The sequence below is a fragment of the Ascaphus truei genome, chromosome 3 (assembly GCF_040206685.1).
Source record: "Ascaphus truei isolate aAscTru1 chromosome 3, aAscTru1.hap1, whole genome shotgun sequence".
Taxonomy (NCBI): domain Eukaryota; kingdom Metazoa; phylum Chordata; class Amphibia; order Anura; family Ascaphidae; genus Ascaphus; species Ascaphus truei.
The window spans coordinates 199,181,123-199,325,301 of NC_134485.1; the positions used below are offsets into that span (position 1 = coordinate 199,181,123).

Below are 144,179 nucleotides of genomic sequence, written 5' to 3' on the forward strand. Positions count from 1 at the left end.
CAGGGTGCTACATTATATATCTTAATATATAAAATCAAAGGTTGGTACTAGCTGCGGTGAATCTGATTGGTCCTCAGCCTGTGGCCAATCAGATTGGTGGGTGTGACGTCACCCAACTGCCACTCTCTTCCCCTCGGCTCGCACACACACCCCACACACACACACCCCACACACCCGGCGCTCATCTCTCCCCTCACTCCGCTCATCTCTCCCCTCACTCCGCTCATCTCTCCCCTCCCTCCGCTCACCTCTCCCTCCGCTCCGCTGATCTCCATCCCCGGCGGGGGAACAGGCAGCGGCCAGGCAGGCTGCAGCTGCCTCGCGTCATATCTCCCCTCCCTCCGCTCACCTCTCCCCTCCCTCCGCTCACCTCTCCCCTCCCTCCGCTCCGCTGATCTCCATCCCCGGCGGGGGAACAGGCAGCGGCCAGGCAGGCTGCCTCGCGGCGTCTAAGATGGCGGCGACAGGAAAAAACCCCTTCCTCCCTCGCGGCGCCTACAGCTGCCTCGCGTCATCTCTCCCCTCCTTCCGCTCATCTCTCCCCTCCCTCCGCTCACCTCTCCCTCCGCTCCGCTGATCTCCATCCCCGGCGGGGGAACAGGCAGCGGCCAGGCAGGCTGCAGCTGCCTCGCGTCATCTCTCCCCTCCCTCCGCTCACCTCTCCCCTCCCTCCGCTCACCTCTCCCCTCCCTCCGCTCACCTCTCCCCTCCCTCCGCTCACCTCTCCCCTCCCTCCGCTCACCTCTCCCCACCCTCCGCTCACCTCTCCCCTCCCTCCGCTCACCTCTCCCCTCCCTCCGCTCCGCTGATCTCCATCCCCGGCGGGGGAACAGGCAGCGGCCAGGCAGGCTGCAGCTGCCTCGCGGCGTCTAAGATGGCGGCGGCAGAAAAAAAAACCCTTCCTCCCTCGCGGCGCCTAAGATGGCGGCGGACGGAAGTAGAGGTAGGTGTCGCGTGTGTGTCGCTCTAGGTGACGTGTGTGTGTGTGTGTGACACTGTGTGTGTGTGACACTGTGTGTGTGTGTGTGTGTGTCGCCCCCCCCCTGCCTTTCACACCCCCCTCCCCCTGCCTTTCACACCCCCTCCCCCTGCCTTTCACACCCCCTCCCCCTGCCTTTCACACCCCCTCCCCCTGCCTTTCACACCCCCTCCCCCTGCCTTTCACACCCCCTCCCCCTGCCTTTCACGCCCCCTCCCCCTGCCTTTCACGCCCCCTCCTCCTGCCTTTCACGCCCCCCCTGCCTTTCACGCCCCCCCTGCCTTTCACGCCCCCCCTGCCTTTCACGCCCCCCCTGCCTTTCACGCCCCCCCTGACTTTCACGCCCCCCCCTGCCTTTCACGCCCCCCCCTGCCTTTCACGCCCCCCCCCCTGCCTTTCACGCCCCCCCTGCCTTTCACGCCCCCCCCTGCCTTTCACGCCCCCCCCCTGCCTTTCACGCCCCCCCCTGCCTTTCACGCCCCCCCCTGCCTTTCACGCCCCCCCCCTGCCTTTCACGCCCCCCCCTCCTGCTTTTCACGCCCCCCCTCCTGCCTTTCACGCCCCCCCTCCTGCCTTTCACGCCCCCCCCTCCTGCCTTTCACGCCCCCCCCTCCTGCCTTTCATGCCTCCCCCCCTCCTGCCTTTCACGCCTCCCCCCCTCCTGCCTTTCACGCCTCCTGCCTTTCACGCCCCCCCCCTGCCTTTGACGCCCCCCCCTCCTGCCTTTCACGCCCCTCCCTCCTGCCTTTCACGCCCCTCCCTCCTGCCTTTCACGCCCCCCCTCCTGCCTTTCACGCCTCCCCCTCCTGCCTTTCACGCCTCCTGCCTTTCACGCCCCCCCCTCCTGCCTTTCACGCCCCCCCCCTCCTGCCTTTCACACCCCCCCTCCCTGCCTCCGGGCAACGCCGGGTATATCAGCTAGTATATATATATAATAGTACCATATATGGTAATTAGGGTCTCTATAGCTGCCCCCGAGGCATCTGGATTATATATATATATATTCTAGATGCCTCGGGGGCAGCTATAGAGACCCTAATTACCATCATGTAGTTCTTTTCATATTTTCTCCCAACTTTTCAGTGTTGGGCCTATTTTCAACAGCACAATTATAAAGAAAAAAACACTTAATACTGAAGTACTCATTTACTTTGTCCTATCGCAAGGCTATTTCTATTTAATTCATAGAAAACAAGAATTTCGAAACATCCTTTTACCAGCATCTCTGCACCCCCTGCTGGCCTTACTGTTTTGTCAGCTGAATGTAATGACTGGGTTGGCTCTGTATATGGAACAGCTGTCATCTTACAGGGAGGATGTTAGCATGTGGTTGGTTATATAGATAACTCTTAGTAGACCTTTTACTAGTGTAGCCATGTCTTCTCTTGGCTACTAATCTGCCCTGCCTAACACATAAGCCATGGTACCAGGGCAGGCAGTGTTAGGGTTAATCTGAGTTTTCCACTGCGATAAGCAACTCCCTTGTGTGATGGGGGGGGGGGGGGGGGTCTAGGGCCTGTGTGCTGCCCTATCAGGGGCTCAGACCTTCCCCCTTGGAACAAAAGGAGCTGCAGAGCTAAATTTGGTTGTCCTGGTAGAGTTCTGAGTGCTGGAGAGACCCTCTCCTTCAGGGAAGTGGGGTACTTCCCCTTATTCCGTCAGGGAATAAGGGAGCTAAGGATAGACCTTTGGGGCCTCAAGCTCTCTTGGTTGAGTCCAAGGGACCCTTGGAATAAGTGTACCTGTTGTAACCTGTTGAAGAATAAAGAGCTGTTCCTGTTTTATACTCCTGCCTAAGAGTGCAGTTAATCAGGGGGAGTGCCAGAGGGTTTTCTTGCAGGGACTGCACCCAGTTCTGCTGGAGTCTGCGGGGAATGGAGTCGCTGCACCAAGTAAAGAACTGAGAAGAACCCTAAAGCCTGTCTTGTTTGTCCCCACTACCACCGGCGGACCCTCAGTATCCTGTAAGCCTAGCAGGTGAGCAGCACAACAACACTAGGTAGCAGTGAAATCTCCCAGAGGGTGGGGAAAACCTGTTACATTTGGAGGCGCTGATGAGATCTAATCAGGACAGGCTTTTACCGTAAGAGAATGGAGATACGCTCCTGTTATGTACGAGAAGAAGGGGGGGCAGGTGTTGTGTCCAGGGGACTCTTGCCCAGCAAGGGACCAACTTCCCCACCAGTGGAACTGCAGCCTGTGCTGCTCCCTAGTGTGTGCTAGTTCATGCCATCCTAAGGACTGATGTGTAGGGCACCTGGAGGGGGTGTTTTGGGATCCTGGGGACCCAGAAACCTCAGGAAGGGTACTATAGCATCACGGTCCAAATAGGTGGTGTTCACAGTATGTGTGTGTAGTCCGAGGGGGGCTCTTGAAAGTCAGGAGGCCAGAACCTCCGTTTGAGGAGCTACAACAAACTATTAGTGGTCCCTAGCACAGGGATCCGCAGTGTGCTATATTTGAGCTGTTCATGTTTGTAGCGTCCTAGGGGACTCATGCCCAGCAAGGGACCACCTTCCCAGCCAGAGGAGCTGCAGCACGTGATAATGGCGATTCCCGACAAAATCGGGAGGACCGCGTAGAGGAGTTTGTAAGAAGCAAGCTTTTCCTTTGCAAAATTGTGCAAGGCTTGGCGCGAAGCCACGCCCTGAAACGTGTTCGGTGCAAAAGCTGAAGCCACACCCACCTGCTGTGAGTGGCTTGGCGCGAAAGCGAAGCCGCACCCATCCATATTGTGCCTGTACTCCTGGATCCACCAGGGGGGGAGGCACAATGCTACCGAAGTGAGTGTCACCACTAGGGGCATAGCCGGACGTGACTTCTGCACCCTCAATTGCATGTTGTGAGTCAACAGAGCAGGAGCCAATCGCCACTATACCCGCGCAATACTCTACGATGGCCGAGTGTATTGTGTCCCACTACCGACTACCAGGAGGCTTCCTGGTGGTGGAAGTGAAAGGGGAGAGTTTCCTGCAATGCATCTGCACCCGCTGTGATTTCCCGGGCGGAGAGGTGAGCCTAACATCCAAGTGCCAGCGGTGTGGTACTCCCCACATAAAGCCCAAGGTGTTGCCGCCAACCCTGCCAGCCCAAAGGGAAGACACGGTGTTGCTACAGAAGCGGGCGAACTGGACCGCCGCTTTAGGAGCGGATGCTCCAAGGGACCTGTGCGTTCCTGTTTCAGACCCTAAAAAGGACTTACCCGGTGAAGTGACCATCCGGGAGGAGGCTGAGGCACTTCCGCTGGTGGTGCAGGAGCAGGACCGCTGCCTGCAAGCTGCCGCCAGCGATAGCAAGGTATCCCGGTCCTCTTCCCTAGGCGGTGTGTCCCACACGACGTTGGACGACAGTGAAGGGGGGCACTCCATTGTGATGCTCCGGCCGGAGGGTCACCCAAGTGCTGCTGCCGTTGAGTCCCGTAATGATGATGTCATCGAAGGCGACGGTGCACCTGGAGTAGAGGAACGCCAAGGCCTTGGCAGTTCCTCAAGAGGCAGCGTCGGACATGCCTGCTCACGGCCGGGAGAACCACGTGAATGCCAAGGACCAACAGAGCGGTGAGGATGAATTTTCTTCCCAAGTTCCAGCAGAGGGATCCTTCGGAGAGTTGCCGGCCGGTACTTCTTTCCGCAGCGCAGATACCAATGCCCTTCCGGTGCAACCGGATATTGTCATAGTGGAGGCGACCGCCGGGGTGGAGGAAATTGCTACACCCGCTCTGGTGAGTAAGGTCTTTACAGCAGCACCATGATCTCGTCAAGAGCCGAGGGCGTAAGGCCTCTGTGGACACTAATAAGTACAAAGTACTGGCGGTAACAGGCCGTGGTAGACATACCGAAACTGACACACCAAGAGACCTTGCGGAGATTAAGGTCTCCACAGACATTGCCATACAATCAGGAGGTGACTAAATCTGCCCAGGCTGGGGGAGGGATGGCTGAGTACATGGCTTTCTGCAGAGAAGGGTCGGAAAGGTCAGGGACACTTTCTAGACAGACTTCAGAATCTGATGTGTCTGTGTGTAACGCAAATGTGGGGAAGGTATTGTCGTGGTGGGACCCCATGTTTCAAGGGTATGTCCATCATGTGAACCGGGCACCGTTCTTGCTGTTTAGCGGAGGCATTGTGAATCATTGGCGGGAGAAAGGAGAGCTCTCTACGGAAGAGACGGCAGAGGCCCTCAGAAAAAGATAGGGAAATTAAACCAGGGTTGAGACAACCAACTGGTTTAACCCTAATCTACCAAGAGCAACCCTCTCACAAACCACTATTCTGGGTGTTACCAGGCCAGGCCTGTGGCCATAAATTAACCAAACTCAGCCGGGTTCAGCGAAGAGAAAATCTGTTATCTAATGCGAGTATGGAGGGTATGGAGAAATATCAACCTGGACAGGGTAGAATATATTCCTGAGCGGGTCCCAAGAAGGTGTACTCTGTTACCGTTCCTGACCAAGTTTGTTAAGAAACCTGACCCAAAACATTATTATTGAAGGGGGTATGGATTCTCCATGTCATGGGAGGGATCCAGACATACCTCATTGGTTAAAACTGTTATGTCGTCAAATGTTATTGTAAGGAATCCGTCCCTGGGTTTGGCTGGAACCCATTCCTTACAGAGCTATGCAGGTTCCAGACAAACCCTCTCTGCTCTTGCAATCACCTGCTTCTTGCTGCCTCCTGTGCAGCTCTGGCCTGATTGGCTTCCTGTGCTACTTAGAGCCAGCACGTCCCTCCAAGAAGTGCTGTGCATAATCCAAATCTCCCTTGGCGTCACTGTGCTGGCCACAAGCTCCTTGCTTGTTCCCTCTTGGCCGTCCTGTGTCGAAGCGCTAGTTTCCCAGTGCTAGCTTTTTGTTCCTGTGGCCTGCTGCTTATCCTCCTTGCAGAGGCCTTCGTGCCGTCCTACCCGTCCTCCTTACGGGGTCCCTTTCTATGCTGAAGCGTTCCCACTCCAAGTTCCTGTTTCCTAAAGCTGAAGCGCCTACGCTCCAGCTTCCTCCTTTCTATGCTGAAGCAGCCTCACTCTCAAGTTCCTGTTTCCTACGCTGAAGCGGCTCCGTTCCATGTTCCCGGTTCCTATGCTGGAGCGGCTCTGCCCAAGTTCCTGTTTTCTACGCTGAAGCTGCTACGCTGTAGCGCCACGCACCTGCCTTCCTGTTGCCGACCCTCGCTTGCATCCTCGACCACTGCTCCTGTGCCGCCTACCTTGACCCCAGCCTGGACAACGTTAACGCTGCTTTCTCCAACCCTGACCTGGCTATGTCTGACCACGGAATCCGCACTCCAGACCTGACTCAGTGGCCTAAGGTCGGTGCTTTTACATCCCCACCTCAGCCCTGCGGTCCGGTCCCGGTTTGTGGCGAGTACGATCGTGACACTTATGACATAAACTGTATTCATTGTTCCATGTTATCCAGTTTAGGGATGATGTATAAATTTAGTTCTCAGCAGGATCCGTGAGATTCCACAAGGGGAGTGTGTAGCCATCTATCCTCTTGGCTACTAATCTGCCCTGCCTAACACATAAACCCTGGTACCAGTCCAGGCAGTGTTAGGGTTAATCTGGGTTTTCCCCTGCGATAAACAACTTCATTGAATGACAGGGGGGTTGGCCTAGGGTCTGTGTGCTGCCCTATCAGGGGCTCAGACCTAAGACCTTACCCCTTGGTACAAAAGTAGCTGCAGAGCTAAATTTAGAGTTCTGAGTGCTGGAGAGACCCTCTCCCTCAGGGGAGTGGGGTACTACCCCTTATTCTGTCAGGGAATAAGGGAGCTAAGGATAGACTTTGAGGCCTCAAGCTCCTTGGGTTGAGTCCAGGGACCCTTGGAAGAAGTGTACCTGTTGTATGCTGTTGAAAAATAAAGAGCTGTTCCTGTTTTATACTCCTGCCTGAGTGCAGTTTATCAGGGGGAGTACCGGAAGGTTTTTCTGCAGGGACTGCACCCACTTCTGCTGGGGCCTGCGGGGATTGAGGCCCTGCACCAAGTAAAGAACTGAGAAGAACCCTAAAGCCTGCCCTGTTCATCCCCATTACCACCGACGGACAGTCAGTATCCTGTAAGCCTAGCAGGTGAACAGCACAACAATACCAGGTAACAGTGAAATCTCCCAGAAGGTGGGGGGGAAAACCTATTACACAAGTGGAAAGATTGATGTCATTGTGTGGAAGTACAACCTTTAGCTGACATCCTATTTAGGTGACTGGAGGGTGTGGGTAGCTTGAGGCTGAATAACATACTGTATGTTTAATGCTGGCGTTTTCATCATCTATTCTATTCTAAACTCTTCTGTTCAGGAGAAAAGTATAAAACTGGTACACGATTCAGTAAATTATGAGGGAATCTCCCTTATAAATACAGAGAGTTTGCTGGTATAAAAGCACAATGCAAATGTAGCACTGTTTCCCCCACCCCCAAGGAGATCCACTCTATTGCTATTGTGTGGTGCTGAGGCATACCTGTTAGGCTCAGGAGATCTGAGCTGTCTGCAGTGATGTGGAGACCAGGACAGGCTTTTGATGTCATCTTGGTTCGGGGTCAGCGCCTCCAGCTTCCGTGGGCTCTGGGAATACCAGAGATAATCTCCTCCTGAAGCACTTTCACACACCTCACTGACTCAGTCCAGACAGGTGTATAATAGAACAAGAGGATCTTTATTTGAGCGGTCACTGCATGATGATCTTACACAGCGGTGCAAGGGTTCAGAGTGTTCCAATCCTCTGGATGGTGCTTGACCCTGATAGTATGGGGTCATCTTCCTGAGTCAGATGTTCCCTCAGTCCCAGGACTGAGAGTGGGCCCGCTCATCCAGCCATGGGAGAGACAGACAGCCCAAATACTCTCTCTTCTTCAGACTTAGTTTTTGGCTCTGCTTCTCATCAGGAAGCAGAAGGGGCGGGCTCATGGTCTATACCTATCCCTTATAGCAGTGATTGCCAACCAAGGTTCCGTGGAACCCTCTGGCTCCTTGAAGCTGTCTCAGGAGTTCCTCCTAAGGACCACAGAACCCCCCCACCCCCCCGGGGGTGGTTTTTTTTGGTATGTATTTTGTAGGGTGGATTGAGAAAGAGTGGGATAATTGACGGAAGGTAGGGGCGGGTGAGAGAAGAGGGGGGCGGGAGGGAGTGAGTGAGGAAAAGAGGGAGTAAGAGTGAGACGCAAGGGATAAATACATGCGAGGCGGGAGGGGGAGAGTTAGTGAGATGGATGGGAGAGAAATACATGGATAGATTGTGGGAAATAGAGGTGGCTCGTGAGGTGTGAAATTTTGTGACTGACACTGTCGAACCTAATATGTGTCAGCCAGATACGGGTTCCCTGAGATTTTTCTAAATACTTCAAGGGTTCCTCCAAACAAAAAAAGGTTGGGAATCACTGCCTTATAGGCTTACACAGGCCATGAGTCACCACCGCACTCCTGTCCATCAGAGAAAAGTACAAGGGGGGTCACTAGCCCACAGAATTAACCTGTTACTGCCTGCAGCTAGCAGGAACTTACATAACAGGGAGGGGAAAGACAGGCAAGAATAACATACCCTATTACACAAAGAGATGAATATTTTTCATTCAGCAGGGCGTATGCTTTCTGTCGGTCTAATGCTCACTGACCATTTTGAAGACAGCAGCCTCAAACCGTTCTGTAAGGCAGCTCCAACTATTTGCAATGAAATCATTATAGCTGCTAAATTTTGTAGGGGGAGAGAGGTATGTAGCGCAACAGTTGTGGTTATTATACCTTACAGGCCGAATAAATCGTGATGTAGAGTCTGAATAACATACTGTATGTATAATGCTGGCATTTTCATCATCTATTCATTGTGTTGAGGAAACTCTTCTGTTCAGGAGAAAAGTTTAAAACTGGTACACGATTCAGTAAATTATGAGGGAATCTCCCTTATAAATACATGCGAAGAAACAAGGATTGGCTGGAATTGTTATTACTTCAGGGGAAGTACATCTCCAGGATGAGCAACTGATATTGTTATTAGACTTAGGATCAAAATGTCGAATTTCACTAATAAATTGCAAGCCAATTTGAGAGAGGTGTGTGTGTGTGTGTGTGTGTGTGTGTGTGTGTGTGTGTGTGTGTGTGTGTGTACCTTGTTTCTGCCAGTTTAATTGCACTCAATCACTGATTGCATGATGCTTCATTCGTTTCACCCCTTAGGCACATTTATATATTTCAGTAAATGTAATCCACAGGATAATAAGAAATAATATACATTCTGTGTAGGTACCTGCTGAGAATGCAGTTTACCTTGACAGGATTATCAGGCGTAATAATTTTATGATAAAAAAAATGCAACTAAATGACTCCTTTGTTTTTAGACCGGATCAAAACATAGAATTTCACAAATTGCAGGCCAATTTGGAGTGCAGGATTTGTGTATGTATGTATGTGTATAATATATATATATATATATATATATATATAATATATATAGTTTCAGACCTGTCTAAGACATGCAAATGAGCAAACAGTAATATTTCCATTTGCTCCATATGTATGTGTGTGTGTGTGTATATATATATATATATATATATATACTAGCTGATATACCCGGCGTTGCCCGGAGCAGGGAGGGGGGGTGTGAAAGGCAGGAGGGGGGGGCGTGAAAGGCAGGAGGGGGGGGCGTGAAAGGCAGGAGGCGTGAAAGGCAGGAGGGGGGAGGCGTGAAAGGCAGGAGGGGGGGGCGTGAAAGGCAGGAGGGAGGGCGTGAAAGGCAGGAGGGAGGGGGCGTGAAAGGCAGGACGGGGGGCGTCAAAGGCAGGGGGGGGCGTGAAAGGCAGGAGGGGGGGAGGCGTGAAAGGCAGGAGGGGGGGGCGTGAAAGGCAGGAGGGGGGGCGTGAAAGGCAGGAGGGGGGGCGTGAAAGGCAGGAGGGGGGGGCGTGAAAAGCAGGAGGGGGGCGTCAAAGGCAGGGGGGGGGCGTGAAGGCAGGGGGGGCGTGAAAGGCAGGGGGGGGCGTGAAAGGCAGGGGGGGGCGTGAAAGGCAGGGGGGCGTGAAAGGCAGGGGGGGGGCGTGAAGGCAGGCTAGGGGGGGGGGCGTGAAAGGCAGGGGGGAGTGAAGGAGGGGGGGCGTGAAAGGCAGGGGGAGGGGGCGTGAAGGCAGGGGGAGGGGGCGTGAAAGGCAGGGGGAGGGGGCGTGAAGGCAGGGGGAGGGGGCGTGAAAGGCAGGGGGAGGGGGCGTGAAAGGCAGGGGGAGGGGCGTGTGAAAGGCAGGGGGAGGGGGTGGAAAGGCAGGGGGAGGGGGTGTGAAAGGCAGGGGGAGGGGGTGTGAAAGGCAGGGGGAGGGGGTGTGAAAGGCAGGGGGAGGGGGTGTGAAGGCAGGGGGGGGTGTGAAAGGCAGGGGGGGGGCGACACCACACACACACACGTGTCACACACACAGTGTCACACCACACACACGTCACCTAGAGCGACACACACGCGACACCTACCTCTACTTCCGTCCGCCGCCATCTTAGGCGCCGCGAGGGAGGAAGGTGTTTTTTTTCTGCCGCCGCCATCTTAGACGCCGCGAGGCAGCTGCAGCCTGCCTGGCCGCTGCCTGTTCCCCGCCGGGGATGGAGATCAGCGGAGCGGAGGGAGGGGAGAGGTGAGCGGAGGGGGGGAGAGGTGAGCGGAGGAGGGGAGAGGTGAGCGGAGGGAGGGGAGAGGTGGAGCGGAGGGAGGGGAGAGATGAGCGAGGCAGCTGCAGCCTGCCTGGCGCTGCTGTTCCCCCGCCGGGAATGGAGATCAGCGGAGCGGAGAGAGTGAGCGGAGGGAGGGGAGAGGTGAGCGGAGGGAGGGGAGAGATGAGCGGAAGGAGGGGAGAGATGAGCGAAAGGAGGGGAGAGATGACGCGAGGCAGCTGTAGGCGCCGCGAGGGAGGAAGGGGTTTTTCCTGCCGCGCCATCTTAGACGCCGCGAGGCAGCCTGCCTGCCGCTGCCTGTTCCCGCCCGGGGATGGAGATCAGCGGGAGCGGAGGGAGGGGAGAGGTGAGCGGAGGGAGGGGAGATATGACGCGAGGCAGCTGCAGCCTGCCTGGCCGCTGCCTGTTCCGGGGATGGAGATCAGCGGAGCGGAGGGAGGGGAGAGATGAGCGGAGTGAGGGAGAGATGAGCGGAGTGAGGGGAGAGATGAGCGCCGGGTGTGTGTGTGGGGTGTGTGTGTGTGGGGTGTGTGTGCGAGCCGAGGGGAAGAGAGTGGCAGTTGTGGTGACGTCACACCACCAATCTGATTGGCCACAGGCTGAGGACCAATCAGATTCACCGCAGCTAGTACCAACCTTTGATTTTATATATTAAGATACATACATGTAGAGGTATCAGTACCATAGTATATATTGTTAGCCACAGAACGGTATCGTCTATTATTTTTTGATTATTGAAGCTTGGCTAACACGGTACTGACCTCTACACACACTTAATATCAAATATATTGAAATGTTGCTATTGAGCCCTTCTTTATGATTCTACAAACACACTCTCAGCATTCCAGTAAATGACATATACAAGTACTTAAGTACTCAGTTGTTAACACCTCACCTGTTTTGCCGGATAATCCTAAGACCAATCAGTTAAAGACCCTTGTGATGTACAGTAGGGTTCCAGTGTCAGACCCAACAGGATTCAAACCCACAACTTTTCAGGGCAGCAGCTCTAGCATTGAACTAACTCAGATGCTGCCTTTTGCAAGATGATACACAGTACCGTGTGCCATGATTTCACCCGACAGCTGTGCATAACTCTCTGAAATCTAATGGAAAAGTGCTTGGGTTCCTGTTGTTTAACAAAACTAGGCACAGAATTACTAGAGACCAACATATAATCAGCAGTCTTTCCAAAGCCATCAAGCATTGAAACATACACACCCTCATACTGTCTCTGTACATTCTCCCTACCTACCAATTAGACTGTAAGCTCCTCGGGGCAGGGACTCCTCTTCCTTAATGTTACTTTTATGTCTAAAGCACTTATTCCCATGATCTGTTATTTAATTATCTGTTATTTATTTGATTACCATGTGTATTACTACTGTGAAGCGCTATGTACATTAATGGCGCTATATAAATAAAGACATACAGGTAAACCCCGTTATAGCGCGGTCCTTGGGGTCCACCCCGAGACCACCGCGTTAGTAACGGGGTCGCGCTAATTTAAAAAAAATGGCCGCCGCGCGTCTGATCGGAGGGAGGGAGGAGGGAAGGTGGCCGGAAGCCCTACACGTCCCCTAGCAATGGCGAGTCCAGCCGCAACATGCTCCTTACCTCCCATCACCGGCATCCATTTCCTCCCCCCCCCCCAGGCCCCCACACCTACCCCCCTCCTTGGCATAGCCCACGCGGCCCTCTGAGTCCCAGCCTGCTCCTAACTCACCCCCCCTCTTCGGCATATCCCACGCGGCCCTCCGAGTTCCAGCCTGTTCCTCACTCACCCCCCCTCCTCCCAACACCCCCCCCCCCTCCTGATTTTGGCGCCAAAGTTGAAGTGGCGGAGGAGACACGCGGTGAGTCTGTGTGGCGGAGGTGTATTGGATTCAGACGCGGAGGGCAGCTGCAGGCAGAGTTTGTCGTGGATGTGGTGTGGGCTACCGACTGGAGGATAGGAGATCTTGGGGAAAGTTGGAGTTGGAGTGCGCGACTTCTGTGAAACATTGTGTGCCAGAAAAGGTAACCAAAAAGATACGGAGAGCGGCAAGACTTCCATACAGGTGCAGAGAGTGTGCTGTGTGTGCTGTGAGAGCTGTGTGCTGTGAGAGTGTGCTGTGAGAGCTGAGTGCTGTGAAAGTGTGTGCAGTGTGTGCAGTGAGAGTGAGCAGTGTGTGCAGTGAGCAGTGTGTGCAGTGAGTGTGTGCAGTGAGCAGTGTGTGCGGTGAGCAGTGTGTGCAGTGTGCAGTGTGCAGTGTGTGCAGTGTGTGCAGTGTGTGCAGTGTGTGCAGTGTGCAAAAAAAAAAAAATTTTTTTTAAATTTTTTTTTTTTTAAACGGGAGCCACGTGAAAACCGCATTATAACCGATTTCGCGTTATAACGGGCCGCGCCATAACGGGGTTTACCTGTACAATACAATACACCCCACTAGGGATTTCCTTAATACTGAAGCACTGCATGTTCTAACATACACTTTCACAAACATCTGGTGCCATTTTTGCTCCAGTGCGGCACAAGTTTGTACTTGGTAAAGCATGTGATATTTAAATAAACCAATGTAGTATCTTACTACCTAAATGCAGATTTGCACGTCGCACCTATTTGAAGACAGTCTCACTCATTTTTGCACTAAGTACTTTTCCATTAAAGTGTCATTTTTTTCTAGAACCACCAAATCTGTTAGGTAGGTCTTTGCAAATACAAAACGGGCAAGTGAGAAACTTCACCAGGTTTTGACACCGTTCGGAAGACTTGCACTAATTCATTAGGCCTAGATTAATGCAATTCTTTGGTACAGAGCGTGGGGGCAGTGGGGTAATTGCCCCAACCTTACTCTCCAGTCTCAACAGCCAGCACCACATGGAGGTCAGCAAACAGGGTGTATACTCACTGTACCCTGTGCTGCTTGGGAGCCCATCAGGGATTGCTGGACCATAGGAGCTCAGGAGAGGAGCTGGTTAGGGGGCAATTTGGCATCTCCTCTTCCATGTCTCTATTGCCTCTACACTGTCTGCACTCAGAGCCCCCATTTTTTTCCCGGGGGATACACATGAAGAACTGAAGGGCCACAGGTTGGCCATCCCTGCACTAGGGTATTCGTTTAAATTTTTTTCCTTTCCTCACTGTTTTGAAACTTTTCAACTATGTATTTTATTCCTAAAAAAAAAACCTAACACCAGAATAAAATTGCTGCTATACCCCCTCTCAATTCGTGGCATAATTGGACTTCAACAAACCTTATCTTTGAAGCTCAGGACAAAATAGCGTCTCTGATACAGTCATTTGTAGTCTGCACAGAAAAACAGGCCTGTGGCTGCCTGCTTGGATAAAACAAGACAGAATGAATGGTACCTTAGGCGTTCCCGTGTGCACAAATTTACTGCATGGCTTTGGCCTTTTTAAAGAGGCAACCCCGGGGGCGTGTCCAGGACGCCAACAGGAATGACTGTGTAAGACAGGAGCTCCGTGGACCCTGATAACCAAAGCTTACTAAAAGCGCCTTTCCCCCCAGACCCCCAAAATCCCAGTAATAGCTGCCGGAACAAGCAGAGATGAGTTCAAAACAAAAAACGCAACCCGCACACGGGGTTACGAAGTTTTTTTCCCCCCTCACAGAAAAATGCTGAGGGGACCGGCAAATTACAAGATGGCGCCGGAGCCTCAAACGCACGAGGCACAAGGCCACAGGCCCAAGACCGCGACCGAGGGGAGGACTCGCCTAACCCTGAAGCTACCCTCACCCAAAGCATGATGAAAAACATGTTAGACAGCCTACGCGTGTCCATCCAGAGTGATCTGCGGGCAGCGGTAACGGAACTGCGCCAAGATATCACGGGACTAACCGAACGCACGACCGCACTGGAAGAAAAAATGGGAGAAACGCACCAGGCACAATCGGCCGCAGAGAATGAGATATTCAGGCTGGGGCGGGAGATAAGCAACCTAAAGGACACGCTGGAGGATCACGAAAACCGTGATAGGAGGCAGAATATCAGGCTAAGAGGCATCCCTGAGTCTGTCCTCCCCGGCCAGCTGCAGGCATATCTCACTGACCTGTTCACATCTCTCTGCGCTGATCTGGAAATAAAAGACCTGGAGATGGACCGGGCCCACCGCACCTTGGGACCGCGTTCAGATGACCCAAACAGGACAAGAGACGTCATAGCGCGTCTCCACAGGTACACGATCAAGGAAAAGATCATGCAGGCTAGCAGAGCAAAAGAGCCTATAACATTCCGGGACGACCATCTCCAGGTCTATAATGACTTGTCAAAAATAACAGTGGACAAGCGGCGAGATCTCCAACCACTAACCAGACTAATGCGGGACCAGGGGATTAAATACAAGTGGGGCTTTCCCTTTAAATTGATCTTGAACCGAAATGGGAAATTTCTTACGATCAGGCACCCCACAGAGATGACCCGCCTGGCCAAAGCTGTGGGCCTCGACCCCCCCTCGGCGTGGGACTCGGATACATCCGAGACCCAGAGCAGGGACGTCGACGAACCAACAGTGAGAGCATCGCAGCGCCTGGCGGGCCAACGGCTGCAACAAAGATAAAAAACTCAGGACTTACCTTGGTTCACATGATCCCAGTTACAAGTTCAACCCTAATCTGACCCTATCCTGCAGTGTCGACGACGGAGGCCCCGGAGACCCGAAGCCAGATGGAATGAGTGGACGCAGGACGAGATTACAACGACCCCGGGGAACCAAGCATCCTGGAAGCAAGCCGTGCAACCACCTACGGAAAGATCCATCGGCTCCCGAGCTGGTAGCAGCGCAGAGGCGGATAAAGATGGCCGCCGGGGTGACCGGGATTTCCCCGACTCCCCGGATCAGCTACCGGGACCCAGCCTTCGGGGTGGGGGGTTTCGGTGGGCGTGTGGGGGGGGGGGAGGCTGAAGGGGATTGCGCCTGTCCCCCCCCCCCCCGTGTTGTGTCCCTTTTCCGGCCGCCTCCTGGTCCCCTCTCCTGCCCATGGGGGGGGAGGGTCCTTGGAAACCTAAGAGCGGGGGCTGCGGAGCTGGCACCAAAGGAGGTATAAGACCGAAAGCCGGAGACTGTGAACTGATCCTCCAGGCAATCGTGAGTACGGCGACCCGCGGGCCCCGAAACCAGAGCTCTTAAAGAGATAGGCGCCTGACAGGCCTCCACGGCCAATGGGCTGAGAGCTCACTGAGAACACACTGTCGATATGCCTACCACTACACCAGTGCACAGACATATCGGGCAAAACAAATGTTAACGGAGCTACTCCCCCCCTTGTGTACCCGTGCACCCCCCATGTCCCTGCTCCCTCCCCCGCCTCTCCCCCCCCCCCCTTCTCCCTCATACCCAACAAGAAGCTAAAACTCGATAGGGAGCCTATTTAATGTGTGTAGCTGGTGAACGACGGGGCGGGTTTGGGAGCCGAGACGAGGCCCACCCCTTATGGCAAAACATACAGAATCACATATTAAGACTCGCTGTGCTTGGCAGAACTATCAAACATGTAATAAGCGCACATACTGCTATGCTTGCCTCACAATGTGTAAAGAAGGAGAGGATATAATACAGAGGATGTAGACACCCCCTCCCCACCTATCCTCCCTCCCCCCTCCCCACTTCCCCCCTCCCTCCCCCCCCCTCCCCACGATACACCCCCTCCTCCCCCCCCCACCCCTCCCCTCTCCCCTCCCCCCCCCTCCCCCGTCCCTTCCCCCTCTCCTCCCCCCCACCGTCCACCGTTCCCCCCCTCTCCCCCGCTCTTCCCCTCCTCCCTCCACTGCCCACCCTCCCTCACCACTCTGCCCCCCCCCCTTCCACCCCCCCCTCTCCCTTCCCCCCCCTCCCCCCCCTCCCACCCCCACACCCCCCCCTCCCTCCCGCCCCCCCTTTCCCCCTCGGGCCCACCCCCCCCTCCCCCCCTACCCCACCGCACGCGACTTACCAGGTAGTATAAGCGCCCCGAGAAGTAAAAACGAGGCCTGACAACAAGGACTAAAGAGGGAGGCAAGAAAGCCAGTCCTACTTAACGCCTAAGGTCAACACTGAGCGGGTACCCCTGGCGGGGACCCCGTCTTATGAGCTCGCAGGAACAAAATAGCTCGTCACTGCATGATGGGGAAATGAAAATGTTATACATTAATAGTTGTTACAGTGTTTAAAACACCCAAGGGTATTGAAATGGTTCAGCATGATTGTTTATTTCAGAGCCCAACATTGTGAACCAATGTCACAAGGTTCCTGAACACGGTTTACTCATCTCCCCTACACGTCTTTAGTCCCCCCGTGGACTTCCCCACTTCCCCCCCCCTCCCCTCCCTCCCCTGCCAACCCTGTCCCCGTCCAAAGTTTTATAGGATAAACTGTAGAATTAGAATAAAAAGGGTTAAGAGGGGCAAGGCGCATCACGTCAACAACAAAAGGTCCGGACCTTCCTGTTGCGCACAAGCCACTGTTGCACCGGACCCACCCCAGTAGGGCACGCACTGCCCAAATGCCGGTCACATCGAGACCTGGCAGCAACATGTTGGGACCCGACAGGGCCCAAATTCTATCTCTTCTTCATCTGCTGGCTCTGTCCCAGCAGATCTATCCCCCTCCCCCCCCTCACCCCTCCCCCCTCCTTGGTAGGCCTCACCCACCCTCCAAACGAAGTCTAAAGAGCCCCCACCCCGCCCCTAGGGAAAGCAAAAAGCTAACTACAACAATCCCCCAACAACTACATGCAAGACCCCTCCCAGTGGGAAGGAGGAGGTCCCAAGACCCCACACAGCAAAAAACAAACAACCCACAATGAAGACTACGGCCCCCATTAAGGTTCGATCACTGAACGTTAAGGGGTTACAAAATAATAGAAAGCGCAGACTAGCCCTACAGGACTTAAAAAAATCAGGAGGAGACATCATATTCCTGCAGGAGACCCACTTCACATCACAAGACCCCCCAAATTTATTCAAAAAAGTGTTCCCAACATGCTTTTTTGCATCATTTAGTAGTAAAAAGAGGGGTGTAGCTGTCCTGATCAGACAGGGCACCCCATTTAATCATACCAAAACGACAGAGGACCCAGAGGGTAGATTCCTAGTGGTATATGGCTCTCTAGCGGGCTCGGCTATTGCTCTGATCAATGTATACGCACCAAACGAGAACCAAACGGAATTCTTACAATCAGTTCTCGAGGGCGTTGACCCAGGATATCTGTCGTCGATGATAGTGGGAGGAGACCTAAACATGGTCTTAAATCCCACCGAGGACAGATCAACTACAAAGGGTCCCCCCCGTACAACCCACTCCCAAATCACAGGGAAAAGGTTCAGGGATATCCTAGGCGAGTTCTCCCTTGTGGATACTTGGAGATCCCAACATCAGGGCCAGCGAGACTACACCTTTTACTCAGCACCCCACCAGACCTACTCCCGGATTGACTATTTCTTGGTCACCAAAAACGTGATGGCGGCAACCATTGAATCAGACATTGGCTCAATCACGTGGTCCGACCATGCCCCAATCACCCTGACGCTCTCAATACCCTTTGAAAAAACAATAAATTACTCTTGGAGACTGAACGATTCCTTATTAAACCATCCTGAAATAGAGAAGGAAATAAGAACCTCACTTAAGGACTATTTCCTTCTCAACACAGGAACAGTCTCCTCTCCAGCAATCCTGTGGGAAGCCCATAAGGCAGCTATCAGAGGGAAATTCATTTCCATCGGATCCCACAGGAAAAAAGCCCGCCAAACCCTAATCAAGGAACTAACGGACAATATTAAGACAATAGAACAGGCCCACAAAACCAACCCCTCGAAAAAACTATACAAAACTTTATTAACAGCCAGAACAAAACTTAAGCAAACCCAGCTGGAGGATGTTGAAAAGGCCCTCAAATGGACCAATCAACAATACTATGACAAGGGTAACAAGGCCGACAGGCTTTTGGCAAGCAAATTAAGAGGGGTACAAAAAAGATCACAAATAACGGCGATCAGGAGTGGGTCTGGTGGGATTCAATATAGCGATAACAAAATCGCAACAGAATTCACAAACTATTATACCGCTCTCTATAACTTAAGATCCAAAAATAGGAGACCGGAGCCACTAGCTCCAGAACTCATTAAACAATATCTAGACAAATGTCACCTCCCCACGCTAACAGAGGAGGAAAACACAGTCCTCAATTCCAAAATTACAAAAGAGGAACTGGAAGAAGCGGTCAAAATGCTGAAGGTTACAAAGTCTCCTGGCCCTGACGGGTTCACCAACGTCTATTACAAAAGGTTCTTGCCCATTCTTTCCACGCATCTCCTAAACACCTTTAACCACTTTATGGAAGGGAACCAAATCCCCCAATCAATGTCTCTCGCCAACCTAGCTATAATACATAAAGAAGGCAGAGACCCGATGCAATGTGGAAGCTATCGCCCAATCTCCCTATTTAACTGTGATCTCAAATTATATAGTAAAATATTGGCAAATCGATTGAACCCCATCTTACCGAGACTAATCAACATAGACCAAGTAGGATTTGTCGCAGGCAGACAAGCCTCAGACAACACTCGGAAGATAATCGATATTATCGATCATGTCCACCTCACAGGGACCAAAGCACTATTATTAAGCCTAGACGCAGAGAAGGCGTTCGATAGAATAAACTGGCAATTCTTGGACCAAACTATGCGCAAATTCGGCTTCAAAGACGCATATCTAGAGGGGGTCCGTAGACTATATCAAAACCCGTCAGCCTCAGTAAAATTACCAGGGGGCAATAACCAGAGATTCGAGATAACCAACGGAACTCGACAGGGATGCCCCCTATCTCCTCTCCTTTTTGCACTTTCAATAGAGCCACTGGCCTCGGCTATAAGACTCAATAGAGACATCCAGGGAATAGAAATTGGAGACAGGCAGCATAAAATATCCCTATTCGCAGACGATGTCATTCTAACCCTTACCAATCCTCAAATCTCCCTCCCCAACCTACAAAAAGAACTCCGAGATTTTGGAAAAATCTCTGGATATAAAATAAATACTGATAAGTCAGAAGCCCTGAATCTAAGCCTGCCAGAGCCAGAGGTGCAACTCCTCAAACTAAATTTTAACTACCGTTGGAGCTCCTCCTGTATCAAATATTTGGGAGTCAAGATATCGAGGACCTACCAAACACTGTACCAACATAACTATCCGGCACTGTTCAAAAAAATAAAACAAGACTTAGAAAAATGGGGAGGATACCAAATATCATGGATCGGGAGGATGATCTCAGTTAAAATGAATATTCTCCCCAGATTGTTATATTATTTCCAGACCCTCCCGGTCCACATCCCTGGCTCAGAATTGAAAAACATCCAAAAAATAATCTTCCAATTTATTTGGCAGGGTAAAAAACCCAGAGTCCCGAGAACGGTCCTCCTGGCTCCAAGGAGGAGAGGAGGAATGGGTGTTCCGGACATCACAAAGTACTACCTAGCCGCCCAATTGCGACAGGTGGTAGTCTGGAACGCGAACCCACACCAATACGGCTGGCTAGACATAGAGACACAATATGCCGGGACGCCTTCACTGCCGGCCTGCCTTTGGTCACTGAGTAGAGAGGACATGCAGAATAGCAAATTCAAATTAGGCCCTATGAGACACACATGGGAGACCTGGGCGAAATGCAAACTCAAATTCAAGCTCACCACACCCCAATCTCAACTAATACAAATTCACAAAAATCCAAAATTTCCTCCTGGATGTGAGCCCAGGCAATTCGACCAATTCAAAACCAAAAACATCAGGACGATAGCCGACCTCCTGAGCTTTGGGAAGTTCCTGAGCTACCAAAATCTGCAAGCTAAATATGAAATGGTAGGATTGAATGTCTTTAAATACCTACAAATTCGGCACTTTATCCAAACATTGTCCCCAACGTTGGAATTTCCCCCTCTCACCGGATTCGAGCAGCTATGCAGAGAAGCAGGCCACCAACGAGGTCTAATAACACAAATTTGCTTAGAGCTGGAAAGGGCCACAGACCCTCCTCTACATGATTACATGCAGCATTGGGCTGAAGAATTGGATATAGTTATAGACCGAGAGGACTGGGAAAGTATTTGGGAAAATGCTCCAGGAACTTCCATATGTGCTACAATCAAAGAAAATATATATAAAATTCTGTTCCGCTGGTATCTTACTCCAGTTAGAATAAATCAAATCTACCCACTGGCATCCGACCTATGTTGGAGAGGCTGCGGTCAAAAGGGGGACATGGCCCACATATGGTGGTCATGTCCGGAAATTCAGAAATTCTGGGAAACAACACGAAAACTAATAGAAGAGGTCACAGACCTCACAATACCCATTGACCCACTGACCTACCTGTTGGCCAGGCCCTTAGATTACCTGGACCGGCCAACGAGAAAATTAGTCTCCTTCATCCTAACGGCGGCTAGGTGTGCGGTGGCTGCGGCCTGGAAGAAGGTGTCTCCTCCCTCAAAACAAATAATAATACAAAGAGTACAAACAGTAAAGGACATGGAAAGGCTGTCAGCCTTTCTGAAAAGGTCTACTTCCACATACAATAAAACCTGGGACCCATGGGAAACCCATATGGCTCTATTGGGCCGAACTCACCCATAACAACTCAGAAGCACATAAAATGCCACGACACAACCATGAGCCGACAAGGAGTAGGGGAGCACGACCCATCTCGGTCGTACCCCTTCCCCCCCCGCCCCCCCTCCTCCCCTTTTTCTTTTTCTACACTCACGCCACCCCGAGGGACCAAATAAGGCCAAGGGGGACGTTGAGCCTTTCTTCTTTTCCCCTCAGTTAAAAATGAGAAAAAAGATGTATTAGGCCTATACTCTGCACCTCTGTATCGTCAACATCCTGTAATAATATATCTGCCTAATAAAAAAAATTTGGAAAAAAAAAAAAAGAGGCAACCCCAGCTAGCGATTGTTTTGCAAATTTCTTTTTTCTTGCTGTTTACACAGCTCCGTGGACCCCCTGCTTCCGACAATCCTTACCTCTGTAGGGGAATACCGGTAGTCACTCTGCTCGTGCAGCAGGGTTCATGTAATGGCAGAGTTTCAACGCTCCCGGTTTACGGCAACCCCCTTTAGGAGGTCTGTATCTCTGGAAATTGGGGGGTCCCCGGAGCTAAAATTAATGGAGTTCAGCTCCGGAGACCACCCGCTTCCAACTTATATTAAAAATCAGTAATTAAAAAAGAAAACATGAATTGCTCCTTTTAAATAAAATCAAACAGAAAAAAAAAGGTAAGTAATGTGCTTTAAGGTGCATCAACTGAACTCACTGTCAAAAAAGGTTATTTTTTTGGGGGGGGGGTGTAACAGGGGAGTAATCCCTGTTCAAGTAATGTGCCTTTAATCTAGCAGTGTGGTGGTTAACTGCTGGTAGTCAATTAATAAACACCACCTGCCTGATCTAGATTGCTTACAAAAGCCTGTCTGTTGAGACAGGAAGTGACTCCTTAGCTCTGACTGAGAGCTGACCTTTGGAGATACAGAGGAGTGTTCTTGAGTCTCCCAGGAGAGACTGACCAAGAGAACACACATCTCTGGAGCTGACCGGTCTTGATCTCTGCCCAGCATAGCTGATTGCAAGACACCAAATAAGATTTCTAAACCTGGATGCTGATATTTTCTGTGCACGCACGGGTGCGGTTCCAGGAGAGCAGAGAAGCTTACTCTACAGCAAGAAACAGATAAGACTTTCATAATTAAGAGACTGCTTATATCTGCTTATTTCATGCTATATGTTTTGGGGCTGCGAGACATGCTTGACTTAGGAAGTTGTGAATTAATTGCATGGTATTTTCACTAGAGATACTCGCAAATGAATAGAAGCTTTGTTCCCCCCCTCTTTGTTTGGATGATTTCCTGATGAAAAGGAAAAAGGCACAATAAAGCCTATTATAATTTCACCTTATAAAGTCTCCAATTGTGTACCTCTGTGAACGTCCGTCTACAGGGGGGAAGTCCACTTTTAAGTGAGGACTATGTTAAAACCTATAGGTGAGATAACCTGTTATTGCACCCTATTGGTTCATTTAGGAATAAACAAGGCACATTCAAATGTCAGTAAATATTGTTGATGGGGGAGATGGTGAATGTGGAATCTTATGCCAGATTCTGTTAGGAGGATATGTGGTGATAGCTTTGATGTCAATCTTTGAAAATGCTATTATCTGTTGTTTTTTTATTATTAGTGTTAATGTGTTGAATTATGAATTTATAAGTATGATGAGCAATACCAAAAATAAGTGTGTAAAAGTATGTTTTTCTGTGTTTCTTATTGGGGTTTTTTTCTGTATTGTAATGGTGTAATGTTGTCGTTTAATGCTTGTAAACCCCATACAAAAAAAAACAATAAAAAAATAAAAAATGTCAGTAAAACATCTAAAAACCTTCGGTGTTACATTGGAAACCAATAAAAAAAATGAACCCTTCACTGCTGGAAGAATTGTGTAAAGCACTGCAGAACAGCGTTTCAGAGGATATTGACAAAGACTGTCTTTACTTAAACAATATAAAACATATTTTGTTTCCTACGCACACATCCGCACCGGCACTAGTAAAATATATTATTGTGTTTCATTTTGATACTGTCGTTGTCCAATTCTCGCAGGAGCTCCTCGAAGTCGGTAATGTACCACTTGGCTTTCTCCTTCACCTGCTGCCTTGTCACGTTGCCTCCAAACCCAATGAAGCCGTCCTAACATGCAGAGGGAGAACGAGACTGAGAGAAATCCTTATCCCAGTGGACCTGCTGTCTTTTTAGTATCATAATATTGTAAAACTACAACTCCCACCATCCTTTGGTGTAAGGTAGTCAGTGCAGAGATTTTTCATCAGACCAAGACAGTGTTCACTAATTGGGATTCATTAGACTACCAAACACTATCAAATCAAAATGACCACTATGGAAAAATTATATTTTCACATTATTTCTATGCATAGCCATAACCATGCTTTTTCCCCCATAACGATGATAAGAGTTGTGCTTGGTATTTCATTGCGTTATGGGTTAAGTGAAATTGTGTATGTGTATATGTGTAAAACTATTTCTTTCCTTCATGCTGAAACCAAGGTCTTTGTTTAGCTGGGCTCCTTGTCTTATCTACTAATTCCCCCTTGGAGAGTCAGAGATGTGTACCAGCTGTCGGCCTTGAGAAAGAGGAGTTAGTTTAGCACCTGAGTTTTCTTTTTGCTTAATCTGCTAAAATATATTGCAAAATGTATAACCAAGTAACCGCAAGAAAAGAAAAAACCCAGATAAAGAAAAGTAAGATGTCCAATGAAGTCATATGGGCTGACATTGTGATAATAAATATGCCCGCCCCTTTTTCTGGTATAAGGCTGCATCCATAGGACTGCAGCCGTGCGGAGGCGCGTGGAGGCTGAGGGAAAGCGGGTGATTTCCCTGGCCTTGGTCCGCGCGCCGTCCGGGGGCGTGTCGGGGCGGGGGGGGAGGGGGGGCTGTGACGTCATGAAGCTGGTTCGCCCTCATTGGGCGAACCGCTCACGTGACCAGCCCTGCGCTCCCGTGAGCGCGAAAATCTATAATTTGAAAAAGACCTACGCTTCCGCACACTTGCGGAAGCGTGCGCGAGCCCCTGCTAAAGCCGCTCTCATTGCGGCTGCAGGGGCTCACTGAGAAGCAGGGCCTTTGTCTTAGATCAGACGCATGTCCTGATTTTTATGTGAATGTTCTCTTGCAAGTGGCTGCTGCAATAAAGTTTCTCAACAGATTGCAATAAGTGTGGGCTGAGTTTTTCCACGACACCGCCCTTTAGTCCAGGGGTACGCAAAGTTCCTGCGCTGCGCCCCCTGCCTGGCAGCCGCAGTGTTTGCGCCCTCTCCTACGACCCGGCGTCAAATGACACTGTGGCTCATGTGACGCGGCGGCATCATTTGGCAACGCGTATCGTCATATGCCCCCGTGGTGTCATTTGATGCTGTGTTGCCATGCCAACGCGTCGCTGAAGAGCAAGCAGAAAGCAGGTAAGGGAATTACAGAGGCCGCACGCCTCCCCCCGCATTTAATTTAAATGCCGTGGTGAAGAGCGCGAGGGCCTCTGTAACCGCTGTGCCCCCCCTAGAAATTTTTGTGCGCCCCCAGTTTGCTCACCCCTGTTTTAGTCAACAAGGGTGCCCAAAATGTCAATAAGTTACTCAGCAGTTTACCCTCTAAGTGTAATATTATCTATAGGTAACCAAAAGCCTATTTGCATGCAAAATCAGCTATGATAAATTATGTGGCACAGGCTTATCTTTTAAGTGATGTTAGCCAAGGGCCTTTCCCCCCCCCCCCTGGTGATATTGCCATCTAGTTATAGCTTTATTGGTAGCAGGCTTAAGTAGTGTATTTGCACTGCAGAGATCACACCTGTGACACATGCAGTGCTCAAGTTCCACTACTCACAGCGGGAGGACAGGCTTCCATGTCGGTAGCTCCGTCTCCGATCATCACTATCTTGCGGAGGCCGAACTTCTCCTTCAGCAGACCGATCACTTTTCCTTTGCCGCCAGACTCCGCCGTAAGCTGCGTCTCATCAAACCCAGCATACTCTCCTTTGAAACCAACGTATGTTAGTGAGGCACAGCCCTGCATTTCTTCATAAATCTATTTCATCTTTCCCTTATCGACTCATTTGAAAATAAAAGTCTAAAACGCAATAAATGCACTAAGCAAACATGAGTTCAACATGTTGTCTAGTTGTCCCTCTACTCATTAGTCAAGCAAAATGGAAGAATTAAGGACCATATATACAAAGCAGTTCTATTGCACAAAACACGTTCTGGCATATGGCAGATTCCTAGAAAGCAGAAGGAAATACTTGTACCTTAGTCTGAGTAAGATGTATTGCCCTTTCAAGGGAAGGAATTGGTAATCTGCCAGCAAAGGGAGTTAATTAGCTGCAGCTGTACTAGAAAGAGACTTTAAAATGCTTAGTCTGAAAAGCCTCCAGGAGGATTGCAGAGGAGGAAACTGTCAGTTTGTGTGCGTTAGGGCCTGGTCTCAGGGCAGAGCAAGCTGAGCTCCCTATAGCGACAAGTATGCAACTTACACAATGTCAGTTATTAGGAAAAGTTTGCTTGTTTTGGGGGGGGGGGGTTTGTTCACTTTCTCCAGTAGCAGTTAGATACTGGGCTGTTAGAAAAGGGTTAGACCAGTAGCAAAAAAATGGTCAGTTCAGTAACCACTCCAAAAGAAGAATATCTAGAGACATATTTCACCACCTTGCTGCCACACGGGATTGCAGTGCACTGCTTTCCAATCCTTTGCAGGTCCCACTGGCAGCAAAGCAGGTTATTTTGTTTTGATAGAAATCAGATATAAACACAACTCTAGCGCTCAAAAAAAAGACTCTCACAGCGATACAACTTTTTAGATACAATACTGATCAACTAGATTGTCCAGTGTCTTGCAGCGCAGCCTTCTTGATTGATATACACAGAAAAATATAGTCCTCTTTGGCGCTTGGATCTTGGTGAAGGGTGTAGTTATTCTCCGATAAGTATATCGGGAGAGAAACAGCAATAATACATGTACTTCAATACGTTGTAAAGAACTGTATTCCTTTAAACACCTTTGAGGTTTCTTCACTTTATGGAAATTATACACAAAGGATTCTTCGTCCCCTAGGATGTGTTCATGGAGGTACTTTATACAGGTGAGTAAATGGATTTTACTTTGAGAGTATTTATAGTAAACAATCTCCAGAGGACCTTATATCCATACACCAATTAGGTGCCCCTGATGAAGTGAACAAGTGTTTGTGAAACGCGTGGAAATTATACACAACGGTGTTTAAAGGAATACAGTTCTTTACAACATATTGATGTACATGTATTATCGTTTCTCTCCCCATATACTTATCGGAGAATAACGACACCATTCGCCAGGATCCAAGCGCCAAAGAGGACTATTTTTCGGTGTATTTCGTTTTTATGTTTGCTTAAAAAAATATTTTTGGTTTACTACCCAGTATTAAAAGACTCCTAATGGTACAATTAGGACAACTGTAACCCAAATAAACTATGGAAAAAGAGAGTACCTTGTTACTTAAATAGGTCCTAAGTTGTTTTGTCGCTGGAGGAGTCTAGTGGAATAGAATTGCTTTGTAAATATGACCATTAAGGGAGTTCTTTTTTTGCTTCTGCTTAAAATGCTGCATAACCATGCAACAGTACAAAGACATAAGCACATGTTTATTTCTGCTATCCATATGCAGTGCTATTAGTATTTACTTTATAATTCTTCATTCTTGGGCACTGACCTACCATCAAAGTAGAACTTGAGTTTGTTTGCAAACACATTGGTCAGTGGGATGTCTAGTTTCGTGGCCACGTGCTCCACAATACTACGAAATCCACCAGATATAAGGAAGACTTGGACGTTTCGCTGATGCAGCCTGCGAACCAGTTCCCTAGAAAAGAAGCATTAGCAGTCAGGAATGTAATACTCCTGCCTAAATGTTTAGCCAGGAACATATCATGGGCTTCCCCATGGCAGTAGGCAGCAATGGGTAGGTCCATCCACCAGCTGAGATAGGACATAAATAATTCTACCTGTAATGGATTTCTATAGTCACCCCAGTCCCTCACAGGTAGGTTTTTTATTGTCCTACAGTACCTTAGCTGAGACTTGCCTGGCTGCATTGCAGTGAATTCCAGGGAGAGTTCTGCCACTGGTGATTCCAGGCTACTTCTAGGTGGAATTTGTCACATTTGCCCTACAGAGCGGCACTCCCATGATGTAATGGAGGTGGCTGCAACATCCCAGAAGTATGTAAACGGCGCGAGTCTGCTCACTGCCTTGCTATGCTATTCTGATTGCTGCATTTCCTTCTTCCTGTACTTTGCTGCAGAGGGTTGATTCTCGGATTGCTGTTCAGGACTGGTAGGCTGTCAGCATGGAGACTCCCTTCTCTAAAGGATCACAGGTTAATACTCCCAAGGTCAATTAAATGTGTCTCTCATTGGAAAGATGTGAACTGTACAGATTTGCTGCCAAAGGTGGATTCCACAATTGGTTTGCCAGGAAGGTAACTTTACTGGTTGCCTCTGTCAGCCAGGGATAGGCTGATGGACAATGGGTTGGGGAAATCTTCATCACAGCCGGAGCAGCATTCAGACCTTCACTGGTAATAACGTCGACTTCCAGGGCAATGAAGACCTGGATCACTAATGTGGAAGAGGCGTCAATAGATCCTTGACAGTAAGTGTGCTAGCTGAATTAAAATAGCTACAGATGTTATCTGAAAGACTTCGTAGGATTCAGCGAGGCTGGCAGAAGATCCATGGTTCTTTCAGTAGCGTCCTGAAGGGCATTCTAGTTGAAACCTTGGCTAAGAAAGTCAAAGAATAAACTGTGTATTCTGCCCTTTGAAGGTCAACTTCTTTTTGGGAAAAGCCTGGATACCAGCACACACAATCCATGACTATAGATTATAGATACGATTATAGGAAATATGAGCACCATGGATACATTATCACCAACAGGATAACTGAAAGGGATGCATATTAAGCTGAGCTCCAAATGACAATATATATGAGAACAAAACACTGAGCTATAGCTATGGCTTTGCCACCATTTTATTTGATTTTACATTAAGTTATCTTGCTAGTAAATGGATTCAAATGTTTGTTGTACTTTGTTTAGATAGCAGTAATCAGGATCTCCATAAGAGAACGGTGATAACATTGATGCTGTTATTTGGCTGTATGTTTCTAATTTAATATGATTTTTTTCTTCTTTCTGTAACCTGAAAAGGCTTTTTCATAAAGAATTAAAAAAAAAAAAAACATTCTGGGAGTAAAAAATATTGTTTTGGATTTACACTGCAAGGTGAAAGTTCAACTTTGAGAGATATGAGAGCATACTGACCAGGTAGATCCCACTCAAGACAAGCTTCCTGGAAAGGTGGTCAAAGTAATATTTTTCTAGGTTCAAGAGGTCAAGGTAACTCCTTTGGAGGCTCAAATAAGTTTGCATAAGATGAGGGAATAGTGATAAAAATAATCAAGCGCAAATAACACCACTTTAAACCAAAATAACAATAAACAGTATACTGTCCTTAGAGAATGCAGCTCCCGACACAGGATTCAGACCAAATCCAACCAGCAATCGAAGAAGAAAACAGGTGCGCAAATCTCATCAGGACATGGAAAATAGAAGTAGAGACACCAAATAGTGCAATATTGTCAACTACAACAAATGTAATCAGTGTTGATAGCTCTTTAAAGTTTGCACTCATGTGTACAACGTGATAATAGGGCGTTGTGGTTGTTAGAAGTTACCAACTTTAATTTCCAGATAGGTACTCCGGATCAACATCAGTATTGTTCCATAGGAAAGGTAGGGACATCCATATACAATGGAGAAAAAGCAAAATAGTATAATATTGCTTTTAATATTAAAAACACAAAGTATTCCACTTACATAAGTGTCTTTGTGGCGAGCATTCAGACCACACTGGGTCATATGGACAGACAGTTATCTTCACAGCAACAGCATCTGCTCCGCGGCCGTCACAGCATACACTGGGCTGATTAATGTAGTCCTCCACTCTGGATGTCACCAACAAAGTGCCACTCTGTAGTCAACAACTCACCCAACGCGCGTTTCTACTTAATAGTCTTCCTCAGGGGCTAATCCTACTTAATAGTCTTCCTCAGGGGCTAATCTGTTTTAATAGTCTTCCTCAGGGGCTAATCCCCTAAGGAAGACTATTAAGTAGAAACGCGCGTTGGGTGAGTCGTTGACTACAGAGTGGCACTGTGTTGGTGACATCCAGAGTGGAGGACTACATTAATCAGCCCAGTGTATGCTGTGACGGCCGCGGAGCAGATGCTGTTGCTGTGAAGATAACTGTCTGTCCATATGACCCAGTGTGGTCTGAATGCTCGCCACAAAGACACTTATGTAAGTGGAATACTTTGTGTTTTTAATATTAAAAGCAATATTATACTATTTTGCTTTTTCTCCTTTGCATATGGATTTCCCTTCCTTTCCTTTGGAACAATACTGATGTTGATCCGGAGTACCTATCTGGAAATGAAAGTTGGTAACTTCTAACAACCACAACGCCCTATTATCACGTTGTACAAGTGAGTGCAAACTTTATAGAGCTATCAACACTGATTACATTTGTTGTAATTGACAATATTGCACTATTTGGTGTCTCTACTTCTATTTTCCATGTCCTGATGAGATTTGCGCACCTGTTTTCTTCTTCGGTAAGATGAGGGAAGGCTGGGCATTTCCAATTGGAAGATTTTGTTAGTTCAAAACGGTTTAGGCTTGATCGATTTCCGACACTTGGGTTGTCAGCATCTTGGAGAAAAGGGTGCTTCCTATAATTTGAGAAAGTACCCAGAAAAAAAAAAGTCTCTTAAACTTTCAATTTCGGAAGAACGAAGAAGCACACCAAGCCTCATGGATAAGTCTAAGAGAGTTATTAGACTACGGGACTATACAGCACGTTTCCTTGAAACAACGCAGTTTCTGGGCTTTTACTCAATGTTTTCCGCAAAAGAAAATAGTCAGGATCTTTCCAAACAGTATTGGATCTCATGAGCGTCAATACATTTATAAAGATAAAAAAATTCAAGCTGGAGTGCTTAAATTCAATCATTAAAAGAACCAGAGACTGGATGGTGTCCTTGGACCGCAGACACGTACCTCCACATTCCTATAGAAAACCGTCATCCGAGATTCTTTAAGGTTTGCGGTAGGAAGATTGCACATCCAGTTTACTGCTCTCCCATTTTGTCTGCCAAATTCTCTGAAGATATTGGTAAACTTAATTGCAGAATTAAGGAAAGAAAGCATTCAGGTATTCCATTACTCAATTACTCTCCTTGATAAAGTACTGACTGGTCCGAAACGCATTGGAGAGCATTATACCTCCTTTTTAAAGATGTTTTTAATAAATAGATTTCATTATTCCTGACCCTGACTCCCTTTGGCTCTGCGAGGTTATCTTGTTGTTCTACATTACATTACTCAAAGCTAGTCTCATGCAACAGCATCTTGCAAGGCATCTGAATTCTTAAAGCAACACAATTGACTCATAAATACAGCACAAAGTAATCTTGATCCATCCCAAAGGCTAACATCTTTGGGAGTTTTGTTCAACGAAATCATCTCCTTGCCTATCAAGCAAACAAAGAAGCAAAATCAAGAGGTGGTGGCTGTAAGATCCAGCAAACGAGAGTCAGCTCCGCAATGTATGACGGTAATAGGAGTGTTCACCTCTGTCTTCCAGGTTATCAAGTGGGCAGATGTAAAACAGTTTCAGCTGAACTTTCAGAAGCCATGGAACATGAAGAATCCTCAACAGTGAGTCAGGCTATCAGATCATGTAAAGCAATTTCTATGTTGGTGGGAGCAGGAACAAAACTTAAGAGGTTGCTCATTGTTCAACCAAGATTGGATATATCTGACTAGGGACACAAGCGGTGGGGCGGTCAGTTGGGCACAGATTTAGAAGCTTGGCCTATCAGCTACAGAGGCCTTCCTGCAAAGATGCTAAAATTAGGGGAAGTAGCATAGACCACCAGAACATTTGCCTTGCAGATCATACTGTTGAAAAGAAGCTGAAAGTTTGCTCAGACAACTCAACAGCGATAGCTTACATCATCAAACAGGGAGACACAAAGAGCTGGGAACTTCTGCAAAAAGTAGAGTAGTTCCAATCATCAACTGATCAGTAGGAAATCTGAAAGGCTTAATGTGTTTTCATGTTCCTGGGGATTCCAATCTAGAAGCACACTTCCTCAGTCGAAAGACGCTGAAGTTAGGAGAGTGGTCATTAAAAGATCACATTTTTTAATTCAGATAGTAAGAAGACAGGGGCTTCCGCAAATAGTTCTCATGGCCACCACGGGAAACAGAAAGCTTAATCTTCTGCTCAAGAATATTCCATACAGAGTCCTCTCTCTTTTAAGTGGGAGCTCCAACTGGCTTTATGTGTCATTGATTCCAAAGATCTCATGAAAATAAGACTAGGCGTGTCTTCTGGCCTCGCAGAGTATGGTTTCCGCTGACCAGCATGATTATAGATTAACCATGGATTCTTCCTGTTTCCATAGATCCGAATCAGGGATCACGTTGTCAGCCCAATCCCAAGAGTTGGGCTCCAGGGGCTTGGGGATTGATTAGAGCCTTCTATACATGAGGGGTTTGTCCAAGAAGTCAATAGAAACCTTGCTGGCTGGAAGAATTAATTTAAAGTGTATCATAGAATATGGCTGTGCCTCTTAAGTGGTGTGGTAACTGCATTAGTCCCTCTACTGCATCAATATTGTCATTCTTGCAGACAGGATTTCAACAACGGACTTAACATTGGCTCTGAACTCTCAGTATTATTGGGAAGACAACTAGCCTCAATTGATCTGGTAATGCATTTTTGTCAAGCAATATGCAGGTTGAATTCACAAGTCAAGTACATGGTTCTGCTAGTTCTCAGGGCTCTCACAAAGTTAATTTTTTAGCTGATTCATCAAATTTTAGATTTTGATCTTACCCTAAAGACGACACTTCTCGTTGAAGTTACATCAGCGTATTGAAACAGCGAGCTACAGGATTTAGCCTGCAGAGAGACATTTCTAGTCTTTCATCAAGACAAGGTTGCTCTTAAACCAGTGCAGCAGTTTCTGCACAAAGTTGTCTCTTCCTCCCATTTAAATCAAGAGTTGATCTTGCCATCTTTCTGTCCGAACCCATCTAATGAAAAGGAATAAGAACTACATTCTGTAGACATTGTTAGATGGTTGAAGCATTTATATCCCCAGGACCAAAGAGTTCAGACTTTCACTATGTGTTGCCATCTGGAGGAAGAAGAGGATAAGTCGCAGCAAAATCTACATCAAGGTGTTGGATTGTCACCTGCATTAACAAGGCATATGTCAGCCAGAGCAGGCAAGCTCCAGAAGATCTTAGACATAATGCTATACGATCTGCAGCCACGTGCTGGGCAGTGAAAGCTCAAGCAATACCTACAGACTTAAGCAGAACAGCAGTCTGGTCCTCCATTAGTACATTCATAACATATATTCGTTTGTACATCCAGACGTCAGCTGAGGCATACTTTGGTATTAAAGTACTTCTGACTGTTGTCGAATGTGACAAATAGAAGTGTATGCAAGATATATTAGTGTGGTTCTATGTCTCCCTTCCTGGTGGTATTGTGTGGGCACTACTGGTGCGTAGTGCCGTGGGGATGGTTTCTAACTTACCGGCATTTTCTTCTTCTGGGTAGTCCAACCATAGCAGTGCGCACCAGTTGCCCTGACCTTAGTGCTTAGCGTACTAATCTGATTTTATGTTTGTTAGCTTGAGAACTACAGACTACTTGTGAGGGGGAAGTGTGACTATATACAAAGGAACCATAGACAGGTAGAATTCTTTCTGTCCTGCCTCAGCTGGTGGGCAGAGCTACCTAGAGGTGCCTAGTGCTACGGTTGACCTACACTGGGAAAGAAAATGATAGTAAGTTGGAAAGAAATGTCCCCTCTGTGTTAAAAGACTTGCTAATAGAAAACGTAACCCATTGGCTGGCAGATGGCCTGCAGCACATTGCTTAGTGTAGCTTTTTTTTTGTTGCAATGTATAGCAGGATCCGCTGGCAAGGTGTTAAATAGAAGAATAAGGGAAATGTACCTGCCAAAGTACAAATACAAGCAATGTACTTATGACATATACCTGACATTCAGAACAGGGCCCATGTATCAGGAAGGAATGTTTTTGTGCCACTTATAAGACATACAGTAATTAGCAAATGTTTCACTGTTTTTTTTTGTTTTCCTTTCACTATATCAACATAACAATAACTATAGGATGGACATCTCACCCGATTAGAAGGTAATGAAGAGCTGGAAGGACATATGTCTTTTCTTCAATATGATATGTTACTATGCCACATTGCATGGCTCATTTGTTTATTCTAGATTTCCCGATTGACCTCTCACCACCAGCATCCACAATACAACAGGGTAAGATTGTGAGGTTAAAATATTGTAAGGCAACTGCATTTTAAGATGGTCTTATGGTATGCAAGAATATCCACATTGCTGAGCAGCCTGAGCACTATAATGAGATCTTATACAAAGCAGGGCACTGTGAGCCTCGGCTTATGGCTGTCCCTGTTGAGCAGCCCGATACTGTGACTGAACAGCAATACCTTGAGTGGCTCTTAAAGTCTATTTGCCTCATTCTAGTAGCTTCGATAACCAACTCATCAAGGCTTTCTGAATAGCTACCTAGCAAATGTTTGCGATAGCTGCTCAAAATCCATCGCAAAAAATTGCCAAGTAGCTAGTTAGAAAGCCTTGTTGAGTTGGTTAAATCGTGCAGGGAATGCATTTTCTCATGATTTTTGGCTCCTGGCCAAACACATCGTGTGGGAGCTGGCGATAAGCTAAAACTCGCATTTTTGATAAAAAGTAGCTATTCTAGTAGCCTTGACAAACTCATCGGAGCTCTAGAATTGCGATTTTATCAAAGATTCTTCTCGGATGTGAGGGACTTAGAAAAAAAAAGCAGATTTCAGATGCAGGGACCCCCTGCTTCCCGAGATACAGGCCCCACTGCTTCCCGAGATACAGGCCCCACTGCTTCCCGAGATACAGGCCCCACTGCTTCCCGAGATACAGGCCCCACTGCTTCCCGAGATACAGGCCCCACTGCTTCCCGAGATACAGGCCCCACTGCTTCCCGAGATACAGGCCCCACTGCTTCCCGAGATACAGGCCCCACTGCTTCCCGAGATACAGGCCCCACTGCTTCCCGAGATACAGGCCCCACTGCTTCCCGAGATACAGGCCCCACTGCTTCCCGAGATACAGGCCCCACTGCTTCCCGAGATACAGGCCCCACTGCTTCCTGAGATACAGGCCCCACTGCTTCCCGAGATACAGGCCCCGTTATGGGGTGCCGGTATCCCCATGCAATGTTTAAATGTCCCACGTCACGTGACCGGGACATTTAAATGCATAGGAGATACCGGCACCCCATAACGGGGCCTGTATCTCGGAAAGCAGGGGGTCCCCGGACCTGAAATCAACGCGATTCTGCTCCGGAGACCCCCTGCTCCAGTACACTAGTATTAAATTTTTTATAAAAACACTGGGATCGCCTGTGAGCTGTGCAGGGAGAGGCGGCTCTCCCTGTGCAGCTCAGACTGCGATAAAATCGCAGGCAGGAGAACTTAGAAAAAAATCTCTGATTACTTTTCTGCTACACCGAACGGTTTGGGCAATTTCCTACCGCACAGCTTGAGTTGGGTTCAGATTCTTTCTCAATACCGTGATAACTCATTTCAAACCGTGCGGTGGGAACATGCCAAACCTTGCGAGATAGCAGCAAGCTCATCAAAGCTACTAGAATAGACCCCTATAACTGTGTGTAAGACACACTCCTCGTGTTCCGATTGCTCTTACACAGCGGTGTCACTTACTTTATCCCCTCGGTGAGCCGCGGGGGGTGTTCGGTTATCAGAGCCTGGACCTGCTCCAGTGAAGGCCGGATTAACGCAAGTCTCTCGGTCAGAGCTGCCCTGAATGTCAGAGATCCCCCCATGGCTCTGCGTGTCCTAAGGAGAAACAAGCAGCAACATTGCACATACACCCACGTTGTCCATATGCCTACATGCAGAAATGACACATTACAATGTCACTGTACACTGCAGGAGTTGGGTTATGATCTAACTTCCTTAACCCCATTGGCTGCAATATTTATTATCTTTTATTTATAAGAAGCCAACATATGCTGCAGCTCAGTACAAAGGGAAAGTGAAGAACAATGATCAGATGTACAGAAGGTATTGCATATCTATTAGCATATATTGGTACACTAGGATGAGGGAGCCCTCTTCTAAATATAAAGCATTCTGTGATGTGGGATATGTCAGTGCTTTACAAGTAAACGTTAATAATACATTTGTTATTTATTCTATTTTTACTGGCCCTGCTTCTGCTGTTCTTTGCAACCACGCCACCCTTTCAGTGAAGATCTCCATGTCTTTAGTAATAAAAGCAAAGGCACAGTCAGTGTCTGTCTATAACACTGCTATCTCCATATGGCAGTCAGCCAGGAGCAGACGTCTTCACTGGAGGAATTCTGCCTTGCCCGTGGGAATGAAAATGTTCCCCTGGCACTCACACTGTCCCTCACATGATTTGTCCCTCACATGATTTGTAAAGTCTGTTCTAATGCTGCAGCATTCCTGGCAGTCTCTGCCCACCTCTATTGTACTGTGGTGCCTTGGCAAGTGAGAAGAAAGCAGAGGTGGGAGCTTCAGATTTGGAGGTTCTAAAATGGAAAAGTATTGTCTACAAATAGTAGGACTATTCTCAATCCATGAGAACGTTGGTGCTAAAAATCAGTGGGACTGGTTCCATATACTGTAAGTGAGACTCGCTGAAAAGTAGTGACAGGTCTTAGAGAGAAAAAAATGACCAAAAGCTGGACTTCGGCCCATATTAACTAAGCAGTGCTATGCCATAAGACACCTAGTCTGTAATGGATCTTCCAGTGCAAGGTGTGTAATGGAAGAGAACCGCATAGTAAATATGCATGGTTATTTAGTCAGTACGGTGTCAGGGAGGGTTGTTACATGCACTACCTTTCCTATGCTTTGTTGCCCACTGCCACTGCAGGAGTAACACTCATTTAGCTCTGATAAAGTGAGTGGTATTAAGTCGGCTCTGTTTAAAGCAAATTCATGCTCTTTTCTTCTTAGAACCACTACCCTCCCTAACCTGCACAATTCCTCTCATTCCTTGCCTCCCAAGGCTCCTATATTCCTTCTTTCACCTCCTTTTTCTTTTCTTATTGCAGTTACCCAGCACACATGTAATGCTGCAACAGTAAACAACAGAGATATTATAAATAATAAGAGACCCGGATAGGGGGGGAAATGAAGGCGAGAAAAATTGGGACATAAGCAGTTGTATCTAGTAAAAGAAGGACAACGAGTGGACGATGATCCCATAGTAGCCATGTACTCCCACTATAGATGTGATGTGGTGCACATGCGTAGTGTGCATAAAGGCCCATATTGACGTATATACTTGAATGTGCCGTAAAGTGCCCTATGGAACAGCACCGCTTAGTAATTATGGCCCAAAATGTATTCCCACCCCCTCCAAGGCCTTAAGTACTAAGGATGTAAGAGGCTTTCATAGGATTGGGCTGCACATACATCTCTGCTACGGCATCGCCCACGCCACAGAACTTTGCCAGTTCATCGATGCCCTCCTCTTTGATGACCGTGCTGTCCACATCGAAGCAAACAGCGTCAGCGCTGCGGAAGACTTCCTTCAGCTCTGAGAGGGTGGCCATTTTGCGGGGAGCGTTCCTGCTTGGATAGGAGGAAAGATGGTGTTTGGGGAGGAGAGGTGGCTTTGTGAGTTACTCTGGAAGCCAGGTGGTAATAGGCAAGTCGTGATAAGCCTCATCTAGTCTACCATTTTATCAATGTAATGTACATGTAATGTAAATGTCAATACCGCACGCAAAACCCCTACTGTCGTTTGTCTTCTGAGGACTTATGTGCTCAGGCGCCAACATTACGAATGAGAGCATTTCGAACGGTGGGGTCGTGGACTGGAGGAACATTATTCGGGGGGGAGGCACGCTTCCTCATTCTGTGTCTGCAGGTGGAACCTGGTCGATCTGATCTTTAATCATCAGGCACAGCCTATGAGTGATTCCCTGCAACCCCGTCTCCCATCCTGAACTACGAGACCTGGGGAGCTGCTGGGGAGTCTGATGCTTAAAGCATCCGAGCTCTGCTCAGTGGGCAGGACACAGGGTGAGGAAGAGGACGATGAGTGGAATATGAAAAGTGAGAGAGAGGATGCATGCCTGTCTGTGTGTATGTGTATATGTAAATGCCTATGCATATCTATGTGTGTGTACGTGCCTATGCATGTCTATGTGTGTGTGTATATGTAAATGCCTATGCATATCTGTGTGTGTGTGTCTCTAAGCGTTTGCTTATGCATGTTGGTTATTGTATGCCTATGCGTCTGTGTGTGTGTATACTTATGCATGTCTGTTTGTGTGAATGCCTGTGTGTGTACTGTATGTGAATGCCTATGTATGTACAGTATGTGCGTGAATGCCTGTGTGTGTGTGTGTGTGTGTGTATGCATGCCTTTCCATGTCTGTGTGTATGTGTTAAGGTCTTTGTAAGGTTTATGAGAAGGCTGTCAAGTATACTTTTTGCATGTCTCTTTTTGTCAGTTTTGGAGGAGCGTAAACAAAAAATTGTAAAATCAAAGGGGTGGGCTCAGGTTTTTTGTTTTTTTATCAGCCTCCATGCAAAAGGAAACGGTCTGGGGATGCCTTATCAGACGTATAACTTAAAATCACAATGTTTCTATTATTTTGTTTTTAAAGATGGCCAGGTGGGAAACTCCTCTTTAAACAAATGTGGTTAAACTATCAAGTTTCCCAATTATTAATTCAAGATGATCTGGAATCCCATTAACGACGAGCTCACCTGAAATTTGCTGACATGAATAAGAAGGTGGTAGTCACAGACGATGAAGAAGACAATTGCCTGAGGATAACAGATGGATTATCAGATGGACAACTTCAAAACATAATTTTACAGGAGGCTCTCCCAGTTAATCAAACTCTATAGAGGCCATCTCAATATCCGAAAGCATTTGTAATAAGTGGCGCAGGAAAGCCATAATCATTGACACTTCTTCATTCTAAAAACATACTTCAGTCAAATGTCCTCTGGCACTTGTAAATCTTTAGGGAGATATTGATGTACCATTATTTTTTCTAAATATGTAAAGAAAAGATTTAGCGCCAAAAATGACAGCATTGAAACTCTCAGGTGTGTCAAACAATAATAAATATTGATATACCATCCATCGGTTGGACGCAGCTCCAAATATTCAGGCTTTCCAAAGGTCAGTAGTAGAGTATGCAAAGTAATAATAATCTCTCGGTAAATGCAGAAATAGGTTAGACCTTTTCTGAGGTGAAGAACGTCACCTTGTCTTCAGTATAGGGAATGTCTTCTACAATTGCTTAAAAAAGGAGCCCCTGAGAAAGCTGCAATATCGCAGTGAAACGCGTAGGGCGATTCGGGTAGATGGTAACCTTGAGGCAGCACCAAGCTCCGAGGATTCGAACAACAGACCCAGGAAAGTCAGTGCACTCAGCACGCTGACTGGGGAGCTGTAGAAGGTCAGAACAAAAGCCCAGAGAAAGCAACACCGACACTACAAATATACCGAACGGAGGCACGGGACGACCTTTATCCATCCCCACGGTTTTGACTCGCCTATGTTTGTTACGTGAATGCTATATTTTTATTTTTGAGTAAATTGTTTTACACTATGGACTTTTTTCTCTCTTGGTTTTTAAGCGTTCGTAGGGGACATACCTTATACTGAAGACAAGGTGGCGTTCTTTAAGTCAGAAGAGACCTGACCGATTTCTAATTTTTTTCTAAACATGCCTGGTTTCTTGATTAGTCCTAAAATGGCTAAAATAAGACTAATTTATTTCTACACAGAGAAAGCAGAGTACACAGTGATTCACATAGAATGTACAGGAATTATTTAGCCTTAAACAGAACAGCTTACAGTCATATTCTTGGTGACCAAAGCAATGGCTGACCTGAATAGGAGTTAACTTCGGATCAGATGTGCCAATCCATAATCTCTACCAGAGCTTGAAGAATCTGGCCCGGGTTTCCTTATATGCAAAGCCATTACCATTCTGTGTATTGCATTATTATGAATCTAACCCCTAGGACAGAGTCTACTTGAGAAAGAAGTACCGAGGATGATACTAAGATGAAGAGAGAGGAAGAGAAAACAGCAGTGCATGCCAGGCCCTGTGAAAGCATGTGAATGTTAATCGGAACAGAAATGCTTTGAATTAATCACAGTTCATTGTTAAACAACAAGCTTATGCAGAACCTCCCTCTACATACTTTGCAGGATTTAAACCAATTTCCATTTTACGTCTAAGGGTATAAATACTAATGCAGGCACTCCTACTAAATCAATAAGTTAAGATACAGACGGGCCCCGCTAATACGGCGGGTTCGGTTCTATGGCCCCGCCGGAAAGCGGAATTGCCGGAAAGCGGAACCGGCGATTTTCGGCATCTTGCGCAGATCTGCAATCCCCCCTTCTGCACATGCGTGACCTCCGTTCTGCTCATGCTCAACCTCGCCCCCCCCCCCCCCATTCTGCAGACATGGCGGCCCCATCTCGGTTCCGCCGTATGAGCGGAACGCCGAAAAGCGGGGCCCTACTGTATGTTTATTCCCCTGCACTTTATACGTGAATACATTTGAACAAAAACAACAATTATAACACCAGCACTCCTGATATATTCTCAACGTCAGTAAATAGAGGGAACGGGAAAGAGGGAACGGGAATGGCAGCAGGGGAAATAGAAAATAGACACAAAATGGAAAACTGGTGAGCAACAGACCCAGGATGGGCCAGTAGACCAGTAAGGTCCCTTACATAACAGCACTCAGTAACACTACATAGTCACATAATTAAGGTATAACCAAAAAAGGAAGAGCTGAGCTCAGAGCAGCCAATACAAGTAAAATATGATGTAAATACTATAAAAACAATTTTATTAATGATATAAAGTTAAAATAAAGGGTATTAAAAACTCCCCGGTACAAAAATAGGCTCCAAAAATGGAAGCTCAATACAGTACAAGTGTTACTGTCCCCAAAATAGGTGGAGTTTTAAATACCCTTTATTTTAACTTTATATCATTAATAAAATTGTTTTTATAGTATATTTACATCATATCATTACTTGTATTGGATGCTCTGAGCTCTGCTCTTCCTTTTTTGGTTATACTTTAGTTATGTGACTATGTAGTGTTACTGAGTGCTGTTATGTAAGGGACCTTACTGGTCCACTGGCCCATCCTGGGTCTGCTGCTCACCAGTTGTTCATTTTGTGAATACATTTTAAGCCTATTGTCTTAAACCAGGGCCATGTCTATATGAACCTGTGTCTTCTCTGGTACAGATTGGATTTACTGTATGTAAGATGTTCACTTACACTGGAAGGAGAATAGTATTTTAACATGATGGATTGGCTTTCAACTCATTGCTCTGAAATGAAGGTGACAAAACCCCTTGCTTTCACCTTACCCTGTGTTATCATATTCAGAGACAGCAGTATGGTCCTGTGGGTTATGTTGAAAAGCTAAAATGGTTCTTCTGTTCTGATCTATTAGGCAATCAGCTACTTGCACAGAAACATATACTATCATCTAAGGCTACGACCTTATATTTCTCCAAGTTGTTTGGTTTTGCAGTGCATTCCTGCCAGGTCACACGCACCAACAAATACAATTTGGGAGATCTAGACACTATTTTTAAAATCTATGAGGCTGGTGATGCTAGAAATAAATGAGACTGTCTTCTAGTAAGTGAGGCTCAATCCAATGAAGTCTAACTTGACCAGCTTAATATTTTTTGCAATTGATTGCAGATCTGCCACCCCCCACTCTACAAACCTCCATGCAGGATTTTATAGGTCAGCGGGAATGGACAGACGCTCACAAGATGGTAAACCAGAGCTCTCATGATATACCCTCTCGCAGAATGGCCTCGAGCGCATCACTCTCTCTTTGTTCCTCACATCACCACACTTGTGGCAGACAGTCAGTGTGGCTGTACTTCATGTTACTTTGTGCAGCTGGTGGTCATCAAAATGGTATTATTAAAAAAATGGTGGTACTGTGCTTAAATTCAGGGGAAACTAATATTGTTAAATAAGAGGTCTGAGGTTTATGGGCACCATGTTAAAGATGCTTACAGTATATTATATGTATGTGTGAAGACTAGAAAGGAAGGCACTTCCAAAGCAAAATCATGTGGCAATTTTGTGTGCAAATAGTGGTCTCTGTACTCTCCATTTAACTCACATCAACCACGGTGCACAGCACAATGTACACTAGCGGCGCTGAAGAATAATAGTCAATTTCTGATACAAATAAAATAAAAAATTAACCGCGCACTTGATATAGTATCACTTCCACCCCCTGGCACAGGCCATGTCTGGACCAAATACCTTCTATATTGAGCATGAACAAAGCTCTCCACATTGCTTCTTCTTAAGAACTTATTGTGACCACATGAAGCTGTTTGTGTTGGAACTTGTCATAAGCATTACCCAGCGTTTTGCAATCAGGCATGTTTTTTCCCCTAATAACCTACAGCAATTGTGTATTATCAGTCATAATAGTCTGTCACTTACTCTCTTCCAACAAGCTCCCCGAAAACTGCAGAACACCGAGATCTTTAATTCTCTGCAAGACATGGTTATAGGCAATACGTTATTTACAACATCAAGATTAAACATAGATAAAGCAGAACATTTACTAATTTGTAGACTTGGTGTAGGATGTGATACCTTTTAATTGGCCATCAAGAACGATACTCATATGAAACTGCAGTAGACCTGTACAACATTTGAAACCTCAAAAGTCTAGTCTCCATTGCGATGCGGGCAGAGGTGAAGACAGGAGACTTGTTTTGGGGAAAATAACTTAGGCTTTTATTCAGCCGCCGTTTCAACAACATAAAATGATAGGCTTTTCCTAGCCAAAGTCCTGCAACATAAAGTATAGGCTTTCCCATTGGATAAAGTTCAGGTTTCCCTGTGAATTAAAGTCCATGTACGTCTATAGACATCTATATAGTTACCAGGTGTCCGTATGCATCTGGGTATGCACAAATGGCCTGCACGTCCTGGTGTCTTTAGGAAGCAAGGACAGGCACATGTGGTCTGTAAGAAAACCAGGGAGAAACAAAGAAACATTTCTCTTTCCTGTCTTTTAAACACTTGCTAGAGTCAGCTGGGCTCATTAGTATTCCTGCCTTCCTCCAGGCAGAGATTAACCACTATCTGGCCGACACCTAACAGCTATAGCTGTTGTAAACAGGCTCGCCCATGTTACACTCCCCCCGTTTGTGGGCAGTTAGGGCTACTTGCGGCCGAAGCCCATCCCTCAAGACACAATTGTAAGTTGAAACAGAAAGGGTGGAGGGACATATAGCACACACTTAACCTGGGGTTGGAGTCTTCTTCTTTGATTTCCAGTCCATCAACGCCCCACTCTTCTCTTCAGTCTTTTCTGTGTTTTTCACACTTTCCGACTTCTGATGGGATCTATGGATCTGGTTCTCCTTGGTGCAATGTCTGTTCTTAAGACCATCTTCACGCCTACCAGTAAGTTTGGTTTTCCCCTTTTGTGGGAATTATCTGGTACTCGGGACATAAAGAACAAACAGCTTATGGCCACGATGTGTAGTCGTGGTTGACGAGAACACCGAAGACAAAGTCCTTGTAACCTGTGCACTCGAACAATGTCTCTTCAAGTACTCGCTCTAGCTCGGTACGCTTTGCCCATTCTCGTTCCTCTCTGGCTTTTTGGGCAGTTAGCTCGGCCTGCCTCAGTTGCTCGAGTTTTTCGGAGCACTGCTTTTCAATGATGCGCTTAGCTTCCTCAACCCTATGGAGGACTTCTCGCACCATCCCATCTTTCCATTTCACTAACTCTTTTTTTACTCGTTTAACTAGTTTTCCCATGCGTCGTGCTGTTTTTTTCTCAACGTCAATAGCAAGATGATTTGCGTCTGGGTCAGTCTCCTTGAGCTGCAGTACGGCAACCTAGGTTCTTCTGCTTTGCATTCTGTGGAAAATAGGCGGTAGAAGTTTAACGGCACTGCGGATGCATTTATAGGAATGCACAGCTTGCTTGGTTACGATATAGGTCCTATGTCTGGACTGAACCACAACAGCAGCTTTCTTCCCTTTCCCGTAGCATCTTTGCTGCTAATACTTTCTAACATTTGACTGGAGTGTAATCACACATTGCTTCAAATGTCCATACTTTTTCCTTTGTTGTTGCATTCTCCAAATTGACTGAAGAACGCAGGCTGCTTGACTCCGGCGATAAAGCTGGCAAGCTTTCATCCCTCTGTAGGCAGCTTATGTATATATATCTTTATTTATATAGCGCCATTAATGTACATAGTGCTACCCATATACTTGGTTAAGGAGGTGGCTTTTAAGATGGGTCTTAAAGTTGGATAGAAAGGGTGCTAGTCGGGTATTGAGGGGAAGGGCATTCCAGAGGTGTGGGGCAGTCAGTGAGAAAGGTTTAAGGCGGGAGAGGGCTTTAGATACAAAGTGGGTAGAGAGAAGACATCCTTGAGCAGAACGCAAGAGTCGAGATGGTGTATAGTGGGAAATTAGGGCTGAGATTTAAGGAGGGCAGTAGAGTGTATAGTACAGAGTGTCATACGCGCTGAATTCAGGTGAAGGGTAAAAGTAATGTGTGGTAGTCCCACCTGCTGCTTCAAATCCTCCCATGATTAACGGGGCAAAACGTTAAAATTGAAAACAAGAAGGGGCGCAACGAGGAGACTGGCAAGTATAAAAATTATTTATAATGAGTGGTAACAAAATATTAAAAACTCTCATCAGTTATTAAGAACATCGGCAAGTCCACGAAACACCACAACAGAATGAAGTGCCTGGCGGATAGTCCTCCGACCTCCTATAATGGAGTGTCCCGCAAGACAGCACAGTAGTTGGTTTGAAACACCGTTTCCCAGCAGGACAGCTGATCAGCAGCACGTGAAGGTACTGGTGGTGATGTCACAGTGGGAGTGTAAGACTGCCCGATGACGAAATGTATTACATGAGACGCTAGAGGCTGTCTTACTCTCCAACTGTGACATCACCACCAGTGCCTTTACGTGCTGCCGATTAGCTGTCCTGCTGGGGAACCGCCGTTTCAAACCAACTGCTGTACTGCCTTGCGGGACACTCCATTACAGGAGGTCGGAGGACTATCCGCCAGGCACGTCATTCTGTTGTGGTGTTTCATGGGCTTGCCGATGTTCTTAATAACTGATGTAAGTTTTTAATATTTTGTTACCCCTCATTATAAATGATTTCTATACTTACCAGTCTCCTCGTTGCGCTCCTTCTTGTTTCAGAAGAGTGTGTAGCCTTAAAAGTGAGGAGACAAATTGTGTGTGTGTGATAGGGAATTTGTGCCTCATACTCCTGTTTCAGGTTAGCAATATTGTTTTCAGAGTGGCTCTGCTTCACGTTCATGGCGGTAACAGAAAAGTTTGCCATCTCCAGTCCCGATCAAGTCCTCCAACGCAGTCCATAAGCAACGGTTTGTCTTCTCCAAAGTCCCACACTCACAGGTGACTGAACAATAGTTCGGCACTAGCTTCTATCTCCATTTCCAATCATTCACGTAGGAGATCACAGTCATGTCTCACAGCTTACAGTGCATTTTCAGTGCTGGTCAAGGGATCATCACTGTGACAGAAAGGAGCCCAGGAACCAGTGTAATAAAGGTTAAGCCGAGTCCCTGGCCCCTGCCCATCCTTCCCTGGGGCTCATCTGGCTACCAGATCCCTGAGCTACCCTTTTTTCGCATGCCCGGTAGCCCCTTGCATCCTATATCCTGTATTGCAGATGTGTATAAAGGTTACTGAATGTAAAAATGTGTTTGTGCACAATATAAAGCTAAGCCAAGGTCTCCGGACATGCGGGGCTGAGAAACCATGTGTGCAGCCCGCATGTCCGGAGAACTGGCTAGTGCTGGAGGGGGAGGTGAGTTGCAGGGACAAAGGGGAGAGTGGCCTAAATCGGACCGGGGGGCAATTTGGCCGAAAAGCAGAGCATTTGGCTTGTTTCCCCAACCAGAGCGGCGCCAACCCAGTGGGGAATATCCTGCTGGCTGGGGACGCTGTTGCTAGCACCCACTGGTAAGCCCTGCTTCCATTGGCCCGTTAATATCTCCATCCAAAGCCCTTTATTTCTCCCAGCCCCACCCCAAGCCCTGATTGACCAATGCAGATGAGCCCTCTTGTCCCAAACGGTTCTTGAGCAGCATTTGTGCTGTGATTCGTTGCCAGCCCTTCTACCATGATTTCCTATGGTAGCGGGGAAACTATGTGTAAGGGTTGCTCACTAGACCGCGGGGGAGAGGTGGGGATGTATATAACCGCCGCCCTACAACCACGGAGCCAGGTCCGGATAGCAGAGTCGGGGACGTGTAGCCGGGTCAGGGTAGGAGAATGTAGGTAGGTAGCAGTACTTGCCGTGGTCCAGGCTTGGAGAGAGAAGAGTAGCCATTGTCCATTAGCTGTAGTCGAGGAGCGGAGAGAGCAGGGATCCAATTACAAGCCGAAGTCCAGGAATATAGAAGAGACGGGTCCGGGTACAAACAGGATTTCACAACAGAAACCAGGCAAGGTCTGGATACAGGAAAACTCAGGCTGCAGTGAGCACGGTGCATAAACAACAGCTTATGCTCAGCAACAAGCAGAGGGCTGAGTGGGTATAAGAGGAGACAGGAGCCCATAGAAAAGAGGCAGGGGGATTGGTCTACACGTAGGTAGAGAGCTGATAGGATGAAGTTACCTGTGGATCAGGTGTGGCCCAGCTGAGGGTAATACCGGCATCAGCCACCATGCGCACATGAGGTGCACGACGCGAAGCGGGTTCGCGACGCCAGGGTTGCGTGATCTGGCGCCGTCACGGGTGCGAGTCTGGGTGAGTTACTTTTTGCCGCCGAGGGTCCGTGCGCATCCCCGGGTGGTTTGTGCGATGCGCCTGGGGGACGGGGCTTAGGCGCGACCCTGACACTATGTAAGAAGAACCCGATCAGCATTACAGAGCTCCCAGCACTCCAAAAAACAAGAGAGCTAATAAAGCTTAGAGATAATATTATGTATTCAGAGAAAAAAAGACATGTTACAACCATATGCAATTACAAAACAGGTGGTAAATGAAATGCAGGTATAGAACCTGCAAGGTAGGAGGGGTGGTGAGGGAAGGCGGGGTGATATCACTGATAAGGTGGGGGTGGGGTAGAAGCAGTCCTTGACAGGAAAGGATATCTGTGCAAGAAGATGTGGGGGGCAATGTTTCGGGTTATTATACCCCTTCTACAGGCCCATTCCCATAGCCTCCACAGAGGGGAACTATGGTACTTCCCAACTCCCTCACAAGTCCATCCTCCTAATCTAAAAACAAAAGTGAAGGGTACACACAGCTATGTAAGCAGGTAAATGCAGAGAATTTTACATGAAGTTGAATCTGTCATATAGCCTGTGTGTAGCCTTATGTAATAGGCACTGTGCGTAACCTTATGTAATAGGCACCTGATACCACAGCAAAAAATGGACCTGAAAACAAAAGAACACTATAGTCTGAACTAAACTTCTGAAATATATGTAATCTGTCCCAGAAAATGGTGTTAATAGTCTGTCAAGACTCAAAGATATAGTCCCTGTTACTCCGTATACCACAGTGTTAATAGCTTAACCTCAAAATGAGTAAATCTGTATATGCAAAGAAAAACCTGTGGATTTTGTGTCAAATATATGTGTGAATCGAATGGTCTCCTTCGCGATATTGAGATGTCCAATGAACTCCAAAAGTGTGTCCGCTGTACCTGCCCAGATCACGAAGATATCGTCAATGAAACGCACCCACTTATGCCCATGTTCCTTAAATTATTTATACCCCTGTGGAAGTGACGCAGTCACGTAACGCGTAGGGTCAGAGGTTACAGCTGATCGTGAGAGACGCATGCGCAGCCTTTTAGGCACTGTGAAAACAGCTCAGCAGCTCTCTGTGAAATTCTCCCCAAACATCTGCTCCTGCACTTCAGCTCGGTACACGGAGCACACAGATGGCATCGGATCGCCTACACAGACATTCCCCTGCAGCGGAGGAGCCATTGGGAGTCTGCCACTGTTTGGATGTGCATATTTAACTCCCATCTTGTTGTGAGTAGGATTCTGATTTTTGTAAACCGGACCAGCAGTGCGACGCAACTCATGTATTTGTAGACAGACATTGTCTTTTATATTTTAATAAATTAGCTTAACTGTTTATTTCAGCAGTGTTTTGATTGTTCATTGTTTGTTAGTGTGTTAGTCTTGTCCCATCTTAGTTGTTTGTTGTTATGTTGTTTATGCAGCAGTACACACTATGATTGTTCCCTGTGTTTAATTCCACATGTCCTGAGGAAACTTTTGTGGATCCGGATGCTCCAGATTAGACTTCTGTATTAAGGTTTTCATATTACTTTATATTTGCATTTATTGGAGGCACCGGTTTGTATTTGTTATATATATATCACTAGCTGAGAGACCCGGCGTTGCCCGGGATGTGAACCGTGCTCACACTGACACACACTGCTCATTGTTCACACTGCACACTGCACACACACACTGCACACTGCACACACACTGCTCATTGGTCGCACTGACGCACACTGCGCACACACAGCTCACAGTGACACACACTGCACACTGCACACACACTGGTCACACTGACACACACTGCACACTGCACACACACACTGCTCACTGCTCACACTGCACACACACACATACACAGCTCATTGCTCACACTGCACACTGCACACACTGACACACACTGCATACTGCACACACACTGCTCAATGGTCACACTGCACACTGCACACACACTGCTCAGACTGACACACACTGCATACTGCACACACACTGCTCATTGGTCACACTGCACACACTGACACACTGCTCATTGCTCACACTGCACACAGTGCACACACACTGCTCATTGCTCACACGGCACACACTGCACACACACTACTCACACTGACACACACTGCACACTGCACACACACTGCTCACACTGCACACACAGTGGTCATTGCTCACACTGCACACACTGACACACTGCTCACACTGCACAGTGCACCACACACACACACACAGTTACAGACAATCACAGACAGTTACACACACTCACACACAGTCACACACACTTTCACAGTTTCAAACAGTTTCACACAGTCATAGACACTTACACAGACTTACACACACTCACACACTCTCACACTGTGAAACACTTACACACACTGTCACACACAGTCACAGACACTTACACACAGTTTCACACAGTCACAGACACTTACACACACACTTACACACAGTCACAGACACTCACACACAGTCTCACACAATTACACACACCAGCACCAACACCCGCTCCCCCCCCCCCTCCGGGGACAACGGTGGGGAGAAGGTGAAGCGGGGACCGGAGGGGCATCCCCCCTCCCATCTCACGTCCCGCGGCCTGTCACGCGGTGACAGGGGGGAGCCGGGAGCGGAGGGGCATCCCCCCTCCCATCTCACGTCCCGCGGCCTGTCACGCGGTGACAGGGGGGAGCCGGGAGCGGAGGGGCATCCCCCCTCCCATCTCACGTCCCGCGGCGACAGGGGGGAGCCGGGACCGGAGGGGCATCCCCCCTCCCATCTCACGGCCTGTCACGCGGTGACAGGGGGGAGCCGGAACCGGAGGGGCATCCCCCCTCCCATCTCACGTCCCGCGGCCTGTCACGCGATGACAGGGGGAGCCGGGACCGGTGGGGCATCCCCCCTCCCATCTCACGTCCCGCGGCCTGTCACGCGGTGACAGGGGGGAGCCGGGAGCGGAGGGGCAAGAGCAGCACGTAGCATGTGGAGGGGGGGGGAGCTCACCCGTCCTGCCGCTGCCTCACTCATCCTGCTGCTGCCTCACTGATCCGGCCGCTGCCTCACTGATCCGGCCGCTGCCTCACTCATCCGGCCGCTCCCACGTGGATGTGAGGCGGGAGGCCGCGTGTTGTGGCCGCTCCCCCGCGTGTGTCCCGGGCGCTCGCTCCGCTCCCCCGCTGACTGTAGCGGGCCGGGGTGTGAGCTTGGGGGGGTGGGGGAGGTGTGAGCTTGGGGGGGGGGGGTGAGGTGTCTGTGAGCTTGGGGGGGGGTGGGAATGTCTGTGTGTGTGTGTACACGGGACTCCGGGTAAGTTCGGGCACAGGGAGGGTGGGGGGGGTGTGGAAGTTGAGGTGCGGTCCAGCTGACGGGGGAGAGTGAGGGGCACCGGGAGGGGATTGTGTGTGTGTGTCCCCGTCCATGTGTGTGTCCCTGTGTGTGTGTGTGTGTGTCCCTGTGTGTCCTTTGGCCCGTCACTCCGCCTCAGGCCAATGAGAGGTGTGCGGGGGCGGGCCAAGGGACCAATGAGATTTCCCCTAGGGACACCGGACATCCAGGCAGGCAGGCAGGCAGGCATACAGTGCTTTCACTAATATAGTATAAGATTATTCACTGAGCCACTACTTTATAAAACATTTTTTTTCTTTAGCATTTATCATATGCAGAGCGCTTTCGACTTACAGTATGTCACAGCAGTTAAGTAGAAGAATGTATGCGCAGTGCTACAAGCGCCCACATTTTCTACATGCAGAAGTAAGTCTCAGATTGGCTGCCTTGTTATATTCACTATTGGCATTGAGTCCTGAGGAAACATCACCCCTACTGAATGTATAGCTGAAATTTTAATTCGCTGCACAAATTGTGGGGGGGGTTTGCACTTTTAAATCGAAAATTCATAGGAAATTTAAAAAAAAAAGGCGGTGCTACTTAATTTTTTTCTTCATTTGACAAATTTAAAAAAAATGGAAAAAAATAAACATTTTTTGAGATATTGAAATTAACAGCGAAGAACTTCAGGAAAAAAAGTGAAAATTGAAGAATGTATGAAAATTAGCAAAAAAAATTACACAATATTCAAAAGATTTTTAAAAAATGCAGCTTATGATTGTATGTATCAAAAAAAAGGGAACAACATTTAAATTCATTAGAAGATAACATCTTCTGGATCAATAAATATAGATGTAGGATAAAGTATCTGTTGTCTAAATTTAGCATAGGTTGAATTTGATGGACGTACGTCTTTTTTCAACCTCATCTACTATGTAACTATGTAACATGAAAGCTTCATTAAAAGGCACAGTAGGGAGTAAGAATGCTGGTATCCACGCTGGAAGATAGCAGTACAAAGGCCAAACATTATGACACACATAAGTAAGCCAGAGATGGAAGTCAAGGTCACAAAGAGCACCTGGGGCCTGAAGACATGAGTGCAAAAGTCCAACCTGGTGGACAATCTTAAATCATTTTGCTGGTTTCTTTTTCCGCCAGCATACGGTAAACTTCAACAACGTATAGATAGCAGGAAAGCTAATTAACAAGTTATTTAAAAAAAACCTTAAGTATATATACACTGGGGCTTTCAGAGTAATGATGTATACGCTTAAAAGTGACATTAGCATACTTAAGCAATTTTGCGTTTTTTGTTTTTTCAAGAAATTTTAAATCAAACATTGGGGAAAATATATTTGGACTCCATGGGATGAAGTAAAGAAAGAAGTTTGCTTTGACGTATTGCTTAATTTTCTGCTTGTGTTTGCATCAAATGTAAGGCTGAGTCCCCGCTGGTGCTGAGCGCGCTTTGCACTTGGCGCGCTTACCTTAGTCAATGTGGATCGTCACATCCACGCTCACGCTGTGCGCGCTCATGCGCGGGCACACACGCTTGGTGCTTGGTTAAACAAAAAAAATGTAACTTTCGATCGTGCTCAATTTGCCCGCAATGACCCCCCGCCCCCGCGCGCGCTTCTGAAATAGCAAGGACACCCGGCGCTCGTGCTTGGAGAGCTGGTGACGTCACCGCTCTCAAGCAGAAGCTCGGTCAGCGCCAGCGGGAACGCAGCCTAAGTGTCTTTCCAACATTGCTGCACAGAGAAATTTACGCGACCTCCGACCCTACCGCATTTCTTTTTTACGGAAATACAAGGTAAAAAAAAAGTGCCGCAGAGTTTGCTATATCTCATTACAATCTGTGCGTCATGTAAGCCCTCCTATTGTCACTCCCCAAATCACAAGGTGATGCCACAGCACAGAACCTGAAGCATTGACACAGGATGAAAATGATGCAATGGGCATCAGTTTTGCTCCACCTTTGCCTTGATACATCACCCCACATGTTTGAAGATGAAAAAAACGGAGATAGTTTTTAAGATAAATGAACCTTCCTTGAGCGGTTAATTTTTAAATACAATATAACTCCATTTTACAGGCGCACCAGTGATACACGTTCAATGCAAATACATTTTTTCCCCTACATTGTGCTTTGACTGGAATACTCAAAGTATCAGGTTTATATAAATGTTACTTCACACCCCGCAAAAAAATAAATTCCAGATCAGCAGCACGACTTCTTAATATGTCAACTCAACAAGTTGCATCGTCTTCATGTAGTCAATGACTGTGCTATTTGACACTGCAACATTGTTACATGCATCCTTGCCATGCAATTCATTAATTCAAAGAAAGCCGATAAATAAATCCGTGCACTCATTATTTATGATGCTATCTGTTTAGTAAATCAGCACAGGATGATCTGACCAAATTGATGATGACTGCACTGTGAACGATTGCATCAGCTCTCCAATCCTGGCATAGGACCTACAATACATGGGCTCCCACATTATATAACATGCACAAGACACTGCAGATCATGTGCCAACAAATGAGATGCATGCAGCAGGCAGCATTGCCTTCCTATAGCCATTGCCCTGTCAGTTGCCCTGTGCACAAGTTCATTTTTGCAGCCCTCTGCAACAGATCCAGCCTCTGATCTTGCAATGAATGACTTACACAATATCTGCCGGCTCCTGCTTGTTGTCGCTTCTCTTGCTGTTGCTGCTGCTGCTGCTGCTGCTGCTTCTCTTGCGGTTGCTGTTTCTCCTTCTCCTCCTCCTGCTGCTGCTGCTGCTGTTGTTCTTTCTCTGTCCCAGACAAGACCAATGTGTACAGTCCTTTGCCTCTGATCTGTCAGTATATTTCTACTGTGTCTGCCTCAGCTGCATGATACCATATGATTTGGAGCAGAGTGCTGAGCAAGCAGTAATTCCCCCCCGATGGTGGTGGTGAACATTAAACAAGCCCAGTTCTGTCATCTAATTATACTGCCTTAAAAAAAAATCAGGTCTACCTTAAAATTTGTTTTATGACGTCATAAACTCTGGGAGGTGCTAGGAGGTGGTCATGTGACCCGCGTTGAGGTCTGTGGCAGCCATGTTGGTTATGGATGTGGACACAGAGTCAGCGGGGACAGTGTGACTAATACCCCACCGGGAATAATGCCCACCACATGTGCAGCCTTTGGGTGCACCAACAACTCCAAAAGGAATAGCCATGTGACTTTCCATAGGTATGTGCTGCATGTGAAACCCCGATTGCTGAAATGGGCTGCTGGTGTGGATCTGTAAGGCACCAACGTATGCCACAGCGCAGTACAAAGAAAGATGGGAGGTGGCCGTGATGCAAAAACAGCGTCATGTAGCAGAGTGTAATAAGTTATGACAAGAAGTAAATATGTCAGTGCTAGCTTTTGTGACACTGCTCTGCCTGTCTGATACTGTATTATCTATGTATGTGTAGCTTTATTTATATAGCGCCCACAGCTGTACTCGGCGCTTTACAATAGAGACAATACAGCACAGGGAATTATAGTGCAATATGTGCAACAAATAAGATCAGACAATAGGAAGGGAGTTCTTCTATCTAACCCTTTATATCTATTGTGTCTATAACGTCTGAGCTCATACCTGTGTTTCTGACTTGTGAACTCCTGCAAAGGATGCATCGCCATTGGATGTGTTTAATCATGGAGAAACTGGCGTTGTGTCTCGCATTTTGAGACTTTTTATTGGACTAGTGGGAAATTTAGCAATGTGTGTCGTTGAACATTAGATCTTGAAATCTCTATGTCCCTTTTAGGCATAGTCACACAAACATACTCCTAGTTTTTCTGTAATCGTGGGTGATCCTGGTACACAATAAATACTCTATTAAATCATTGTAAGTCAAAGTTGAAATGCGAGCCCAGTTCGCCCTCATTGGCTGAACCGCTGCCATGACGTGGCCAATGCTCGGCTGCCGTGCCAAAAATCTTGTCTTTTGGCCAAGGCGGTCGCGCATCGCGGACTGTACACATGCCGACTGGGTCCTGCCCTATAGAGGGCTGTGTCTTGTGGGCGGCACGCGCTGCCATGGCCACTGGGGACCTAGCCTAAGGTGGCACACAAGGGCCCCTTAAAACATTATTAGGAATTAAAACAAGAGGTAATAATACTATTGCTGTGGTGGTGCATATATTTAACAGTTTTCTTTACTATGTATACTTCATAATGTTATATAGTAGCCTAGATATGGTTCAAAAAAAGACATGTCCATCAAATTCAACCTATGCTAAATTTAGACGACAGATACTTATCATATATATGCATTTACAGTATATTACCAGAGGAAGGCAAACAAAAAACCCCAGTGACATATCATCCAATTAGATCTCATAAGGGGAAAAGTTAATTCCTTCCTGACTCCAAGAATTGGCAATCAGATTAATCCCTGGATCAACATCCTTCCCATGTTTACTTATTTGGTATATCCCTGTATACCTTTCCTTTCTAAAAAATATGTCCAACCTTACACAATAACGTTTTAATATCTTTTAAAATTATTAAAGAAAAATATAGCAAAATAAAATGAATGTATCTTGAATAATTAGTTGGTTTCTGGCAATCCCTGTAACCTCTTGTTGAACTCCAGGTTACCACGGAACACTGCTTGAAAACCACTATATTAACCAATCAAAATGCCTTGTTATACCTGGAACTTTTCCACTTTATTACTTCCTAAACAGGTGCCACGTTAACTTCTCTTTCCTTTGCTCATACCTGTGGTTAGAAGTCCCACTATCACTCTAAACTAGGGTGGAATGCATTTTAAAAGGTTGACATCATAGGTTTATTTTAGAGGACCAGAAATACATTGGTATTTTTTTTTGTAAATATAAATGAGAAAAGGTAGGAATGCCAAGTCATATTACTGTATTATGTATGTAATATATAAAATGTGTGTACATGTGTACGTACACAGGCACCCCTATTGTTGCTGATCTTAAAAGCTACATATTTAATATTCATTCATTTTGTATCTATAGTCATTGAAGATGTAGCTTGTAATCATTCCCATTGATGATATTCTTATCAATATCTAGATTTGCAGGGCCTCTTAAATCACTACTATTGAGATGTAATTTTCTTTCCAAACATGTCAGGCAAAGAGGTGGTTTCCCGAGTCAGAATAATTAATGTTCTGCGTTCTGATTCTTCAAAGTTTTCTAAATATCATTTCAACATTCATTGCTGTTTGATATGGCAATGCCTTAAGGGCAGGAGCTAATCTTCACAAAATGTGTTCTAACGTTTGTCTTTTACCCTTCCTAGGTTCCCCTCAAACTTGAAACGGAGAACTGAATGGCTGCAACATGTTAACAGAGAGAATTTCTCCCCCAGTCTACACACATTTTTATGCTCCAAACATTTTGAGGAGCCCTGTTTTGACAGAACGGGACAAACCGTGCGCTTGAGAGTAGATGCTGTGCCAACGATATTTATCTATCCCCAACACATGCTGGAAAAGGTAATAAATTGAGGGTCAGACTTCAGACTCGTTTGGATGCCACTATATTATACTATCAAGCATATGGGTAGCTCCGTGGCTGGTACTACACACCTCATACATCAACCGTGGCTCCTTGCAGACGCACTTACCAGAACACCCTCCTGTCTCTGCACGTTCTCTCGCTTAGATTGGAAGCTCTTCAGGGCGTGGATTCCTTTTCCTGTTACTTTAATGTCTCAAGCGCTTATACCAATAATGTGTTATATTATGTCTCGTGTATTACTGCTGTGAAGCGCTTTATAAAGATAGTCATAGTAGTTTTCGGAACCTCACAGGGATCTATTATACACATGATGGAGACGTGTGTTTTGAAAGCTCTATTGCAATGTTTTTTTTTCTAGAAATACTTTATTGGTCCATGGAACAGTATCTCAACCGTTGACGTATTTACACTTATCAAGGATACAATTACTGGAATTATGTTCCAAGTGGCTGGTTCCTATAAGGTGTAATTTCCTAGCCAGTGGTTCAAAAGATAGAATGACATACATATGGTGCGTGCATTTTCTAAACCTCCAGAAGCTGAAGTGGTAGGGGAAAGACAAAATAGTTATATTAACACCCCTTTAAAACACTGGTGTGGAACAGGTTATCAGTTTGTAACACTGGTACTAATAAAAAAAAATACAACTGGTAACCAAGGCGTTTCATTCTAACCCCCCCCCCCCCCTCCTGAGGATTTTCTCAGAATGGACAGATAAACAGATGGTGATCGTTGTTAAATGTGTAATTACCTTCTATGTTTAGCCAAACTGAAACTGTAGTACAAATCGATACATTAGTCTAGAAGTAGTTTGGGAGCTAGTCTAGAAGGGGGGTCTATTCTGTATGTTACAAATCGATACATTGTAAAGACCAAAGAAAAATTCCTTTTTGACTGTAGTGACTAGACAACATTTTTTTTTTTGAGGCATGCTTCCCCCACATCTATGTACACAACTATTACTTTACCAATTCTAAATGCTTGTGTTTTAAATCTCATGCAGGTTATCCCCTGGTTACGTCCCATAGCTGCCCACATGTAGACCCAGGTTTGCAAAATCTGACTGCTTTCTACAACACGATTAAGCATTTCTCTGACAAAAAGGCCTGCAATTTGGTGCAGAGGGTTAAGCATTAATGGAATGACATCAAAAGAAGCATAATCCGGCTTTTCTTCCTGAGGCCCTGTGTATAGAAGCAGATAAGGGGTTCAAGAGCTAATACCATAACAGCGAAAAACCCAGTGAACACACTAGTTCTGAAAATATAAATATTACAAATGGGAGTATTGCAGCTCCAGAATTGCATTGAGTTCAAGTCCAAACAGGTACAATGAGGCAGCAGATCAAGAGCGCATATACTTCCAGGATTATGTGAAAGAGAACATATAGTGCAATTTCATCTGGTTAAGTAATAGTAAAGTGAAGATGGATATGTATCTCACTCACAATTGTGGAGAATGTTATAGGCGTTGCGGTTGTTAGGAGCAGGTGCGCAAACTTTTCTCTGTGGCCCCCCCCCCCTCGACCACGGCAAATGAAGTCAGGGTCATGTGACCCAAATTACGCTGGGTTAAGTGTATTGTAGAGCCCTCTCACGGTCCCATTTAATTTAAATGCCTGGGAGAGAGTGCGGGACCCCTATAACTGCCGCCCCCCAGTTTGCGCACCGCTGGTTTAGAGTAACCAGCTGTGACGGTGAAGACGTAACCAGGCTCACTAATAAAGGTTAAGCCCGTTTGGTTACCTCTTATCCATGTGTTGCGGTTCAGGAGTGTCAGCTCTTAGACCCAACTTTTGTAAAAGAATTACCTGTAATTATGTGACGATAAAAATGTTTGTGTGTTTTTATATTTCCAGGGTTGCCAGCAAGCAGGGATTGCTGTGGTATAAGGTTGTGAGTGGGCTTGTAAAGTCCAGTCTTAAGTCTATTTTAGTGTGTGGCGAATATGGCTAGTAAGAAAGTTTTTTTTATTTAATTCTATTCCCCATACCATCAAAACTTAGGATATTTTTAAAGTGCATATTTTATTAAATTGTGTGTTTTAAAACATATATGCTTGTGCACAGAAACAAGCTGGGGCTTTCAGAAGCAATGCTCTGACAGGACACTGGGGCTAACAATTGGTGCCAGTAGGTCTGGCAGGACATCTGGAGATGAAAACCCCAGAAGATGTCTGAGGTGTCAAGACCATTTGAACATTAGGGAATGATTCAAGTATCCACGTCCTGGGATCAGTGGACTCGTTGCGTTTCCATTTGCCCCACCAGACTTAGTGGAGCTGACAAATGGTTAACTGGGGGGGGGGGGAGAGAATCCCATTGGCTGATTCATATTTCCTGCCCACCTATTTTTTTTCATGCTGGCTCAACACGCCCCCTACCCCAGACATCATCAGCCAGGTGAGCCCTGCTCCGAGTGGCTGCAGAGACATTTCTCACGCTTTGGATTGGGCTATAATATCCCCTACACCCATCAGATAGCTAGTTCTCCAGTCTTTTAAGTTTCCAGCAAGAAAGGGTTGCTTCAGCAAAAGCTGCCTGGAATATTTTCTGTCCTGTTTTTGCAACTGTTATCAGCGTTAGGATTCCATGCACCTAGGAGAGTCTAGATTGTTACCCCAATTCCCATGTAGGTGTGTCTTTTTGCTATAGTTTGTATCATTGTGTGTTTGCTTTGCTTGTGAATACATTTACAATTTATTTCATTAACTTGTTTTGCTCTATGCGTGATCCTGGTAAAAGTTGTAAATCGCCTGGTCTTCTGTGACACCAGCTCACGGAAGTTTTCTTCAGATACTCGCAGAAGGCTTCCCTCAGGAACAGGATGGAAGAGATGGGTAGATTCCCATATTGTATGTCTTTATTTATATAGCGTCAAAAGTGTACTCAGAGCTTCACAAAGAATACAGTACAGGGAATTTTAAAAATACAATAAGTGCAGCAAAAATCAGACACTGGGAGAGATCCCTGCCCCGAGGAGCTTACAGTGTGTGTGTGTGTGTGTGTATATATATATATATATTTATTATAGAATGATCTTTGTGTCCTCTCTTTACATATGGCAATCTACCCATCTCTTCCATCCTGCTCCTGAGGGAAGCCTTCTGCAATTATCTGAAGAAAACTTCTGTGCACTGGTTACTCTAAACCAGGGGTGCGTGCGAGAACTTTTCTGGAGAGCAGTTGCAGAGGCCCCGCGCTCTTCCCCAAGGCAATTAAATTAAATGCCTGGGGATCGTGCGAAACCCCTGCAACTTCACTTACTGTGATTCAGAGGCTCAGTGTGATGTCACCATGGCAACGCAGTGAAATGACCCAGTTGCGTTGCTATGGCAACATCACAAGACCCCAACAAGTGGTATCGTGGGGGCATAGCGCAAATAGTTTGCACACCCCTGTTGTAAACAACGAACGCCTATAACATTCTCCACAATTGAGAGTGAGATACCTACCTATCTTCACTTTACTATTAATTAACCAGACAAAATTATATGTTCTCTCCTTTTTCACATAATCCTGGAAGTATTTGCGCTCTTGATCTTCTGCTGCATTGAGGCCCGGTGTATGTCTTGATTGAGTTTTTCTAACCTAGCACTGATTCTATTTCTACTGCAGGTTTCTCTTCTGCAGAAGACCAAAGTTGTAAAGGTAGAAAAGGAACCTTCAACAAACTGCAGCACAGACACACAGCAGCAAACAGACTCGTGTACAGATCACAATTACTGCCTTCCGAGCCCCGCAGCCATCAAAAGAAAATTCTGCGAGCTCGAAAGAAAACTGGAAATTGCACACAAGAAAATCAAAATATATCAACAGAGAGAACGTAGGGTGAAGAGGAAATGTTCAACTGAAAACATTATAAACAGCTCATTATTAGAGGAGACGGCTGGAGAGAAATCTTCCTGGGAGGTATTTTAGTACCAACCAGCAGTACTATTTAGCAAGGATTAATGCTATACTGCAGCAAGCACTCATACAATGTTTTTGTTTTTTTTAAGAGAATATTTTTATTTTTTTCCTATTGCATGCAAGGTGAGAATTGATTGTCTAACATGCCAGCATATTTTTGTAGCTCAGTACAATGTGACATCAAGTATAAATAATGCAATTACAACATTTATGTACAATACACAAGACATATCAATTATTGATGAACTTTATTTGGCACAGTAAGCAGGGCTGTGTATTAAAAGCAGTGTTGCAGGTTTCCGCCAAACAACCATATTTCAATGTGTTTTCCTCTTTCTGCTGTGGACCATGCAATTGTGCAAATATACCATTTAAAATGTTGAAGCCAGCAAACACTGAGCTATAGTAATACATTATACCGTTCACATCAATGCTTGCAATGTCCTTCCTAACTGAAAGTGAAGCAGTCTATGGCTTTGCGCCAAGGTGGCACCACACACACACTTAAGGGATGAGGAATATAAATGTGGCGATTCCCCACTAATTGTTTTAATTAAAATTGCAATAGCAATATACTATGTGGTGTAATCCACTTTAAAAACCGAAAGATAATACATTTGTGCAATGTAGTTATACAACAGGATATATCTTAGTGCAGGAATGTGGTACATCAGCTGACATTTGTAAATTGAATGTGAGAGCACGTCTTCTCTGCAGACGTGTGTTTGAATCCTCACTTCCCTGTCGGTAATAGAGGTGCATCCTTGATCGAAGTTATATTGGCTTAGACTTAACTTATTTTGCTCTTAAAAAAAAACATCTTCTATAAAACCTTCACTTATTTTATGTACAGGCCCAAACTGCTGGTTAGGCATAAAGCCAGCTGCACTTGTCCTATCCTAAAAGAATCAAAAACATTTGGAAAATGTAACATTTAAGACCCAAGGCCAGACTATATTCCATTCTTACTCATTTTGAGTTTGGTATAAAAAATAACCCCCACAAGAACCACCATACTGTAAATCAGGGGTGCATAAAGGGTGTGTGGGGGTGCGAGACGGCTGTTAAAACCCTGCGCTTCCCCGAAAGCATTTAACACAAATGCTGGTCATCGCATGAGGCTTCTAACTTTTACTTGACTTCCAGCGACGTGTCTCCATGGCAACCCTTGACACATCACATGACATGACTCCACGACATCATTTGACGCCGGAGCCGTGCAGGGAGGGGGTGGAGCGCATGCAAGAAAGTTTGCAAACCCCTGCTCTATCGTTATCTGCATAGTTTTGTATTTCCCTTTTCTACCAATGAAAGAAATCTGAGAACATAGAAAGTGATGAGAATTTATAGTTTGGGATTTTAGTACATGAATTACAGTACTTATAATAGATCATGTCAACAGAACAGTGAAATGCATGGCAATGACATTAAAAACATTTAATGAAAATAATCCTATACTGCTATGTGACTGATCCACAGTGTGCAAAGAACATCACTAGCACAACAGATATCTGCTGCTTGAGGAATGCACTTTTAACAAAATAAAAATCCAAATTGTAGCATCCATGGTCTGAAGAGCCTGAATTTTCTGCCAGCATTGACTTGTTTCAGATTGTGTGAAACTCTATGCAAATGTATTTAAAACATTAAAAAAAGCTCTTTGCAAGGCTTATTATTCTGTCTATGTATAACTGGTAGCTAAATAAACAATTTTCCCGACAAAGTACCAAACCATTAAGTTAATTGTGTAACTATTAATAATTAACTTCATGCGTAGCGCAAGACTTCCTACCCACATTGCAGATCAGGACAACCCATCATGCACAAAAGATGGATACCCAATACAGATCTAGATTGCACTCTACATTGCTGCCCAAGTCACTGCACTGTAGTTTTAAAGCAGCAATGCCACAGAATACTAGTTAAAGATTCACACACAGACAAGGAAGATGAAGAGCAGATTTATTTTGTTATTTAATCGAGTACAAAGACTGCAGTGTCAACTTGTACATTTCAGTGCCATAAAAAAGAAAATAAATAAACAAAATGTAGAACTTTAGATCAAATGGATTTCAATAGGTGCTATTTTACCGTTTTAAGTGAATAGATTTGAATGAAACTGCAAGCCGTTACAAGTTCAGCAAATCAAGGGGAGCTGCAGTTGAACACCTTGGAGAATGCCCTCTTATGACCATAATGAAGTTGGGAGAAAGCCACTAGGTTCATCCTTTCAGAGAAGACATTCCAGCTCGCATGATCTCATCCACCAAGAGGATGTTGCTTGCAATCACAGTGCTAAAAAGGAGAATGACATTTAGAAAAAAATGCATAACCTACAGGCTCTTAACAGCAAAAAAACATTGGTTATTATTGACGTCACTATAAAATCTGAAGTCTGGAAAGCTCTTGCTCACGATTTCACGCCAAGTCACTGCCATAGGTGAAAAATCTAGCCGCCATATTTAGAAAGCCACTGCAGAGGCACCTTGCGGCTCATTCATTTGTAAGTGTAGTACGGTGCCTTAAAGCTCAACACAGCTTCGCAAATGTGGTTTACAGTAACAGGCCCAGATGTAAAGATTTAGAAGCAAAACAGAAAGACCGAAGATGTGGAGCACCCACAAACAAATGTCAACCACTGTTGGACCGATGGACCTACCCTGCAGAAAACTTAACATTATTAATCTACAACGTTGAGGAACAAGAAACATCCCAAAATTACCAGGAATGGAGGAGTTGCTTCTTTACACTGTAGTTATCCCAAATTCCTGCATCTGCAGAAACCATTGGCTCACCTGCAAATACAAAAACATCTTTATTAATTTACATACATAAAATGCTGCTAATCTGAACCACTTTACCAATGGACATTGTGACTACAGCCTACAAGTGTACAAAGCTTGAAAAACATTTAAAAGCACCACAGCCATTGAGAAAAACGCTTGATAAGTACTCAAAAAACACAACTGTGCCTATGCACACACATATTTAGGCTTCTACAAACTGGACTTGTTTACAACTTTTAAAAGCAGCAGTCCAAGCTGCAGGTTTTATCATTCCCCCCACTCCTTTAATATGTCCATCAATACAAGCCACAAAGTTAATTACTTATCAAAGTTGCCGATCGATCGGCGAAGATTCGGCTTGGGGGTTCACTAAATGGCTGTCAGTGCAGCAGAGGACCAAAGATGCAAAGTGACCAGGCAGTCACTTGATACAATTGGTGCACTGATAGAGGGCAAGGCTCAAAAAGGGGTGTGTCAGAGCTATTTTAGAAGAGGAAAGTGATGTGACTGTAAATGGTTGCTATAGAAACAGTGTTTTACATTATTTCAGTTTTTTTTTAAATGCTACAAGTATTTTCTCATAGTACAGAAAGGATTTATTAAAATAAAAAACAAAAAAACAAACATGCAGGATATTACTTGGTCTGCACCATTAAAGCCGAGGCCAACAAGACTTTTCAAAGCTTTCGATAAAAAAAAATATAAATAAAGTTTTTTTTCCTTCATTTTAACAATGAAAACCCATAAGCAATATTTAACTATAAATGGTCACAATGTACTGTACTTCTGAATACATGCAGAAGAACAACATCTTCCAATGCAGAGGAAAAAGGACAGACATCAATTTAGCACAGATTTGAGGCCAAGGGAGCTAAAGAGCACACTTGGGTGTTCTCTGTGCATGTTAAGGCCGAGTTCAGGGTGCCAGAAACAGGAGGTGGAGGGCGCGCGTCAGTCTGCTGGGCGATGTGTGCACATCATCCCCAGCAGACCTTTTCAAGCTTTCAGGAGGTGGGGCTGCAGACGTGAGGTTGGGGATCGGCGTTGCACTGTTGAAATCATTTTCAAGAATGATTTGATTGGCTGCCGAAGTACCAGTGACGCTGCTGCAGCTTGAAAAAACAACTTGAGTTGTTTATTGAAACTGTAGCAAGCGTCAACTCCGTACTTCGGCAACAGGGTAGCTGCTACCCTGACAACCGCTATTAACTTTAAATACATTGTTTCGGACGTCCGCGCGCACGTAAGCACGCCAACTCTCCGAAGCCGGCACCCTGAACGAGGCCTAAGAGATTATATACATGTATGAAGCAATTAATAACATTACGAGTCAGGGAAACCATTATTTTTCTTTTTACCCCTTGAGGGCGCAGCAATGCGTTAAAGGACTCTCCGGCACTAAAGATGTTCAACATTGACCTTTCATCATGTGTAAAATAAGCCTGTGGAAATCACTTAGCACAACATTAGAGATTAGAATGTAATCTATATACAAATGAATCTTACCAGTGTTCAGGTCGACACCAATGAGCTGGCCTGATTGTGCATATTCAGTCTGCAGTTTTACTAATGTCTCTTGGGGGTCATAACCAGAGTTTTGGGCAAGAACCTAAAATCATATAAAAAAAAAAAGTAAATAGGCAAGATTTCTAATATTTGAATAGTTACAGTTATGGGTTGTTAAAGCTGTAAAAATGTTACAACAAAAATTAGTTATCAAATGTGTTTATTCAGATTGCACACAGCGGAGACAGCTTCAAAACAAAAAGCTCTCTCCCAGATAATACGGTACGAGATACATTCATACCCTAAAAACTAAAGCTCCAACCCTTTATAGGGGGGGGGTTTGCGCGTCACTAAATATTACATCATTTTGTAATACATAATATTAAAACTGATGTAAGTTTGTAATACATAACAAATGATGTAAATGTGCGTCAACTAAAATGACAATCTTGTAATACATAATACTGGATAAATGTAAGCTAAAAACCATTATGGGATTAAATGTGATGTGTCTGTTCAGCCACCTGGCATATTAGTATGAGAAAGTTTCACTGTAAGAATCTGAGACTGCTAACAAGGCTTCTCAACTTCTGGCCTGTTTACACTTTCATTTGGAGCTGATTGGATGAGGAAAGATCAATAAAATCAGCTAGGGGCGAAAACTTTCCATTCTCTGCTTCACACGTTCGTTCACACAGATTTCTTTACATAGAAAGATGACATAAAAACTTAAGAGAAGACAAGATGGCGGACTAAAACAGTCAAACAAAATGGCTTCTTAGATCCTAATGCTTATGTCAGACCCCCTGTCTCAACTTTGTCAGGGTTAAACTTGATAGACATGTCTAGTATCTGCCAAGCTACTCATCCTATAGTTCTAGTGATCCAAAGAATGACAAACAACGCCACTGAAACAGTTGTCAATCTCATTAGGTGAAACAAATATATATTCCCTCAATCTAGTAATGGCAATCAACATCTTTCCTATGTTTACTTATTGGTATAACTGTATACCCTTTCTAAGAAGAGATCTAATCATTTCCCCACAATACTATTGCATCTGCCAGGCTTCATGGGTAGTAAATCACAATTTAACTGCCCTTTCCTTTGTTGGGGAAAATTTCCTTTCCGCCAGTCTCAAAAAATGGCCCCATGACCTATGTACTGTCCTTTCGAATGAAGAGTTCCCGGTAAGGTTACTTGAATGGACCCTGAAAAATTTTGTAACTCAAAATATCCTTAGGTGCTCTCTAATGTAAAGAAACCTCATTTGGATAGCCTTTCCTCATAAGGCAGATCTACCATCCTAAATTTGCTGGCTCTTCTCTGCACCTGCCAGTTTAGTCTTTATGGACCCGTGCCCAAAATTATACTCCAAATTCAAGTTGTCGTCTTAGTAAGGATTTATATGGTGGCAAAATTATGCCACCTTCTCCATCTATACCTCATTTTATACATCCTATTAGCCTATCGCAGCAACTGTCTGACATTGAGCAATATTGCTTAAGCTTACTGTCTTCAAGCACGCCTAAATCCTACATTAAGGATTGACCTAATTTTGTCCCATTAAGTTGGTAATTAGCATGAGTATTCTTGCTTCCCACAAACTTTTATCAGTGTTAAAAATGTGCCATGAACCTGCCCAGGCATCCGTGGGTGTGTGTTTTTTGTAGTGCTTCTGTAAAGTAATTACATCACGTTTCGCTTTTACTACATTACATAATTTAGTGTCAGCAAAGATAGGAACTTTCCCTCTGTGCTTGCACTGAACCTTGAGCTACTCCATTTGAGCCCAATCTGAACAGGTTTACATTTATAATAACTTGTCTTTTTTTGAACTAGTTTTAATCCAGGTGTACATATTGTCACCCACGCATTTCCTTTTATTTTGTACATTAACCGAGCAGTGCGCAAACTGGGGGACGGGAACGGTTACAGAGGCCCCGCGCTATTCCCCACAGCATTTAAATGAAATGCCTGGGGAGGCGTGAGGCCTCTGTAACTGACAAACCTGCTGCCAGCCGGGTCTTCGGCGAAGTGTCGCCATGGCAACGCACGTCATTTGACGCCACGGGGTCATGGCGTGATGTCACATGACCTCCGTACGCCAGAAAAGAAGGTAGGGGGGCGCGAGCACTGAGGGGAGTAGGGCGGGCGCAACGTGAATAGTTTGCGCACACCTGCACTAACTTATTGTGTGGCACCATATAAAAAGCCTTTGCAAAATCCAAGTTGACCACATCCACTGCATTCTTTTGGTCTAAATTCCTCCTAACCTCCGAAGACGACAATAAAGGTTAGTTTGGCATTATCTATCCCATCAGATCCATCTAATAATGTTTTAGGTATTCCTTTCATAAACCTTCAGCTAGGCTCTCCAATATTGATGTCAGGCTTACTGGTCTGTAATAACCTGGTTACGATTTAGCTCCATTTTTAATTATAGGAACAAATGGAGCCTGTGAAAATGGAGGCCTTGAATATTAAAAATAACAGTGTGCATGTACATTTGTATGTGCTTTTTATATACGAGCTGGAGTTACAAATTAAATCTATGGAAGTTGTAACGTACCTGCCAGATATTAAAGTACTGCTTTACTTCTGTATCATGGACATTTAGAACACCATATAAAAAAAATGTTAAACAAAACTGGTGCATTGCAGAGTATCAGTATATTCATAAGCCACCGCAAAGCACGTTTTAATTAATGGGTCTTAATAAGGGGCTAGTGACTCATTACGGAAATAATGCAGAAGGATTAGCTAAAAATTAGATTCCATCTAGCCTGCCTCCCAAAACAAATATTGATATTTCTCAAATAATTTATGTAGTCCTTTATCAGTCTGGGTATATTTTTCAACAAAGCTTAACATTCACAAGATGTCAATATCCTATGTATGTAAATCTTATGTATGTTACTTCATTTATATAGTGCCCACAGCTGTTTTTTACTCGAGAATACAGTACAGGCATACCCCCCGCTTTAAGGACACTCACTTTATGTACACTCGCGAGTAAGTACATATCGCCCAATAGGCAAACGGCAGCTCACGCATGCGCCTGTCAGCACGTCCTGAACAGCAATACCGTCTCCCTACCTGTACCGAAGCTGTGCGCAAGCGGGGAGACTATAGAGCCTGTTACAAATGCCTTATTTACATCAGTTATGCACGTATATAACGATTGCAGTACAGTACATGCATCGATAAGTGGGAAAAGGTAGTGCTTCACTTAAAGTACATTTTCGCTTTACATACATGCTCCGGTCCCATTGCGTACGTTAATGCGGGGTATGCCTGTATAGCACAATACATGCAACAAATAAGATCAGACAATCGGAAAGGAAATCCCTGTTCTGGAGAGCTTACAATCTAAAAATGGTTTGATGGGTAATTTAAAAAGAGACAGCAGGCGAGGAAAAAAGTGCAGCAGATGGCATTGATAGGAGTGACTGTGGGTGTGGAACAGTAGCCATGAGTCTAGGCTATTGGAGCACTTCATTTAAGGAGGCGAGTTTTAAGGTTTGTCTTAAAAGGTGGGGGGGGGGGGGGGGAGAAGGTGTTTGGCTTATACAGAGTGAGGGAGTTCCACAGGTAGAGGGCAGTGAGAGGAGAAAGGTTCAAGGCGAGAGAGCGCAGTAGAGGTGAAAGGGGTGGAAAGGAGACCTTCTGGGTAGAACGCAGGAGACTAGTATGGGCACAGCGAGAGATCACAGCCGATACATAGGGAGGAGCAAATAAGAGGAGAGCCTTGAAGGTAAGGAGGAGATCTTTGTGGGCGATTCAAAACTTTATGGGAAACCGGGAAAGGAATTTAAGGAGACTAGCAGACTATTTCGGGAGAAAGCGAAATTATTCTAGCAGATGGGAGAGGATAAATGTAGAGCAAGCAGGCAATATATTCTGTGTATTTGCAAAAGGCAGTAAAATTTTCATTTTCCATCTATGCCACATCAGTGCAAATATACATTGAAAAATATTTAATGTCACGCTCCCCCTCCCTCCCTTCAAAAAACAATTATTTCATACCTTGGGAATGATAAGGAGGGCATCAGCAAAAGCCTGCACACCAAGTTGCGCTCGCCCCTTCACATTAGGTTTGTGCTTGACCAGAGCATCAGCGATTGCCACTTCTAAAGCGCCTGCACCTGCCACCACACAGCCTTTTCACAGAGGAGAGAAAACCACAGTCAGTCAACTTGATTTGTGCCCTGGCTGGTAATCAAGAAAAGGAGAACTACATCTCCAAAATATCCATGAAAGTATATCTAGTCACTCTTACTAAGCAACAGCCTCGAGGGGAAAAAAGAAACACTGATGTATTCTGATAGGATATATTTGTTGCATTAGACGTCCTGTCCATCGGTATATTGTCAAATAGAATACATTCTGCATGAGACCACTCACCATCTTCGATCGCATTTTTGACAGCCCGCAGTCCATCTCTTATCGCATCTTTGATTTGTGTTAGGGTGTGTTTATTTGGCCCCTTGACTAACAACGTTACAGATCGTGGATTGTCGCACTGCTCTATAAAAGTGAACTTCTCTTCACCCTAGAGAAGCAGAATATTTTAGAAAGGGCCAACAGTGAGTTTATCATTCCATATATAGTATAAAACAAAATTACCAATGTATGCTTAATCCATGTACCGTCTCCTTTAATTTATGTACAGGCTAAAGCAAACTGCACAAATACGGTGATAGTGAAATGGATGGCAAGAAGACGAGCAGCACTTACCATGGTGTATTCATAGACAAGACCAGCATGCCCCAAACACTCAGGAGTGAGGTCGTCCACAGAATTCATAGCAATGCCACCACAAGCCAGGGTCAGTCTGCAGAAAAGCAATTGTAACACATTTGGAAAAGTGTCTTCATATCTCATTCACTTGGATATTAACAAGACCGAGTGTTATTCAAATTAAAACATAAAATCTAGCACTCTGGAAATGGCAAAGTAGAAGAACGTCATTTCAACATTTGCCAATAGAAGAGGCATGTAAAATGATCTTTTTAGCCCACATAAAATACAAGTGGAGAACTTTCAAGCTGTTATCAAGAAGCAAATAATCTTAACACAAAACAGACCGTTATAAATTGTGTATCCTTGTAACCAACCTTTCCATATTCCTTCTCTTCGCTCTACGAAGGGCTACGATACCTTCTTTCGAAAGTGCATCCAAGGAAAATGGGTCAATGCCCTAAAACAAATATGATCACCTATAAATATCAGGTCTGCATGATCAGTGATGTACTGTAAAACTAATTGTCTATGTAACGTTATCAGAAAAAAAGAAAAGAAAAGAAAAAAAGTTCTACACGGCACATAGTCCAACCCCAAACTCCACCTAGGATCTCATGTCCTGTTTGAATTATCCATTGTGTCAGTTTGTTTTGACTTAATCACTTCCTTGAACAGTTATGTATTTTGACGACAAAAAACATTTTAAAATCCGTATTCCATGTGGAGGAAATAGGAGAAAGTGTTTACCCACACGCAAATTAGCCATGCCAACTAAAAATATACTGTACCATACTCCTGTTATAACTAACAGTCACGATCAGTAGATCTTGTTGAATGTCAAATATGACCAACCATACAGCTGGGTGCAAACTAAGTGCTTATAAGGGTTAACCTAAATAAAACTGCTGCAATAAACTCTTTTGTACAGGAGAAAACAGACTTATTTTCCAATGCAATGTACTCATTCCACAATAGGTAAAAATGAAAGCTAAAAAATGACCACCCTTTGCAAGAACAATGGAGAGAGCTGTACAAGCCATGTTAACTGATCACATTTGTCACAATGTACTGTACTTCTGAATACGTGTAGGAGAATGAAAAATCTCATCCAACGCAGAGGAAAAAGGACAGACATCAATCTAGCACAGATTCAAAGCCAAGGGAGCTACAGAGCACACTTGGGTGTTCTCTGTGCACATAAATAAAACAAACGGGTTACAGCTAAAAAGGTAGTTTGAATTCCTTAACATACGCACTCTAAAGACAATCTCACCTTTTGATTAAGCACAATGAAGCCTTTGTCAGTATCCCCACATATCTTCTGTTTCAGGGCTACGATTTTCTTTACCCTCTCTTCAATAAACTTCCTCTCCGCTTTTACCAATTTTTCCCGCTCCTCTGCACTTTTGTAGAAGAAACCAGAATTCACCTCTCTGGGGGGGGCAAGAGAAGAGAAACAAAAAATGTGAATAGCCACAAATATATATATATATATATTTTTTTAATATAACAAAATCAAAGTAAGAGATACATAGCAAATGCTCATTTCAGCACGGCATTGTGTTAAATGTAACATCTGATCTGTTTACCAACCCTTCTACAAACGTTTTGCCACACAATTATGGGGCGTGGGGGGGAAGTGACCCCCACATATGCCATTTTAGCAAAATGCAGCACAAGTTTGTCATATAAAAGGCCAAATTCAGCATTCAATTCCAACGGCACTTAATTCACAGTATCTGACCAGAAGAACCAAAAAGAACGACATTTGCTTACATATATTTTTCCCCCTCAATCCCAAGCCACCACTTTTTTTGATAACACTCTAAATGAAAAAGCAACCCACATCATTCGATGCTTGCCGATGGGTTAACAAAGAAAAATGAAATCTGTACTTCCCCCCTCATTCTGGAATAGAAAGTCAATTCAACTTCAAGCCTGCCTGGCATTCAGTTGTGTAGTAAGATCTAATTAATGTCTGATGTTACACTACTACGAGAGCCTGCAAAAACAAAGCTACAAGTGTTATAGGATCCCTGGGTTTTAAAGGAGAACATTAAAAATGTAGGTCAGATATGTCAAAACTAAAAAGAAACCTTTCTACCAGGAGGACTAAATGAGCAATAATTTTTTTAAATCACTTACGTTTTTTCATACTCTAGTGAGACATTACAAGTGAGGATGAAAGCATCTTCAACTCTCTTCTTCATGTCTGGATGACGTGCTCCATGATCTAAGACCAGCCCCCTGATCAACCTGGCAAAATAAAAGATTAAAAAAAAAAAAAAAAAGTTGTAATTCCCAGTCTCTTCCACATACGGCTGAATGTTTTTAGTAGTTGCTGAGATGTCCAGTTGCTGTTATGATGACAATGTGTGATGAGCAATCTTTTAGTGCGCCAGCACTTGAAACTTTTCCAGAAGGGTCAAGAATGTACTCAATTGTGCCACAAAAGCAAAGCTCAAAGAGAGGATGCCATTATAAAAAGCCCAAGTGAGACTTGCTTTAGCATGGTGTCTGACTGCATTAACTACCGCAAGACAATGCAGAATTCATCCATGCAATGTGATTCAACAGCTTTTATAGCACTTCCTTCGTACACCATTTATATTCAAATTCAAAATCTGCTGGTGTCTAGAATATGTATTAAGATATTTTACAAGATCTACAGACATGGACATTGCATTATTAACTATGTCCGTGCATTGTATGTAATATTAGTGAAGACATACTTGATAATGCAGAGAAAGAAGCAATTAACAGGTAACTAAAGAGGGCAAAATACAGAGTTTGAGGTCTAAAAGAGGACTTTTGGGAATCCCATAAACCAAAGACCTTGCTAAGCACTGTGTGGAATACACGCCACTGTCAAACAAGTTAGGGATAGTGAATGAGTAACAAGGGTTTGTACTAGATATGGAAGGCAAACACTAATACATTCGAGTTCATTATTTAAATGTTTACAAACAACTTTGCTCTAACAATGTGAAAATCATTTTACATTGACCCCTTTATGTAAAATAGGGGACACATGTCAAATACTTCCAAAGCCTGAGGGTTAACATTATAACTGAAGACTGCCTGGGATTTGTAAATCTGCAGAAAAAACATACCCCTATTTTACTAAATTACTCAATACAATCAAACCCCTTAGGCAGCATTCCCATTTCTAAGGCTAAGGCCCTGCTCCCTCCGTCAGCGCGCCCGCACTGCAGACAGGCGGGGCGCTGACAGACACAGACCGCGATATGCGGTCTGTAGGGAGCGGGAGGCTTGACAGGGAGGGGGGGGGGGGCGTGGCTTGAGCGGAGGGACCCGCTACTCTCCCCCCCTCCACGGGCTCGGGCTGGAGCTGCTGATGGTAAGCAACACACACACACACACACGCAGGCACTCACACACAGGCACACCCACATACACACACAGGCAGGCACTCACGCTGCTTTCACTCCACACTCCTCCCCGCTCCCCGAAGCCTCTCCTCCTCCCCTCATTGGCTCACAGCCACACCACGTGACGCATCGACGCTAGGGATCACAATTCTCTTGTATCCGCTTGCGGCTGACGCGTCACAGCGTGTAGCAAGCTGTGCAGCCAGGGGGGACCGGCTTGGGAGGATTCCCCTGCTGGTGGGGAACTCTCGTGTGGCCGCCCGCACCTCCGGGCACAGCGGGTCCCAGCCCTTAATGATGCTGTGCTACTCACGTTGTGTCACTTTCAGTTTTGTGTTTCATCTCCATAATTTCGACCATGTACAAATCAATGGGCTCATTTGCTTTTCTAATGGCCAAAATAGCGTCCACAACAGCCTGAGAGAAACAAAATTAAGACCATTAAACCAGAGGCATTAGGCTCAAAATAAATACATATGTTAGGACTACAATTGTGTCGACACGATTTATGTTTGGATTGGGTTAAAAGTAATTCAGCCGGGGTAAAGTGTGGGTCAAGGGGAGTTTGGTAGCGGCACATCTTGGCATTTGAGTCTTTCAGAAAGAAAACAGCTTTCGATAGTTGAACTCATTAATAAACAATCTCAAGTGCCCAGATTACCATTAGCTCCATAAAAGCACAAATAGAAATACTTACCTCTGTTAAAACATCAGCTAGTTCAGCATGAACCTTGGTGCGCAGTGACGTTCTTGCCACATTAATGAGAGTCTCCCGATCCATTTCCTTGGACACTTTCACTTGATCCAAGACTTTAAGGGCTTTTTCCTTGGCTGCTTCAAAGCCTTCTGTCACAATCCTAGGGTGAAGGCCCTAAAAAGAAAAAATGTTGGAAACACACTGAAAACAAAGATATGATTTAAAGTCTAGGACAGCAGTGCCCTGAAGGAGGGGGGGGGGGGGGGGGGGAAGAAAGAGAGAGACAGACACAAGAACTTCCAGGGGGGCCCGGCAGCTACAGAAGCCCCGCGCTCTCCCCCAAGTCACTTAAATTAAGTGCCGGTGGGGACCACGCAAGGCCCCTGCAGTTTCTCCTGCGACGCGTCGACATGGCGGGGTCACATTGCCATGGTAACGTGACATCAGTTGACGCCGGAGGCGAGGGGGCGCAAGTTAAAAACTTTGCGCACCCTTGGTCTATGATATGGTATAAGGCCTAGTTCATACTCTAGTTTTGAAATATAAAATGTCCAATAATACTTTTATCATTCTTGACACATTAAAACGAATTCTGACTGTAAAAAAAATATTAGTACATTTTCACATTCATGTTTTATGCAAGTTTCCTTGACACATGATCATAAACACAGAATACCAACCGCTCAACCTTAATAAACAAGTAACAAAAGTAGTATCTAGTGCTATAGGGAGCATGTGGTACTGGAACACTTATTTACACGGTGATCCAAGAGGGAACAAAAAGGATTACCCATATCTGCTGACGAAGTTAAGTCGAGACATTAGAGCAGGGGGGCGCAAACTTTTTTCCCTGCGCCCCCCTGCCGGCTGTCCCCTCACTCCCGCGCCCCCCTCCCAACCCCAACTTACCTGCGCTCCGGCGTAATGACGTCACGTTGCCATAGCAACGTGACGTCACATGACCGCGCAGCGTCATTTTGACGCCGCGTTGCCATGGCGACACAGGGAGGAAGCCGCCGGAGCCACGGTAAGTTAGGTTTACAGAGGCCCTGCAGCTCCCCCGGCACTTAATTTAAGTGCCTTCGGGAAGCGCGCGGGGCCTCTGTAAACCCCGCGCCCCCCGTCGGCAGTGGGCCCCACAGTTTGCGCACCGCTGCATTAGAGTGTCTGACGTAAACAGCATTAGGGTCTAAGCAGCCATTTTGTCTGACTATTTTTGTCAGCCATCTTGTTATTGTTCTAGTCCTTGTCTGTCATTTATGTTGTAATGTGCTGTGTTTGTGTCATCCATTTTGTCTTCTGACTGTATGAAAGCTGCATGAAAGTTATAGCGGGTTAAAAGATTTTTCGCTCTCGGTGTTTACCAGATCTGGCCAGCCCAGCTGCAGAAGGAGGGAGGGGGCATACAGCCTGGAGGAGTGAGATTAGAATTAGAGAAGATTTCTCACATTTAAGTGCCAGGTAAAGTCTTGAGAAGTGAGATCAGAATTAGAACCGACTTCTCAGCATTCGAGTGTCTGGTGGACTCGGAGATAGAAATCATTTCTCACATTCAACCCCTTAAAGAATGTATGCATCATTTCATTTTTTTGTTATGTATTACAAGATTATGTCATTTTAGTTGACACACACTTACATCATTTGTTATGTATTACAAACTTACATCAGTTTTACTATTGTTATGTATTACAAAATGTCATATTTAGTGACGCGCAAGCCCCCCCATAAAGGGGTGGAGCTTTAGTTTTTAGGGTATAAATTTATCTCATACCGTATTATCTGGGAGAGAGCTTTTTGTTTTGAAGCTGTCTCCGCTGTGTGCACCTGAAATAAACTCATTTGATAACTGAATTTTTGTTGTAACATTTTTACAGCTTTAACACTGCACTCAGCCAAAAAGTTCCCAATACAATAAAGTAGACAGATGTGTCTTCAAATAGTGGTGGGGACAGACGCACCCGAGAGCACACCCCTGCAAACTGGCCACAGCAGTGGCTCCACACCACCAGAGCGAACAAGACCGACACACACAGCCTGCCCAGATGCCACCCCGCCTCCACGACGGGGATTCAGCCAAGACCGACCCTGGACACCCACAGCAATGCGGCTGCATTATATGAAGACTGTCTACCTTATTGTATTAGGAACTTTTTGGCTAAGTGCAGATATGGGTAATCATTTTTGACCTCTCTTGGATCACCGTGTAAACATTATTATACGCCCGAATATACAGCAGATTCATAGAGCAGCGGTGTCCCATACATTCGCCACATGTGCCAAACGGGGGAACCAGGGAAGAGAGCAGGGATATCTGTCTGGCAGCTGCAGGGGAGGCGTTAATGACACAGGCAGGGGTATTTGGGGTATTTGGGGTGTGGGGGAGAAAGGTTCTATATTTGGGGTGTGGTAAATATGGAAAACCCACAAGTGTGTCTAGCTTTGAATTCCTACTGGACACCGCTGTTAGAGTATAGCAGCTGCAAGAAAGCCAATGTTGGGGTTGCGATCCCAGACAGACATCGGGAGGATATACCAATGAAGCAGGTTTAGAATAAGATTAAACATCTACTAAAACAAACTATTTGCCAAACGCATTCAGATATACCTCAGATATGTACAGATCAGCTTGCTTCAGGAGCTCTCCGATAATCAATACATTAGAAGTTGTACCGTCTCCAGTAATGTCATCTTGCGCTGTGGCTACTTTTGCTATCAGAGAGGCTGTGGGATGTTGAATTTGCTACAGAAAAAAAAATAAAAGTTAAATATACTCATCAGCATTGAGCCCGTCACAACGCTTCACATTGCTCTCCGGATTTACCAGAAAAAAATAAAAATCAAACTGCTTCAATGTAAACGTATATGCGTGTACGCTTCTATCTGGTTGTTCATCAACAATGACCTGCTGATTAAAGACTGTACTCAAGCGCACTTTAAAACATGACACCAGACAAAGCTAGGGCACCATTTTGAAAAAGTACAATTGAGAATTTCTTTAGCATGGTGTCTGACTGCAATGACTACTGCAAGTTAATGCAGAATTCATCCATGCCACCCGACGGAGGATTTCTTCCTAATGCCAACATATGGCATCTGATACATTTACGATCCTTGCTAAAAAAGGTACTAAGCTTTGTAGTAAATGACTACCAGGCACCAAGCATGAAATTATAACAATTACTGTGGTAAAAAAGTAGAAATGTTATGGAAATACTGACACTGTTTACAACATACAAAGTCAGTGCCACTTGGTGTCTATACAACAGGCTGAATGTGAATCTGGAAGAAGTCTCGGATATCATGTAAGGGGCAGCTCCCTCCCTGCGTGGGACACTCACCATTTCATGAAGTAACACATTGCCATCTTTGGTAAGCTTGATGTCTCCAGCACCAGAAACCAGCCTGTGGAAAACAAAACCACATCAAAACTAGCACCATTTAGATTGTAAGCTCTTCGGAGCAGGGACTACTAACAAAACTTTACTTTTATCTCTGAAGCACTTTTATTCCCATGACCGGTTATCTGTATTTGTTATTTATACGATTGTCGCGTATATTACTGCTGTGAAGCGCTATATAAAATAAAGACATACATACACTTTGTGAACCAACACACCCACAACAACCCAGGCCCCCCTTACATTGTACGCTCTTCTGCATAGGAATCCCTGCTGCCCAATTATGTCTCAACTCTTATCACCCCATTTTATGCCTGCTACATACAAAATATCGGAAGCCGGTAAAATGCAAATTCAGTCTTAAATTTCATGGAAACATTTCATGACAGACCAGAGTCCCTGTGGTCCATTCACCGCACCTATTTTTCCCTAGCGCTACACAATCATTGACTTACAAAATTCACTTTTCCCATTTTTATTTATTCACGGGTTTCGGGGTCACTGGGCTATCGTTTTACTGGCAGCCTACACCTTCTCCACCCCAAATTTTACACCTAGAAACCCCACCACACACAGGCTTAAGAATTGACTAACCCTTTCCCTACTGCTAGATGAAGTCTAAAAAGGTGCTGTTGGCTATTGTGCATCTGGAAGCGCCCCAGATTTCAGTTTTACGCCTAAATGGCCATAAAAAAGGCACAAGGCAGAGGCTCCCTTCCTATTAGTCCGGAGTAAGTGGTTATTTTATCATTTTTGCACACATAAGTGGACAAGTGAATAGGTCAAGTTATTTTATCTTTCAAGTCCTCAGGGGAAGAAAACTAATCTGTGAGCGTATGGGGTGGGTATACTTACCACAGTGCAAAAGAAAATGTATCATCATAGATAAGCAGTCAAACAGTAGTTATGGTCAAATACATAAATATTTACCATATCAATTGTGTTAAAGTTGGACACTAATATCCAGAAACGCCCAATAAGCAAAATATGAATGTAAAGTCCTGGCGGCTTGGGGTAGATTACACAAAGCAGCAGGGAACATGATCTAATCAGGCCTGCAACCCCTTTATACTCATGTTATTTCACAGGGTGAAGTCACGCACAGCGCAATTAGATTGCAAGCTCTGCAGGACAGGGGGTGACCTGCTCATGTTACATTATGACAGCAGGGTCACCCTGGTAGCCAGCCCCTCCTCCCCCCAATAACCCCAATTTCTGATTTAACGAGGGTTTATTTTTTTTTTAATGGAGTCGCATACATGGATAAAACTATTACGGGGTTTAGTAGACGAATGATTTTTATCTAAATAAATCAGCAGATAAGGGGCCTCCTGCGGTAGCAGCTCGCGCATGGAAGCGCAGCCATGTAGTGACACATTGCGCAGCCAGCACGGGCTCAGCGCGCGGCTTCCCTATGCGCGAGAACACGCGGAGACTCAACCGGCAGAGAACCGCGCTGGCACACTACGGGGGCCGGAGGTAAAGCTTAGCACGGAGAAGACGGTAGGCCCCGCTTTAACACCACCCCATTTGGATTTAAGCAACGTAATGCCTGTGGTAGGCCGCGGGGGGTTAACGGAAAGGGGGCGATCGCCTCGTGCCGGAGCCGTTTCAGAACGGGGAGCGCGTGACTGCCACAGCACATTGGCAGACACCCCAAAAACCAGAGGCAACCTCTCGCACCCAAACCCCAGCCTCACGCCCCTCCCTCCTCCCTCCTTCGCCACGAGGAAGCCTCACATCTTCATTGTGCCTTTAGGCCCGAGGTTGGTCCGCAGTACGTCCTGCAGACCTCGCGCCGCGCTGATGTTCACGGCCAACGCCGCCTGGGCCCGGGCCACCTCGGCCTTCGGATTGAGAGCTTTCACGGCCGACATGGTAAAGGCAGCGTAGTAACGGGACGATGAATCAGCTGCCCCCTCAGTGCCCCACCACGCCGCTCCCGAGAAGAAAGCTGGGACTGGCCTTCCAGAACAATCTAACGTGCTCAGCCGGCACGGAACGCCCACACTGGAGCTTGATTGGCTGAGGCAACATCACTTACCAAGCGATTGGTCAAGGGAACCCACCTACGTCACGTTCTCAGGCGACTTCTCACGCGGGCAAGATAGTACAGGAAACTGCCAAGAGGCGGCGGCAGCAGCGATGTGAAAGCGCGCGAGAGCTATGTAGTGATTTGTCTATTCTGAGCAATAAAATTGTTAATTAAACGCAGTCTCATGTACTCATACTTACGTACTAATACTCATATACTCACTCATGTACTCATACTTACGTACTAATACTCATATACTCACTCATGTACTCATACTTATGTACTAATACTCATGTACTCATACTCATACACTCACTCATGTGCTCATACTCATGTACTCATACTCATACACTCACTCATGTGCTCATACTCATACACTCACTCATGTGCTCATACTCATGTACTCATACACTCACTCATGTGCTCATACTCATGTACTCATACTCATACACTCACTCATGTGCTCATACTCATGTACTCACTCGTACTCATATACTCACTCATGTACTCATACTCATGTACTCACTCGTACTCATACACACTCATACTCATACACTCACTCATGTACTCATACTCATACACTCACTCGTGCTCATACTCATACACTCACTTGTACTCATACACTCACTCATGTACTCATACACTCACTCATGTACTCATACACTCAATCAAGTACTCATACTCGTACTCATGTTTGAAGCACCGTATCATCAAATACAGATTTTTTCCACTTTTTCTTTTAGAAGTAATATTTTATTAGTGTAACAGAAAATACATACACAGTACAACTTAAAACATTACTGGGAGCATGAATTATATCACAAATGTCAGAATATTTGTGTAGCCCTGTTTCCCCTAGAACACAGGAAGACTACTAATGCTGTGTGTAACCTGTTGGCTCGCATGGCCTGAGCCTCTGCCACGGAGAGCCTGGGGCGAAATGTATATGTTACTCCTTACCAGATGCAGCGCCTCCACCTGCGATGGCTCCCAGCAGAGCGGAAGTTGTTCCTCGCAGGACACCAATATAATGATATACACACTGAATATAAAATAACAAATATCTTTAGTAACGGTAATTATCAATCTGTATGCATACACATTACATACTCCTCCCACTAGACACAACTAGCCAAAGCGTCTCGCAGGACACGACCCTCCACCGTGTTCCCCACACCGTGTCCAATGTCCCACACCCACACCCCAAGTGTGTGGTGACCGCGCGGCCACTAGAGTGAGAATGTTATAGTTGGTGCACTTTGGTGTAGGGTTACCTGCCGAGTGCTCCTGCACTCGGACCAGCAGACAAATCTTCACAAAGGATCCGCAGACACGATGCCTTCCGCGACGTCCCTCCGGGGCGATCCCACCCGGGTAGATATGAATGTCTGTGAAGAGGTTTGGTCCCAAACCTCTGATAAAGAACTGCAGCGACCACTGTGTCCCTGACTTTGCAAACTACTGGGGCAGGTTCCTATTCTAGGGCCTGTCCCTACAGCAACCACAAGCTGTATGTGACTCAGGGGCCTATCTGGGGCTTAGAGGGTTTCTGGCCTAGTGTAGAGGCTACTTGCCTTTCTACACACACAGCTCCTACCTCTTCCCCTTCCTGGTCTTGACTGCCCCAACGTGCTCCCCTGTGCAACTGCGCAACCTCCCATCTCCCTCCTGCAGAGCCCCTATCGCCCCATTGGCTCAACGGCATCACGCGGCCTCCCCAGCGCTCATGGGACCTGTAGTACTCTGCTCTAGCCCTCCTCCCATTGGTCTAGACTTCGCGCGCTACCGCAGCCACTTCCTGTGCATGCGCTAACTCAAGTGCCGTCGCCTACCAGACTCACTACGCATGCGCAAATATCAAAATGGCGGCACCCTGAGCTTTCGGGCTGCCGCGGAGCCTCCTATGCATCGGAACGCTCCCTGCACGCTCTGCAACCCTCCCTGACTCTCCCACTGCAGCGGAGGTGAGGGCAAACCTGGGAGACCTGGCTACATTTGTATATAGACCTTTCACAACATTGTACACAACAAACTTTCTATAGTTATTTTAGTTTATAATTTATAATAGGGAAATATAATTAGGTTAACATTTGGAAGAAAAGGCAGAAAAAAATACATTCTTTCTGGTGTTTCCTTATTTTCTCTGTTACTGTAACAATTTAAAAGAGATACCATATATCTACATGAACTTATTTTGTTGCATATTTCAAATGAGAATGTTTCTAAAGCCATAATTCAACCATGACCCACTCATCAATATTGGTGATATAATTCAATTTCCATTTCTGTAACATTTGCCCTGCCCTCAATATCAGACTAGCACGCTCTCTCTTTAAGACCCTTCTTAAAACCCACCTCTTTATCAAAACTTATGGGTAGCTCCGTTGGTGGATACTGTACAAACATATTCATTTACCATGACCCCTTGCAGACGCACTTTTCAGAACACCCTCCTACCGTCTCTGTCAATTCTCTCACTTAGACTGTAAGCTCTTCGGGGCAGGGACATTTTCCTATTGTTTTGACTGAAGCGCTTATTCCCATTGTGTTATAATATTGTCATGTGTATTACTGCTGTAAAGAGCTATGGACGGACGGAAGGACGTGCGCACGCACGCACGCACACAATAAGGCCTGAATGACATTTGCAAAGAGCTGTTGAACTTATAGATTTGTGCACGTTACAGAAAATAAACTATTTATACAATATTTCTTAAAGATATATATATATTTATATTTGTTTCCCCCACAAAAAAAACAGCCTAATTTTCTTAAAAGGGGGCGCCACTTACATTTGAATCAATCCAACAGCTAGCCCAATCTTTCCCTAAAAAATAAGCCTTGATGCCATGCCTTACATCCATAGTACCGCTGGTGTGCCTGGGCCCATTATTACCAAGTAGGTCATATGGGCACATGTGATGTTTAAGGAAGGTAATCCATGTGTACTGTGGTCGTTATTTCCATCAAGCAACTATTTAACAAAAAAAAAAATTTCACCCCATCCTCCTCGAGGATTGGACTTATTTTTATACATTTGGTCAAAATGCATTCTTTTTGTGGGAAAATAGCGGTGTAGGAAGCCAAAAACAATTGAAAAAGTTTTACTCCGACTTTAACTATATTGCAGCATTTTCATCTCAAAGTGTCGAGATAAAGAACTCAAAATGACCTTCACTGCAGCTATTACACTGACTTGGGATTTTTAATCGCCTCCCAGAGCATCTGCTGAACCTTCCTAACTGGGGTCCTCCGCCATTTGGTGCAGTGTTCCCGGTCTTATAGGAAATTAAAATGTCTGCCTATTGTTATAAAATGTGCCATTTATTCACTGACTGGCGTCCCTTTTTAATCACCTGGACCTCTAGTAAATACCTTTTATTGAGGGCTCATTTCAGAGGCGTCCAGTTTGGGTGAGATTTTATAAAGTAATTTGTAGCGTTTGAAAGTTTGAGCTGTGCTTAGAATAGAAATTCCAGCTACGTCCACTAAACAATCTTGCATCCATTTGTACAAGAACGATGTACTCCAAATGATGATCATTTCATCTTTTACCTTACTTCTCGTTCTTTACTTCCCACCCCAATCCTTTTTTCCTGTGTCCTTTTCTTCAGAGAAAAAATTATTTAAAAACACAAAAAATGATCTGTCATGATGCTCCTGAACAATGAATAACTAACACAACCAAATCAAATAAAACGATTTTATTAAGATGTACATATTCACATGATGACCTATCATATTGTTACGATGTACCAACGGTTATCAGCTTTAGACATTTTGTCTTCATATTTTAGGGGGGAGGGGAACAGACATCAAATTTATTTTAGACAGTATTTCCACATTGTAACAGTATATCATATCATCCCACTTTCTTCTGGAGAGAACGTTTTCACAGGTGCAAAAGACTAATAATAATAATAATAATAATAATTAAAAAAAAAAAAGCAGCTTCACTGTCCAAGCGACAGACAACAGAGTTTCCTATTTTGTTGGGAGCTCAGTTTTATTATTGTGACCTAATTTTCCATACTACTACTTTGCATTGCTCCAGCAGATATGGAATTTAACAAAAACAGCAAACAACAAACCCAAACTGTAACTGGACCTGACAGAAACACCTCGGTTTCCTGAAGGTCTGACATGCATGATCCAGACACACAAATTAAACCACATATTACAGGATCGACTAGGGATGGACCTGTAACTTTTCTCCACGGACTATAATACTTTTAAGTAAGCTGGTTATCTTGTCATTTTATCTCTGCATGTAGAAGTGGCCACACCGACTTGTAACTATAACAGATACAGTGTGCTATTATTTTGTATAATACCTGAACTGGACAAAGTGCTTGCAACGTTATGTAACCAAAGTAGCGATGGCAAGCAATCCAAAATGGCAGAGGGCGAAGTGATATCTGCAGGCTTGAGTTGTGACTATATCCTCTCATTCACTAAAGTGCACAGTAACTGCTGCTACTGCCATTTACTGAGTGAGGGGGTGTAACATTTAGTGCGCTGTCTCCCCGTGGAGGCGGCTTGCAATGCATTGCTATGACTGAAGTGGTTACAAATCGTGCTACAGGCAGCATATAGCACCTCAAAGATGTCAAGTGAGCATATTGCATCTTAAAGCTTTTCTGCAACGCAAACATAGGTCATTTTCGAAATAAAAGTTACTATGCCATTATTATTGATAACCAAATGCTTTTGATGTGCAAACTTCTCATGACATTACTTGGGACATATGGGCGACCCTCAGCTGTGTACAGTATATGCCATTAAGGGCGAGATAACGAGGCAATAAGGTAACTCGTCACTGTAAGTAAGATTAGGGTTTAAACTCTTCAGCACTGGAAAAGTCTAGCAAGAAATGGGTTGGAGACATGTCAAGAACACAAGAGGCTGAAGAAAGAAATAGCCTTTATATGAATACATTGAATTGCAAGGAAATAATCCTCCTGGCAATTGAAGCTCATTCTATTTGACCCTGAATAGAATAGCGTTAAAGATGGATGCTGGGCAAAACCTAAAGCTCAATGTTGTTCTCTAACAGCTCATACATACATTTTCCCATATAACGTTTACTCAACTTCCTGCTTGTGCAATTTTGCCAATTTTTTCCTTACACCAGAAAAACACACTGGCCTTATGCGGCATGGCTTCAGAACTTTTTACATTTAATGTGATAAGAAAGCATGAGGAAAATCTTTAGTCCTACTATTGAAGATGGGTTACCTATGCATAACTTCCACCCAGGGTCTAATAAAAATGACGCACATTTCAGGACGGAAAGGGGATTTCTAGCGGTGCCTTGAAACTGGGAAATGTATCATTATAGTTCTCTCTATTTCTGCCTAGCCACTGATAGCCTGATCCTTTCAGTGTCAGGTAGGACTGCAACAAACTGCTATGCAATACACTTCAGGCCCAACCATCACAGGTTATTACTAGATCCTAAGCCAGTGTTTTTCAACCAGGGTTCCTAGGAAGCCTTCGGTTTCCCGGGCATCATGCAATTTTCAGGAATTTGAAAACTGGAACAATTACAGAGGAATTTACAGTGCATCTGATCACAGACACACTATTAGAGAGGTCTGGGTGCTGCAGAATTTCATAATATATAAATTATAGGGTTCCTTAACCATAAAAAGGTCGAACAGCACTGTCCTAGGCAGTTTGTAAAACACAGGATAATCAAAATGTATTAGGAAGTCGCCCAGGACGTACTAATGTTTTACTGAAACACAAGTCTGTCTTGTTAGCTTGATTCTGTTCATTCATTTCATGGACGTCTGAAGTAAGCAGAAGAAAGGTTTGTTATTGTTTTCCGCCGAGGCACAAGAAGGTCACCGTGTGCATTACTGAAGAGGAGAGCTCTTCAGTGGGATCATAATTCTGGACTCCATTTCCTGGATGAGGGGAACTGAAAGACGTAGAGAGATTAAGGAGTCAGCCCCCGTTTGGCTCGCACAAAAATAAAACAATGCAATTAAAAATAAAGAAGTACAAATTGAACAATAATGGCATATTTAAAGCAATGTAAATATATTTAAAGCAACATTTTACTTTGTTGTTGTCTTTATTTCACATAATGGAAATCTTTCATTTTAGCATGGTCCCTGAAAAGGACAGGGCGGGTCAGCGAAGCCTTTCCTGCACCATTAGTCTTTTCCTCTCGTTGGTGAGGACCAATTTAGGAGAAGGGTAAGGAGAGGAGCATAACTCCTGCAAGATCCTGCTAAACACACCCTGACATTACACACAAAAGGATTGCACAAAGCAATTACGGTAACCTGACCGCTCAACCTAATGCAGATAAGCAAAGTACCTGTATTATAAACAGGGTGCAAGTAGGAAAATATCAGTATTATATACACAGGTATAACCCAAAGGGAGTCAAAAAAGTCCTACTAGATGCACTCGCTGTGGAATGAGGAAAATGACCATATGAGTCTGTGACATATCAGTATCTCATCCACTACGCAGCCTGAATCGACCACATCAGGCTGGTGACCGACTCTTACACATACAAAACAAGATCCACACAGGACCATAAAAATGAAAATAATACAATTTTAATCACATCAATGGTTACAAAATAGATGGTGAATTATATACAGTGAACAATTAAACAAGCACAAATCTTCCATGGGATGGAGACCCATAATATTGAAATAGGTACTGCATGCCAAATGGAATGAATGGTCCTCTGTAATTGTGTGTGTGGTGAATGGATAAATACCTATATATCGAGTATATCAGCTGTAAAAATATATAGTGAGATAGGATAACTAAGATGTAGTCCCAATAGGCACAGATAAAGGGTGTCCAGAGTGGAGATATAAACACACACAAAGGAGTGGAATGACCTAAGGAACTCACTAGTGGACACCTGAGCAATAAAGGAATATATCGATAGCAGTACAACTGTTAGATCAAGGCATGTCACATAAATACTCCAGCGGTACATACATATGTGGAACAATATCATAGTAGAAGACTGACCCAATGATCAGGTATGTGAGCATGTGTGGCACAGCGGTTTAGGCTGCGCACTATAGCATATGGAGCATAGTGGAGAGTATGTGACCTGTATACCAGAGCTAAGTATATGCTTGTACATGTATACAAGAGAGGCAGGAGCCCAGGAAAAAAAATAACACAATACGAGCCGTGTTAGGGAATCGAAGATGGCGCCGCTACACCCCCGGACGTCACCATCGTGGGGATTTCGTGACGCCACGACGGCGACGTCCAGGGGTTTATACAGTATAGAGTTTGGGATATTTCATTTGGCATACAGTACCTATTTCAATACTATGGGTCGCCATCCCATGGAGGATTTTTAATTGTTTAATTGTTCACTGTAGTGACCATTTATTTTATAACCATTGATGCGATTAAAATGTTATTATTTTTATGGTCCTATGTGGATCTTGTTTTGTGTGTGTTTGAGTCAGTCACCAGCCTGATATGGTCAATACAGACTGCCTAGTGGATGGGATACTGATATCTCACGGACTCATATGGTCATTTTCCTCATTGCACAGCGAATGCAAGACCCCACAGTTCAGATAAGATTAGGACATGTTTTGAAGTGTGTAAAAGCATTGATGTTTTAACAGCCAGTATCAAAGACGTGATGTTGCTTTAATGCAAGGCCTTTACCTGTATAGTAGACACATTCATCCCAGCCATCTTTATGCCACGCCGAATTCCTGATATCATCTCTGCTCTGTAGATCGGTGTAAGCTGGAAAGGTTATGAAGAAAAAGTAGCCCTCACTTTGCATATAATACTTACTCTAGTCTTCTGCTGCTAAATCCAAAACAGTAGAACATTAATATATTAATAGAAAGACAGCTATAGATTGTTGACTGGCACTACCAATTTAAAGATATTCATCGGGTTATTTTACAATCGAATCTTTTTTAACATTTGTGCCAGTCCATGTTTTTTAACGTTTTCAAGGTTGCCACTACCTAAAAAAGCTCTGGTCAGCATTTCCATTAGATTTGTGGGGGTTTTACATTATATATCGGACCTGAAGATTCAGTTATGGTCAAACATAAGGTAGTCCCAGAAGCACAGAATAAAGCACCAAAATTGCCTACCATATTTTGACCTAGTCTACAATACTGTGTGTCAGAAATGTAGTTTGCTAAGTACTACAAAAATATGGACTCTAGAAATATCTTTATAATAAACAGAGTGCAGATTCTTACCCCACAGATGATGCACCATGTACAACTGGCCGATCTGCGAGAAGAAGCCGGCCACTGCTTCACCGCTGTCCTGACGATACCGTATAGCACGGGCCCTGAGACAGGCGAGACAAGTCTATGTCACATCAAGTCCTTCAACTGAGGATAACTGCATTGCACTGTTCTATGCTTCGAGCGTCGCACAAGATAGCCACAACAAGGCACTGGAGGAGTCAGGCCTACCATACCACAACCCATTAATCATCTTTTCTATTCGGAACATGTTTTAGAAAAAAATATAGTAGTTTTCTTTTAGATTTTGTCTCGTGTTCTTTTTATCATCATGAGAAATACCCGGAAATATGCAATGTGCAGCACTTTTCACACAATGACATGATGATTTAGAAAAGAATGGTCAGGGAGACGAAATTACATTCTGACGTTGCCACATCTTAACATCCCCTCCTCTCTCCTCTGAGCCGATAGAAAGAACTGAGGTTTCTTTTAGACCGGTTAGCGTTGGCAGATGGCTTTAGGATTATTGTTTTGTGCATATATGATATAAAACAAATAAACGTACCGCATCATTTCTTTTCACACAACGACTGCAGTCAATTGGGGGTTTCTTAAATACTGTTTGCAGAAGTTTGTACTTTGGAAAAACTATTGTGGGTTCATTTTTTTTTTTACATAGGTGTTTTTATCAGAACAGATTCAGCAAACTGATCTAAGTTTTCATAAATTATTTATTTCAGGCGTAACTCTCATTGACTTCAAGGGGAATAACGTTAGTACGGGTGCAATAATCCGTACCGGCACTTGATAAATGTGCCCCAGGATGGAGTTTGGGGGGTGCGGGTGTCTGATGGGCTTCCTTAACAAGATTAGTTTTCAGGGAGCTGGGGGAGAGTCTGAAGGAGTGTGGCATGGAATTCTAGAGATCAGAAGCAAGAGGAGATTATGAGCGAGAAGAAGAGGTGTGGGTCATTGGCAGAACGGAGGGGGCATTTATTATTTATTTATAAAATATTTTACCAGGAAGTAATACATTGAGAGTTACCTCTCGTTTTCAAGTATGTCCTGGGCACAGAGTAAAACAAATAATACTTGGTTTCAAGTACAGTTACATAAATGAACAAGGTATACATTATATACAAGACATTGCATGCACAGTTAAAGAAAATATATGTTAGTGGCGTATGAAACAGTTACAGACCAGGTTAAAATGTGAGACAGCCTTAGATTTGAAAGAACTTAAACTGGTGGTGGATGTGAGAGTCTCTGGTAGGTTGTTCCAGTTTTGGGGTGCACGGAAGGAGAAGGAGGAACGTCCGGATACTTTCTTGAGCCTTGGGACCATGAACAGTCTTTTGGAGTCTGATCTCAGGTGATAAGTGCTGCAAGTGGTAGGGGTGAGGAGCTTGTTCAGGTAGCTGGGTAGCTTGCCCATGAAGAATTTAAAGGCAACACAGGAAAGGTGAACTTTGCGCCTAGACTGGAGTGATGACCAATCTAGTTCTTTGAGCATTTCGCAGTGATGTGTGTTGTAGTTGCAATGGAGAACAAAACGACAAATTGAATTGTAGAGGGTGTCAAGTTTGCTAAGGTGGGTTTGAGGTGCCGAGCCATATACTATGTCTCCATAGTCAATAATTGGCATTAGCATCTGCTGTGCGATACGCTTTCTGACCAGGAGACTTAGGGAGGATTTGTTCCTGTAAAGTACCCCTAGTTTGGCATAGGTCTTGGTTGTCAGGGTATCAATGTGCATCCCGAATGATAAGTGGGAGTCAAACCATAAGCCCAGGTATTTAAAACTAGTGACAGGGGTTAGGGTGGAGTTAGCGTTGGTTCTAATCAGGAGCTCAGTCACTGGAAGCTTTACAAATTTAGTCTTGGTCCCAAATACCATTGTTACAGTCTTGTCAGTGTTTAAAAACAGTTTGTTTTGGGAAATCCAGTTTTCGAGTCTCAAAAAGTCAGACTGAAGTATGTGTTGAAGGTCAGAGAGGCTATGGCTGTGTGCATATAGGATTGTGTCATCTGCATACATGTGTATTGAGGCTTCCTTACAAGCTGTGGGAAGATCATTAATGAACACTGAGAAGAGTAGGGGCCCCAGAACAGAGCCTTGCAGGACACCACAGGTGATATCCAGGGGGTTGGAGTTAGAGCCTGAGATGGACACATGTTGGGATCTTCCTGATAGGTAGGACTGAAACCAGTTTAAAGCATGCTTCCCTATTCCAGAGCTCTGGAGTTTGTTAAGCAGGATAGCATGATCAACTGTGTCAAAAGCCTTTGCAAAATCTAGGAATACTGCACCAGTGAGTTGTCCCCGTTCCATTCCACACTGGATTTCATTGCAAACTTTTAGCAGGGTAGTTACGGTGGAGTGTTTGGGACGAAACCCAGATTGGAATTGGCTAGGGAAATTTGTCTTGGTAAAGAAATTGGTTAATTGGGAGAGGACACATTTTTCCATGACTTTGGATAGAATTGGGAGAAGTGAGATTGGCCTGTAGTTTGAGACAGTGTTTTTGTCCCCACTTTTGAAGATTGGGACAACTCTGGCAGTTTTCCAGGTCTTAGGGATATGGCCTGCAGACAGGATAGAGTTGACTATGGACGCAATTGGTTTGGCAATGGCTGGGGCACCAAGTCGTAGGAACCTAGATTGTAGTAAGTCGGGTCCACATTGGCTACTTAGTTTTAGTTTGAGGAGCGCTTGTGTAATCTCCTCTTCAGATACTGGGCCAAATTGAAAATTGTGGGTAGTGTTGGGAGAGGGTGGGACTGTAGGGATACTCCCAGGGTGAGATTCAGGTTTGTGGTTTGGGCTGCGTTTCGCTAATAAGTTAGTGGCACACCCCACAAAGTAATCATTGAATGCATTTGCAATGTCAGTGGGGTTTGCCAGAGTAATATCCCCCTTAGTGATATTACTTGGTTGTTGATGGTTAGGAGGCTGGAATATATTGTTGATAACCTTCCAGAAGTTAGCTGGGTTTGATGTATTCTGGAGGAGATTGTCAGAGTAATATTGTGCTTTTGCATGCCTTGTTTGCCTTGTGCACATGTTCCGCATGCATCTGTAGTGATTGAGATCCTTGGTAGTGCAAATTACTTTGTAGCTTTTCCACAAGGCATCCCTGAGCTGGTAGAGTGCTATAAGGTCCGGTGTAACCCATGGAAGGTGGGCCCCCCATACCCTTATTTTGCGCAGTGGAGCATGGGTATCGCAGAGTTTTAAGAACTCGGATTGGAAATAGTCGAGCGCAGAATCAGGGTCGGGAATTAAATCGATTCTGTGCCATGGGCAGTTGGTAAGGTCATCCAGAAACTGTTGTGGGTTAAAAAAATTAAATGTTCTAGTGAGGAGAACTTTAGGGCTTGAATGGGGCGGTTTAATTTTCCTTACACAGTACACTATTGCATGGTCACTGAAAATGTCAGGAAGGATGCGAGAGGATTGGATTCTGCTGGGATTTGAGGAGAGAATCCAGCCAAGCAAGGAATGGTTGTGCGATTTCAGGTTTATCCGTGTGGGTTGGGAAATGAGTTGCGATAGGTTAAGTGACTTGAGTTGTATCTGGATTTTGTGGTTTTTAGTGTCAAGCCAATTGAAGTTGAAATCCCCAAGAACTAGCAGCTCACTCTTCTCATTCAGAGAGGAAATGGAGGCAAGAAATTGGGTGATATCAGTCAGGGATTGTAGAGGGGCTTTAGGGGGGCGGTAGATGCCAGCAAGCAAGATGGGCTTAGAAAAGGGGAGGCAGATTTTGCCAACTAGAATTTCAAAAGAGGGTGGGCTTGGTGGGCAATTTAACAGTGTAAATTGTAATGTGTCTGCAATATAAAATAACACCCCTCCTCCTCTCTTTGACCTATCTCTCCTAAAAATGGAGTATCCCTGAATGGCAATATTTGCATCAGGGGTTTTAGGGGATAGCCATGTTTCCGTAAGAACGATGGCTTTTGGTTTATGCATAAGGCACCATGCCCTTAGTTCGTCCAGTTTGGGCAGCAGGCTCCGGATGTTTATATGGGCGACAGATAGCCCTTTTTGGAATTTAAAGGTGGAATTCTCAGGGGCATGGGACAGAGCTGAAATGGAAGGACCTGGGACCTTAGGGGAGTATGTGGAGATAAGGGTTCAGATCTAAAGGGGGGGCATCATCGTTGGGAGCCTTGTATGTCAGATCTAGGATTTCAAATCTATTCTATAGGATAGGGGTGCACAAGATTGTTCAAGGGGGGCGCGGCGGTTGCAGAGGCCCCGCGCTCTTCCCTAAGGCATTTAAATTAAATGCTAGGGGATTGCGTGAGGCCTCTGCAACTATCCTTACCTTGTCTTCAGTACCACGGCGCTCACAAGGCAATGCAACGTCATTTGATGCCGGAGAGAAGGTAAGGGAGGGGGGGTGCGAGCAGGGAGGGAAGCAGGCAGGGGGGTGCAGCAAGGAAAGATTGCGCACCCCTGCTATAGGATATGGAAAGCCAGTGTAGGGATTTGCATAGTGGAAAAGTAGATGAAACGCTGTGAGGGAGAGGAGTTTCGAAAGCAGTATCCTGGAAATGCCATCTAGGATGAGGTTGCAGTAGTCCTGGCAACACGTGAGTGAGTGAATACAATTTTTGTTTGTGTCTTTAATGAGAAAATGGAGTACTTGGTGAGAGCTTGAATTTGAGGAATGAAGGAGAGGGTGGAAGAAGGCCCATAGCTAGCGGTTTGGGGTGTTGACAAGATTGTGGCGTTTTTAAGGATGAGGGAGAATTTGAGGGTGGATGTGACAGTGGAAGGGGGACATTAGAAGTTCTGCTTTGGTCATGTTAAGCTTCAGGTAGAAGAGGGATATCCAGCTGAGAGACAGTTGGTGAGAAGAGAATGGAGAGAAAGAGGGGGGTCAGGGAAATAAAAAGTTGATTTGAGTAGCATCAGCATATAGATGATACTAAGGCTGAGATCATACTGTCTGCGAGGGCGCTTGCACGCACCAAGTACAAATTACAGGAACCTTAGAGGCCGCCCCTAGTGCGCGCGACCGTATTTTGAAAAGACAAAAAAAAATTGTCTTCAAGCGACAGCCGCATCACATGAGCGGTTCAGCCAATCACAGCGAACCAGCTATGTGACGTCATAGCCACGCCTCCACATCGCCTGAACCAGTACGTGCAGAGATCGCTTGAGCGGACGCACACCATGCGCGCGCTCAAGCACACAGTATAATTTCAGCCTAAGGCGGTAATTCTACATTGTCCGAAGCGGCCATTTAGGCAATTTTCGTCCAGAAATCCCCATGGACTTCAATAGATATGTCTGGCCAAAAACATCTTGAGCGTCCGTTTTAGACAATATAGATTAAGGCTCTAAAAGCTAAATGAGTGTATCGGTTCACCAAGATGTATAGAGTGAAAAGAGCAGAGGGTGTAGGACCGAGCTGTCTGGGACTCCAACAGGAAGTGCGAGTGGAGAGAAGGAAATGCCAGAGAAGGATACACTGAGAGAGTAGTTAGGTAGCAAGTGATCTAGGAGAGGGCTGTGTCAGAGGCCAATAAAGTGGAGTGTGTGAAGGAGAAGGGGGTGTTCAACAGTGGCACGGGCAGCTGAATTGGTAGCTTTTAACCCCCTTTGTGGGAAACCAGACAAGTAGACAGCTTTATAATCCAAGCTGAGCTGTACAAGCTGTACTGTAGCAGGCATGCTTTTTGTAAAATCTTGTTATCTGAAGTTTAAACATTTCCGGATGTCTTCGAAACTGGAAGAAGTTTGGGGGAATCCATGTGATACACACGGCTGCAATTGGGAATTTTTTTTTTAAATTATAATTGATTTACTCTGTACATTGGAAGTTTTTTGTTAGGATTGCCCCACCTGATCACACTGTATCCAGGTTTGCAAAAATTAGTCAATAGCTCCAAATGATACATTTCATTGTGGTGAGTAGGTAAATCAAATACATGCACATATACTTTGGAAGAAAATGAACAATATAGTGAAATGAATTTAAGCTTAGGTTTCTTTATATCTCAATGGTCATGCATTATGTTGGGTAGCGATATAGTGTAGATTTATCTTAAATCAACAATCTCACCTGCATTTTTTTGGGGTGGGATCCAAGGGAGCTGAACTGCATTATTTGCAGCACTGGCAGCACTGGCATCCCCCCCCCCCCCCCCCCCCCGAGATACTGACTGGCGTAAATACCAGCCTTTTTTGAGAGTTCAATATGGCCACCAAATCTCACAGGTCCTGTAGGCCAATAGGAAGCCACATCATCCATTACGGCTTCCAATTGGACGGCCATATAAGTATAAATACCAGTAAGTATCTAAAGAACCTCGGGAGGGGCAGTCAGAGAGATGAAAATAATGCCGTCAACTCCGGAGAACTCCCGGGTTCCAATAATGTTAAAAAACATAAATAAATAATTAAATGATAAAATAACAATATATTAACAATAATATATATATATTTGCTGCTTGAACATGAAAACAGTAGGGTACTGTACTGAAATTATGAACTGCACCCCGCGGTGCCTGCTGCAGCGCCCGCTTTGGTGTGCGCTGCAGGGACAAGAGCCGCCCCTCAATGGGGCTGGGGCCACTACCAGTGTTTGCGCCGCCGCGTTGCGCGACCAGATTTTTAGAAAGACAGAAAACGGTCTTCAGATCTGGCCAGAGCGCTGGCCATGCCCCCAGCAGTTCAGCTAATGAGGGCGAACTTGCCGGGTGATGTCTACCGCACCCCCAGCTACACCCCCATCACGCCCCCCCTCCTCCCCAGTCTTACCCCCTGCAGCTGTAAACCGACCGGGGAATAGAGCTGCACGCACTGCACGTGCGCCTGCAGGGGGAAAGACAGGGGGGTGTGACTAAGGAGTGACGGGGGGCGCGGCCATGACGTCACCCGGCAGTTTCGCCCTCATTGGCTGAACCGCCGGGGGCGTGGCCTAGCGCTCCGTCGCTAGGTCAAATCTCAATTTTCCTGACTCCTGGAAAAACTGTTGGCTCAGTGCGGCGGCCGCCCCTCGCAGTGGGCCCGGCCCCATCGAGGGGCGGCTCTTGTCGCCGCAGTGCCCGCCATAGCGGGCGCTGCAGTAGCCAGTGGGGACCAAGCTTAAGTGTTCTTAACAAAAACGTTTGGGATAATATTTTTCAAGCAGAATAGAAGTGTCCCTATGTCTTTGCAGGAAAACCTGTATTTAAGGCTGGCACATACTGAAGACATTTTACTTCTCTCTTACCAAGGTCCCAAAGTGTGACGAAAATAATTTGAGGACTTCTGATGCTTTGTGTCAATTTTGTATCATTCTACGTAGAATGGCAGTGTTTTCTTATTATATGTTCGTGACATTTACAAATAAGGATGTTGCTCTTACCAGTGGTTCCCCCATTCAATCATGGTTCCGGGCTAGAAGAGAGAAAAAAATGTTTGATCATATGCTTGTACCAACATCTAACATTGCGTGAGCCACAGATATTAATAATGTTAAGGTAATAGAGAGATTTGATTCACCCACTTGTCTAGGTCCAGGTGTCTATTTCAGCTATTTCAGCAAACGTTTTGAAATGTGGAACATGGCTATTGGTACTGCACTGTAAATAGCAGGTTACCATCACATAACCAACTACTTAAATGTGCAGTCCCATGTAGGACCAAGACACAGCGTCATGTTGTACAGGTTTGTGATGCACAGCGCACACAACAAAATGCGTCCCCAATTAGACTGAGCTGCTGTTGACAAATTTCTCCCTCTGGCTGTATATTTTACATTTAGTTACACTCCATGTAACATACCTTCCTGCTGTCCTCGTATGACACATGCTATGTAGTCAGAATGAGAATCATAGCACAGAGCAGGAGGAGCTGCTCACATACTGTGGGGCATATTCTATAAGCGACAAATTGGCACAGTCTGCGCGGAAAGTCGCATTGAAGTGAATGCTCCTTTCCATGCAGACTGGGCGGATCGGCGCTTTCGCAGCTTGTAACCCCGGTGTGTTATTCTGAAGCCGACTCTCACCCTCAGCTGGTAGGATCTCAGCTCGTAAATACTGGGCCCCTTCCTTGGGACAGGTTCATTCCAGAAACTGAACTCCAGCAGGAGCTGGTTCTTACGAGAGAGTAACATGTTGCCTCGCTCCTTACGAAACTCGGTGAACTCCTTTTGGATGGACCGGGAAACATGAAATAAAAATAAATAAAATATGTTAGCAGGTAAAAGCATCCAGTATCAATGCCACATTCTTCAGCGCCACACGTGCAAATGCTTTAACCCTTTGCGGGCATAGGGGTCGTTAGTGTTCTGACAGTGGAAATGGTTAACACATCATTGGTCTGCCTGCAAGAATTAACTGCAAGCCCCAGTCACTGCAGAATGAGGGGTACGAAAGAGCCGGGGTACTGCTGGTTACACAGTATGGTTCGGCAATGAGCAGTATAAATGTTTAACCCCCTAACAGTTACATTGCACCACCACAGAATATTTGTCTTTACGAAAATAATAATATGGCCAGGCCTCCTCCGCGAACAAAAGGAACGATTATTTATATATAAAAATTTTAAAAGAGAGAGACCCTGATGCAAACACAGTGCTTTGGAGGAAAACCATCTACTTACGCTTGAGAGATTCGCTCTCAAAAAATGTCCCTTGCCTGCTAAATGGTGGAACACACAATGTAATATACAGAGACATCACAGTGACTGTAAGGCTGGGTTTCTTCATTTCGTCTCACCTTGTTTTTTCTAAGCTTACTCATGACCTCAGTTAGTGCTGGGTATCCTCCCTCGTACCGCCACAGGTGCACTGAAACATACCAAAAGAACCGCAGTTCGGCGAGCACATGATTTTCTATTCCCATGTAGCCTCTGTTTAAGTGTTATAAAACGCGTTGGGGGCTGTAGTTTAGAGGCAAATACATTGGAGGGCTTAATTTCAAACGATTGATTAATAAAATGACTTTAATGCATAATTCATGTCACCGGTATTCGTGTCCAACCGTTATTACTTAGCATCTTATTGTGTTAACCTAATAAATGAACGGACTAAATTTAACCAATTGAACCGGACTAATAACTATGGGTCAGGATGGGCCATGCAGGATCTAAAAGACAGAAATGAGGCAAAGAACCGCAGATAAATATAGATCCAGCCAATGTTATTTCCCCCGCTGGCGTGCTCCCCTGGGGGAAACAGAACACTAGCCGCTTCCCCTTCTTGCACCCGGCTGATTCAAATCAAGGACTGCTTCTCCCGCTGGTGCTTTGTGTACGTCCCGCTGCAACGTGCCAGCGAGAGTAAGAACTAGTCTCATATAACGGCCAATTTATAACCAAATCTTAATGTCTCAACATTAACAATCCTCATAAGCGCAATACTGACGACTGCCATGATCTGGCTTTAGGATGCCTGGCTGGGACTTAAACTTTTACTTGTATATTGCATTTGCAAGTGCATCTTATGAGCTGGATCACTGAAAGTACACTTCAGGCCAAGGTTAATAGATATGAACCCAGCGCATTGCGCTTCTCACACATACCAGCCTGATCTTGCTCTCCGTACCACGTGTTCCATGTCCCCACCAGAGTACACGGGTAGTCTTTTTCTTCGTGAATCTTTGGCAGCACCTCTTCACTTAAAGACAAAGAATATTGACACAATGTTGTAAACTTATGAGACCTCAAAAATGTCAGCAACCACTTTTGCCATGTACCAGAAGGCTTATATCCAAGCAGCAATTCACACTACACTTTTTTTCCTATAAGTACCTTTCTATACCCTTGGGGGACTTTCCAGAAAACATGGCAGATAACGTGCTGGTTCCAATGATGTTAACAACACTAAACAAGAACAAACCATAAAGATTGCTGCTTTAACCACCACACTTCTGCCTCATAATGTGAATTTTTTTCATCAAAGACCATGGAACAAAATTCCAAAGCGTTTCTAAGAGACACCTTCCTAGCACACGGGTCTGACGAGTCCATGTATGTGCAAGCTCACTCCAGAACGTTAATCACTTTGATGCCAGCAGCGTTGTGCACTATATTGTGTTGCTGATCCTTCTAGTGGAGAAGAGGGTAAAAACCCTGTCACTGCCAGAGGGGCTTGTAAGCAATGCATTGCAGGCCCCGTGGGCAGGAAATGAGCTTAGCAACTTACGTAACAGTCGGTGCAATTGATTAACATATGTATCTCCTTTCTGGGTTTGTATCTACTCCCCCAAAACATGAGATATTCTACTGTATTTTAAAAGGTTTTTTCATTTTGTCAGTGCAGCCTTTGAAAGGTGCAGTCCATCCATACCAGTATAAAAATGAACCAATGGCATTGACATGTTTAGGGGATAATGAGGCATATTTACTAAGCGGCACTATTTTTCCATAAGACACCTTCTGGCACCGGACCTGAATGGACTGCACGGTGTCTTAGGGAAGACGAGCATGGTTTAGTAAATATGAGCCAATGCCGGAGTGACTGATTTTCTTTTCCCAAAAATAAGACACGGGAAGTATGTTGAAATCAAGTTTTCAAAGTTGGTTTGTAAATATGACCAAATTAAATGTGGGACAGGTTTGGTTTCCTCCAGCACCTCAGTTGTGTGTGTTGGCACCAAGTGTTAAGCAAGAGCTTACAGAACTTGTTGAAAATTAAAAAGCAAACGCTTCCACATAAATGGAACAGTCAAACGTTTGTTTTAAGAACAATTACATTTGTTTATGTAACATAATTATGTTGCTCACAAAATGCTTTGTCTTCCACCAGACTACCCCTTTAATATTGCTTCATAATTGGACTTCCGGGAAGCGTGCCCATAAGATGGCTGATATATATATATATCAGCCATCTTATGGGCACGCTTCCCGGAAGTCCAATTATGAAGCAATATTAAAGGGGTAGTCTGGTGGAAGACAAAGCATTTTGTGAGCAACATAATTATGTTACATAAACAAATGTAATTGTTCTTAAAACAAACGTTTGACTGTTCCATTTATGTGGAAGCGTTTGCTATATATATATATATATATATATATATAGATATATAAAGTGGTCGACAAATCACCAAAAAATCTACTCGCCACCTAGTACCACACGTGTGCTGCTTGGGCCAATAGGTGCTCGCCACGATGTTAAATCCACTCGCCCGGGGCGAGCAAATGTATAGGTTTGTCGAACACTGGATATATATATATAAAAATAAGCAGCGGCCTACCACGTGGCTGCACCGTCTGGCAGACAATGACTTTCTACCTAGTACGGCTCATTTGCTTCATTCACAGACTGTCCCTTCCAAGTCAGCAAGCCGGTGTGCCGATCTTCCTCCACGTCATACAGAACATTCTCTTTAATAAGAGACCGGTGTTGAGTTGTGGCGAGCGGCGGGAGGTTTGCTTCCTAAAGACGGTATAACGTGCTGGACAGCCACGTGGATTACACCTGCCCTGTGTGGGTTCATTCCAGTAAACACCGGGCTATACCGACTGCTTCAAGAGTTTGCAACTTTCTTCGGTCATCGACCAAGATGGACACCGGTAACACTTAAGAAATAGTACACTATATGTGCCCTGTGTCTGCAAGTGGTTTACTATTTAAACATGGCTAATATTGTCTCACACATTGTCAAGGTGGTGTCACCGCAAGTTACACTCCATATTACACAACATTGCAGCGGCTGACGACAGGTCTGTAAATATCTACAAGCTGTAATCACTCATGCAGTCATAGGCAGACAAGTTGGGACGTGTTCACTGTAAGTTTTCCAGTATCATATTGGGGGCCCACACTGTAGACCCCACAAGCTTGGATTCCTTCAAAAGGGAACTCTTTAGTTGGAAGAACAAGCTACAATGATACCTCTTTAGGCTATATAAGTGCCTTGCTATATTTGTTCTTGTTGTTCTCTGAGCCCAGTTGTGTTGTTTAATATTAAACTAATACATTGCTCATGTTTATGCGCATTACCTTAAAAATCCTGATATCCAGCTTTAGGAGATTTAAAAACAATAATCTCATTCGAAGTAATGTAATATGTTGGAGAATATGTTCTGTACTGTATATAACAAATTGTAACTCAAAAACTATTAGTTCTGTCGCATCATTTATTGGCATTATTCATATACTGTACATTCTTAACCCCTTATTCGTTTTGGCGAGACATAGATACTTAATAAACCACAATGCACACCTAGAAAGTATACCATTTCTATTCCTATTTTGTCATGGTCTTCAATAACATTACTATTGTAAAAACACAGCCGAATTTGGTTTTGATTCATTTACCGGTTAATCGTTTTCAGTTGTGTTTAAAAGGGGGGCTTTACAACTTAATACGTTATTCCTAAATGCACACAATGAATCTCTAGAGCAGTGATTTTTAACAGGGGATCCCTGGGCATCTCTAAAGGGTTCCCTGCAATTTTCAGGCCTCCTGAAAGCTGTATCAAATACAGAAGATTTTACAACGAATCTGATCTCAGACTCGCTATTAGAGAGGGTCTCCAGCTAGGAGATGGCAACACATTTGGGGATGCTGTAGTGTGTAAACCAGTGTTTTTCAACCGGGGTTCCTCGGGCATGCCTGAAGGGTTCCCTGCAATTTTCAGGTCATTTAAAAATTGTACCAAATAGAGAAGAATTTACAAAGCATCTGATCTAACGCTTTATTAGAGAGGGTTGGGGTTCCTTACAAAGCATCTGATCTCACTCTTTATTACAGAGGGTTAGGGTTCCTTACAATGCATCTGATCTCACTCTTTATTAGAGAGGGTTGGGGTTCCTTACAAAGCATCTGATCTCACTCTTTATTACAGAGGGTTAGGGTTCCTTACAATGCATCTGATCTCACTCTTTATTAGAGAGGGTTGGGGTTCCTTACAAAGCATCTGATCTCACTCTTTATTACAGAGGGTTAGGGTTCCTTACAATGCATCTGATCTCACTCTTTATTAGAGAGGGTTGGGGTTCCTTACAATGCATCTGATCTCACTCTTTATTAGAGAGGGTTGGGGTTCCTTACAATGCATCTGATCTCAGAGCATAACCTCTGCTACATCTGTACTAGTGTGTATATATACAGTTATATATAATATCACATATAGATATATCTCTGCGTGTACACACTGAGGAAGTACATATTCATGGAAATCAATGTACAAATGACCCATACGTCCCTGACCTTTAATTTAAAGCCCCTGTTGTTGCAACACGGTATCAAACACGCTATACCCTTCAGTGCCGACGAGCACAGGCAGAGGTTAATAGATAGCATGTGCATACCACCAGTTTTGGTTTCATGATCTCCTTTCAGTGCCCTTAGTCCGGCGCCACAAACACAGATGCCATTGTGCTGCTCAGGGGACAGCACCGCGCCGCCACTTACCAGAGCTTGTTGTACGCTTCCAGGTACTCCGGCTTCACATTGTGAACTGAAACGAGAGAAAAATGGTCCAGTCACACCCCAGGCTTGTTGAAGAGACCCCGTGTAAATACAAATATGTTTAAATACTTACATATTTCAACAGCTCGCGCTTGCAAAATTAGGCTGCGTCCACGCTGCCGCTGAGAGCGGTGACATCACCAACTCTCCAAGCGTGAGCACAGGGTGTCCTGCATAATTTTGCAAGCACTAGCAGGAGGGGGGGGGGGGGGAGAAGAGGGAGGGGGGACATGGATCGGGGCTATTTCTGTGTGGGTGGCTGTGTGTGCATTGACCGCTGCTTTAAAGTCAATTGTATTTGTCTCCCCAAGCGCCAAGCTTGGGAGAGCGTACGTACACAAAGGCAATCCTTTTGGGGGGGCATTCATCCACCTCTTTGCTACCTCCCTTCACTCTCTCTCCCCCCCCCCTTTTTTTTTCCCTTCCCCTCCCTTTTTTTCTTCTCCCATTTGCCTTTTTATTCTCCCTGCTCTTTGGCTTGCTGTCCCCAGTGTCATCCAAACTCCTACCTACAGTATTATGTAATTTTTATTTATTTTTTCCTTTTTCAATGTTGTGTTTTCACTTTTTTAAATTATAATTGTCCATTCATAGTATGAGTGATATAGGTGCAGCTACCCTCTCACTTGCAGAGGATCGCAGCGAAGCAGGTTGCCAGCGGAGGAGAGCAGGAACACAGCGCTATTGTAGGGCAGACACTGGGGCATGCTCCTCCCCCGTACCTCCGAAGCCCCCGCGCATGGGCACACACCATCACGTGGCCGCCACCTGCACTATCCTGTTCGGCCGCCGTGCAGATCTTCTTCGGCAAACCCGCCCGCGCACATCTTCTTGGTCGCCCGCGCACAGCGTCTGCTGGTCTGCACACACCAGGTTTCGCCTGCGCTCCCCCTAAATAATCTTGCGCCCCTCAAGGTGGCACGCCCCCAAGTTTGCGCACCGCTGCATTCAATCACAACACACACACACAATCATAGCACAGACACAGCACACACAACACACACAGACAACACACTCAATCACAAACAACACAGACACAACACACACACAGGCATAACACACAATCATAACAGTCACACACTTTCACCTGGGGGGTTGGGGGGGGATTACTAAGAATGCACCTGTCCCCCGTGAAGTGAAACTTCTTTAGCGGCACCTACCACATTAGCAAAATTCCCTGGCAGTGATTGATGCGGAAGTGACGTCACTGCTGGCAGATGAGGCCGTCAGTGTTGCCAGCTGGAGTCACCAGAGAGGAGGAAGGCAGCAACACACACACACACACACACACACACACACACACACACACACACACACACACACACACACACACACACACACACACACACACACACACACACACACACACACACACACACACACACACACTGAGCTCCAAACACGCCCTCCCGCCTCCCCCCCCCTGTGAGCCGTCGAGTACACCCTCCCCCCACTGAGCACACAATGAGCCGCAAAGCACACCGAGCCGCCGAACACGCCCCCCAGTGAGCCGCCGAGCACCCCCTCCCGCCCCCCCGTGAGCCGCCGAGGACACCCTCTCTCCCCCCCCCCCCAGTGAGCTGCCGAGCACAAGAGGGAGCAGGACCCTGAGAATAACACACACACACACACACACACACACACACACACACACATACAAGGAATTCAGTTACTATAAATATAGAAGTGCCATTAGCTAAAACACACATTCTAAGTCGAACTTCTTTGCGTTTTGATTATTAATTAAAAACATCACCATTACAAATACAATTTCTGTGACTAAACAGTGACAAAAGACAAAGAAGTTTCACTTAAAATGTGCGTGATCAGCACACACAATTTTTTCCCCTCCAATTTTCACATGTCTGAAATCGGGGTGCATCTTAGAATCGATGTTTTAAAAAAATTACTAACTTGCCATGTTTCAGGAGAGGTCCCGTGTCAGGGGAGGATGAAGCGGGCGACGGCGGCAGGACAGGTCCCACGTCTGCAGAGGATTGAAGTTAAGCCAATGGGCGGGCAGCGGCAGGAGAAAACCATCATAGCATGAGACCTGAGCAGGAGGAGAGCGACATAGGAGAACGGCTGGAGAGGAGCGCGAAGTAACACTGGAAGTTGACCAATGTCTGACTTCCAGGGTTACAGCGCGCTCCTCCCAAGCCGTTTTCATATGTCGCTCTCCTCCTGCTCAGGTCTCATGCTATGATGGTCTCCTCCTGCCTCCGCCGCCCGCTTCATCCTCCACTGACATGGGACCTCTCCTGAAACATGGTAAGTGAGAAGTAATTTTCCTCGATTGTAAGTGCCAAATCGATGGTGCGTCTTACAATCGAGGAAATACGGTATTGGTACGTGGTTACTGTTTGACATGGTGTCTGACTCAGGCTTGAGTTTAAAAATATATATATTTAAAACATCTTTAATTATGAATAGATTTTAAAAATAAAGGAGTTCTTTTATTCAAATAAGTAATACCAGTACTAATATACTGGGCTAATTTGCACTGCCGCTTTACACAGTAAAAAGGAGTAATCTTGTTGTTACTGTATATCGCTCTCTCTGAACACAAAGTCAACAGCACCAAAATTAGACTAAGTCTGCGGCCATAGTGAGCGCGCGATGGAGCGTAAGGAGGTGTGCGCGCGCGATGGAGTGCAAGGAGGTGTGCGCGCGCGCGATGGAGTGCAAGGAGGCGTGGCCGCCTGTCGCCCGACCGATTTGTGGACATTGATGACGCGTGCGACGGGGAGGCGTGGCCGTGACGTCACCAGGCTGGGCCGCCCTCATTGGTTGAATCGCTCAAGTGACGCGGCCGTAGCTGCGAAAAATAAAAAAATGTTGTCTCCTCAAAATCCTGCCACTTGCGTCGCACAGCCTGGTGCACTTCCATGCATTTGTTTGTGCCGCGCGCGCCGTTGCGTGCACTATGTCCAATGCCTAAGAGGGTTTATACCTTGATGTGGTTGCAGGCTTGAAATGTTTTGGCTAAGGAATTGAACTAAAATGACCAATATTTATGAGAAGAAAAAACAGATAGTAATAAACTAAATCATTTGTCATACTGGATGTAGCATTGGTGTTTCTAAGCCTATTGCTGTGTACTTTCGGTCACTCCCAGTAGCACTCACCTTGACACACACACACACACACACACACACACACACACACACACACTGCAGCACGTTTGGGTTTTGAGCTTGCTAAGACAGTGTAGGTCTAAACCAAAATGAGACTAAGCTCAACAGGACAGAAAATGAGTGCGTTACATATACTGTGAGGCCTATACACGAAAATATGTACGTTATTAAAAAATAAATAGCAAGTGACAAGAAAAAGCAGTATCCATGATAATTACATTGTATTTTGTACAGGTTGCTAGTCTCTCGCTTGGACAACAGGTTTGAATGGGCATCTTTCCGGGGGTCTACTTTACGCACAAAGAGGGATCGTATCCAGCTGTCTTCTCTGGGTTTTTGGCTGGATGAGGAGAGCCCCCTGCAGAATTAAGAATGACATTATTAGTGAAAGAGCAGATCTACAGCTAGAATGAGAACTCGCTGCTGGAGCAGGGCCTCCCTACCTACTGCAAATTAGTGGAGCTCAATGAACGGATTGTTCTGCACTGGGAAATATATAGGAGATTTAGAAATAGGAATTCCGGTTTTAGGTCTTAACCGAAAAATGCAGACTGATTTTTGCACTTCCGGTTTAAAGCGATAACAAGGGCAAATTAAGCATAATTACCTACTGAATTTTAGCTCTTGGGGAGTATGGAAACAAAAAACAGAAAAAAAAAGCGCAGACCAATAAATTCAAATGTGTCTCCAATTTTGTTGTTTATTAACACGGATTTAAAAAAAATTAAATTAAATGAAAACACTGAAAAAAAAATCACCGTTTAAAATAAACACAGAGAACCGGAATCCCTATTTATAAATAAACAGCAACATGCAAAAAAATATATATTATATGACGTTCGCGACCCTACAAAAATGAAGACTAGAGATTATAGTATTATAAACCCCCCAATAATTTCAGTTGCTTATCTCCACTAGATTGTAAGCTCTTCGGAGCAGGGACTCCTTTTCTTAAATGTTACTTATATATGTCTGATGTACTTATTCCCATGACCTGTTATTTGTATTATTTGTTATTTATATAAGTAGTGCGCAAACTGGGGGGCCCAAGGCGAGGGGGGGCGTGACCCAGGAGGAGAGAAGGTAGGGGGGGGGGGGGCGCAGGGAATTTGCGCACCGCTGATATATAGGATTGTCACGTATATTACTGCTGTGAAGCGCTATATAAATAAAAACATACATGCACTGTCCAAGCCATAAAAAAAAAAAAACATACCATACCATAGTACAGGGGTGGCAAGCTCCAGTCCCAAAGGGCCACCAACAGGTCAGGTTTTCAGGGTATCCCTGCTTCGGCACAGGTGGTCACTGATTGAGCAACCTGTGCTGAAGCAGGGATATCTTGAAACCCTGACCTGCTGGTGGGCCTTGGGGCCTGGAGCTGCCCCCCCCCCCCCCTGCCATAGAGGAACCTCATCTATTGTGACAGCCTGTGTGTTGAACAAGAGGACGCCCACTACATACACCTGCAATGCAGGACTGGCACGTGCGCGGGGCTTCTTCATTTTCTTTTAACTCTTTCAGCAGGGATGTCATTTAATGGCTCAACATTTTCACCCCTCCCCCCAGGAGCTCTGTATTAGGGCATATCTTTATGCAATGTACACACATGGCAATAAAACGACGGCACACGGTTATAGCTAAAGCTGCCTTCTTCAGGATCTGCTCAGTGCCCAGCAGTTCCATTTACTTTTCCCATGTGAGATTACTATGTCCATGGAGATTACTGCAGGCCCCTTACTATGCCATTACATGAATCGCTTACACTGCGTGTGTGTGCGCTACATTAGCTGTTGTCTATATATGGATGATGGCACAAGTGGCGCAGAAAGGTTATCTCCGTGGTCGCGGGATCACTGTTACAGTCTGGGGATCCCCTCCCACTGGAGAGAACGGGAGCGTAAATTCAGGTCCCACCGCTGCTTCTGCGAGTGCAGGGCAGCTCCAAGTCATGTGACATTCAGAGATGCACTGTAAGGCCAATGGGCAGACTCGAGAAGTCAAGTGCTTCCCATCTGCCGTCTAATCTTGTGATTGTATCGGGTTACAGCTCTTTTCAGAAAGGTAGCAAGGCAACCTTCAGGTCAAAGTGAACTCATTCCAGTCTTTTCTGGGTAATTGATAACTTTTTAAACCAAATCTGACACCTATAAATATTTAGAATGTATTTTTTGAAGTTAGGAAGGGTTTGATTTTCTCTGGCTGCCTCTTTTTGGTGATTGCGCAGTCAGAGTCCCCCCTCTCCCCACCTTTATTGGCTCTCTGATATCGCACCCTGTAATTAAGGGTAGCAAACACTTGATTGACAATAACTCCCCCATTCAGAGGCATCTAAGAAACTCAGCTGACCTACTTGTGGGATTGCACCTTTAAAGACATGCTGTACACCCCTCACACAAGTCGTTTCATTCTAGAAGAATATAATATATGTGCCGCCTCCTCCGTGCTGCCGCCCTCCGTCTTCTTCGAAATCGCAGCGTCAAATGATGCTGTGGACGTCACATTAGCTAATCCTATCAGATGTAACTCCGCTGTCAGAGACATGATCTGATAACTTCAGAAGGATTATAATCCCTTATGTGGGACTGAGATGTATTGTGTATATACAATACACAGTGCAGGGTGACATCACAGGACGTATTAGCCACCTAGACAGATATACTGGTCAGTTCATATTTACATAGGGCGGAAGGACATTATTACACAAGATCCCGCCAATATAGCAGGTTTTTATGGCAAAGCTGTTTGTTGGTGTACCGACCCCAATCGTCGTTATTTAGGAGCATTTATTTTATTATATTCTTGAGACTGATAAAACTACATTTTTATTTCTCTAATCAGTTTCCACTTAGGGAGCTTGAGTGCAATTCAGTCTGGGACCTTTTCTCTTGCTTTGGGTTTAATTCTTATTGCCCTAGCAGTGCACCGCTCCCCCCGCCTAAAACACTTCTTAAATTATGCAGAACCCTTACCCCAGTATTGATCATTATTAATCAATACTGTATTGCATTTTGTACAGATCTTAGTAGGTGTTCAGCATTATATTAGAATAATGACAGTAAATTAAACACTTTGGGGAAAATGGTACAGTGCATATTGTTATGTACCAGTATCATATATGCAGTGTGACATTCTCCTTCATCCAGATCATGAACTGCTGCTCTAAATAGCTCTAGAAGGATTATATACATAGTAACAGAGTTACACAAGGGCCATGGTACATGAGGAGTGTCCTTCACACCATGTGGCAATTAATATTCTAACGGGACACTGCGCATTTAAGTACATGAACCTGATCACTGCATAGGTACCAAATGCAGGCATTCTCTCCTACGATAACAGCCCCTGGCATGTTTATACATACACACACACACACACACACACACACACACACACACACACACACACACACACACACACACACACACTTCCTTTTTAGTACCACGGCCAGTAGACATCTTGAGAACCAGTGAGTCCCTGGAGCTAAAAATTGCACGGTACCACTCAGGAAGACCCATAGTTCGGATGGCAGATTTAACGTGGAAATGTGTTACTTTAATCTGGTCTGGAAACCAGGGATAACATAATAGGTGATTGAAACGGCAGAGTCCTTTTATTTTGTTTCTCATATCCTAATTGCAGAAGTGGAACTATGTGATGTTAATAACTGTGTTTTAGGGCAGGTTTAGTAGTTATTTTAACTATTAGATTTATATAACCTTTGTTTTTTTTTTCTTTAGAGCCATATATAAGCAATATACTGGACATGCATAGTTTTGTAAGATTTATATAATGCTTTGCTTTTCTAATTTCCTTCCTTTCCCCACCCCCCAGAAAAAAAGGTACTTGGAAAAATCACATATTTATGTACATACGTACATAGTAGGTTTAGAAAATATGTTGAATATAATATATGGCAACACAAACATTTTGGTACTTAACAAGGGCTAAATATATGCATGCCATTTTTATTTTAGAACATCCATGTCAATCATTCACAAAAATAATCTGAAGATTGGCTATAAACTCCAGCTATCACTGGAAGGGCCTCCAGGATATTGACAAAGTTCCTGTCGGAACGAAACGCGCGTCGGGGATTCCATAGTTTGACTTCACACGTAACAGAGAGTGGAGTGTAGGGCTGTCTACATGCTAGCATGCTGCAGTGTCTCCATTACGGCATTCGTTACACAGATATATGCATCGGTTTTATTTAAAATGGCTAGATTTTGAGTTTGCTGTACTCGCATTAATGCTAGCTTTGCACTTCAGCGGTACAAACATATGTACATCTGATCTGCAGGCTGCTGTGCACTTGAGCTCTTTATATAGTAGGTTAGTCCCAGGCTTGGGAGTCTTTTGTTTTGTTCTGTGTTTACCGAGCTGGGATACACTTAACAACTAGGTTGGCAGGTGTTATTTAACCCTTTGTATATATCTGGCTCTACAAGCAGTCCCCGTTTGCTATTATCTGCAGTGTTAAACACACACACACACACACACATCAGCAGAATACTCTCTGATAGTCTAACTTGCTTAAAAGCTAGCATTATTAATTATTAAACCACCACACTTATTCCTTCTCCGCACTCCATTTTTAGAGTTGTATATATTTTAAGTGGGATTAAACGTTATGTTTTATTTTTGTCACTAAGATACACCATTCCAGTATTATTAAAACATTATTTTGTGTGCACATTATACTAGAGATATTTCTTCCCATTTTTGTGAGCCCCCAAGATATTGCTCAGTCCATGAAAGACATTCTGCTTCGATATGTCTTGGAGGGGTTCAAATCGTAATTTTGTGGTAGGGCTTCTCTTTGCCTAATGGTAAAAGCTACTCAAAGCGACTGCTCGGGTCGTTTTCAGCCACAAACCCCCCACTGAATTCAATAGAGATTTCTGCAAATGATAATGGTGAAAGGCGGGGTTGCAGACCTGTCTAAGACATGCAAATGAGCACACAGTAATATTTACAGTTGCTATGGAGGGTTTTTGTCACTTTTTTTACCCACCATAACGTGTGTGTGTACGTGTGTGTGCGTGTGTGTGTACACCGAAATGTAGTAGATCTTGAATTGGTATAAAGATTTCCCTTGCCCACTGGTCGTCTTAGGGATGTTCTATAGAGGGTGCGCTTGCGCGGTAGTTATAGTTGGCTGTGGTTAGTCAGCCTTCCTCTAATAGGACCGCGCGCGCACGGCAGTGAGCATGGAAACGGCCGACAGGGGAGAAGATGGGGAAAATAAAGATTTCGCGCTGCTACCGCCGCTGAAATGTGTGTGTGTGCAATGTTGATAAATACTTTATTCTTACCAACGTATTTATTTATTATAAACGTATTTATAACACAATACACACACAAGACACCTCACTGTGTCACTCACAGCATACACACAAAGTGTGTGCGGCACGCACGTTCGCACAGGCACGCGAGCACGGCTGCACACACTATATTACGGGCCTTATACTGTCCGACTAGACAACGCCTATTTATCTGAGTGACTCCCTGATGTCCAGCTCAGAAATTTATATTTTATTTTGCCTGACCGCTCACTTCATTAGCAAATACCTCTTCGTATCTTCTCACATTGATAGCTTACCCTGTTGAGGACCAGAGGTGTAAAAAGGTCCCCATCAATTTCCTCCCAAATCTCCCTGGATGTATTACACTCGGGGGGCAAGGATAATTTATGCGAATATAGAGCCTCTCATTATCAATTGACAACCCTGCCTTCACGTGGCACCTCTCGTTTCTAACAAAATGGGCTGTCGACCCTTGGGCCTAGCGTCCCCTTGGGTATATCCAGCTAAACAACTTCCATGAATCTTTTTAAAGTGAAGTTTTCCGTGGAAGTCGCCAATACACATCTGTGGGTGAAGAGATGGAAAGTAAAGTAAGTATCTACACTGAGTATAATTTTTTTTCCCATGTACCGCCAACCAGCAGACAGGTCTATGTGTAACTACTGTACAGTGTAACGTAGTAGGCGGTACACAGTATAACTACTTTTGATTTGTCAACGCCCCATTCTTTTTAAAGTTTAATTTCCTTAAAAAAAAAAAAAAAGGGGTCTCTCACCCTTCCTGATTTTAAAGCACAAATCTTGTACAACCGTTCCTAAAATTATGACCAATGAGCTTTTACTTCATTGTTACTAGAGTTGCCTGGTGGCTTCTCAAAAATTACTGGACACAATGGTGAAAGGTGTGACGTGTCCCAGGCTCCTAACAGCTCCTGATTGGCTGCTACTGGTTAATGCAGTCAATCCGGATGGTGGAAGCTGCCCAGTCCCCTAGCAACTGCCCGGCACAGGGAAATCCCACGGCCCCCCAAGCCGGTCAGGTCACTTTGTCCAAAGAGGTCATACCGGACACATACATGTCCAGTATCAATTTAAATTTTTACTGGACAGTGTCCAAATACAGGACAGAGGTTCAATACTGGACACCTTGCAACCTTCATTGTTACACACAACACCCCTTTTATTAAAGGCACTTGGACCACTGACAAGGTGTAATACAGGGAAGTGATACAAGACCCGGATTATTATGCCATATTAAAAAAAACTAAGGAGAAATAAAAAAAGAAGGAGTCCCACGTAATCAAGGCGGCCGGCGCTGGCAAATCCTGCACAGTATGATATAATTAGGGATTCTGGTTTTAGGCCACGTTCTGGGTGCCTGCTTCGCAACATGCGCACGTTCGAAACAAAGTATTTAAAGTAAATACTGGTTGTCAGGGTAGCAGCTGCCCTGTCGCCGAAGTACGGAGTTGACGCTGGCTACAGTTTGCATAAACAACTCAAGCTGTTTTTTCAAGCTGCAGCAGCGTCACTGGTACTTCGGCAGCCAATCAAATCATTCGGGAAAGTGTAGTGAGAAGAGCAACACCAATCCCTAACCTCAGGTCTGTAGACCCGCCTCCTGAACGCTTGAAAAGGTCTGCTGGGGATGATGTGCACACATCGCCCAGCAGACTGACGCGCGCGCACACACGCTCCCTCCACCTCCTGTCTCTGCCACCCCGAACCAGGCCTTAGGTTTTAACCGAAAAGACACCACCGATGGATCATTTCGCACTTCTGGTTAAAGCCGAAAACCAAGTATAATTTCTTATTGAATTATACTTCTTGTAGCAACCCTGCCACAAATCAGATACAACAAAAGTATGGAAACTAGAAGGAAAAAAAAAAAGTGCGCAAATAAATGCACAATTCACACAAAAGTGGTAATAATTCTACGTGAACACCGATCAACACAGATGTTTTCGAATAAAATAAAAACATATGGAAAAAATTAAATAAAAACATATGGAAAAACAAAAAAAACACTGATTTCAGCACGAATTAAAGACTGTGCAATCCCTGGATATAATAGGGTTAGCTGCGGCAATCCATGCAAATAGTGGCCGTCCTTTAATGCCAAAGGTTTGGGGGGGAAGGGGGGTAACCCAGCTGGGTAAGATGTTGGCACAGGTCAGGTTGCTGTGCTGCTGGCTGCATGTTGCTGCACATGAGCTCCATGCAGGGGCAGTGACCTTGAGCAGAGCCTGCAGCAGCTGCCTGTGCCAGCAGCCACCCTCTGCCCGCACACGCATGGCATGAAGGTCAGAGGACACACGTTTAACAGGCGAGAAGGACAACAAACCTGCACATCATGCAACACACTTTGAGAAAGCGACATATGGATTAGCTGGGGGTGACATGGGCTGTGTGTGGCGCTGGTGAATGCTGGACTCGGGATCAGGGGATTGTGTAAGCTGCATGGGCGGGCGGGGGGGGCGCTGGGGGCTGCTTGCTTCTCACCTGATGAGGAGTGGGCTCAGCCCGCAGGTTTGGAGCCTGCTCGCCCTACTTAACCCCACGGACACGGCTCTGTTCGCCATCTTGCACAAGCTGCTTGCGCTGCCAGTGAACGCCTGAGTGCGAGGGGAGGAGCTGGGCGGCAGTACCGGGGTTTCACCACCAGAGGGAGAGCTGTAGTACGAGGAGCGCCGGCTAGAGAAAGAGAGATGCATTACTACCAGCAGCCACCAGAGGGAGTGGTGTGGCTGAGAAAGCGTATTATAGGAGAAAGCTGAAGTAGTTGAACCAGATAAAATAGGCATCTATGTAGAATGGATATATGTCCAATAGGGTTTAAAAGACAAAGATATTTACATTATATTCTTTATAGCACCTTTTTATTCTCTCTGTATACCCTTGTCTTCTAAGCACCAATCTCATCTTCCCTGTGCCCAATCTGTCTTCAAATGCCAATTTATCCCTCAATAGAAACCTTGTACCCTAATCTCAGATTTACATTAACCCCTGCTGTGCTGCCAGAGGAGCAAGGCCAGTAGAATTTCCAGGCCTTGTCACTTAAACACTGGCACTGAAGCGGTTAATAGGGGAGCAACTCGCCGTAGTGCTACAGTATAGGGAAGAGGTTGCTATCACGTGGAAAGAACACTATGATTAGTTACATAGTTAAATAGTAGATGAGGTTGAAAAAAAGACTTGTATTTATGTATGTATATCTTTTTTATATACAGCAAGGCCCCGCTTCTCGGTGCTCTGCTTTTCAGCGATCCGCCGATATGGCGGTGCCGAGAAGGGGGCCGCCATGTTCGCACATGCGCAGAACGGGCCGGCCGGGGTCGCGCATGCGCGGATGGAGGGGTTTCCTTGTGTCGCGCATGCGCAGAATGGCGCATTGCCGGTCTGCGCATGCCAGGCTTACCGCTGGCATGCTGAGGCGCGCTGAGGCTCAGGGAAAGCGGGTGCTTTCCCTGGCCTTGCGTTTGCTTGCCTGGCGCGCCATCAGGGGGCGGGCCGGGGGCAGGCCAATTGCGTCACGGAGCTGGTTCGCCCTCATTGGGCAAACCTCTCACGTGACCGGCCTGTCGCGCCGGCAAGCGGGGGAATTTTAAATTCCCCTAAAGCCTAGGACATAGTGAAATCAGCGTCGCTGAGGCGGGCTGAGCCGCGCTGAACAGATGCACAAAGCCCCTACATCTGTAATCAGCGCGGCTATAGTTTCTCCCTCCGCATGCTTGCTGATGCGTGCGGAGGCTGAGAAAATCTGAAGAGACAGGGATAGGGCTGCAGCCGGCATTTTAACAACTGTGTCGGTGAGATAGCAGAGCGACCAGACAAAGTAGAGGCAGCACAGAGGTGTGTGTGTGTCACTGTGTGTGTCACTGTGTGTGTGTGTCATTGTGTGTGTGTCACTGTGTGTGTGTCACTGTGTGTGTGTCACTGGGTGTGGGTGTGGGTGTCACTGTGTGTGTCACCGTGTGTCACTGTGTGTGTGTCACTGTGTGTGTGTGTGTGTGTCACTGTGTGTGTGTCACTGTGTGTGTCACTGTGTGTGTGTCACTGTGTGTGTGTCACTGTGTGTGTGTCACTGTGTGTGTGTGTCACTGTGTGTGTGTCACTGTGTGTGTGTGTGTGTGTCACTGTGTGTGTGTGTGTGTGTCACTGTGTGTGTGTGTGTGTGTGTCACTGTGTCACTGTGTCACTGTGTCACTGTGTGTGTGTGTCACTGTGTGTGTGTGTCACTGTGTGTGTGTGTGTGTGTCACTGTGTGTGTCACTGTGTGTGTGTCACTGTGCGTGTGTGTGTGTGTGTATCACTGTGTGTGTGTGTGTGTCACTGTGTGTGTGTGTGTGTGTCACTGTGTGTGTGTCACTGTGTGTGTGTGTCACTGTGTGTGTGTCACTGTGTGTGTGTGTGTCACTGTGTGTGTGTGTGTGTGTGTGTGTCATGGTGTGTGTGTGTCACTGTGTGCGTGTGTGTGTGTCACTGTGTCACTGTGTGTGTGTGTGTCACTGTGTGTGTGTGTGTGTGTCACTGTGTGTGTGTGTGTGTCACTGTGTGTGTGATTTATGTGTGTGATGTGTGTGTGAATATATTTATCAAAGTTGCACAATGTTAATAAATAATTTATTCTCACAACATGTCTTTTTTTAAAAATTTAAAAATATTATATAATATACACACACACATATATACACACACAGGTTCCCCAGTGACACACAAACACACAGACCACTTCAAAGTGACACACACAGTTACCCAATGACACACACACACACACACACACACACACACACACTGACAGCTACCAAGTGACACACACACACAGTGATACCCGCCTCCCAAGCGCGCTTGCTGTCTCCTCTGCCAGGACAGCAAAAAGCTCCTGGTAGAGCGAGCGGCAGCGAGCAACAGCACCAAAGTCTTTACTATGTCCCAGGCCTAAGATCTATGCTTCCGCGCGCTTGCGGAAGCATAGGCGAGCCCCTACTAAAGCCGCTCTAATTGCGGCTGTAGGGGCTCAGTGCTGAGCGGGAGCGCGCCTCAAGCAAGTAACATGGCCGAGGCCTAAGAGACAGAAGAAGGTCAGTGCATGAGATGTACAGTATAGTATCAGCTAGCAGAGCTACCCATATGCTTTGTTAAAGAGGTGTGTTTTAAGAAAGGTCCTAAAGAGGGAGAGAGAGGGTGCAAGTCGGATATTGAGGGGAAGGACATTCCAGAGGTGTGGGGCAGTGAGTGAGAGGTTTTAGGCAGGAGAGGACTTTAATGGCAAAAGGGGTAGATAAAAGACATTCTTGAGCAGAATGCAAGAGGCGGGCAGGTGTATAGCGAGAAATTAGGGCTGAGATGCAAGGAGGAGCAGAGGATGCTCTGCTCCTCCTTACATCTCAGCCCTAATTTCTCTAAAAATGAGGAACATTTTGTAAGTGTAGCCAGGTCCCCTTTACCTCCTGGTCCGTGGGGTAGGGGACGACAGCAGAGTTGGTCAGGTACTGCTGGGGATACAGGCGGACCCGGCTGAGTGCAGGAGTCGCTCCGGAGGCTGCGGGCTGACCGGGAGGGAACGCTGGGGCTCCACGACGCAGGCGGCAGCCATCTTGCCTTTTGCGCATGCGCAGTATGAGTGATGCGCATGCACAATAGAGTACAGTTGCGGTGGCCATTAGATCAGCTCTGCAAGGGACTACATGTCCCAGCAGCCACAGGGGCTACTTCCCACATGAGAGCACACAGCCAATAGGGCTGAAGAATCCCCGGAGCACCAGATAGATACATTTGGCGCACTAGAGGAGCACGCCAGTCGGGAGCAGGACGCAGAGGGAAGAGGTAGTGTCCCAGGTGCCAGTAGCCCTGGGACTAGGCCAGATTTCCCCTGTAGACTCCAGCTAGTCCCCGACTCACAGTAGTGCCAGAGTGTGTATAGGGAAGGCCCTTGAGGGTAAGGAAACCCCCTGCTTGTCACAGGAGACCAGTTTTATTAACACCATTTTATACCGGGATCATTGATTGAGCAAAGCAAGGAGGTAAAATAAATTGTAATTTATTTCAGGAAAAGACATACACACAATGTAACACAATTTACAGGGTTAACAGACTTACTGGGAACGGAGCTAACGAATAAATCTATCCTCTAAACAAAATTCACAAAAATGACCTCTGTGGGAGCCATTTTCCTTGACCGGTAGGTACTCACGAAAGTGCTGGAACTGAATTCGGCATGCAATGCCAGCCGCGACCACTACGTTCTCAAAAACTGGGACTTAGATACTTTTCTGAGTTGAAAATCCTTGAAACCTCAAGGCCTAAACATCAGAGTGGTTGCGGACTTACTGGAAAACGACGAGGTCATGCCCCTCCGGGAACTACGAATCAAATTAACGTCCCCTGATCTCCCTATATTCCAATACCTACAGATTCGGCACTACATAAGAACCCAATCCCCTAGTCTAAAATTCCCACCGCGCTCCAGATTTGAGACCCTCTGCCTCAGAGGCGAGTACCAAAGAGGCCTCATCTCTGAGATATACAAAACACTAGAGGCGGCCCAGCCCTCCCCTAATCATTCATATATGCAAAGGTGGAGCGAGGACCTGAACACCAATATAGACATTGAGGACTGGGAGGATATCTGGGAGGCAGCTACCAAAACTTCAATTTGTTCCGTCACAAAAGAAAATATTTACAAAATATTATTTCACTGGTACCTGACCCCGAGTAGACTGAGCCAAATCTACCCAGGCACCCCCGACGAATGCTGGAGGGGATGTGGTCAAAGGGGGGACATGTCCCACATTTGGTGGACATGCCCGGAGATCCAAAAATTCTGGACCCGGATCCAGGGCCTTCTGACCGAGACCCTGGATGTAGAGATACCCCTGGAGCCCCTGACCTACGTGCTGGAAAAACCAGTCGACGACCTTCCCACCCCTATAGCTAGACTCACGGCAGCGATCCTAACGGCCGCCAGATGCTGCGTAGCAGCGGCTTGGAAGAAAATCAAAGCCCCTTCTAGAAGAACGGTAATCACTAGGATAGATGGAATTATGGGTATGGAAAGACTAACGGCAATGCTGAAACAAAAAATGCCACAATTTTACTCAACCTGGGAACCCTGGCCAGGATCAGGCGCCCTGACTATCACATAACCTTTACCGCAGGACTAACCCCCCGACCTCCGAACCCCAAAGCTCCCCACCCCTGCCCTCCCTCCCCCACCTCCCCCCTCTCTTCGTCCAAGTCGTTCCCAACTATCCACCCCTCCTTCGTCATCCCCTCTCTTTTTCACCACTGAAAATGGGAAAATAGACTATTGTGTGTCATCAACTCCTCCCATGCTATGTACATGTACCTCGCCGTATTCCTGTGTTAGCTCGTTTACCAATGTCTGTAACATGTACCAATACGCTGTCTGACACCAATAAAGGAAAAATATTTTTTAAAAAATCCTTGAAACCGTCTCGCATCTATTCAGTACAGAGCATCTTTGAATTTCCCGCTGTTGGTTTGGCGCTTGGAATCTGCACTCCTGATTGGCTGCAAATCCCCTTATGGGTTTCGGTGTCTCCTTGACCAACATCTACAGCCTATCAGAGCGTGGGAATTCTCCTGCCAGCCAATCACCGATTTGCCGGTATTGTGAAGCCGGGAGGGCACAATTTTTCAGTCCATAAAGGGGCATGCGCCAACCTGGCACCTCTGCCTCTTTGAATATAGAGCCCAAACGCTGTCCAGGCTTCACAGAGTCTGGGTTCTGGCAAATGGTGGCCGGATAGCCCTGTGTTAGCCCAGGATGAGGGTACTCAAGCATAACTGCAGTACCCTTCCTGTTCTAACACCATGGCATCCCTGAGGCTTTCAAGTCCTGACTCCCATAGACCCATAGGCACCAAGCTTGGTAGCCATCTGGTCTCTCGGAATCCATGACTTGGAAATCCCACAGTTCATTTGCAGGTTATCAGTACATATACCTATGAAATATAACTCTTTAATAAAATATACTGTATCCTGTCTTATGTGTGGTAAAATATATAAGTCCCTGTTCTGGTGTCAGGGATGGAGTGAGTGTATATATTGCCTACACTCACTAGCCTCATTCTTGGCACACTTTAGAAATGACTTTTAAAACTTTGTTCACACAATAAATCTTGCTCCGCTTTATCACATAGCTGGAGCCCCCCTAAACCCCTATACCAGGTTCAGGGTACGTGGGCATATATGGTATCTATGTACCCCTCCTTATACTAGGGACCGCTCTTTATACTAGGGACCCCGTGTATGATTGCAGGTATATATTAACCCCTTCATGCCTGTTTACCTTGTCTGGAAGATGCTGCAGCAGGAATCCTGGCGGTGAGTCGTAATAACTTTTCAGAGTCAGAGTTTGACTGGAGTAATGGGCTTGGCTGCATCCGAGAATCTCACCCGATTACCGGATCCAACTCCTGGGGTTTCCCACAACTCCGGAACCCCGATACACAGACACATTCTGTAAAAACTTTCTCCGACAAACCCACCCTGAAACTTACTGCTTAGAAATCTCCCGGTCCCAGCATCCCAGGAAAGGCAAAACACACATAAATCTTTAATGTCACATAATTTGCACACAGTCACAGTAATGCATTTAGGACATCTGTGTCCAAGAGCTGACACTCTAGGACCCCAACACACGGATCAGGGGTAACCAAGTGGGCTGAACCTTTATTAGTGAGTGTAGAGGGAGAGGGGGGTTGGCCCGGTATTAAATGGGTTGCACCCCATATGGCAACCCCCTGACCTCACCAGGGAGGCAAGGGGTTAACTGGACTGCGGTCCAGGAATGTGGCTTACACCTTGTCATGTCAGGAAACTGTATGTTCCCCTGTTCCCATGTTTCATTATAATCCTGTATTTTAATGTTTTAAAGTGCATTTCTGTATCTCCAGTTCTGGAGGTCACAGAGAGTTGATATTTGGCCAATATGTGGAGTCACTGTAGGCATTAAAAACTGGCAAATTTCGACCCACTGAGCCCACCAGAATGGAACTTATTAATATGTGTAGATATTAAAGAGTATATGTATGGTATTTTGGATCTGCTCTGAAAAATGCAGACTCCATCTGCTATGCTAAATAGGTCAAAACGTGATATATCAAAAGTGGCGCTCTATTATAAGCTTTAAACACGTGTTAATCCAATATTAACATATAAACCATAAATTGAATAAATATAAGTGATACAAACAAATCCTTGAATGCTGCTGTGACCCAGTGCAGGACTGCTCTCTCAATCCCAGGTGAATATGGCGACGTGGTGATCAAAGGGAAGCGCAAACATGTGGAGATATAAAAAATAAAACTGATGGTGCAGTATTGTGACAAATAAATACGTATTCTTCTTTAAGTCTGCTGTTATTTATACTCACAAATGTGAGGATGATACTGTGTACGTAAAGGTATCTTTGGGTATATGTCTGCAGTGATGATAAGCTGGCTGGAACCTCGGTGTGGGAATATATTCCTTAAATGGTTAAACACAGAAAAGCCAACATAGCGCGATCTGTTTAAAAACTGTATTCAAGTGGTTAAAAATATAACATTACACTCACATGATGTATGCTATTTAAAAGCATTTAGATACGCAATGCATCTCGCCTCCGGTATCTTGGTGCAGTTTTTCCTTCCCTCTTCTCGGCGTGCGTCTCACTCCTGCGTTCCAGCAGGGCGGATGTGACGTCAGTGAGACTTCGGGAGTTCCGGTTTGGAGGGCTGGCTGTGAATCACCTTCACTCTACGCGTTTCTTCCCTTAGGATTTCTTCAGGAGGCTCCTGAAGAAATCCTAAGGGAAGAAACGCGTAGAGTGAAGGTGATTCACAGCCAGCCCTCCAAACCGGAACTCCCGAAGTCTCACTGACGTCACATCCGCCCTGCTGGAACGCAGGAGTGAGACGCACGCCGAGAAGAGGGAAGGAAAAACTGCACCAAGATACCGGAGGCGAGATGCATTGCGTATCTAAATGCTTTTAAATAGCATATATCATGTGAGTGTAATGTTATATTTTTAACCACTTGAATACAGTTTTTAAACAGATCGCGCTATGTTGGCTTTTCTGTGTTTAACCATTTAAGGAATATATTCCCACACCGAGGTTCCAGCCAGCTTATCATCACTGCAGACATATACCCAAAGATACCTTTACGTACACAGTATCATCCTCACATTTGTGAGTATAAATAACAGCAGACTTAAAGAAGAATACGTATTTATTTGTCACAATACTGCACCATCAGTTTTATTTTTTATATCTCCACATGTTTGCGCTTCCCTTTGATCACCACGTCGCCATGCTAAATAGGTCAGGAAGGGCAGTCGGATGATTGAGCCTAAGTACTAATCAACAGACCAAATACTAATCAACAGACTCTGCCACTCTAATTGTTACCTGAGGGCAGAGAATCATCAAACTGGAGTGGTTTGTAAGTGTTATGTCTACACCTACAAACAATGAAGATCCTATCAGATACTTCATTTGGTAGACTGGTCGTTGCCCCTGATTGAATTATACAGAAATAATACCCTCAGAGTTCCAGTACACATGGGCTAACTAGCTGGGGGGCATGGGTTAATCTGTGTCTCCACGTTAGGGATTGGATACAGATAATTGTTCACCAATAGTCTGTATTCAATGTTAAGAATAGGGTTACACAGGTATATAAACTGTGTCAACCCTACAGTTTTGAGTTGTGCTTCTGATTCCACCTGAAATGTCACCGGATTGCTGGAGAATTGCTAGCTGATACTTCTCCGTCCCCCAACCCTAAGAAAGTGTTACCTTCTCGTCTGTTAATTGTACTATATTGCTGTGTTCACCTTTTTTAAGGAATAAACATATTTTATTATATCTAAGCCTCGTTCAGTTCAACCCAGATATTTGGTGTTCGTTATATCTTGACATAAGTTACCGTGACAAGCTCTATAATTAACTGGTGGCAAGCGGTGGGATTGAACTGAACCTAAATTACAGTGTTCTGTGGGACTCTGTCATATAGTTGGAACTCGAGAGTAATTGCAAGTTCCTGGGACTAAAGATATTGAATACACAGTAGTGCAACAGTTAACACAAGTTGTAACACCACTTCACTGCTGCGACCGTGAACCATGAGCGAGGCTGAAGGCTCATCCAACATGAGGACCCGAGCTCAGCTGAAGGACAAGTGCAGTGAATATGGACTGCCCTATGAGAACCAGGAGGTCGCAGACATGGTTGACGCAATCGGTGACTATGAAGCCCGGCTTGCAAAGCCTCAGGATATGGCTCAGCTTGCCCTTATACAACCACCCGGAGATCAGGGCAGGAACCCAGTGCCGGGGCGGCGGAATCTCGGGGAGGGAACGAGTGCACCTCCCGGGAGCAGTGCAACAGGAGGGGTACGGGTTTCTGCGGCTACCAGTCCGTTCACCCCTGAAATGTTGGCACTGATTACTGCGTGGGGAGACAGAGGGACACCGGAGGAGCGGCTGCAGTTTATCACTATGGCAGTGAACAGACCCGCTTATTGCCCCCCTGTCCAACCCAACAAAGATGAACTCAAACTGGATCAGCAGTCTCACCAAGTTCGTGGAAGGTACTGATCAGATCGACAGTTTTCTAAAGAACTTTGAGACATAGTGTCGGTGGTACAAAGTGCATCCCCAGCATAGGGTTGCACGTTTGGACCCCTTACTGTCCGGCTTGGTTAAGCAGACGATGATGGCGCTTCCAGATGAGTATGCTGATGACTATGACCACCTGAAAGAACTGTTATTGTTTCAGTATGGCTGCAGTGACCCTGGTCCGACCTGATATGGTCCGGCCAGAGGAATTACTCCCAGGCCCTGGGATACAGATCACTGTGGCCGACGGAGTGCCACGTTTCCTGCAAGTGGCCAGAACTTTTTGGATTGGGGGAGGGCCAGGGTGTGCGGGAGGTGGGGGTTTTACCCGGTTTGGATGATGAAGTTCTTCTTGGCAACAATCTGGATCCGATGACCTGCACCTACGACCGAGTGCCCAAACCCGCTGCAGTGGCGGCGGTTACCCGGAGCCAGACAGCAGCAATGGCGGCGGCACCAGTCCCCCAGCCTTTGGGACCAATGTTAGCGGAGGGCGTAGAGGAGCCCGGGGAGGTAAGCCAGGATCAGTTGCAACCACAGACTGACTTCCTGTTTCCCCTCACCCATCCCCATTCTCCGGACAATGACATGACTGGGGGGTGGCCAGAATTAGGAGCCCAGTTTAGGGAGACAGTGAAGACAGACCCTACCCTGGCCGGCGTGAGACTTTGGGCGTCCGAGTCTCAGGCAGGGGAAGGCACTGAGCACTGCCTATGGTATAAGGGACTCCTGTATAGAGAAGAAGGGAACCCAGGGATAGAGGAGGGATTGACCAGTAAGCGACAGCTAATAGTGCCCCAGGGGTACCGACAGCAACTGTTACGGGTAGCTCACTCTATTCCGTTAGCGGGACATCAGGGGGTCAACAGAACGCGAGACCGGTTATTACAGCATTACTACTGGCCGGGGGCATCTCGAGATGTAGGCACTTTCTGACGCTCTTGTGATGCCTGCCAGCGAGTGGGTAAGGCAGGCGACCGTGTGAAGGCACCCCTGAAACTCCTACCGATAAGAGGGGAACCCTTTCAGAAAATAGCGATGGATCTTGTAGGACCCCTTATGATTCCTAGCAGGTCAGAGAAGCGCTACATTCTCACGGTGGTGGATTTTGCCACCCGGTACCCTGAGGCGGTAGCGCTTGGCACCATAGATGCCAAGACAGTGGCAGCAGCTTTGCTCAACATTTTTTCTAGGGTAGGTTTCCCTAGTGAGGTCCTAACCGATCAGGGGTCGCAGTTCATGAGTGAACTGTTACATTGTCTTACCTTACCATCCCCAGACAAACGGATTATGTGAGAGGTTTAACGGTACCCAGAAGCAGATGCTTCGGACCTTTATAGTGGCGGAGGGGAAAGACTGGGAGATTCATTTACAGCACTTGCTGTTTACCTACCGAGAGGTACCGCAGGAATCTACAGGCTTCTCCCCCTTCGAGCTAATATATGGCCGCAGGGTACATGGACCTCTGGACCTATTCCATGAGGGATGGGAAGGGGAGGCTACTGCTACTGATGCTTCCGTGATCCAGTATGTAGTAGATCTCCGAGACCGGTTCGAGATGCTCATGGGGGTGGCCCAGGACCACCTCAGGGCCGCTCAGACCAAGCAAAAGCAATGGTATGACCGGAATGCCCGTAGCAGGGAATTCATCCCAGGACAGCAGGTGCTTGTTCTCAAACCCACTCGGGAGAACAAGTTGATAGCTGCCTGGTCGGGACCGTACCCGGTTATCCGAAAGGTGAACGAGTACAACTACGTTGTACAGGTAGAGCCTGATAGGCATAAGACATATCACGTCAATATGCTGAAAGAATACAGAGCACCGAGTATGGGAGCAGTAATGGCCATTTGTAGCCCACTGCTGGAGGATCCGGCGAGCAATGCTCTGCCTGATCTCCTAGGGGAGGCTAGGCAGATAAACACTGTGGAGCAGATAGAGATAGGGGCACAGTTGAGTGCTAGGCAGCAGGGAGAAGCAAGGGACATGCTAGCTAAGTATAGGGCCCTCTTCACTGACATGCCAGGGACCACACATCTCACAAAACACCCAGTGCAAACAGGGGATCTGCAGCCTCTGCATAAGCACGCTTATAGAGTGTCAGCAGAGGTCAAGACCAGTATGGAAAGGGAGATAGAGGAGATGCTGACCCTAGGGGTAATTACTCCATCCCAGAGTCCTTGGGCAAGCCCGGTAGTTCTAGTCCATAAGAAGGACAAGACCACCCGGTTTTGTGTGGACTACCGCTTGCTCAACGCTGGGATGGTGTAAGATGCCTACCCCATGCCCCGCATGGATGAGATTCTGGATGAACTCGCGGCGACAAGGTACCTGACCACCATGGATTTGAGCAAAGGCTATTGGCAAATCCCACTGACCCTGGAGGCTAAGGAGAAGTCAGCATTCATCACTCCAAGTGGCCTCTTTGAGGTTTTAGTGATGCCATTTGGGATGAAGAATGCCCCGGCTACCTTTCAACGCCTGGTTAATTGGTTACTGGAAGGGATGCAGAGCTATGCCAGGGCTTACTTAGATGACATCGCTATCTTCAGTAATTCCTGGGACTCCCATTTAGGACATGTAGCTGCGATGCTGGATAGGATCAGGGAGGCTGGGCTTACCTTGAAACCCACTAAGTGTATGGTAGGGATGGCAGAGGTCCTGTACTTAGGGCACAGGGTGGGTGGAGGGCACCTCAAACCAGAGCCAGCCAAGGTAGAAGCCATAGTTCAGTGGCCTGTTCCAAAAACCAAGAAACAGGTCCTGGCATTTTTGGGCACCGCAGGGTACTATAAGAAGTTTGTCCCACAGTACAGCGCCGTGGCCAAACCCCTGACTGATTTGACTAAGAAGCAACTGCCTGTGCTTATCACCTGGACTCCTGCCTGTGAAACTGCTTTCCAGGCACTGAAAACTGCGCTTGCTGGGGCCCCCATACTGGCTGCCCCGGACTATACCAAACATTTCCTCATACAGACTGATGCCTCGGACTATGGCATTGGGGCTGTGTTGAGCCAGGTGGGGGGGATGGCAGAGAGCACCCTGTGGTGTACCTCAGCCCAAAACTACTCCCCAGAGAGGTGGCCTATGCCACCATTGAGAAAGAGTGCTTGGCCATTGTGTGGGCACTCAAAAAACTCCAGCCCTATGTGTATGGAAGGGCTTTCACGGTCCTCACCGACCACAACCCCCTGAGTTGGCTGCAGAGGGCATCAGGGGAGAATGCCAAGTTGCTAAGGTGGAGCTTGGCCTTACAAGAATTCGAGTTTACTTTTCAGCACAAAAAGGGTAGTGAAAACAGCAATGCTGATGGACTTTCACGTCAGGACTATCCCTCTGAGACTGAGTTTGTTAAGGGTGCCAGCAGTGCCCCACTCCCCGTTAGGGCCAGTGGGCCACAGGTCACCCATTAAGAAGGGGAGGTGTAGAGGGAGAGGGGGGCTGGCCCGGTATTAAAGGAGTTGCACCCCATATGACCACCCCTGATCTCACCAGGGAGGCAAGGGGTTAACTGGACTGCGGTCCAGGAATGTGGCTTACACCTTGTCATGTCAGGAAACTGTATGTTCCCCTGTTCCCATGTTTCATTATAATCCTGTATTTTAATGTTTTAAAGTGCATTTCTGTATCTCCAGTTCTGGAGGTCACAGAGAGTTGATATTTGGCCAATATGTGGAGTCACTGTAGGCATTAAAAACTGGCAAATTTCGACCCACTGAGCCCACCACAATGGAACTTATTAATATGTGTAGATATTAAAGAGTATATGTATGGTATTTTGGATCTGCTCTGAAAAATGCAGACTCCATCTGCTATGCTAAATAGGTCAGGAAGGGCAGTCGGATGATTGAGCCTAAGTACTAATCAACAGACCAAGTACTAATCAACAGACTCTGCCACTCTAATTGTTACCTGAGGGCAGAGAATCATCAAACTGGAGTGGTTTGTAAGTGTTATGTCTACACCTACAAACAATAAAGATCCTATCAGATACTTCATTTGGTAGACTGGTCGTTGCCCCTGATTGAATTATGGGGCTACAGAAATAAGACCCTCAAAGTCCCAGTACACATGGGCTAACTAGCTGGGGGGCATGGGTTAATCTGTGTCTCCACATTAGGGATTGGATACAGATAATTGTTCACCAATAGTCTGTATTCAATGTTAAGAATAGGGTTACACAGGTATATAAACTGTGTCAACCCTACCGTTTTGAGTTGTGCTTCTGATTCCACCTGGAATGTCACCGGATTGCTGGAGAATTGCTAGCTGATACTTCTCCATCCCCCAACCCTAAGTAAGTGTGTAGGAGGACATGTGCAGAGGTACACAATGGAGACTGTTGTAAGGTGAAATTATAACAAGGCTTTATTGTGCCTGTCGCTTTAAACAGCAAAAAAATCAACATAAGCGAAATAGTGAGCCAACCAAAAACCCCTCTCTCTGCTTTGGAGACTATCTATACATGTAGCTCAGCCCACTCTGACTGGGTTGGTTAGCTAAGCTATTTACCAGCCCCAAATCATGGAGACATTTATCAATACACATACATAGATAATAGTCTTATACGAAAAAGTCTTATCTGTTAGCTGGGCTGCTGTAGAGGAAGCTTCTCTGCTCTCCTGGAACCGCACCCTTGTGTGCACAGAAAAGGTCAGGCTCCAGGTTAGAATCTTGTCCTCTTTGTCTTGTGGTCAGCTTGTCGCTCAAGACATCTGCCCTTCCTTGGTTCAGCCCAGTTGTGGACTAAGGAATCTCTGCTCTGTCTCCAAGTTCAGCTCAGGTGTGAGCAAAGGAGTCTCTCTTCCTGTCTCAAAAGACAGACTTTTCTAAGCCATCTAATCAGGCAGGTGGTGTTAATTAATTGCCTAGCAGCAGTTAACCACCACACTGCTGGATTAGAGGCACATTTGTGAACAGGGATAAGTCCCCTGTTACAAAGTGTTACCTTTTTGTCTGTTAATTGTACTATATTGCTGTGTTCACCTTTTTTAAGGAATAAACATACACTAGCTGGGGGGCATGGGTTAATCTGTGTCTCCACGTTAGGGATTGGATACAGATAATTGTTCACCAATAGTCTGTATTCAATGTTAAGAATAGGGTTACACAGGTATATAAACGGTGTCAACCCTACAGTTTTGAGTTGTGCTTCTGATTCCACCTGGAATGTCACCGGATTGCTGGAGAATTGCTAGCTGATACTTCTCCGTCCCCCAACCCTAAGAAAGTGTTACCTTCTCGTCTGTTAATTGTACTATATTGCTGTGTTCACCTTTTTTAAGGAATAAACATATTTTATTATATCTAAGCCTCGTTCAGTTCAACCCAGATATTTGGTGTTCGTTATATCTTGTCATAAGTTACCGTGACAGTGAGCCTGGTTAACCCCTTCACCGTTACAGTGCTATTTAGAACTACTGCATCAGGTGACAGAGCCACGCGGCCTGCGGTCTGGGACGAGACCACAGGCAACTATAGACACTCATAGGGATACACTCCAGCGGGAGCCCCCTCAGAGGCGGACACCTTCTTGGAAGGATCGGCTTGACCTCATTGTGGGCTCACTCTTTGCGGTCCGACAGATCCACTCTACAGTTTGGCCTTGTAACAGGGGAGTTATCCCTGTTCAGGAAATGTGCCTCTAATCCAGCAGTATGGTGGTTAACTGCTGGTAGTCAATTAACAAACACCACCTGCCTGATTAGGTTGCTTAGAAAAGCCTGCCCTTGAAACAGAAAGAGAGATTGTTCCTGAGTCTCACAACTTGTGAGACTGACCATGGGGACAGATGTCTTGAGCCCTGCCAGAAGAAATACTGTAGCAGAGCTGCTTGCAAGACACAGGGGAAACTTCTAAACCTGAATGCTGACAACCTGAGCAAAAGTTAGCAACCCAGGAACAGAGAAGACTTTCCCTCCAACTACAAGGAACAGATAAGACTTTCCTTTATAAGACTTTTTATATCTGCTCATTTCATGATATATGTTTGGGGCTGGGAGACATGCTTATCTAAAGGGAGTTGTGGACAACATAGTTTTCACTAGAAACACTCCCAAGTGAATAGAAGCTTTGTTTGACCCCTTGTTTGAATGTTTTTCTGATGTTAAGGAAACAGGCGCAATAAAAGCCTTATTTAATGTCACCATAACAAGTCTCCCTTGCATACCTCTGCACGCGTCCTCCTACAGTCCTGATCTGGCCTAAGACCAGGATGGTACCCAACGTGCACCACCGGCCATATACAGGGGTAGCGCTACTCCTCACACACTTTGGGTGTGCCTGTCTTGGTGGACACCGGGTTGTTAGATGCCCAAGGCACCCTCGTAACCAGGCCTGCACTACTCCAGCCCTCGAGGGCCGTAAACAGGTCAGGTTTTCAGGATATCCCTACTTCAGCACAGCTGGTTCAATTAGTGGCTTGGTATGAGTATGACTGAGTCACTAATTGAGCCAGCTGTGCTGTATTAGGGATATCCTGAAAACCTGGCCTGTTTGCGGCCCTCGAGGGCTGGAGTTGTGCAGGCCTGCTCGTGTTAGGATTCGGCGTCCCCTGCGTCCCTCACACAGAACATTCTCTACCTTCAGGGAGACCCTGGACGCACGGCGCAACCCTGCCTTACCGGCTTCCGCGGCTCCTCGTCCCTGCCACCCTCGCGGGATCACCCCCCTGGGTGATTCCGCCGCTATTCCCCCTCCTCAGCGCCGGGCGCGTTCCCTTATCCCCGCACGCACGCGTGCAGTTTCCTCCGGCGCAGGTCTTACGGATCGCGCGCACAGTGCACACTCTTCTTCCTGCCCTCGGGACCTCAGGCTCCGCCCCCGCAAGCCGCACGGCCGCACTCACTGCAGTACTAAGATTCACCTGGCTTGTAATGGCTGCCCAATCCGGAGAGTCTTCCTGCAGTTCCTCCTGACCTGCCCCCGTTCCTGATTGGACCTCCCTGCTTTATCTAGCTTCTCTGTACTCTCAGTCTTCGCTCGACATAGTCTCTGCATGGATGTTACTCTGTCTACTCTTGGTGATTTCACAGGTTCTAACACGGCTCGTACGACTACCCCCTTTGGCTCTCGACCTCGGTACTCCTCGGATTACGCACTCTCTGGCTCCCCTCGAACACGGCTTGGACTTCGACCTTCCTCCACTCTCCGCTCCCTGACCTTGGCGTGACAATCACGATTCTACTTCTATACCCGGTACTGGCAAGTATTGTCTACCTTACTACATCTGGCCTGGCAACGCTTAATACCACACTCCGGACACGCTCCCTTTGCTGCGGGTGCATGTACTACCACTTCCCCCTTCAGCTCAGGGGACGGGTCTAGTCTGCGGGCAGTACCGGCGTAACAGCTCGTAACTTTGGGGTGTGGGTTAAGTGTTGATCATATACAGTGGGGTTACTGTGTGGGTATGGCCTTGGTGGCCCTGTATATTATTGTGTTTGTCTGTTTATAGGCCAGTAAATATAAGTTATCCATACGGTGTGTGTATCCTTATTCCTTCGGTGGGTTCTTGTGAGGGGTTATCCTGCTGCGTTAGGATCTCTCTCAGGTGAAGGCGCTGTATACCCACGAACGTGATCACCCCAGGCTCCCAGCGGCGGAGAATTAGGCCTCCTGTAAGCCACGCAGATAACAGCAGTACAGATTTTAATGGGAAGCCGGTCGTAACTCCGGGCCCTGGGAAATCTGTTTGCGGCCCTGATAGGAAGCTAGGACAGGGATTTCAGCAGCAGGCGCCGAGACAGATTTAGGAAAGAGTAAAGTGATTAAAGTAAAGTGATTTTAGCAGCAGTGGTTAGGATACATTGTAGGGGAAACAGATGAGAGGCAGGAAGGCCGGGCAGCAGGAGATTACAATAGTAATCTATGTCCATTAAGTTCAAACTATGTTGAAATGGGACTGAGAAAACATGTTTACACTTTCACTAAATATATCTTTTTAAGTTATGTAAGCCATGTCGTCGCCCCCCCCCCCCCCTTCTGTGAGATACACTGCATTACTGTGTTAGTGTGGTGCTGAGGTATATCTGCTGGTTCAGGAGAGCTGAGTAGCCGTGATGGTAAGGGGCAACAGGACAGGCTTTTGGGGTTCTCTGGTTCTATATCATCAGTGCTTCAGCGACCCCAGCTGTGATGGGCTCCTGGGGTGCAGGACATCCGTTCCCACCACAACACTCCTTACCCCTCCTGCCCAGGAACTGACACCCAGGCAGAGGTATAGTGAACAGATATATTTATTGGACATACTGCAGCAGTTTTTCTTACAGTATAGATGTTGATATTCAAAGTCCCAGGACTTCTGGATGATGCGTACCCTGATAGTATGGGGCCTTGAGTCTTGATGGTCCCAGACCCTTCAGCCTGGGGTGGGCCAGCTCATCCGTGCCATGGGAGAGTCTGACAGCCCATGCTCTCTCCTTTGTAGGCAGACCAAGACTAAACTAACTTTGCTACTCAAACTTGGAAGTCTCTGGAAGGGGTGGGCTCATGGACTGTACCTATCTCTGATAGGCTGTACACAGGCCATGAGTCACCTCCTTACTTCCTTCACTTAGGCCGAGTCCATAGCAGAGGAGGCCGTGCTGAGCCGTGCTGACGCTCCGCGCTGAGCCCCTGCATCCTCCATGAGGATGTCTTTAGAGGGGGCTCACGCGAGCGTCCACAGGCGTACTGGGGCAGCAGCAATTTCATCCGACAGGATTTCTGTTTCCAGACCGCGCTGAGCAAGTCGTGTGGGCGGCCAACAACCAATCAGAGGTAAGTGAAGCAGAAAAATGGATACATGTAAGTAAAACTTTTGTGATTATTTTTTTGTGTGCCTTTTGCTTTGATTTGTGCTGTGATTGTGCTGTGACTTGTGTGCTGTGACTTGTGTGCTGTGACTTGTGTGCTGTGATGGATCCAGCACTTATTGAAGATTTGATCAATGAGGTCTCCCTCAGAGATCCATTGTGGAACCAACATTCCAGAACTTATCATGACAGAAATGTCCACCACGATAAGCTCTGGAAAGAGATAGCGCAGCTACTGAACACATCACGTAAGTATTTCCTCACCTTTTCTGCGTATACATGTGTATTTGCATTCCCCCCTAAAAGCCTACCCATACGCCTGTACTTATGTATTTTCCCCCCTTTTCTGCGTATACAAGTGTATTTGCATTCCCCCCTAAAAGCATACCCATATGCCTATACGTATGTATTTTCCCCCCTTTTCTGCGTATACATGTGTATTTGCATTCCCCCCTAAAAGCATACCCATACGCCTGTACTTATGTATTTCCCCCCCTTTTCTGCGTATACATGTGTATTTGCATTCCCCCCTGAAAGCATACCCATACGCCTGTACACATGTGCCAGTAATCGATAGTACCCATAGTATAAAAAATGCATGTTTTATCAATTGTATTTTATATCAAAATTGATGGCATGTTTTTTTATATCTTTTTTGTAGCATCAATAGCAAAGGGGAAGTGGAAAAACCTTCGTGATGGCTACCGGCGGGAGTTGAAGAAGTTCAACCCAACACGTTCAGGGGACCCTGGACCAAGCATCGGTGAAGGACCATCGATGTGGCCATATTTTGAACTCATGAGTTTTCTGAAAGAGCAAATGCTGCCAGCAAAAACAACATCTAATTTGGAAGAACCCGGAAGCCAGGAAGAGCCCTTCCTAGAGTTGTCCTTCGTGGACGATGACCCGTGTTCAGAGCCTGTTTCTTCAGTATCAACGCTGGAACCTACAGCCAAAAAACAGCGTCCCAACACAGATTTGAAGCGCAAATTGGTGCAAATTGAAGAAAACTAATTTGGTTTGATGCAAGCCATGAGCAGACAACCAATGAAGAATTGGAATTCTTTAAAAGCTTGGTCCCCTATGTCATGCTTTGGACAAATTGTCAAAGCTTCGGCTGCGACAAAAAATACAAGAACTTGCATTTGATGCGGTGGCCGAATTTGAGGCGCAAAACTAGAACCGTATTTGTAAATTCTAAAAATTTCCGTTAAAATTAAAGTTACACTAAAATAATCTTACCAATGTAGTTGAATAAATATTTATACTGTTCATTTAACTTTTTTTTGTGTGTTTATTCTCCATTTATGGATTTAGATTATACAATTGTTAAGAAAATTATAAAAAAAGAAAAAAGTTATGACCACCAAATATTTACTGGCTGTCTCACACGCACCCAATCACAGACTCACTGGCAGTGGGCAAAACACACTCAGACTCACAGACTCAATGACAGTGGTCAAAAGACACTCACAGACTCACTCACAGTGGGCCAAAGACACTCACAGACTCACTCATAGTGGGCAAAACACACTCACTGACAGTGGTCAAAAGACAATCACAGACTCACTCATAGTGGGCAAAACACACTCACTGACAGTGGTCAAAAGACAATCACAGACTCACTCACAGTGGGCCAAAGACACTCACAGACTCACTCATAGTGGGCAAAACACACTCACTGACTCACAGACTCACTCACAGTGAGTCTGTACACATTCACAGACTCACTGACAGTGGGCCAAAGACACTCACAGACTCACTGACAGTGGGCCAAAGACACTTACAGACTCACTGACAGTGGGAGAAAGACACTCACTGGCACACAGACTCACTCACATTGAGTCTGTACACACTCACAGACTCACTCACAGTGGGCAAAACACACTCACTGACAGTGGGCAAAAGACACTTACTGGCACACTGACTCACTGCATTTTGCATTTCAGATGTGTTTATTGATAATTTTTTGGAATACAAACAACAACAATTAATAACCATGTCCAAATAATAACTTTATTAACGTTACATGTTTTATACTTAGATGAACAATTTTTTACATATCATTTTGCCATGGCACAGCTCCCTCTGCATTGAAATAATCTCTGAATGAATCACGAATGCATTTTGCAATTTTTCCTGGCGCACTCTTAGCTTTATTTCTGCGGAATGAAGTAGGAAGTACTGCTGTACTATCATTCATTACAGCACCATCATTTGTTCCTTCCAAATCGATAACCACATTATGTAGTATAGCCACACATTTAACTATACGTTTTGCATTTGGTACAGAAGTTTCTATCGCTTTTAATAGTATGCGCCATTTCGCTGACATTATACCAAATGCGCACTCTACACACCGTCTGGCCCTTGACAGTCTGTAATTAAAGATTTCACCCTCTTTTGTTAGTCCTTTCCTACAATAAGGCTTCATTAAGTATTTCAGCAATGGGAAGGCCTCATCTGCTAGTCGGACATGTGGTAATTTGTCTCTAGAACTGGATGGCAAAGCTTTCGCATCAGGAAGCACCAATTTATTTTGTTATATTAACTTATAGAGTGATGATGCTCTAAATACTCCGCCATCACTTTGTTTGCCATACGCTCCCACATCGATTGCTAGAAACCGACATTTTGCATCAGCAACAGCTTGTAATACAATTGAGTGAAAATGTTTGTAGTTAAAAAACATTGAGCCTCATTTTGTACAGTGTTTGAGTCTAATATGTTTGCCATCTACTGTCCCGGCCGGCTTAAAACTAATGCGGCTGCCGCCGCAGTTTAAAAACAGCTGCGGGCGGCGCGCGGGCTGTCTTTGGCCGTTTTTCCCGCGCCTCGGGCGCTTTTAATAGTAAGCGCCATTAGCGCTTATCTATTGAGGCGGCCGCCGCGCGGGAAACTCCGTTTTAAACGGGGAGAAGCCCCGCGGTTAGCCCGCTATGCACCCGGCAAGCGTGAGAATAAAGGACAGTATACAGCCCACACAATTTGGAAAATTCCATTTGAACTCAAATTCTTTAGAAACATTTACAAGCAAGTCAACAGTTGGAAATGGCATATGCTCTGGTTACAATGCATTGTATATTGCGTTACATGTTTCGTGTACGATTGATGCAACGGTGCTTTTTCCCATTTTGAACGAAAAGGACAAGGAACGGAACGATGCCCCAGTCGACAGAAACCTGAAAAATATAAATTAAAATAATGCAAGAGTTAGTACACAATTTTACAATCCATTGCATATCATTGTATGTATATATATATATATATATATTGTGACATAGTCCAAAGATGTTAGGCAGCTTTCTGCCCCGTTTTAGAGCAGAAAGTGCAGGAATAGTTAATGATCCGTTCCACAGCTTCCCATTAACTCAGGCAGCTGGATGGAAAATCCAGACCACAGATTACAATGGCTCTAGTTCTCCCTCACCTGCTCTTCTAATCACATGCACAGGTACTTAGAGCAGAGAGGTTTTGCATTTCACTCTCTCTCCTTGGAGCCTGGGGGCTGGGGGTGTCGCTGCTCCCCTGCATCCAGTATCGGGGTTGACGGCCCCTCCACGTATCACAGTACCAGAGGATTTGCCTGGACTCCACGAACAGATAAGACAAAACAAATGGTTACTGCTGTTGCTAAAAGACTGTACTGTATCTTGTGACCCTAAATGAGAGAGCATTGTTTTAAGCTGGGGAACCAGTTTAGTTGGCCAGCAGCTGTTAGAGAGACTGATTCTGATGTGTAGTTAGATCCCTGAAAGGGATAGGATTTTGCTTATATGATTTTGGTTTTATTTCTTGAAATAACAGTGTGGGAAATATGGTAACACTGAAATATGTGAACTGCTGAATGAAAGTATCTGAGTACCTCTAACCTTCACATGTTAAAGCTGCAGTACCTTACTTGGATGAAAATAAAGCAGGCAGAAGCCTGAGTTAAGCAGCATAATACTTTGCATGATCCTGTTTGTTGTATAATTAACCCTAGAAGACTGTGTCGGGAAGAACCCAGACAGACGTCAGCACTACAAAAGAGGGGCGTTTGTCACAATATATATATATATATATATATATCTATATATATATACATATATATATCCAGTGTTCGACAAATCACCCAAAAATCTACTCGCCCAACCAAAAAATCTACTCGCCACCTAGTCCCGCCCCCAACCCCATCCCCGCCCCTAGTCCCGCCCCCAACCCCGCTTAAAAATAAAATATATAAATAAAATACATTTAATAAATTCCTAGTCAGAACAATATTCGTTTTTGACAAATGTATTTATTGTATTACATTATACTACAATTAGTCCTTGTTACGTGTGTGTGTGTGTGTGTGTGTGTGTGTGTGTGTGTGTGTGTGTGTGTGTGTGTGTGTGTGTGTGTGTGTGTGTGTGTGTGTGTGTGTAAATGTCGGATCTAGATATAAAAGCCAGGTGTGAATGACTAGTTTCCTGAACCCCTTAACCAGTGTCTGGAAGTCCCCGCTTCACAATATCTAAAGCAGCAATCCCACCTGGGATTTTACCTGATCCGCAGTCCCTCAATGTCCACGTACCCTCATTCCTCATTCAAAAGCCTTGCACTATCTACTGAATGTTGGTGGAGAACTCTAAATACCAGCACACCAACCACTGCTCACTCTAATGGAAAACACCACAAATTTACAACTTGCAAACAACTACCCAAATTTCTACTCATACTATTACTCTCTTTGGCAGGTGATATTGAAACTAACCCAGGTTCTCCCATTCCACCTTTAAATTCCAAAAAGGCCTATCTGTCGCCCATATAAACATCCGGAGCCTGCTGCCCAAACTGGATGAACTAAGGGCATGGTGCCTTATGCATAAACCCAAAGCCATTGTTCTTACAGAAACATGGCTATCCCCTAAAACCCCTGATGCAAATATCGCCATTCAGAGAAACTCCATTTTTAGGAGAGATAGGACAAAGAGAGGAGGAGGGTGTTATTTTATATTGCAGACACCTTACAATTTACACTGTCAAATTGCCCACCAAGTCCACCCTCTTTTGAAACTCTAGTTGGCAAAATCTGCCTCCCCTTTTCTAAGCCCATCTTGCTTGCTGGCATCTACCGCCCCCCTAAAGCCCCTCTACAATCCTTGACTGATATCACCCAATTTCTTGGCTCCATTTCCTCTCTGAATGAGAAGAGTGAGCTGCTAGTTCTAGGGGATTTCAACTTCAATTGGCTTGACCCTAAAAACCACAAAATCCAGATACAATTCAAGTCACTTAACCTATCACAACTCATTTCCCAACCCACACGGATAAACCTGAAATCGCATAACCATTCCTTGCTAGACTGGATTCTCTCCTCAAACCCCAGCAGAATCCAATCCTCTGGCATCCTTCCTGACATTTTCAGTGACCATGCAATAGTGTACTGTGTAAGGAAAATTAAACCGCCCCATTCAAGCCCTAAAGTTCTCCTCACTAGAACATTTAAAAACTTTAACCCACAACAGTTTCTGGATGACCTTACCAACTGCCCATGGCACAGAATCGATTTAATTCCCGACCCCGATTCTGCGCTCGACTATTTCCAATCCGAGTTCTTAAAACTCTGCGATACCCATGCTCCACTACGCAAAATAAGGGTACGGGGGGCCCACCTTCCATGGGTTACACCTGACCTTATAGCACTCTACCAGTTCAGGGATGCCTTGTGGAAAAGCTACAAAGTAACTGGCACTACCAAGGATCTCAATCACTACAGATGCATGCGGAACATGTGCACAAGGCAAACAAGGCATGCAAAAGCACAATATTACTCTGACAATCTCCACCAAAATACATCAAACCCAGCTAACTTCTGGAAGGTTATCAACAATATATTCCAGCCTCCTAACCATCAACAACCAAGTAATATCACTAAGGGGGATATTACTCTGACAAACCCCACTGACATTGCAAATGCATTCAATGATTACTTTGTGGGGTGTGCCACTAACTTATTAGCGAAACGCAGCACAAACCCCAAACATGAATCTCATCCTGGGAGTATCCCTACAGTCCCACCCCCTCCCAACACTGCCCACAATTTTCAATTTAGCCCAGTATCTGAAGAGGAGATTACACAAGCGCTCCTCAAACTAAAACTAAGCAGCCAATGTGGACCCGACTTACTACAATCTAGGTTCCTACGACTTGATGCCCCAGCCATTGCCAAACCAATTGCGTCCATAGTCAACTCTATCCTGTCTGCAGGCCATATCCCTAAGCCCTGGAAAACTGCCAGAGTTGTCCCAATCTTCAAAAGTGGGGACAAAAACACTGTCTCAAACTACAGGCCAATCTCACTTCTCCCAATTCTATCCAAAGTCATGGAAAAATGTGTCCACTCCCAATTAAGCGATTTCTACACCAAGACAAATTTCCCTAGCCAATTCCAGTCTGGGTTTCGTCCCAAACACTCCACCGTAACTACCCTGCTAAAAGTTTGCAATGAAATCCAGTGTGGAATGGAACGGGGACAACTCACTGGTGCAGTATTCCTAGATTTTGCAAAGGCTTTTGACACAGTTGATCATGTTATCCTGCTTAACAAACTCCAGAGCTCTGGAATAGGGAAACATGCTTTAAACTGGTTTCAGTCCTACCTATCTGGAAGATCCCAACATGTGTCCATCTCAGGCTCTAACTCCAACCCCCTGGATATCATCTGTGGTGTCCCGCAAGGCTCTGTTCTGGGGCCCCTACTCTTCTCAGTGTTCATTAATGATCTTCCCACAGCTTGTAAGGAAGCCTCAATACACATGTATGCAGATGACACAATCCTATATGCACACAGCCATAGCCTCTCTGACCTTCAACACATACTTCAGTCTGACTTTTTGAGACTCGAAAACTGGATTTCCCAAAACAAACTGTTTTTAAACACTGACAAGACTGTAACAATGGTATTTGGGACCAAGACTAAATTTGTAAAGCTTCCAGTGACTGAGCTCCTGATTAGAACCAACGCTAACACCACCCTAACACCTGTCACTAGTTTTAAATACCTGGGCTTATGGTTTGACTCCCACTTAACATTCGGGATGCACATTGATATCCTGACAACCAAGACCTATGCCAAACTAGGGGTACTTTACAGGAACAAATCCTCTCTAAGTCTCCTGGTCAGAAAGCGTATTGCACAGCAGATGCTAATGCCAATTATTGACTATGGAGACATAGTATATGGCTCGGCTCCTCAAACCCACCTTAGCAAACTTGACACCCTCTACAATTCAATTTGTCGTTTTGTTCTCCAATGCAACTACAACACACATCACTGCGAAATGCTCAAAGAACTAGATTGGTCATCACTAGAGTCTAGGCGCAAAGTTCACCTTTCCTTTCTCACCCTCAAATACTTTCTGGGCAAGCTACCCAGCTACCTGAACAAGCTCCTCACCCCTACCACATGCAGCACCTATCACCTGAGATCAGACTCCAAAAGACTATTCATGGTCCCAAGGCTCAACAAAGTATCCGGACGTTCCTCCTTCTCCTTCCGTGCACCCCAAAACTGGAACAACCTACCAGAGACTCTCATATCCATCACCAGCTTAAGTTCTTTCAAATTTAAGGCTGTCTCACACTTTAATCTGGTCTGTAACTGTTTCATACGCTCATAATATATATTTTCTTTAACTGTGCACGCAATGTCTTGTATATAATGTATACCTTGTTCATTTATGTAACTGTACTTGTAACCATGTATTATTTGTTTTACTCTGTGCCCAGGACATACTTGAAAACGAGAGGTAACTCTCAATGTATTACTTCCTGGTAAAATATTTTATAAATAAATAAATAAATTCCCGCAATGTTATACATTGGAGGGGAGGTGTTCCCTACCTGTCTTCTGGGTTAGGGGGGGTTCCGATGTCTTCCGTGTGAAGCTTGAGTCAGATCTGGAAGAAAAAGGTATAGGGCAGTTAAGATTTCGGTGTAGTATAGGGCAGTTAAGATATATAGGGTAAATAAGAGATCCAGATCCAGAGTGTGAGTGACAGAGAGAGAGAGTGTGGGGGAGAGAGAGAGAGAGTGTGTGGGGGAGAGAGAGAGAGAGAGTGAGTGTGTGGGGGAGAGAGAGAGAGTGTGGGGGAGTGGGGGAGAGAGAGAGAGTGTGGGGGAGAGAGAGAGAGAGAGTGTGGGGGAGAGAGAGAGAGTGTGGGGGAGAGAGAGAGAGAGGTGGGGGGAGAGAGAGAGTGTGGGGGGAGAGAGAGAGAGTGTTGGGGAGTGGGGGAGAGAGAGAGTGTGGGGGGAGAGAGAGAGAGAGTGTGGGGGAGAGAGAGAGAGTGTGGGGGAGAGAGAGAGAGTGGGGTGGAGAGAGAGAGAGTGTGGGGGGAGAGAGAGAGAGAGAGAGAGAGTGGGGGGAGAGAGAGAGAGTGTGGGGAGAGAGAGAGAGTGGGGGTAGAGAGAGAGTGTGAGAGAGAGAGAGTGTGAGAGAGAGAGAGTGAGAGAGAGAGAGAGTGTGAGAGCGAGTGAGAGAGAGAGAGTGTGAGAGAGAGAGTGTGAGAGAGAGTGTGGGAGAGAGAGTGTGGGAGAGAGAGTGTGGGAGAGAGAGTGTGGGAGAGAGAGTGTGGGAGAGAGAGAGAGAGTGTGGGAGAGAGAGAGTGTGGGGGAGAGAGAGAGTGTGTGGGGGAGAGAGAGTGTGGGGGAGAGAGAGAGTGTGGGGGAGAGAGTGTGGGAGGAGAGAGAGAGAGTGTGGGGGGAGAGAGAGTGTGGGGGGAGAGAGAGAGAGTGTGGGGGGAGAGAGAGAGTGTGGGGGAGAGAGAGAGTGTGGGGAGAGAGAGAGAGAGAGTGTGGGGGGGAGAGAGAGAGTGTGGGGAGAGAGATAGAGAGAGTGTGGGGGGAGAGAGAGAGTGTGGGGGGAGAGAGAGAGAGAGTGTGGGGGGGAGAGAGAGAGAGAGTGTGGGGGGAGATAGAGGGGGAGACACAGAGGGGGGAAACGGTGGGTGACACACACAGAGGGTGGGTGATACACAGAGAGAGAGTGACTGGCTGGGTGGGTGAGTGACTGGCTGGGTGAGTGACTGGCTGGGTGAGTGACTGAGTGACTGGCTGGGTGAGTGACTGAGTGACTGGCTTGGTGAGTGACTGGCTGGGTGAGTGACTGGTTGGGTGAGTGATTGGCTGGGTGAGTGACTAGCTGGGTGAGTGACTGGCTAGGTGAGTGACTGGCTGGGTGGGTGAGTGACTGGCTGGGTGAGTGAGTGACTGAGTGACTGGCTGAGTGACTGGCTGGGTGGGCGAGTGACTGGCTGGGTGGGTGAGTGACTGGCTGGGTGAGTGATTGGCTGGGTGAGTGACTAGCTGGGTGAGTGACTGGCTGGGTGAGTGACTGGCTGGGTGGGTGGGTGAGTGACTGGCTGGGTGGGTGAGTGACTGAGTGACTGGCTGAGTGACTGGCTGGGTGACTGAGTGACTGGCTGGGTGACTGGCTGGGTGACTGAGTGACTGGCTGGGTGACTGACTGGGTGACTGAGTGACTGGCTGGGTAAGTGACTGGATGGATAAGTGACTGGCTGGGGTGAGTGACTGGCTGGGTGAGTGACTGGCTGGGTGAGTGACTGACTGGGTGAGTGACTGGCTGGGTGAGTGACTGGCTGGGTGAGTGACTGGCTGGGTGAGTGACTGGCTGGGTGGGGCAGAAGTGACTGGGTGGGTGGGTGAGTGACTGACTGGCTGGCTGGGACAGGGGTGGCTGGCTGGGTGGGGCAGGGGTGACTGACACTGACTGGGGCAGGGGTGACTGACACTGACTGGGGCAGGGGTGACTGACACTGACTGGGGGTGGGGGGTGACTGACACTGACTGGGGGTGGGGGGGTGACTGACACTGACTGGGGGTGGGGGTGACTGACACTGACTGGGGGTGGGGGGTGACAGACACTGACTGGGGGTGGGGGGTTACTGACACTGACTGGGGGTGGGGGGGTGACTGACACTGACTGGGGGTGGGGGGTGACTGACACTGACTGGGGGTGGGGGGTGACTGACACTGACTGGGGGTGGGGGGTGACTGACACTGACTGGGGGTGGGGGGGTGACTGACACTGACTGGGGGTGGGGGGTGACTGACACTGACTGGGGGTGGGGGGTGACTGACACTGACTGGGGGTGGGGGGTGACTGACACTGACTGGGGGTGGGGGGTGACTGACACTGACTGGGGGTGGGGGGGTGACTGACACTGACTGGGGGTGAGGGGTGACTGACACTGACTGGGGGTGAGGGGTGACTGACACTGACGGGGGGGGTGACTGACACTGACTGGAGGTGGGGGGTGACTGACACTGACTGGGGCAGGGGGGTGACTGACACTGACTGGGGATGGGGGGGTGACTGACACTGACTGGGGGTTACTGACACTGACTGGGGGTGGGGGGTTACTGACACTGACTGGGGGTGGGGGGTGACTGACACTGACTGGGGGTGGGGGGTGACTGACACTGACTGGGGGTGGGGGGTGACTGACACTGACTGGGGTGGGGGGGTGACTGACACTGACTGGGGATGGGGGGTGACTGACACTGACTGGGGGTGGGGGGTGACTGACACTGACTGGGGTGGGGGGTGACTGACTTGGGGGGTGACTGACTGACTGGGGGGGTGACTGATTGGGGGGGTACCTCTGGTGTCACACACATACTCCCATACACATACACACACACACACACACACACTCTACACATACAGGGGGGGGAGGAAAGGCCGCAACCAGCACCACCACCATCACGCTCCTCCCCCACCCACCCGCGCCCATCTCCCACTCGTTGGGGGGAGGCAGGCCGACATCCCCCCATACCTCACGCGGGCGTAGTGGAACCTTTGGGAAGGTGGCAGGCACGTTGCGAGGTGTCCCCCCAGCGGGCGCCCCAGGGGACAGTCAGCCCCGCCATGGCCACCACTGCCCTGCTCCCCTCGACGGCATGAAGCTGGTGGTCAAGCGGGCAGACCGACATTCCCCCCCCCCCCACACCTCATGCTGCGCCGTCATGAAGATAGCTGGGATTAGTGTAATCTTTGTGGAGGCGACAGGGTGGGGGGGAGGCACACTCTCCCATGCACACACACACACACACACACCCATGCATACACACACACACACACCCATGTATACACACACACACACACCCATGTATACACACAGACACACACGTCAGGGGGAAGAAGAGGAAAGGCCGCGCCACCACCACCACTGCCCCGCTCGCCCCCCCCCCCCCCCCACGACCATCTCCAACCCCGCGCGGGGATCGCGGGAAGTCGGGGTAAGCGGGGACAGGGACAGAAGGGGGGACACCCCACTACCATCTCCTGCCCCGCGCGGGGATCGGCGGGAAGCCGGGGTAAGCAGGGACAGGGAATACAAGAAAAACGGCGGTGCATCAGCTGCTGCTGCTGAAGATTTGAAACCACAAACTGCAAACCACAAAATATCCTAGGTGCAAAAATTTATTTAGGGCATAGTAACAGCCAAAAGAACACTCTGACGCGTTTCACGTGGTATCCCACGCTTTATCAAAGAGTAAAATCACTTACAACGATCACATACTTAAATACCCATAATTCCCTCTCCTCTCCTATGACGCTGCGCAATTTAGGCCAATCGGAAGCGTGGGAGGCGTCACTCCCCTCTAGCTGGTGTAAGGCACATAAGCTTGAAACAAACCCAGCTGTGCTTCACTATACGATTGCATGGGAGGTGAATGTGTCCTCCCCCTGATGACGCGACGGCCCGTCTGGCCAATCATAGGCCTTTACGAACGGGACGTCCTAAATGTAAACAAAGATTTACTGACAGCTTGATCCAAGAAAAGGAAATGGTGGGTATACTACTAAAAACATATAACATTTGGGATCATCGCTCAAGACATATTAAATCACTATGTCTAGCACTGTTCAACACTGCAATTTATAAAGGAACAATGACCCATATAAGTAAGTAAGACAATTAAAAAACCACTATCAACACTATAGTGGAGCAATATAAAAACACACAAATTGCTGTATATTACCCTCACAGTACACAAAGAAAATATATACAGTTAGAACCTATGTATGGTATTTGCCACATATGCATGATATCTAGATCATGCTGAATCTTTCTGATTAAACATAATGATATTCAAAAGGACATTGTAGTCCTACAGGATGGGGTCCTATGGACTATATGGTTGCAAAAAGATCAAAATGATTATACCATCAAACATGGATATAGGTGCAGTTCAATTTTCCAAGTATAAGCTAAGATGAGGAATTAATTTCAATAAATTTATATTCATGAAATAAGGACGCTTAGCCTTGAATACCATCCGACTAAATTAATCAATTTGATAAACTCATTATACCATAATGTGACTTTCAATGTTAGGTATAATTGGATCAACAAATATTGCACGTATTCCAAACTTTTGTCTTATATATTCACGGATAGTTTCCTTAAGTAATTATTTTAACCTCTTTTATAAAAAGTGCTGCAGTTCCTAGTCTATATTGAGCCCTTGAGGGGTCCTGGTATTAAATTGAAACATCCAATACATCTCACGTTTATTTAAGATGTTTAATCTGTCACCCCCTCTTTTTAACATTTCTACATACTCAATTGCCATGAATTTGAAATTTAATAGCCCGCCCTGGGGGCATTCTACGAAATGTCTTGACACTGGATGTTGTGTGTCTTTGATTCTGATGAATCTCACATGTTCCATTATGCGCTGTTTTAATGGTCTTATTGTCCTGCCAATGTATCCCTTGGAGCATTTACACCAAATATAATAAACTACAGGGGGGGGCATCATTGTCCAATCCTCACAATCCTATGAGTTGGAAGCTTTGCGCCAACTCAATGATACTGTATCGTATTCTAGACTACCATGTAGCCCTACTGTCTCATTTAGGGAAGAACTGGTTGAATTATTAGAACTGGGAAGGATTTTGCAAGTTATAAACAAACATGAATATGATTATTTGTTACCTCCATGTCCCATCGTGCCGATATTTCACCATCTCCCAAAGATCCACAAGTCATTGGAGAACCCTCCGGGGCGTCCTATAGTCTCCAGCATTGGATCTTTGGGAGATGGTCTCTCTCGGTACGTTGACTCATTCCTACAACCCCTAGTTAGGCTTTTACCATCTTACATTAGAGATACAGCTGATCTAATTATTTCACTCAAAGAAATACAGTGGTCTAGAACTTACCGCTGGGTCACAATGGATGTCTCATCCCTTTATAGCATCATTGACCATGACCAGGGGATGACTGCTGTCCAACATTATTTACACAAATCGGATCTATCGGGAGCACAACAATTTTTTTTGTTAGATTCCATAAAATTTCTTCTCAATCACAATTATTTTATGTTTGACAATCACTTTTTTCTTCAGTCACGGGGTACAGCAATGGGGACTTCTTTTGCCCCATCTTATGCGAATTTATTTATGGGTTTTTGGGAGAGCACTCACATTTATGGTAGTAATAATTTGTTTAGAAATCACATTATTTTTTTCAAGAGATATATCGATGACCTGATCCTCATTTGGGACGGTACTATTGATATGTTAGGTACATTCATCGATATACTCAACACCAATCAGTTTAATCTGAATTTTACATTTGAAAATCACCCCACAAGTATAAATTATTTAGATGTACATTTATACATTGATTTATCCTGTACCATCCGAATGGAGGTGTACAGGAAAATCAACTCACGGAATACTTTTTTGAGATTTGACAGCAGTCATCCCAGGCCATTTTATCTTTCCCCCAGTCTCTTCACTCCCAATGTTCAAACTACTTCATTGACAAAACAAAAGGCTTTTTCAGATGTGGCCAATGTAAGATCTGCAAATATGCAAGACCAGCTAAAAACATTGAAGTTTACAGATTAAAAATACCCTATGATATCAGAACTTTCATAAATTGCAATACACAATTTGTAGTTTATTATATTTGGTGTAAATGCTCCAAGGGATACATTGGCAGGACAATAAGACCATTAAAACAGCGCATAATGGAGATTCATCAGAATCAAAGACACACAACATCCAGTGTCAAGACATTTTGTAGAATGCCCCCAGGGCGGGCTATTAAATTTCAAATTCATGGCAATTGAGTATGTAGAAATGTTAAAAAGAGGGGGTGACAGATTAAACATCTTAAATAAACGTGAGATGTATTGGATGTTTCAATTTAATACCAGGACCCCTCAAGGGCTCAATATAGACTGGGAACTGCAGCACTTTTTATAAAAGAGGTTAAAATAATTACTTAAGGAAACTATCCGTGAATATATAAGACAAAAGTTTGGAATACGTGCAATATTTATTGATCCAATTATACCTAACATTGAAAGTCACATTATGGTATAATGAGTTTATCAAATTGATTAATTTAGTTGGATGGTATTCAAGGCTAAGCGTCCTTATTTCATGAATATAAATTTATTGAAATTAATTCCTCATCTTAGCTTATACTTGGAAAATTGAACTGCACCTATATCCATGTTTGATGGTATAATCATTTTGATCTTTTTGCAACCATATAGTCCAGGGTTTCCCAAACTTTTTTTTCCGTGACCCGGTTATTTTTGAACTTCTCCTTCGTGACCCACTAAAAATTTTATCGCCTATACTGGCCTATAGGGTCTGCACAGACACACACACAGCCACTGATACACACTCACACAGCCACTGATACACACACAGCCACTGACACACACACACTGATACACACACAGCCACTGATAAACACACACACGCAGCCACTGACACACACACACACAGCCACACAGAGACACTGCTACACACACACACACACACACACTGATACACACACAGAGACACTACTACACACACACACAGACACTGCTACACACACACAGACACTGATACACACACACAGACACTGATACACACACAGACACTGATACACACACAGACACTGATACACACACAGACACTGATACACACAGACACACTGATACACAGACACTGATACACACACACACACTGATACGGATACACACACACACAAACACACACACTGATATATATACACACACACACAGACACTGATACAGATACACACACATACACAGCCACTGATACACACACACACACTGATACGGATACACACACACACAAACACACACACTGATATATATACACACACACACAGACACTGATACATATACACACACATACACAGCCACTGATACACACACACTCTGATACACACACACACACACACACACACAGACACTGATACAGATACACACACACAGCCCCTGATACACACAGACACACACTCGCTCTCCCCTATACGCACACAGACACAAACAGTGAATTACAGGCAATGACGGATGTGAGTGACTGGAGGAGGGGGGGGGGCATGGACTGGGTGGGTGGGAGGAGGGGGGGACTGGGTGGGTGGGAGGGGGGGGACTGGGTGGGTGGGGGGGGTACTGAGTGGGAGCGGGGAGGGGGGAATGGGAGGGGTACTGAGTGGGAGGGGGGAGGGAGGAATGGGGGGGGAGGGGGGACTGGGACTGGGGGGGACTGGGACAGGGTGGGAGGGGGGACTGGGACGGTGGGAGGGGGGACTGGGTGGGTGGGGACTGGGTGGGTGGGAGGGGGGGACTGGGTGGGAGGAGGGGGGACTGGGTGGGTGGGGGGTGTACTGGGTGGGAGGGGGGACTGGGGGTGGGAGGAGGGACTGGGGGGGACTGGGTGGGTGGGAGGGGGGACTGGGACTGGGTGGGAGGGGGGAGGGGGTACTGGGACGGTGGGAGGGGGGACTGGGTGGGTGGGAGAGGGGACTGGGACCTTGGACTGGGACGGTGGGACTGGGTGGGTGGGAGGGGGGACTGGGTGGGACTGGGGACTGGGTGGGGGGGACTAGGACTGGGTGGGAGGGGGAGGGGGGACTGGGTGGGGGGGATGGGGGACTGGGACGGGGGACTGGGACACTTGGGTGGGAGGCAGTGACTGGGTGGGTGTGTGGGAGACGGTGGGTGAGTGACTCAGTGGGTGGGTGACAGTGACTGGGTGGGTGACAGTGACTGGGTGGGTGACAGTGACTGGGTGGGTGGGTGACAGTGACTGGGTGGGTG

General features: G+C 45.8%; 4 protein-coding genes and 4 non-coding genes across 9 annotated transcripts; 1 reads left to right on the plus strand and 7 right to left on the minus strand.

The window, feature by feature from the left end:
- Positions 1–23,092: 23,092 nt before the first annotated feature.
- On the minus strand, positions 23,093–52,528 carry PSPH (phosphoserine phosphatase). Of its 2 annotated transcripts, XM_075589944.1 has the most exons (9): positions 42,703–42,936; positions 42,338–42,419; positions 41,889–41,940; positions 38,123–38,182; positions 36,818–36,973; positions 35,072–35,206; positions 26,892–27,037; positions 25,030–25,178; positions 23,093–23,319 (listed from the first exon to the last, which is right to left on the minus strand). In XM_075589944.1, exons 4-9 carry the CDS (start codon positions 38,137–38,139, stop codon positions 23,176–23,178), a joined length of 747 nt encoding a protein of 248 aa, XP_075446059.1. In that variant the 5' UTR covers positions 38,140–38,182; positions 41,889–41,940; positions 42,338–42,419; positions 42,703–42,936; the 3' UTR covers positions 23,093–23,175. The 2 variants fall into 2 exon arrangements, with proteins under 2 accessions (XP_075446059.1, XP_075446058.1); XM_075589943.1 differs by lacking the exons at positions 42,338–42,419; positions 42,703–42,936 and adding an exon at positions 52,205–52,528.
- A 77-nt stretch (positions 52,529–52,605) lies between these two features.
- On the plus strand, positions 52,606–60,714 carry LOC142489359 (THAP domain-containing protein 2-like). The gene is made up of 3 exons (XM_075589945.1): positions 52,606–52,760; positions 54,841–55,036; positions 58,678–60,714. The coding sequence occupies exons 1-3, from the start codon at positions 52,690–52,692 to the stop codon at positions 58,978–58,980; spliced, it is 570 nt and encodes a 189-aa protein (XP_075446060.1). The 5' UTR covers positions 52,606–52,689; the 3' UTR covers positions 58,981–60,714.
- Positions 60,715–60,916: 202 nt separating this feature from the next.
- Positions 60,917–77,474, minus strand: CCT6A (chaperonin containing TCP1 subunit 6A). Its single transcript, XM_075589941.1, has 14 exons — positions 77,237–77,474; positions 75,437–75,500; positions 74,704–74,838; positions 72,099–72,272; positions 71,715–71,818; positions 70,155–70,265; positions 69,283–69,442; positions 68,384–68,466; positions 68,004–68,100; positions 67,671–67,818; positions 67,293–67,426; positions 63,264–63,366; positions 61,694–61,766; positions 60,917–61,266 (listed from the first exon to the last, which is right to left on the minus strand). The coding sequence occupies exons 1-14, from the start codon at positions 77,371–77,373 to the stop codon at positions 61,194–61,196; spliced, it is 1,596 nt and encodes a 531-aa protein (XP_075446056.1). The 5' UTR covers positions 77,374–77,474; the 3' UTR covers positions 60,917–61,193.
- Positions 62,529–62,660, minus strand: LOC142491788 (small nucleolar RNA SNORA22). Its single transcript, XR_012800538.1, has one exon. It is a non-coding gene; the product is annotated as a small nucleolar RNA SNORA22 (small nucleolar RNA).
- Positions 69,071–69,206, minus strand: LOC142491786 (small nucleolar RNA SNORA22). The gene has a single exon (XR_012800537.1). It is a non-coding gene; the product is annotated as a small nucleolar RNA SNORA22 (small nucleolar RNA).
- LOC142491781 (small nucleolar RNA SNORA15) lies at positions 70,439–70,571 on the minus strand. Its single transcript, XR_012800532.1, has one exon. It is a non-coding gene; the product is annotated as a small nucleolar RNA SNORA15 (small nucleolar RNA).
- Positions 75,013–75,150, minus strand: LOC142491782 (small nucleolar RNA SNORA15). Its single transcript, XR_012800533.1, has one exon. It is a non-coding gene; the product is annotated as a small nucleolar RNA SNORA15 (small nucleolar RNA).
- Positions 77,475–81,220: 3,746 nt separating the features above from the next.
- Positions 81,221–110,284, minus strand: NIPSNAP2 (nipsnap homolog 2). Its single transcript, XM_075589928.1, has 10 exons — positions 110,126–110,284; positions 102,534–102,673; positions 99,122–99,167; positions 95,282–95,376; positions 94,478–94,548; positions 93,766–93,906; positions 93,121–93,152; positions 85,760–85,854; positions 85,203–85,286; positions 81,221–83,457 (listed from the first exon to the last, which is right to left on the minus strand). Exons 1-10 carry the CDS (start codon positions 110,203–110,205, stop codon positions 83,393–83,395), a joined length of 849 nt encoding a protein of 282 aa, XP_075446043.1. The 5' UTR covers positions 110,206–110,284; the 3' UTR covers positions 81,221–83,392.
- Between the last annotated feature and the right edge of the window lie 33,895 nt (positions 110,285–144,179).

Excerpts from the sequence above, each read along its gene's own strand:
- CCT6A (XM_075589941.1), bottom strand. The coding sequence starts at position 77,373 with ATGTCGGCCGTGAAAGCTCTCAATCCGAAGGCCGAGGTGGCCCGGGCC. Across the intron at positions 69,443-70,154 it reads TCACTAGAGTATGAAAAAAC|AGAGGTGAATTCTGGTTTCT; the intron begins GTAAGTGATTTA and ends TGCCCCCCCCAG. Across the intron at positions 61,267-61,693 it reads AAGCAACTCCTCCATTCCTG|CACTGTGATTGCAAGCAACA; the intron begins GTAATTTTGGGA and ends TCTCCTTTTTAG.
- LOC142489359 (XM_075589945.1), top strand. The coding sequence starts at position 52,690 with ATGCCCACCACATGTGCAGCCTTTGGGTGCACCAACAACTCCAAAAGG. Across the intron at positions 52,761-54,840 it reads AGCCATGTGACTTTCCATAG|GTTCCCCTCAAACTTGAAAC; the intron begins GTATGTGCTGCA and ends TACCCTTCCTAG. Across the intron at positions 55,037-58,677 it reads CCCAACACATGCTGGAAAAG|GTTTCTCTTCTGCAGAAGAC; the intron begins GTAATAAATTGA and ends TTTCTACTGCAG.
- PSPH (XM_075589943.1), bottom strand. Across the intron at positions 35,207-36,817 it reads GGCGATGCCGTAGCAGAGAT|GACACGCAGAGCCATGGGGG; the intron begins GTATGTGCAGCC and ends GTTTCTCCTTAG. Across the intron at positions 27,038-35,071 it reads CGGCTCACCGAGGGGATAAA|GGAACTGGTTCGCAGGCTGC; the intron begins GTAAGTGACACC and ends CTTCTTTTCTAG.
- NIPSNAP2 (XM_075589928.1), bottom strand. The coding sequence starts at position 110,205 with ATGGCGAACAGAGCCGTGTCCGTGGGGTTAAGTAGGGCGAGCAGGCTC. Across the intron at positions 102,674-110,125 it reads CTGAGCCCACTCCTCATCAG|GGGGCTCTCCTCATCCAGCC; the intron begins GTGAGAAGCAAG and ends TTAATTCTGCAG. Across the intron at positions 93,153-93,765 it reads TGAGATCCTACCAGCTGAGG|CCCGGAACCATGATTGAATG; the intron begins GTGAGAGTCGGC and ends TCTCTCTTCTAG.